Consider the following 144,179-nt stretch of genomic DNA (forward strand, 5'->3'; position numbering starts at 1 on the left):
ACTGAAATAAATCCATGCAAATCACTCAAATTTTAATGAATATAATTGAATGATAATTTCAGACAAGTGTGTGAAAGGAAAAAAAGCAGAGCTTTGGCAGATGTTTGGTTCTGGCATTGTTGTGTCAGTGCTTATCTAGTTTTTGGTCAGCTTAATCATCGATAAAATTCATGTCTGGTAAAGGATCACAGTACCACTTTAGAGGGTCCACTTGACTAAGACATTTTTGGCTACTTACCTCAATTTGGTGCATTGATTGTCTGCCTTGACTTCAGGCTTGTGCAGTTCTACGAGAAGATGAAAGTTGACAATCGGCTACAATCTGAGAAGCAGTCTATCATCTGTCTGCCTCCTGCTGGTTATTGTAGTCGAAGAGCTGCAAAACCCTACCCATCTTTGATTGAAAAAATCATCCCTCGCCTTCAAACGTTTTGTTAAATCACACACTCTTGAACTTGTGAATTAAGCAATAAACACTTTGCAGAACTTTTCGTATGAATTATTATTTAAACATATTATCTAATAGTCATATAAGTTCAGGTCAACTTATGTACATATCTGCAAGTAATGTTATAAATTTGCAGCATGATTTTTTTTTTTTTTTTGTCATTTTCTTCCAAGGCTTGTAAATGCATCTTGCTCAGTGCTTAACCGTAATCACTTTTTAAAATTATCCTGCACAGTGATAAATGCAGAACCATATTACTAAACCACAGGTGTGGGCCTTTATATTAAGAACTCTGTCTACGATTAGCATTACTGATTGCAGGGGTGTATAATCATGAAAATAGCCCATCCTGTAGTATAACTGTTAATGCTATTATACATCCAAAACTCTTAAATTAAAGTGGAACATTGCAGATTACAAAAACCTTTAAAATAAACCAAATACATCCAGCATACTGTTATTGGTTATACTTTCTAAGTTTGACTTTACAGAGTTATTAATGTAAGTCCCACTAACCGCCTTGAAAGGTTAAAAAAAAATTAGGAAAATGTATTTTTCTGTATATTAATTATTTTCTGGATGTACTTAAACATTATTTATGCTTTTTCAAATAGTTCATTTTATCTGTCTTTTACAATTTTTTTATATTAATTTTTCTTCCTCTCTATCTTCCTCCAACAGAGAGAGTAAAAAACAGAGCAAAGGAAAAGGAGACAATAAAAAGGCAAAGCCGCCTTCTAAAAGTCCAGTGAAGGTGCCAACTCCTGTCGGTAATGAGAGCTTCAAGAGTAAAGAGTTCGTATCGAGTGATGAGAGTTCTTCAGATTCAGAAAAGGACAAAAAGAGTGAGGTGCGGTACTCTGCTTGCATTTATATTTATAATGAACAGAATGAATCATTATTCTTTTTTTTTTATTTGCACATCTTTTACAAAGAGCAGTTGCTTTGTTTACAATTTTAGGGTGTACAAAAATCTCTTCAGGACAGTCCTGTGTTTAATTTGCATTCAAATGTTTCTCACACAATAGAAATTAGTCTTATGTGAAAATTCCCAGAAGTGTGCTTTAAATATTCAAGATTCATTATGCAAAGGTAAAAACATTCTGTCAGATACCTATTTTCATAATTTAGGTGCCTGCTTTGACTCCAAGCCACTTTTATTATCCGACATTTGACTTTCTACTGATAAATAACCTTGATTTCAATCTTTGACAGGGTTCAGAGGAAGAGGAAGTGGCTAGCACACCACCAAGCTCAGAAGAATCTGGCTCAGACGAGGAATGAGTAAAAACAATAATATAGTCTCCAGTTTCATCCATCAGATAGCCCTCTGTTGCTGACTCGCATAAAAAAAAAAAAAGAAACTGCCAAGGGCTGGCACCCTTTCTCTGGGATGTAGGAGCCCAACCACTGCAAAGCAAAATGCTAAAGATAATGTGGTTTCATTTTGTATATAGGGGTAAAAATAAACACCAGCAGGCTTTTGAGAGATGGTCAAAGGTGAATGTTTAGAATCTACATTCACCTCTTGTACTGGTTGTTTAAAGTTAGTGTCTGATGATTATAGCAAGTTTTATAGTCAGAAGAAAAAAATAAAGAATTATATGCTCATCACACAAAGAATGACTGGTGGATAAAATATTTTTTTTTCTCTGTGATGTATTGGTTATCTTCGCCTACAGTAATGCTGTATTAATCGTGTGCATTTCACCAGGCACACTGAAATGTTTATTTTTTGTGTATTTGCTTCATATTTTTTGTACTTAAAAATTAAAAATGACATGCCCTAATAATTGTTATTAGCATTATTTGTTGGGCCAGTACCAGATAAAAGGTGAGGCACAAAAATAACTGGATTGGTAAAAAATCTTTATATATAATAGGCTACCGTGGCTGTTCGTTTGTCTGTCCAGGATTTTATATCACCTGTTTCTCACAAACCATTGACCTGAAATTTGGTAAATATATACTACTAGCCATGTGCGCCCAACTACATTGCGCGTGTTAAAGTGTATGTGAAGAGCTCCCTGTTTAAACGCAGCTGCCAGTCGTGAACTGGGCCCTTCGTCGCACAGCATTATGATTTTTTATAAGGGAAACAAAATTACAAAAGAAAATCCTTGGACATTGATTCGATAGGAACAGCCTACTCGGAATCACTGTCCGAATCGTAATTATGTGGTGGTGTGGGAGCATTTCTGCTTCTGTCCGTTCACAGTCTGTCTCATTTTCACAACGCTGTTGTTTCCTCTCACGATCTCTTCTCAACCTTTCTCGAATCTCGCAGGTTGCTTTGTGGCAATCCAAAGATTAAGGCAATATACACGGAGCAATGGTTATAAAAGGGGGACACATAGGTATCCAGGCTCTTTAAAGCATAAATAGGGATCATTTCACTGACATGTGAGCAAGACACGGTACAACTGTGAGACGTGCAGCACTCGCCGGCTACAACGTAACAATAATAATTTCCGTAACATGCTGTTATGTTGTCATTCATTTTACCCACTGTCTGTCTTTCATTCATATGTTACGTAGGCACGTACCTTTTATCTTCGGCAATCTCATTCTCTAACTAGGCCTTAGGTGCTAACCAGCGTAACACTGTCCACCACCCCTTTCGTTATTCCGGCACATTGACATCCATGAGTAAAAAAACGTGCTAAACAGGAAGGTGGTCTACGCATGCATGGAATTCGCGGACAAACAAAGATCAAGATCTAAATGAAGATCTCTTTAGTTAATTTAAAGCACAACAATTTGTTTAGTTTGAATGTCTGTGTTTTGAGGTGTGACTGGCGTACTACAGTCTTCAGTATTATAAGCCTGGAGGAGATTCTTAATGCAATGCTTTCGTGTTTTAGCTGTCTCTCTACTGCCATCTAGTAATTCTTCTTCTAATTCATTCGCAGACAAACAAAGATCAAGATCCAAATGAAAATTATATATAGACATTTGATGTCTGCTATCCACTTTCAGGGTGATGATTGACCTCCAAGGTTATTCCTCTTTTTATTTTATTTTATTTTATTATAGAATTAGCAAAATACCCGCGCTTCGCAGCGGCGAAGTACTGCCTTAAAATTTTTATTAAGAAGAAAATTAAACCTTTTTTAAACTGAGGGAAAATATACCAATAATTATTTGTTAAGGATCTCTTTGTATACCACATTGTGAGTTCGGCCCTCCGGTTGTAATATGACCAAGCTGTGCACTGAGCTTACTCTTGAGCATGCAACATACAGTTGGTCATGTGAACAGTAATCCTGTTTCAAATCTCACAGCTTGGATTGCTGCTGTCATAATCGATTTGAGTTTCATGGTTTGTTTCAATTACGACAGTATTTGTAGGACTTGTGTTGAAGAGACATTCGGCATCTGTCAAGCGTTGTAAGCATACAACCGGTTTCATCGATAACTTCACATCCAGCTTATGAGAGTTTAAACATTCATAAACACCAAAGTGTCCACTACTCAAATCGTCACCTGTCAATCTAAGATGTTTGAGGCATTGGCGGTTGTCGAAAGGTGTAAAATATTTTGCCATTTCGGTACACTTGAAAGCGACAACCGAACAATTCAGCGGCAGCCATCAACTCACATGCAGATCCATAGGTGAAGTGCTTAAGCATTTCACTCTTCTAGTGCTCCTGTGTAGTATAATTATCTCCTGTACCATCATCAGTCCACACCTTGAACCTGTCCCAGTCGTTCAATACATAACACACAATGTTCCTCTGGATATCAAGAGTGAGCCTGATATGGCCGTGCAATATGTAACACAGAGGATGGAAAAGGTAGGTGCCATCTCCGGGCATGGAAACCACTCGGTAAGTGACAGTTATTTGATCGATGGTGATCACCTCGATAGACATGTTAATGGGGGTACGGCTGGAATGATACAAAAAATGGGTACCTGAATAATGTAAAGCAAGTCTAAAATATCTACACAATAACTACAATCGTAATAAATGAACAATAAAACAGTGTAGAAGCCATGGATTAAATAAAAAGGCTGTAGTTCTCAGCAGGGAGACGTGAATCCCGTGGCAAAGCAAGGAAGGGAATGTAGAGACCGGAGCGACAGAGGGCCTTATATAGGCAGGCAGCCAACAACGTGGGAGGCGTTGGGATGGGGGAACCAACGCCGCCTCACACGGTGACCGAGCTGCAGGCTATGGACGTATATATGTACGTAAGTAGGATTCAGTTAGCATTGGGAACCCACGTACCAAATTTCTTGAAGATGGGCCCATAAGTAACACAGACAGTTGAAAAGTTCAATATTGCGGCCGACAGTGGCATCATACCACCGAAATAAGTATGTACATTGGTTTCGGTTAGCGCAGGGAAGCCGCCTACCAAATTTCGTGAAGATGGGGCCATAAATAAGAAAGTTCAACATGGCGGACGTTGTCGACCGTTATGCTTAGAATTTCGAAAGGAAACCTGCCCAACTTTTGTAAGTAAGCTGTAAGGAATGAGCCTGCCAAATTTCAGCCTTCTACCTACACGGGAAGTTGGAGAATTAGTGACATTGGAAACTTCAATATGGCGGCTGACCATGGCATCATACCACTGAAATAAGTAAGTACATCGGTTTTGGTTAGCACAGGGAAGCCACCTGCCAAATTTCATGAAGATGGGGCCAAAAATAAGAAAGTTCAACATGGCAGACTTTGTCAACCGTTATGTGTAGAATTTCAAAATGAAACCTGCTTAACCTTTGTAAGTAAGCTGTAAGGAATAAGCCTTCTACCTACATGGGAAGTTGGAGAATTAGTGAGTGAGTGTGTGTGTGAGTCAGTGAGGGCTTTGCCTTTTATTAGTATAGATCAGCTCTTGGCAGGGCGGCCGTGTGGCACATGTGTACGGACGTCGTTTTCATTGCTACCAGTTTCCATACGTATCTTCCATTGTTTGAAACTGTGCTGGAAGTCTTCTTGCTTGAGGCTCTGCAACAGGCTTGCCATTTCTGTCTTCACTTTATCCATTGAAGAAAAATGTATTCCCTTCAGGTCACTTTTGATTTTCGGGTGTAAGTAAAAATCACAGGGAGCTAAATCGTGCGAATAGGGAGGATGATCGAGGACAGGAATGTTTTTGCCAGTCAAAAACTGCTTTACGGGAGAAGCAGTAAGATCATTCACCGTTTTGATGTTTTCATCTGTCCGAGATGAGCGTGGGCAACCTGGGTATTGAACGTCTTCCACATTTTCTTGTCCTTCCTTGAAACGTTTGTGCCACTCAAAAACTTATGTGCGAGACAAACTGTTATCACCGTACACTGTTTTTATCATGTCATAAGTTTCTATGGCCGTTTTGTTCAATTTCATAAGAAAGTTGTTGATCCACTGTTCGATTTTTCTTTTTTCACCCGACATTATAGCGGCATCTCATGTAGCAATTGTTGTGCAAATACTGACTGGGCTATTTACAGGATATACCTAGCCAGTCGGCGGTTTGAGCGGGCATGTAGGAGGGGATCTAGTTCTATGATTCATGTTCGGCCGACCTCCAGACGGTTTTCCAGGAAAGCCCCAAGTCCAGTCCGGTTATTTTTGTGTCTCACCTCATGTATTGGAAGTAAGCTACAGAAGGAGCACATTGATAGAAGGTGATTCAAGAAGAATTGCACACTTTCAAATATTTATCAATTAATAATTAAGTATCATATGAACATGTAGTCTAAAGCACACTTTTTTCTTAACGTTATAAATGCTCGATATTTGCTCCTCGTGTCCCATAGTGAAGAACTTGTCAATCCTATGGTTTTAGCTCCTTCTCCACCCTTTCCAGCACATTACTGCTGATGTGTTCCATCATTTCCTAAATCGCCAAAATCTGTGACATATTTGACTTGCCACTCCTAACTTTATACACTAAATGGTAGTGGTAACCTTAAACACCATAGATTTAATTTTTACATTAATCAGTATTTACAGTTACCATAATTGTTCCCAATAGGATTTTTTTATGGAAGAATAGATGAAAGGTTTAAAAATACAATATTTTAAACCTCTTTTTGCTGTAATGAAAGTCATTTAAGGGAAGCAATTGTCAGTCAGTCATTACCCAACCTGCTATATCCTAACACAGGGGTCCGCTGGAGCCAATCCCAGCCAGCATAGGGCGCCAGGCAGGGCACCAGCCCACCGCAAGACACACACACACACGGGACAATTTAGGAGCGCCAGTGCACCTAACCTACATGTCTTTGGACTGTGGGAGGAAACCCACGCAGACAACCTGGGAAGCGAACCCAGATCTCTTTACTGCGAGGCAGCAGCACCACCACTGCACCACCATGCCGCCAGAAGTAATTGTCTCCTTCAGATTTGAATGGTTTTGTGTAATGCTATGAGAGCTTTTTTATTTGTATTTAGAATATAGACACTGTTTAAGCCGATTGTACCTTATACAACTTCAAGTCAGAGGTAATGCCAAACGTACTGATTACAGTTTCTGAACAAGTCTTATTGCATGGCTGTTAATAATGGGATATCGAATCAGACTCCTGCATAACTACTGTACAGCACAGTTTAAAATTTCCAGAGTCTGTCTGTCTTTCTGATATCCATCATTGGCTGACTGAACCAATGCCAGTGTGAAGTCATTGCAGCCTCTGTTTTTGCTCTTTTAATCTTCTATTTTTGCATTTTGTTGTAGTATGTGAAACACACAACATCAGACAGACAAGTCTCTCTTCATTTGACAGGTTCAAAGTATTGACATTCCTTATTTGTTAAAATCAAAGCTTTATGTTGTCTGGGCAAGTCACAGATAGGTTGAACTGAGTTGTTTGGTATGCCAATCGTGACCGGTGATCATGGCAGCGCGATTTGTTTTAAGATCATGTAAATGAAGCCTGCAACTGAATGTTGTCGGAAAAGTTGGATGATGTGACTTGGTCTTTGGAATCTAACCATTGGGTGAACAGGTGGTATACTTTGAAAAACATCAATTCTCTGGAACACCGACTGCTGTGGGTGAGCGTATTTGCTGGTTGAGTTTTGTGGTGACGTAATCCAATATCCATCCAGCTCCGATCGTTTATTTGCAAGAGTTTACGAAAGTATCAGTTATTCTAGAAAGGTTTAACTGACCCTTTTTCAACATTCATGCTTCCCTAAATGCTTTGCTCACATATTGCTTTATAATTGATGTCTTCCTTTGTTAATTCCCAGCTTTCATGAGGGTGCATAGCCAAGGCCATTGATAAGTGTGTTGTATAAAGGGCTCTAATAGCGCAGACAGATAACAAAAATAAATTCAAAATAACATTTTTCCAGCAGTTCAAGTAGTTTTTCCTGTAGAAATCAGCAGAGGAAAACCTATCTGCTTGTAATAACTCCTTTATACACTTGATAGACCTCACTGGTTCAAATCCTGCACTTCCTGTCCATTGTATTATTAATGCTCCTTCCTTTGGGCTCACAGGACCACACGGTGGACGAGTACATTCCATCAGACATCTCATTTTGCCTTCTTCTTCTACAATGTTGTCCTTTGTATATGCTTACCTCGTTTGTTCAGTAACGTCTCTTAAAACTGACCCCATCATCTCTCACTCCTTTCCTTTCACTGACATAAGAAAATTCCTTGTTAGTCCTGCAGATCTCTGACAGATAAAGTTTCATCCTGTCTTTCCATCCTGTGACTCTTATGACACTTGTAGAAACCCTCAGTCTGGATCAGACATGCAGGTAGGAAACCCCTACTGCAAACTGTGACGGGCAATAAAGTGACAGTCGCCGAAAACGGAAACAAAAGAGCACAACAAGCAAATTAGGCAAGTGCTTTACTGACTTTGAAGTGGTCCGTCATACCACCTAAATCCTGGCACTTTACCGTTTCGCTTTCGACTGCCCCTCCTGAAACTTGGGTATTATTTGCCTATCCTTTGAAGTGGTCCTTATGTCCACCACTGACTAATGTAGGAAGGAAGCCAGGGCTAAATGGACCTTCCTTCCACATCCTTGGGTTTATTGGCAACTCTAAATTAGCCCAATATTAATCTGCCCTGCGATTTTAAATTAAAGCAATGTCCACAACTAGTCCTCGTCTCATTTCCGGCACCGATCATCAACTGGGTAAGGCAGATTCAATAATGGAATGCAAAATTAGGTTATAACTGAGCAAGCTCTCACATACAGTATATCTGACAAACTTATAAAAATAACTTTAAGGTTATTGAATATTTTTGCTCTTTAGCTAATGCTGTGCATTTATTTCTTTTACACCTTCAGGTTTTTTTTCTTCTTCAGTGGATCCAGTAAATGAATGCAGTCTTGATTATAATACGTGCAAGTACACAAGCTTCAGACCTCCTAAGAGAATGTTTCCTGGAAACTTGATTGAATTTTTGTAAGCATGTGGCAGGTCAGTTAAATTTTAACAAGCTGTGGCATAGACAAAAGTAGCCCCAAGTGTGAGGTAGAAAGGATGGGTCTGCAGGCTGACTTCTCTGATCGGATTTATTAAGAGATAATTCTTTCAAGAACCACTTCTAACATTAAAGTGGTTTTCCGCAAGTACGCCAGTCATATCCCATAAATGTCTTAATTGTATTTGAATTTGGCAATCTGAGACCTCAGAAATGCTGCAATCAAGTTAGCCCGACCATTTCTGATCTTATAAGTATATTTGGTTTCCCAAGTGTTGCTGAGGCTTTGCAGCAAAACCCGGCACCCCTGCTAAACAGCAATAGGATTGTCTCGACTGCCTTTTGTGTCTTGCTTCACCTCTCTATGTTAGTATTGAGTGAGAGCTGTTCATTGTTAGCTAATGCTGAAGTAATTTTTTATGTACCTTCAACCACTGCTTTAGTGATAGACTATGGTACGGAGTACAATACTATGCTGTTCAGGGTGATTTCAATTTGAATAATTAATACATTCATCGTATTCGCCCTTCCCTCACTCCCCACACCACTGCCTTGTCACTTCTCGCCTGGATTATTGCAATTCCTCTTCTTTGGTCTTTCTCACAAATCTCTCTCTAAGCTCCAGCTGGTCCAGAATTCAGATTCCCGCAGTATTACTAGAACTCCTTCTATTCACCATATCACTCCTGGCTTGCAGCAGCTTCACATTGACTTCAAAATTCTCCTGTTAACATTCAAGGCTCTCCACAACCTTGCCCCTCCATATCTGTCCGACCTCCTCCATGTTGTTGTTCCCTCCCGCACCCTTAGATCCTCTTCTTCCATCCACTTGACTGTCCCCTTCGTCCGTCTTGCCGCCAGCAACTGAATGCTCTGCTCCCCAGCTCTGGAAGTCATTACCATCCGAGCTTAGAAATATTGATTCATTCTCACTTTTCAAATCTAAACTTAAAACTCATCTGTTTCAGACTGCCTTTTCGCTTTAATTACAATTTCTCTGTCTGATTTGAACTTTTTTATATATATTTGGATTTTTTGTTTATGATTCTTATCTATTTTTCAGTGTCCTTGAGTGTTTAGAAAGGTGACTATGAATAAATATATTATTATTATTATTATTATTATTTAATAATAATAATAATTAATAATGATGATGATGATGCATTTATTTACAGTATATACCACCTTTCCTATGCAACATCGCTTCTCAGTCCCTTATGCACAATGAGATTTTGCCATTATTTTGCCTAAATTATATACCCAAAAAATAAACTGCTCTTGTATGGCGTTATTTCAGTGCCACTATTCTGAGCGCACGTAAAAAAAGATTGCAAGTGCAAGTGTTGCATTTTGAGGAGAATTTATTTTGGCGTACAAAAGCTGAATTTGAGTGAACAAAATTCATTGCTGCGTGCAAAAATGTATTTCAGTGTTTGCACTTATCCATATACACACACAATAGCACCCCTCTCGCTCAGTTTTTCATTTGCGCTTGCTGCAATGTGTTGCTAGCGCTCACAACATTCTCTGCTGCGAGCGCTCAACTCTCTGTACACCGTTATAAGTGTGCCACAAAACCAACCAATCACAGACTTGGTTTCAAAAATTCTGATTGGCTCTTACGGTCTCCAATCAGCTCGCTAGCTGCTGCATTCCGGAAACAGTCCGAAATGTAGCTAAATCCAACTAAACTCAATTAAACCCCAATTTTAAAATAAAATAATTAAAGATATTATCCATGTATATGGATAAGCCGCAAACACTGAAATACATTTTTGCACGCAGCAATGAATTTTGTTCACTCAAATTCAGCTTTTGTACGCTCAAAATAAATTTCTCTTCAAAATGCAACACTTGCACTTGCAATCTTTTTTTACGTGCGCTCAATATTTTTTTACGTGTGCTCAGAATAGTGGCACTGAAATAACGCCATACTCTTGTTCTGGATATGTAGTAAAGGAGCTGCAAATGGCTCAGAAGTAGCGAGTACAGTACAACACTTGTACATTTTTTAAAAAGAAATTACTTTTTTAAAGTGATTGTATAAACAAAACTCAGTTCAAAACAAAAAAATGGCACTTTAGGGATTTCTATCACAAAACTGGACTTTACAATACATAACCATGACGTTTTATGATGTGCACTCCTTGAATCAATTTTTTTTTCAATTTTCTATCATTGTACCAACTTTAGATGTCATGCCTCATGGTATTGCAGAGATACTCTGTTTGGCAAAAGGCGTCCCCCTCTTTGGAAACATTTAGCCTCTTGCACCTAAACAATCTCTCAAAGCAGGTATTGTATTTGTAGTTTTATATATATATACCTGGATATATTCTCTTTAATAAAAGCCCTGTTTGCGTCCAAGTGTCCGTGTGTCTTTTCTGGTGAAGTGCGCATGCGTGGGGCCACACGGCGCGTGTTCAGTCTCTTCCTGTGCATTCCCTGTGTGTGTAGAGAGAGACAGACAGACACAGGTGCGTGCGCACGAGAGACAGACAGACACGCAGGCCCGCCCGAGAGACAGACAGACACACACACACACACACACACACACACAGGCCCGCATGGGGGACAGCCATGCACGCGCACATACGCACGCAGGCAGGCCCGCGACAGAGACAGACAAGCTCGCTCACACACACACAGGTGCACGCGTGCATTGTTGCAATGTTACTTTTCTTGGTTGTTTATTAAATTACGGATTTTTCAAATGCTCATTTTTTTCCCTGTGCTTAAAACTCATTAAAAAAAGGTGTTTTCAGCGAGCGGGTCGTAAGACTATAGCGCAAACTCTTGCAGTGTTAGTTTTCTCTGTTGTTCAAGGTTTTCTCAGTGTTATTCAATGTTTTTACATTTAGTTTACTATTATGCTGTGCATTCTATGGTATAATTAACTATATTTGTGCTTAAAAACTTAAATATATATTTACATACAGTTCATATGGTCTGGAACGGATTAATTGTATTTACATACAATCCTATGGGGGAAATTACTTCGGTTCCACTGTATTACTGTCTGACAAAATTACAGGCGTTTTACAGAAATACAAACCAGTATTACTGAGAGAGAAAATGAAAGGCCCACAATACAGTGACGCATATTACAGCCACATACAAGGTCCCTTGCCATTTAATATAGACTGTTCCTACTAATGTTTATGCACTACTGTTCTAGCGCCCGTTATTGTAACGGGCTTAATGTCTACTGTATATACAGTATGTGTATATATATATATATATATATATATTATATATATTTATATTAAATATTAATACATATATTATATTAATAAATAATATATAAATAATATTAATAAATATAATACACACACACACTCTGTGTCTCTCTCACTATATATAGAGATATAGATACAGATATATACTGTATATTGATATAGATATATAGAGAGAGAGATATCTCCTAAGTCTAAAAGTGCAACGATTTTATATGACGTATGTTTGGTATCATTCTTTTCAGAATTCATCAAACTTTAATGTGATGTTATTAGATTTTCATATTCTTATGCCATTTTTAAATTCTAAAGTAAAAAATATCAAGAACTCGAGTCCTGCGAGATGAGACTTTGTACCAAAATATTTAACCATGCCCAGGGCCGGAAATAAAAGATAGAATAGGACAGCTGCTGTACAGGCTTTTAAATGTTCAAAGTGCCGTACGAGATGCAGATCACGCGGCACAGCAGCAGCAAGACGGCAGCTGATCGAGCAAAGAGGAGATAAAAAGAAAACTATTTGTTTCCCATTGTATCACCGTTTAAGAGGGGGTTTCAGAGGAGTGACCGCGTCTCCTTGGGGTGCGTTCAGACCCCCTCTTCTCAACACAAGCGGCAGAGACACGAAGTGGCTGGCACGTAGCGCAGGCAAGGGGGTTTGGCGAGCGAATCGAGCAGGGGGTAAGCCCCCTATTTGTTTTAATTATATATACACAAAAATTATATACATATAATTACATACTTATCCAAAGCTTTAATTTTAGTATTATTTTACATGTCAGTTCATGAAACAAATTGACAAAGAAATCTTACATTTTATACACTAGATTGGGATTTTTTTGCTGCACTTCACCCCATTTTCTCCTGCCTTCTGTTGCAGTTGCTTCACAGAATTTTACTGTATTTTTCTTTATTCAGTTATGTTTTTTCTTTCATTTCACTATTGGAATAAACACAGTATATACATACACACATTTTCCGATTAGTTTCTACCAGTTCTGTGTTACAAGAGTGCTTTGCTGGCAGCCACAGACATAGGGTACGAAACTGCTGTGCACAGAGCCACAATCCAATCTAGTTACACACACCACACATGCACCTAATCCAGTGTTTGTCAGCCACTGTTTGGTCAGAGGTGGCCATTACTTGGTCGTGAGCACATGAGACTCGTTCATGGTATAATCTGCCATTGATGGGTCGGCAAGATTTTCTTTATCCCTGTGCTGCCTATCTTTTTATTTTTGAAGGGGGATTATACTGTGAATGAGTCACTAGCTCAAAAGGCTTTTTTCCTTCTAAAGTAACACAAGTGATACAGTGACATTTGATCCTTTACATACAACTGTGACGTGTATATTTGTCTATGATTGGTCATTTGTAGTACATCTTTGGAAGGCTGTGAGCGTGGGCTGTCCATTATGAGTCTTGCAGTGTATGTGGCACAAAGAAGGTGCAATCTTTGACAAAAATAGATTCACTCGGCTCTGATATGCTGTTTGACTCTGCATGTAAGTGTGCAAACTGCATATTTTACTATTGAAAGAGAGCCAACAATATGAAAACGTCTGATTTGTTTGAAAGAAGACAGCCTTAGGTATGTAAAAATACCATTATTTTTGATTGATTTCCGGGTTTATTGCAGCATACACAAACAACTTTGAAATTTGGCCGTGTCCTGCCGGCGGGACATCACGTGCATAACTGGTTAAACATTCAAAAGGGTCCAATAGGATTAAATTCACGTAAAAAGTTCAGTAACTAACATTGGATACGTTAAAAACAGTTATGGGTTAGAAACGATAATCATATGTCACATTAGTACATACGGCAGACTTCCAAAAATCATAGTGCAAGTAAAAGAAATATGTTGAAATGCTCTTTGGTGGGTGTTTACCTTAAAAACTGAATGCACAACGTACTTTAGTATTTACCTGACTGTCCATAAACCCCATTGTCAAAATATATATACAGTATATATATATATATTTTTTTTTTTTTTTCCATTCTTTGCCCCTTTGTATGGGTGAAGTAACTGACTAAATGTGTTTTTACTGAAAACCGCTTCACACTCACTTGGTATACTTGTGTAGACAATAACACCGGGCAAAACAATCTTTTCCAAAGTTTAGCTTCCTAAAAAATGTTTTGCGATTATGATCATTGGCTTCAACGTAATTTCAAATTGACTGTTTCACGTAGTGGGTGGCACAGTAATAACACCGCTGCCTCACCTTAAGGACAATGGGGGTTTATTTTCCCTGGGTGTTCCCGTTTCCTCCCACCATCCAAAGGCATCTACGTCTGTTTGTGTTCAGCCTGCAATGGACTTGGCCCCCTTTCCAGTTGTTGTTCCTTCCTTGTGCCCACTGATTAAACTTCGATAGGCTGCAGAGTGGATTAGGAAAGTAGATGGATAGGTGGCTCTATCACGTTGAAATGTGGAGAAACATAAAAATAGTTTATTGAATTTAGCTGCTGTCATCTTTTAATGATGTTGATGCATTGCATTAGTTCAAATGAGCTATCAATGTTTTGCTGTTGATTTTCATTTACACTTACCATCTGGTAATTGTTCGGCACTGATGGATTCCACTAGCCCTACTACTGCTTTTCTACTGTTCAAATGTCCTGGCGAAACCTTTCCCCATGTTCGTCACAGACTGCACCAAGATTAACAGGGGAAAAAGTCCAAGTGTGAAGGCAGGCCACAGCCCTCTCGCCCCGGGAATCATTTTAAGTCTTCAGTTAACCTAACCAGCACATCTTCAGGGGTTGGAGGGGACCCCCTCACAGATAATGAGAGATTGCGGCCTGCGCCTGTGACTGAAAGGGCCATTCTGTAATCTGAAGGCACAGAGTTAAAGTTTGCTATCTCGGGAATGACAAGCAAATGAAAGCTAAACTTAAAAGAAGGGGTGAGGCGGGCGGCCTTCTGCTGTTATGCACCTAAAATCTGGAATAGCCTGCCAATGGGAATTCGCCAGGCTGATACAGTAGAGCACTTTAAAACACTGCTGAAAACACATTACTTTAACATGGCCTTCTCATAACTTCATTTTAACTTAATCCTGATACTCTGTATGTTCAATTCATCACAATAACTATTAACAGTGGCTCTAAAATCCATACTGACCCCAACTCTCTCTTCTGTTTCTTTTTCCGGTCTCTTTGTTGCGGCGGCCTGCGCCACCACCACCTACTCAAAGCATCCTGATGCTCCAACGTTGATGGACTGAAAGCCAGAAGTCTACGTGACCATCATCATCAGGTCCTTCCATGAAAACCCTAAATACAAAGAGGACTGTTTGATTTATGTTAGGTAGATTGCCCAGAGGGGACTGGGCGGTCTCGTGGTCTGGAACCCCTACAGATTTTATTTTTTTTCTCCAGCCTTTGGAGTTTTTTTTTGTTTTTTCTGTCCACCCTGGCCATCGGACCTTACTCTTATTGTATGTTAATTAATGTTGACTTATGTTTATTTTTATTGTGTCTTCTATTTTTCTATTCATTTTGTAAAGCACTTTGAGCTACATTTTTTTGTATGAATATGTGCTATATAAATAAATGTTGATTGAAAAAGGGACGTCGCCCGGAGAGAATTCCTCAGCAGAGACACAAATTAATTAACAGCCATGCCTAACAGTCAGACTAAATTCTCAGTTCTGCATTGTAGATAGATAGGTGTGATCTATTGTATCAGAAACTGCACTTAAATATAAAAAATATAATATATTCCTCTAAGAATATCATTTGTAAAGACGTTCACAGTTTTTTTCCTGAGTGACTTGGGTACTGCCATTGACATTTTCAACAAAACTGTTGGAGTGGAGTCTGAAGGACAAGTCATACGCCTCACTTTCGAAGTGAGTCATGAAGTAGCCTGTCATTATTTTAATTTACTAAAGTGGTCAGCTCAGCGGGAGTTGCATTTAGATATTTCATTACTAGATCTAGAAACTGAATGATCACTTTGCAGTTCTGCACTATTAAATGTGTTTTTAAAGAAGTGTATAAACCCATTACCACAAATATCTGACGTTTAGGCTGGGGACAAGGACGCCTGCTGCCAACACCACAAAAAGCAGTTTGAGAAGATAAGATGAGATACAACAGAATCATTTTTTTCTTAGGTTAGCCTAAGAGTTGTTAATATTTACATCTATTAGTTTTGAGTAGTAATCTGAGACAGCCATCATTTACACTTTATTACTTGTATCCCACGCAGCATAACAATCCTCCAAGTTTGTTATCCTCAATTTTCACTCTAATTTACTGCATTCTAATTGTAGATAGTGTGTGGTATCCCTTTCTGCTCTAAGTACCTTTGTTTTAAGAGGAACTGCTTTATCTGTTTCACATATGATGTGTAATTATTTGTAAGAGGATCTATATTAGCATTACACTTATAGGCTGAGTTTGAAGTTCTCAGAAAAATCAATAACTCTTAAAGTACTGCTGTTATTTAGATGCCTTATTGTTCTAGCTCTTAATTGAGCATTTATTGGAGCGGACAAGAGGTGACTGTGGTGTTCTGGGCCCACAGCTCGCTCAGCAAAGGCCGTTTCAGTTTTAAATAAATAAATAATCACCGCGCTTGTGGCGGCTTAGTGAGGGGGCGTGGTGGCTGTAACTTGATCTCAGGGCGATCTGCGGTGTGGGCATTTCTCACCTAGTGCACAGGTGACGGACTGCCCACATCGGTGATTGTTCCTGGGATTGGTAATGTGCTGCAGCTGCTATGGCCCCCCTCTCAATATAAAAAAGCGCAAGTCGGTTAGGAGGAGGAGGAGGAGGAAGAAAAGAATAGGACGGAGGAAGAAGCAGGAAGCAGTGAAGAGAGAGAACAAGTCGGGCGGCGGCCGCAGGCAGCTGAAGGGAAGCCTGGGTGTTTGGCCGACACCCAGGAGTGGCAGTAGAAGTCGCTCCCGCTGAGTGAACGAGTAGCGGGAGTGACCAGTGAAGGGCGACTGGCCGCGGAAGGCCGGAAACTTGAATAAATATATCTCTTTTTGTACTATATTTCTCTCTTGTAATTGTTTTCCTCCATGGGTACAAAAGGTATGGTATTTGGTTCTAGTCAATTCCACGTCCAGAAACACATCCCAGGGGAGAAAGAGTGCCCCCTGCTGGATCCAGAAATAAATTCTTATGTTGATCAAGATACTAATGTCAGAACTACATCTGTGCCTTACGCTGGACTCATTGTTTCTTACATTGGTTTATTTGTCCTTGTTTGTTTTTCCTTATTTTTTGTTAAACTAGGGGGCTTCGCTCACCAACCACCCGGGCCTGCACTACGCGCCAGCCACTTCGTGTCTCTGCCACTCGCGTTGTGAAGAGGGGGGCTGAACTTACCCCATGGAGACACAGTTGCTCCTCCGAAACCCTTTCTTAAACGGTGATACAATGGGAAACTTTTTTTTTTTTTTACCTCCTCTTTGCTCAATCAGCTGCTGGCTTGCTGCTGCTGCCGTAATGCATGATCTGCATCTCGCACGGCGCACTTCTGTCATATTACCTATGTCCATATATTCGATCTGTTTTTGCTTTTACCTTTTCATCAATATTGCATTAAATTTTGATTCCGTGTTTGGAATTACATCGTGACAATGCAACGTATAACTGCCCGCGAGTGAATATCATTTCTTTCTCTCTACAAGAAATGTGGCTGAAAATAGCATTCACACAAATGAGAAATAATTTCTCTCGCGGGATTTCATTTTCACCAAACAACAAATCTTTTCATTCGGATACGCCTCTTCATTGGGAAGAAACACTACTTTTTTTTCCCCTGATGGCAACACAAATTATACGATCTACACGTCTCCGACTTAAAGTTTAAATCCGAACTATATGTTCAATCTCTTTTCGGTGTTCCGTTATTTCACCGAGTAATAATTTCCATTTGTTTGCACTAATGCGTTCTTTACTATCCTTTTGAGACTTTTGAATTTTCATACTTCCATTATCTCTAACCTCCTCTGCATGTGTACTGCGCCAACGTTTTTGAATTCTTTACGACGTTCTACTTTGTCTTTGTTTTATTTCCGGTCCCAGGCCTGGTTAAAAAGTCTCGTCTCGCGAAAGAAAAATCACGTCTCGTCTCCTTGCAACCCTTCAAGATTTTTTTTTTTTTTTAAATTGAGAGATATCTTTGCTTTTGGCTCAGCGCCTGCACAGGGTGGCACCTCAAACACACCTGAGAGGACCATAAGAGAAGAAGATCCAGTCAGCACACCTGGAGTTTGACACCTCATCTCTACACACTTCTTGTTTCCAGCCTAAACACACAATGTAGCTAAGGTACATCCATCTCTTTATGGTGGTGGTCTTTTGCTAGTCCTGATTTAAATTTCAAGATGATATCACGTGTGCTTAAAATATGAGCTCAATGTCGTAAGTATTAACAAGACATTATGTATGGTTTTTATTCTGTTTTCCTGATGGCTGATGTGGCTCGGATTATACCCCAGCTTCCAGCTATAAACACAAAAGAGTCCACTGGTCCCCACCTGAAAGCCCTGAGAAGCCATGACCCTGCTAACAGCATGTCGCACTACACTCAAAAGTCAAAATGGACCTATAGATTGGACTTGAGTAACCTAAGCTGCAAATGCTGTGTGGCAAATTCGAGTTAAGTCTTCAGAATACCCCATCTCCCCATGTGCCAATGTGTACATTCTGTTCGTCAATACTGTTTCTATTATTCTGATGCTATAATAGGTTGAAAAGTTGAAAATACTCTGAATCTGATGCATTTTGGGAGCCAGGGTGTTGAGCTCTGGGCCTGGAGGTCCGCAGTAGCTTCAGGTTTTCATTCTCACCCTTTTCCTAATCATTGACCAGTTTTCACTGCTAATGAACTCCTTTTCCCTTCATTTTAATAGCCCTGTTTTTAAGGATTCAGGCCTCCGAATGGATTTATTTCTTCATTAAATGACAGCCTAACAGAAATGAGACGTGAAATGAGCCAACAAATGACCGGCTAACAACAACAACATTTATTTATATAGCACATTTTCATAATTTGCATACAAAAGATGTAGCTCAAAGTGCTTTACAGGATGAAAGAAGAGAAAAAATATATATAAAAATGAAATTAGGCAATACTAATTAACATAGAATAAAAGTAAGGTCCGATGGCCAGGGAGGACAAAAAAAAATAAATAAATAAATAACCCCAGATGGCTGGGGTTCGAGGCCACAAGACCACCCAGCCACCTGTAGGCATTCTACCTAACATCAATGATCTCAATCCGTCCTCATGGTTTTCAGGCTTCACATGGAAGAACTTGATGATGCTGGTCATGTGGACCTCCAGCCTTCAATCCATCAATGTAGGGACTGCACGGTGCTGTGATTGGGTGGGGGTGCCACAGATCGCCACCATAGAAAACCGGAAAAAGAACAGCAGAGAAAGTAGGGGTTAGTACGGATTTCGGAGCCACCAAGAATGATAAAAATTAAATGCACATAATGGGATTTCAAACTCCAACCAATCTCTTAATGAGAAGCCGATTCTTGCTGTTAATTAAACCCATTATTTAATTCCATGGCTTATTGCTGCTCTCATTCTGCCACAGCAGACATTTCCAAAACTGTTGATTCTTCTGGTTTTTCTAATAACATGGTCACAATGTTTTGGTGACCTGAGAGATCAACCTTACCGAGACCTTCACCTTTCTTTATTTTCAGATATTGTGTGATGGGCACAAGTTGGCTGGTGATGTGTTGGCTCATTTTGTGTCTCATTATTATTTGGCTGCTAATTAAGGAAAAAGGGACAACTAAGGGGCCTGAGTCGAGTTAATTAAAACTAAAGAAAAGGAAGTTAATTAGCAGCAAAAACTGGAAAAATGAAGAAGATGGTTAGAATGAAAATCTGCAGCCACTGCGGCCCTCCAGGACTGGAGTTGGACACCCCTGTTCTAGGCTGTCCCAAAATGTTCATTTTGCCTAGAAGGGAAGTGAATTCAGAAATGGTGCGTTAGTATACAGAAGAGTCTCTGCAAAATTAAAATTAAGAATTTTACTTTCCCTGAACTCTTTCTGTTGCACAATACAAATCCATCGTAAGATTACATCGTCACATAAAGTACTTCAGTTCATGTTATTTTCTTGAATGATTTTAAGCATTTGGCAGCTCAGTAATCACCACGGCTTCTGCCACATCTCTGTCAAGCGGAGTTTAAATGTTGTGTATGGAGTTTGACTGCCTTCAAGGAGTGCATTTTAGGCTCTTTGGTGACCCTAAATTAGCCCCTTGTGTGTATTATTAGAGGGAGGAATAGTGCCTTGGTTTAAAAATAACAAAAAAAAGAAAAAAAGCTTTCAGAAGTCTCTGGAGATTCAGAGAAAAATTGGAATAAGGTTTTGTGATGTTATGTAGCCAAGCTCTTGACCAAAATGCTGAATGTTCATTTTGATGAATATTGAACGAAATACTCCAACCACCCCTCCTCTAGATAGATAGACAGATACTTTATTAATCCCAAGGGGAAATTCCCATACTCCAGCAGCAGCATACTGATAAAGAACAATATTACATTAAAGAGTGATAACAATGCAGGTATAACAGACAGACAATAACTTTGTTTAATGTTAACGTTTACCCCCCCGGGTGGAATTGAAGAGTCACATAGTGTGTGGTCTCCTCAGTCTGTCAGTGGAGCAGGATGGTGACAGCAGTCTGTCGCTGAAGCTGCTCCTCTGTCTGGAGATGATCCTGTTCAGTGGATTCTCCATTATTGACAGGAGTCTGCTCCGCGCCCGTCGCTCTGCCACGGATGTCAAACTGTCCAGCTCCATGCCTACAATAGAGCCGGCCTTCCTCACCAGTTTGTCCAGGCGTGAGGCGTCCCTCTTCTTTATGCTGCCTCCCCAGCACACCACTGCGTAGACGAGGGCACTCGCCACAACCATCTGATAGAACATCTGTAGCATCTTATTGCAGATGTTGAAGGACGCCAACCTTCTAAGGAAGTATAGTCGGCTCTGTCCTCTCTTACACAGAGCATCAGTATTGACAGTCCAGTCCAATTTATCATCCAGGTATTTATAGGTATGTACCCTCTGCATAGTCACCTCTGATGATCACGGGGTCCATGAGGGGCCTGGTCCTCCTAAAATCCACCACCAGCTCCTTGGTTTTGCTGGTGTTCAGTTGTAGGTGGTTGGAGTCGCACCATTTAACAAAGTCCTTGATTAGGTTCCTATACTCTAAAACAAGATGCAATCAGCAGTGTGCCCATGGCACTTAAGAGGGCATTTTCAGGACAGCAGGTGGGCAAACTGCACATTATGTTTTAAAACCATAGAATATATTTATACATTCATAATTAACCAGTAAATGAGAATGAGGTTCAGAAATGCCAATGACGTGGCCTCAAGAACAGTGATGTGCTGAAGAACAAAGGAACAAAAATATTACAACAATAACATTAATGACTAGAAGAGTATAGTCACATATTGTGGCTTGAAAATACTGCATTTTGTTGTGAATTTAGATTTCAATGAATTGTTTGTGTATCACTCTAACTTTCCCAAACGGTACCACTATAAGTCACTGCGCTTTTGGTTATGTATTTGATCCATGATATCCGGTCAAACATCTCTCTTTCTGCATTAATTCGTGCGGTGGAAGACCAGAGGGTGTTAACGGTTGTAGATATTCTACGGATATTTGTAAGTTGATGTCTTCATCTTCCGCACCATCACCACCAACTGTTTCAGCAGAGTCTAGTGATACGCATTTAACCAATTTGCTGTGTAACCGATTGACATTTCTGGTGTTAATTCATTTAACTTCATCGTTTCTTGCTGCTAGGATTACCTGTGTACTCATTTTTTCTGTTGATAACCCTTCATGGCGAAATTCTTCAATAAGATTTGGACATAATGCGTCTTCTTTAATTACTTAAAGTGAGGAAAACATTCAAATTTGTAAGAGCTGAGAGAGCAGAAAATGTGTCTGTCAAAAGCATTTGCACGAATGAGAGGTGAGATTATTGTGTGTGTGGCTGAATATGATTGAGAGGAGGGCGGGACCTGAAAAAAATCTTCCAAAAAGTCTTGTCTTGCCGCATGATTTTTTATTATATATATATATATATATATATATATATATATAGTCTGAATCACAATCTGATTGTATGGGTGGTTACCTACCAGGTAACGCTTGTGGTTGGTCAGCAAGTCGACTAACGTCCACCACGGTGCCTTCTTTCAGTTGCGAGAAGCAGATCATAGAATGGTTGAAATAGTTTTTACTGTCAAATAATGCAAAGAGTACGCGACACGTGTTTCACCCTAATTCTGGGCTCATCAGAAGAAGAAAAGACATGAGGCATGGCAAGGTTTGGGGCAGCCACCCGTTTAATTCGGTTTCCTGGCTGCAAAAGTAATCGGTTCATAAGAGTCAAGTTTACTCAACAGAGTCCAATACAGAACTGCCTGCCAGAGCAAAGGCAGGAGGCTTTATAGGCCGGAGGGCGGAAGTGATGTCGTCCTCTGTGCCGGAACCGGAAGTGATGTCGTCCTCGGGGCGGGGACCGGAACTGATGTGTCCCGCTTCGAGGTGTCGGCTCCTGGTGGGATTTCCCGGGAAAGACCTGTAAAGATCTCAGAAAGAGCGTTAGCGTACCCCGCCTCCCCCCTGGGGCAGATGTATAATCAGTCTTCTCTAAGCCCTTCAGCTGCCTCCCATGCACACGTGTGTGACAATATATATATATATATAGTGGAATATCAGGGGCCAGACTGCCTCCTAACCCGAACACAGACAGGCAGACTACACAAGTCCAAAAGCACGCGCTTTTATTTTCTTTTTGTTGCCTTCTCACAGCACACAATGCCCACAATTCTCCACAGCAGTTAATGCTCAGTCCTTTCCTTTTTCTCTTCTCTTTCATTCGTTTCTTCTCTTCTGCCACCTCCACTCCTCTCCCGCAAGCTTTGTCCTCCACCTCCCGACGCTGGCTCCTCGAATGGAGTGAGGCGGCCTCCTTTATATACTGCACCCAGACGTACTCCAGGTGCTCCCTGATGATCATCTGGCAGCACTTTTTGTTGTGGCAGATGTGCTGCATGGGCACCCGGAAGCACCCCAGGTGCACCTGGATCCCCTCTTGGCTGCACGTCCAGGTGTGGTGGAAGTGCTGCAGTTCAGGGCTCCAAAACTGTCCAGGCGCCCCCTGGTGGTGGCCACAAGCCCCAGCAGGGCTAAGCTTCCAAGGGAATGGCCCCAATGCAATTTATTTTTATGTATGTACATATGTGTATGTATATGTACTGTAGATATGCCTATGAAACTGTGCGACCAACCAATGGATAAAAAAATAAAACATTGAAACATAAAACCAAATTATGCGTTGTAACAAAGTAAACAACATGAAGTCAATTAGAGAGAGAGAGCGTGAGCTGTTAAAGAAGCTGCCAAGCACATTGCCCTTCCCTGGAGAGTGCGTGATGGGCTGTGATTCCTGTCTGTTTTGCTGTGGCTAACAATACCTCATTTAACTGGAAGTGGGTAATTTAATGGTTTGAAATGGCTTTTTGAAGGATTCCTTTGCTGCTCAATTATTTAGCAGAGAGGTGGGCTGCTCGTGTAAGCATAGGCGTGTGGCCATCTGTGTTCCTGTCTTTGTCATATGCTGGCTCCAGTCTAGGGGTTCCCTTTCCCGATACGCAAAACCACAGTTTATGCCTAAAATTTCCAGCTTTTGATGTAGAATGGAAGATTTTTTTTTCCCCTCATTTAGATTATTAGTTTCAAATATTTTGCATTGAGAGAAAATTTAGGAGTAACAGTTAATTGTGCATGAAATGTTTTGGTTTACAGTGCACATTAAAAAAATATATGGAGTTTGTCTTAGAAATAGCAGGAAGAGACTGAAGAAATGTTGTGCAAAGAGATACAATGCTTTAGGTCAGCGTTTCTCAACCTTTAAGTATTTGCAACCCGAGTTTTCATAACAGTTTTAATCGTGCCCCCCTCTAACATTTTTTTGAAATATAGATGCATATTTTATTATACCTACTTAACTTTTATCGACATTTATCTAACTCTATATTTATTGTTCTAGTATCAGAATGTAGTTTAAGTTAATTTGTTTTGGTTTCAACTGATGTTTTTTTCATATTTTTGATTCTTGTTTTTTTTTTTTTCATCTTCGCGCCCCGCTTTTTGTTACTTCGCACCCCCCTAGGGGGCCTGTCCCACAGGTTGAGAACCACTGCTTGAGGTGGTGCTTTAAGAAACTGACTGATGTCACGTACACAGTAAAAACTTGACAGCTGTCACACACACAGAAATTTTCATTGAAAGATAAGAGCAGAACTTGAGAGGAATTGGAAGAACAAGAATATAGTGAAACGAGACTTTAATTTGGGTATGTAAGCTTGCTATACTCTCTGCTGCAAACATCTCATGTCTTATAACCAATCTGAGTAAATGCCAGCTGGTATGTAAGCAGTACTTCAGCACTGTTATGTAAACTCAGTTGTCTATAAATGCATGACTCTGTCTTCATTCTGTGACCATTTAGTGGCACCTCTGCTCAGAGTAGGGTCCCTTAGTAGAATGATGTAAGGGGGTGCTCCCTCTTCATGAAGAGAAATTAAAGATGCATGAAAAAGCTTCCTCCTGCCTGGTTCTTCAGCGTAATTATTTAATACAGTAAATAGTAATAGTATAGTAAATATGTATATATATGTATATATGTATATGTATATATGTACATATATATATGTATATATGTGTATATATATGTATATATGTATATATATGTGTATATATATGTATATATATGTGTATGTGTATATATATATATATATGTGTGTATGTATATATATATATATGTATATATGTGTGTGTGTGTATATATTTATATATATTTAAATATTGTAAAGAAAAGTGGCCAGAGAGACCGATTAAGGGTTGGGGAACCATCCCCATATACTGTCGAAGAACCTATAAAGTCACTAATTGTACAGCACAGTCAATGTTATAATATACATTCCACAAACACTGCGAAAAGACATCTGAATTTATGGTAGATAACCGTAGAGAAAAGCCAAGCAAAATGACACCTTTTATTGGCTAACTAAAAAGATTACAGTATACAAGCTTTCGAGGCAACTCAGGCCCCTTCTTCAGGCAAGATGTAAGAAGAGGCCTGAGTTGCCTGGAAAGCTTGCATACTGTAATCTTTTTAGTTAGCCAATAAAAGGAGTCATTAACTTTCTCTACATTCATAATGGCTAACACGGTACAACAACCTAGTACTGGTAGATAACCGGAAATAGCTGCAGGGAGGAGATAACATGAATAGGGGGTGACGGAGGTGAAGTCATCAAGGAGGGACAATTGGAATGCGGAAGTTCTTCCCAGGATGGGATTGTGTTTTGGTGTAGAATTTGTGTACCGGGGTGCTTTTGATCTTCATTTTTTCTGGTGCAAAAAAGAGCGAAGCATTAGTACACCATCTTAGAGCCCCATCCATTGAGTTTTCACGTTCTGTCGGTCCTTTTGGCTGCCCCCAATCATGTGGCAATAGTTATAGTGCCTATAAAAAGGATTCACCCCTTTGGACGTTGTCACATTTTGTTGTTCTGCAACATGGGATCACAGTGGATTACATTTTTTTAAACTGATCAACAGAAAAAACACTCTTTAATGTTTCAAATTTAAAAAAGGTCTCTGCAAAGTGGTCTAAATTAAATGCAAATATAAAAAATAATTGATCAAGTATTCCCCCTTTTATATGACACACCTAAATTATCACTGGTGCTGCCAATTGGGTTTTTAGAAGACACCTGATTAATTCAAAGCAGATCACCTGTCACCTGCAGGTGGACAGTCCTACTTGTGGTGAGCCAATATGGTGGTGGTATAAGCTGCACAATGAAGACAAAAGAACACAACAGACCAACTGAATAAAAAGCGCAAGACAGGAAATGAAGATAAGAAAATAGTCAAGTTACAGAAGATACAGTTAAATCAGCCATTAAGAAATGGAAAGACTATGACTGTCCACAAAACCTGAAGAAGAAGAAGACCAATGAGGGAGGCCACCAAGAGTCCCATGAGAATGCTGAAGGAGTTGCAAGCTACGCTAGATAAGATTGGAGAGACGTTGCAGATGATAACTAATGCACAGATGTTTCATCAGTCACAGCCTAATTGGAGTGTGGCAAGGAGGAAAATTGCACAGGGTAGATGGTGGTCCCTTAAAAGGTGGGTCCACCTGCCCATTACCACAAGAGACTGGCCTCAGCCATATAAAGGCAGAGGAAACCCATAGTCCCATGCGGTTCATCTGAATGCATTCATGGTGTGTTGAGTTCTTTTCTGTTTCTATTGTGATTTTTGAACCTGTGCTCTATTTTAATTCACCCAGAGTACTGGGGCTCTGCTCACCATGGATTGCTTTTTCCTTTTCAGGCAATTCCTTTTTGCCTTTTGTGCTCCACAGAGCATCTCGTTGTTACATAGTATTTCGTATTAATAAATATTTTCTTTATAAAGATTCTATGACACTCTTTATGTGTTTAACTTGGATTTTTGACAATGTTTCCCCCCTTTAGTGGCCATTTTCGGGTTGTTTGGGACCTAGCTTTGGAACTCCAAGTTCATAACAAAACTGAGGTGAGATGACTACTAAAAACCTCAATTTTCTTGTGCAAGTCCACGTATGGAGCTCACCTTAAGCAAAATGCTTAGACATCATAAACTGCACAACAAAGTTCATTGTCATCATCAGCCCTGTCAATCTTCAAATGAGCATCGAGCCTGTGATCATTTTCCTGTGCTTCATAAACAGGAGTAGTACTTTGTGAGCTGTGAAATTATTAACATCTATGTCCTTTTTACATCCTCGACCTGAGCCCCTGAATATTCAACATCTGGACCCTGACCATTGTGCCACCCAATTACACTGTTTCAACATACCTGGATTAAAACTTAAATTGAGAGTTTATTTATAGGTTTCTCTCAGCGGATTGCATGCAGCACACTCTGCTTTGCTTGGCTGTGTGGTTGAGCCCTGCAAAACAGCAGCATACCGGTACGTTGGCTTCTAGCCTTACATCCAGTGCTTCTGGGATAATAATTACGCAGGTATTGGATTAGATTACTCATTACTTTAGAAAATAATCAGACTATCTAACATGAGTTACTTTTAACAAGTTAACCCCAACACTGCCTGAGTTCAGCACATTCTGCTCATCAACATAAATTTGGCCATTTCTGAAACATTGAGACAGGATGTTTTAACCAGGAGAACAAATGATGGAATGACCTGAGTATTTGCCACAGGAAATTTATCTTATGGATGTTTTCACGGTCTACTACCTATGGCTGCTGAAAGCATGTGTGAAGCTAACACATCCACAGGGAAACAAAGTGCAATGGGTTTATGCAGACTACAAAATCCTTAGCTACAATCCGGTTAAGGGTATGCATGGTCACATGTCCAATGTGTTACTGAAACCAATATCATAGATAGATAGATATGAAAGGCACTATAGATAGATAGACATGAAAGGCACTATAGATAGATAGATAGATAGATAGATAGATAGATAGATAGATAGATAGATATGAAAGACACTATAGATAGATAGACATGAAAGGCACTATAGATAGATAGATAGATAGATAGATAGACAGATAGATAGATAGATATGAAAGGCACTATAGATAGATAGATAGATAGATAGTGTCATGCATGTGCAAGTAGGAGTACTTTGTATGGACCAAGCGAAAGTAATTCCAGGCCAGGGGGTGGCGGGGTGCACTAAACCTTCTCTTGTTATCTGTACAGACCAGCCACAGGAAAACCTGCCTGACACAACATTGAAGACGCCACTTCCTGCTCTGGCACCCAGGAGGATGTCTCTTCTGGTTTCCCTGCGTCATTTCTGCTTTGATCACTTAAAACTGCCATCATGCCAAACCTTCAGCAGTTCATGTCTGGACTCCAACCAAGACACTTTTTCAAAAAATCAACTCATTGCAGCCAGGGATAATATATGGGTGGCTGCCCCAAACCTTTATAAGTGTGTCGATTCTGATCTTTTCACGATAGATAGATAGATAGATAGATAGATAGATAGATAGATAGATAGATAGATAGATAGATAGATAGATAGATAGATAGATAGATAGATAGATAGATAGATAGAAAGGACGAACAAACTTTATTTGTCCCAAGGTAGAACGCTGACTTTATACAGAAGCACTTCAAATAAATACATAAATGGGTAGATAAATAAGTAAATATACACACATATTTTGGTCTGAACCCACACTGGAATAGCTACTAAGCAAGAAAATTCAAAAGAAAATAAAGTTCTGACTTGGCTGTCCCAGTCCCAGGGAGACATTATGCGGGCGTATTGCATAAGCCCCAGTCACGTTTCTTGACGCACTTCTGCTGAGCGATTTGTTGGCTGAAAGTCCTCAGTGTTGGTGTGTCAGAGAGAGGATGTGCAGCTTTGTTCATAATGGCACTCTGTGTTTTTTTTATTCTCTGCTTCACTACGATCTTCCTGGGGGTTCAGAGTGCGTCCCATATCTGCACTTGCCGCCGTAATTAGCTTGTTGATTCAGTCGGCCTCTCTTGAAGTGACTTTACCAGGTTTCTGTGAATTACCAGGTTATTAAAGCTCATGTAGACGCACTCAGTTAGGCTTCACAGTTGCTGCATTAATTCAATCCGCAGTTACCTGAGAGTCCTATGTGAGACTTCTGCATGCGACCAGAATTTGCTGTGGTCTTATTTGAGTATGCAGTCATGATCTTCGGCTCACTTTTGGTGTTTTTCCTTTTGTTAAGGTTTGTATTTGTTTTAACCATTTTAGTTTTTGGATTCACGAGCTCTTTATTAATTATTTTAAATTTAGATTTTTTTTACCTGTGAAATTTAGAAATTGATGGCTCATTGGGTTTGACGATTACCTGGTTTACAGCTTTGCTAATTCATTTCAGTTCTTTAAAGTTATTTTTCTTTGGATACTGAATAGTTTATTCCGTTTCTTTTTTCTCATTGTTTTAGAATTTCAATTTTAAATCTTGTATTTTAAATTTTAATTTTTTATTCTAAAACATTGTATTCGCAAAAGGTTTTGGCCAAGTGCTGTGTAAAATAAAAATTCATTCAATCATCCATTCATTGTCCAGATTCATTGAAGGTGGATGTAAAACCTTGACATTGTAAGACACAAATTAACAGTCTGTCACAGGCCACTAATCACACACGCGGTCACTAAACAGATGGATTTCAAACTTATTCCATTTTCATTTGATCTTGTTTTGTATTTAATTCATTTTCCAAAACCTCCCCGGGCTCTCTTCCTCTCCATCCAGGGACACACTGTGCCAGATTCATAGCTCAGCAGTGTCACGATGGCGATGCCACACTTCTGGTGCCTTTACTTTGTCCTGGAATGGATAATGGATGCATTGGTGGCTTCCTCTGTGAACACAGCACATTACAGGTCAGCTACACGGAGCCCGACATGAATCTGAATTATTCACAGGCTCGACCACAAACGCAGCTCGTCACCATAAAGCAAGCCTCTGATATGAAAGCCACCTGCTGCCGATCTCTGTTCAGATTGTGGGCAGGTTAAAGCATCAGCTGGAATCGCAGAGAAATAAAGGAACAAATGGGGTGGAGAAAAGTGCAAAGGAGAGACGGAGGAGACCCAAGAGGTAGAGTTAGAGAAAAGGGGGGAATTGAGTGAAGAGGAAAGAGATCATCAGGCAAAGAACCAGGGGATATGGGGTGGGGGGCACTCATTACAATTGTGAGAAGCAATGTGTGAGATAAATGCTTAAGGCTGGCCAGTCAGAAAAAGCAAGCAAGGGAGTCTGAAATGGATAGAAGGAAGTCAGAGCTAAAGGAAATGAAGCTGAAAACAGAGGCAAACTGGTAAATGCTGGGAAATCCTAGTGCATGAGGAGGGGGGCTAGCAGTGTGGGTCTCAGGAAGTGGACTCAAGGAAAAAAGAGAGAGAGAGTGGGAGAGAGAGAGAGAGAGAGAGAGAGAGTAACCAAGATCACTCAACACAAGCCAGCAGCCCCCAGAGCTGTGGCCGGACACACTGAAGAGGACACTTCCAGCTTCACAAGGGTGGGCATTTTTCCCAACCTGGGCATTCGGCCAGTTGGCTTGACAAGTAGACTATGATGGAATGTATCGCAAATTTCTTCACCTATGAGACCACCAAATCAGTGGTGGTGAAGAGCTGGACAATTGGCATTATTAACCGAGTAGTGCAGCTCCTTATCATTGCCTATTTTGTCGGGTAAGTGGTTTTTATGTGTAAAATTGTTGTTTTGTGCCTTACAATATACAGGATGTAGAATGCAACCAAAGACGTATCTGATTTTTATTTTACACCGAAATGCTATGGAACATCTTTGGTCAGTCAGACAAAATGTCTCAAGGAGGTTAATTATTTATTTATGTATATATTTATGTATGAATGTATTTCTTTCTTTATTTATTTATTACAAGTGTGGCTCAGTAATCCTTTGCCACATTTTCAAGAATTACACTTTCAAAGAATCTGGAATCAATGTATTAGAAAAGTGGTTCACTTCCATTATCAATAGTGATTTACTCGGTTATCAATAATCAAATGGCTATTATCAATGTTTAGCACTTCTATATATGAACTGATCAGTAGGTGCCTAAAATGAATCTGGTAGAAAGTTAATTCAATTCATTATAAGCGATTTGATTTTTGATAACCATGTCCATGTGCTTTAAGAGCAAGCATTTGTTTTCTAAAGTATAAAAGAGCACACTACAATTATAATTATTGATTCTACTCAGTTTTATGGACTAAATATAACTCAGTCGTATAATAACATTTAATTTTTATTGATTTTTATAAATTAAATAAATTGCACTACAAATCAATGCACATTTAACGCATTTAACTCAAAACGGGTGGCCCCTCAGCCAACCAGTGACAGATTCAGAAAATGAAACCTGGGAGAAGAGCACGAGGTTCACGGATGGGGGACAGTTGGTCACAGTCTGGCTTTATTGAGCCGAGTTCGGACCACTTGTGTTCACCTGTGCTTCCCTCCGGCAGACCAAATTACTCCCAAATTCCTCCCAAATTCCATTAATTAAAATTGACTTGTCAGTCTGCATTACCGTGATGACGGCCTGGACTCTTCCTTACGTCCGCAGTTAATGCGAAAACATAAAACGTTTCAATTGTACGGCATCTGTGCCTACGACTCGTTAAAAATAACTTTCTTGCATCATTTAAAATACAAGTCTGGATGTGCAGGCACCGGCAATGTCAGGAATTACTGCATACGTTTCAGCAACTCTGTAAATCGTCGATAAACTTTATCGTTCCCTTCGACTTCAAACTCTTCGTCTTTTCCTACGGGAGAATGAATAACACCTGCTTAAGTCAGTGACTGCGAAAGGACAGGACGTGCGGCAGAGTGCGGCAGAGTGCACTTTTCTTCTTCTTCTTCTTCTTCTTCTTCTTATTATTATTATTATTATTAGTAGTAGTAGTAGTAGTAGTAAGACAAACTAAGTAAAGCCAGTGGCAGAATTATGCGTGCATGCAATACTTTGCACTTTGCGTGACGCGGGTGAAATTAATCGCGATTCTGTCATTGCAGGTGGGTGTTCCTACATGAAAAGGCGTACCAGACTCGGGACACCGCCATTGAGTCTTCAGTCATGACCAAAGTCAAGGGGTTTGGCGTGTATAACAACAGAGTCATGGACGTTGCAGACTACGTCACCCCTGCTCAGGTGAGCAAGAACCTGTGTCTGTCAGGATGCGTACCAGTTGTTGCTGATTTTATGGCAGGAATGAAATGAACAAAGAAAAAGATCCGTGTATGTGTGCGTGCGTGTGTGTGTGTGTTTAAGAAAATCTGGGTTAATATCTATGAGCGCAGGTACTGGAACAAATACCAGACGGATCTCTCTCTCTGGCGCCAGTGAGCACCACAGCGGCACAATGAAATAATCGTAGTAACTGTGTCTTTGTGATGACGCATTAAAGCAGTACGGTGTATTACAAATTAGGGACAAGTGAATGTACAGATGATCTGTGTATAATTTATATTTGTAGTCTGATAAAATCAGCAAAATAAAATAGTGCATCCTTCCATTTTTGGAACTGAAAACCAATGACTGGCGCGTCCGTTTTTTTTTTTTTTTTCAAGGCCACAATAATGTGAATATTCCACCTGTTTGTTAAAATCGGTATTTTTTGCCATGCCAAGTTTACTCTATAGTACTGCTGACAAGCTCATCACTTCACGTGCATGCAGCATTACAAAGCCGCGGAGAAGCTTTTTATTTATGTCTGTCTGTTTATATTTACCTATGCGTGTCTATCTATATGTATTAATTTGTTTGGTTGCATATATATATATATATATATATATATATATATATATATATATATATATATATATATATATATATATATATATATATATATGTTTGTGTGTGGGTGTCTATTTATTTATGTTTGAATGTTTACCTTGCCTCGCAGTTAGGTGACCTGGGTTCGCTTCCCGGGTCCTCCCTACATGGAGTTGCATGTTCTTTCCGTGTCTGCGTGGGTTTCCTCCAACAATCCAAAGACATGCAGGCTAGGTGGATTGGCGATTCTAAATTGGCCCTAGTGTGTGCTTGGTGTGTGGGTGTGTTTGTGTGTGTTCTGCGGTGGGTTGGCACCCTTCCCGGGATTGGTTCCTGCCTTGTGCCCTGTGTTGGCTCGGTATTGGCTCCAGCAGACCCCCGTGACCCTGTGTTCTGATTCAGCGAGTTGGAAAATGGATGGATGGAAGTTTACCTACTGCGGTGAGCTGGCGCCCTGCCCGGGGTTTGTTTCCTGCCTTGCGCCCTGTGGTGGCTGGGACTGGCTCCAGCAAACACCCGTGACCCTGTAGTTAGGATATAGCGGGTTGGATAATGGATGGATGGATGTTTAAGTAATTTTGTTATTCTGGCTTCTATAAAGTAAGCATTACATTACGTTACTTGTTACTTTAAAAAAGTATTCTGTAACGTGCGTTACCCCTATGGAGATGGTGTATTTCTCAGTTATTCAGAAACCGAATGCACAATTCTCTCATTTTACCAAATTACATATCCTGCAATCAAATTATATTTTCGGTGATACTTTATTTCAAAGTACTTTTTTTTCTTAAATGTGACGCTGTTTTTTCTTAACCCGCTTATTTAGGTCAGAGTGGCAGAACAGCTTATACGAGCAAGGCAGAAAAAACAGCAGAGTAGCGGGGCAGTCCATTTCACGCACACACACACACACGCGCGCGCGCATCGATCCAATTTAGCAACGCCAGTTCAGCTAACTGTCAGGTATTTAGACTGTGGGACAGAAGCGAAACAACCGGAGTAAACCCACGTGCTATCACTGCGCCACCCTACTTTGTTTAATATTATGGGGGGCAAATATGAAGGAAAAAAGTAACGTTAGCATGAGTATTCAGCCCCTCAGTTGGGGAAGCAAATCGCGGATACGCCCTGGGTCAAAGTCTTATAGTGCGCTTTTGTGTCCACATCTCCAAAAGACGCGCAGTTTAATTTGATTGGCAACTCCATACGTGCGAGTGTGGATGTGAGCGTACACGAGTGAGCCAGCGACGAACTGGCGTTTTGTCCGGGCCGTCTACTGTCAGGGCTCTGGCTCCTCCAACATTTTGAATAAGTGTATATATACCTAACCCGTTGAGATCAATTCGCTAAAACTGTAGGCATTTTATAAAATGTCTGACTGTGAGCAGGACTTCCCGTTCCCTGTGCTGCTTCCCTGTTTAGTCTACATAACTTTGGCAAAAAAGGTTCGATTTACTGAGAGATTGTGTACCTAAAAATAAAAATCTCTATTATTGCATTTTGAATAGCGTATTCTTTTTCTTACATTAGGATCGCCACAGACTTTTCATTCTTGAATTTTGAACAACGTTGTATAATGTGGAAAAATCTAATATAAATTCAATTCTTCCTTCCATTAGCAAAACTAAAAATGAACTCGGAGTATAAAATAAATAATTATCTATAACAACAGGTGACTTACCGGATGATGAAAACCTTGTGCAATGTGCAAATACTTCGCATTTTATTAATGTTAGATTTAGCTCCGAATAAAGACTCAGTCGCTCTCTGCGAGGAGTTTGTGCGCTCTTCTCTTCTCTTCTCTTTGTGGGTTTATTTTCCGGATACTCCAATTTTCTGCAAATATACATTTCACAGGATTTCGATATTTGGTTAACTGTAAGTGAAATTGGGTGTTAACGTGTGTGTGCACTATGGAGAACGTGAGCCTCATCCATTCATCATAGCCTGTTAGGTACTCAGCCTCCCTAAACTGATTAAAGCAGTGTTGAAAATGGACATGAATAATTGATTGTATATAAAAAAAATTAGATATAACAGTTGCATTCATAATTTAAAAAAAGTAAAATTTTGCATTTTTGTATATCCCTGCGTGCATATGAATCAGATTTTAAAGTAAAATCCTTATCCGAAAGTGCATATACTACTATCAGTCTCCAGAATAAGAACAAGGTTATGGATTAGTTGTTCAACGGTGTGAGAATGCTGGTGAAAAATAGTCGTAAAAATGAATAAAGCAGATTGAATGTATTAGAAGCGGATTAGCACTGCTGTCTTACAACTCCATGCTGCTGGGCTGAGTAATGAGTCTTTATGCGCCGACAGTTTTATTTTTTGGTATTTGGTACGCTTTATTAATCCCCGACGTCTTCCTGATTTTTCTCCGGCAGCTCAAGCGTTTTTACACCCCGGATATTTGCGGGTGTCACTGACTGCTGAGTGGAAACTGACCCGCTGTCGGCGATTGCGTGAGTGCCGATAAGTGAGGCTCCAGACACAGGGCCGGAATTAGAAGAAAAGAGGCCATAGGCTATCCCACTTATGAGGCCCTTTCACCCCCCATTTTTAAGTTTGTTCAAATTGCTAACAATTTGCTAGGCTGAAGCCTAGTTAGCCTATAAGAAAATCCGGCCCTGTCCAGACACCTTAATGCCACTTAACTCACGAAAAAAACGGCGATGTTCAATTTATGTATTTAATTTTAGTTACTTTAAATTAAAATAGTTTTTTTTTTTGTGCTAGCATTGCTTAACTTTTCTTACTTACATTGCTTTCAATTTGTTAGGTGTCACACTAAATTTGTGCTGGAATAAAGATATCGGAATATTTGCTTTCAAGAGACGCGTAATCCGTCTCAGCAACTGTTACTATTGCTTATTTATTTTATGTTACTCTTACTCAAAAGTAATATTTTCCAATTTCACGAAAAGTGGTATTGCAGTTTTCTCTCTGGACCGTCAAATTCAGTTGATTCAATGTAAACAAATCAAGTTTTATGTACATAACTATTCCGGATTTGCATAACGTCTGCTATTTTGCATGAAGAACCGCCCCTTTTGTTGACAACGCGTTCCTAAGGATCCCTGCACCCATGAAAAGAAATTAAAAGACACTCCTGAAAGAGGACTTTCAGAACCTCCTGCCAAGAACAATGGGACAAATGTAAGTCAGTCAGTCATTCTGCAATCCGCTATGTCCTACACAGGGTCACGGGGGTCTGCTGGAGCCAATCCCAGCCAGCACAGGGGCAAGGCAGGAACAAAGCCCGGGAAGGGCGCCAGCCCACCGCAGATGGGATAAATGTGTTCGATGTATATTTTGTAAGGGATTACTGGCAATGTGCCTTTAACGGTATACATATATATATATTTTTTTAATTTAAACAACGATATTTTTGATCGAACATCGTAAACAGAATACATGTGTGTGAAAGAGGAAGGGCAGTGGAATGGTGAGGATGGAGGGAGTAGAGATGGCGAAGGTGGATGAGTTTAAATATTTGGGATCAATAGTACAGAGTAACGGGGATTGTGGGAGAGCAGTGAAAAAGAGAGTGCAGGCAGGGTGGAATGGGCGGAGAAGAGTGTCAGGAGTAATTTGTGACAGACGGGTAAGAGTGAAAGGGTCTACAGGACGGTAGTGAGACCAGCTATGTTATATGGGTTGGAGACGGTGGCACAGGAGACAGAGCTGGAGGTGCTAAGATTTTCATTGGGTGTGACGAGGATGGACAGGATTAGAAACGAGGACATTCGATGGTCAGCTCAAGTTAGATGGTTGGGAGACAAAGTCAGAGAGGCGAGATTGCGCTGGTTTGGACATGTGCAGGGGAGAGATGAGGGGTATATTGGGAGAAGGGTGCTAAAGATAGAGCTGTCAGGTAAGAGGAGAAGAGGAAGGCCTAAGAGGAGGTTTATGGATGTGGTGAGATAGGACATGCAGGTGATGGGGGTGACAGAGTGAGATGATGAGGACAGAAAGATATGGAAGAAGATGATCCACTGTGGCAACCCCTTACTTGTAGCGATTCTTTAGCTCTTTACTGGGTTTCGCGCAGCGCCATTGCTTGACAATGAACCCTTAAATTCTGGTCCACATATGAAATGTCTTTGGGCTTCTGAAAAAGGTCCTAATATGTGGACAAAACAGAAATCTTTATACTACAAACAGAGTAGCGACAGATCATGAAAACTTGAATTTAGCCTGCCCCTTTAAAATCACGAACGCGTTATAAATCTATGATCATTTAATTCGAATTATTTCTGAAACTAGTCAACAAAAGTTCTTTTTCTATTATTCATGCATGGCTCTTTAGGAAACCAAAAATGGGTCCCCGATGTAAATGATCTGAAGAACTATTTATTTTTAACAGTATAGAGTTAAAGATCATAGTATGGGATTAAGAGGACTCCGAGAATACGTGAATAGATATATTAATAAATTGTAGTCCTCATATGCCTTCAGATGTTCAAAATCTTGTTTTCAGAAGACTTTTAAAATAAATTGAGGAATCTTCCTCACAGAGGGTTAAGGAGGAAATCAAGTGCCTCATGGTTTCCATTGCTCTTGTAATTCAAAATCTCTGTACAAGTGGCTATCAGTAATATTTCACTCCGTTTATGCGTCATTCAGGTTAAAAGAGCTCGCCTCGAGTTGGACCCACACAGCCGGCACAACGGAAGCAAAGAAGCGTAAGAACTTGGAGATAAGGCCCTTCCGGCTCCGTTTGTAAGGAATCCTTTGATGTTATCGATCAAACCTGTTAAAAGCCATAAGATAATCCTACGAGGAAAATAAGGAAAAACAACAATAGCCATAGATGCTTAAAATCGACACAACGGAAGCTCCAGGAAAGTGTTTGTATGTGTGCGCGCGCGTGTGTGTGTGTGTATGTGTGTGTTGGTGGGCTTGGACCCCTTACAAAAACGTCCGAAGTATTTATTCGTATGCATTTTATGCAACAGGCGATATAAAAATGTGTGTCATGAGAAAAAGAGCGCTGCTGTAGACAAACTGTCTATTTATGTCTTTAACGGTGTCAGTCTAAAGGAATAAAAATGTAGCAATTAGGACAAAGTACCTTTAACTTGACATCTCAATGTGTCCACATAGCGTTAAGTGGCGTCATCTTTAATTGAATGTAATGAGATTCTCTCCCCGAAATGCATACCCTTAAAAATAATGGATCAAAATGGCACTTTACTGGGTTGTGTGGTTCTACGTTGAATCCCAGTTTTACAAACAACCATTTAAGTCTGGTAATGGTTCTTTATATTTGAAATTGGACAAAAAAAAATCTTTAATGTATTACCGCAGGACACTAACAGATACAGAAATTCTAAATTTAGACTGTTGGAATTTCACAAATCTTATCATCTATTAATGGTTATTATTAATGGTTAGAAGCTAAATAAATAATGGTTCTTTCTGCATGGAACCTTCCTGTGGACGGATCTTTTGCGAACCATACACGGTATGCCTATATGGTATCGTCTGAAGAACCGCTCTGGCACCTTTAATTTTAAGAAAGTACTTAGAATACAACGGTGGAAAGATCCCTTCTGGTATTGCGTTGGCAACTGGCACACACATTGGTAATCGTTTTGTATAGCGATGTGTAATAAAGCTCCGTACACTCTGATAGACGAAAACACGTTAATTAGCAGCGACATATGGTGAACCAGATTTTAAAAGGGAAGGCCAATAACTAACTAACTAAATAAATAAATAAAAAAAATGTAGGCTGTACTATATACAGCAGATCGTGCAGCTTATCTTACTAATGCCGTCTATAATCCTCAATGGCAGCAGTGCGTGTTTTGGGAACTATATTCTCTAACAAAGCAATGCAATAAATAAACAATATCCCGCAATCATTTAATTTTAAATATATATCGACACATACAGAAGCGAAAACCCAATATTCGATCTCAATTAGGCAGTTCTATACTAATCTACTTTACAGCTCCCGTTTATCCACGATATAATTCACTAATCAATCATTATTATTATTGATTCTGTTTCCATTTTTTTCCTGAGTGAGCAGCTTTGTAATGGTAAATACTTTCTAACCCCACTCTTTTTTTATTCAAATATTAAGAGGAAGATCGGTAAATGGAAATTAATAACGAGTTTTTTGTATTAAATTTCATTTTTATTAGCTAATATTTGTTCGAGTAATTGCATTTCTAAATGCAATGGACTGTTGTCATGTCCAGGAATTCTTCGCGCATTACGTGTGATGGTCGCCTGGATAGGTTTCAGCGTCCCTCTTTGGAAAATGGATGGAGGGATGGATTTTCAAGTGCTTAACGGAAAGAGGTGATTCAGCAACTTTAAACAGCCCCCTGTTTCTAATCGTGCTGTGACCCAGATTTGGGGACTTATGAATTCGCTCTTAATATTTTATAATGTCTTTGCTCAAGTAAGCCTTTGCTCCGGGTAGTGAGTAGCATGTCATTGAATTTTTCTGTACTGTTGATCCCAAGTATTTAAACTCCTCCACCTTCACCAACTCTACTCCCTGCATCCTCACCATTCCTCTGACCTCCCTCTCATTTACTCACATGTATTCTGTCTTGTTCCTACTGACCTTCATTCCTCTCCTCTCTAGAGCAGATCTCCACCTCTCTAGGGTCTCCTCAACTTGCTCCCTACTCTCTCTACAGATCACAATGTCATCAGCAAACATCATAGTCCACAGGGACTCCTTTCTAATCTCGTCTGTCAACCTGTCCATCACCATTGCAAATAAGAAAGGGCTCAGAGTCGATCCCTGATGTAATCCCACCTCCATCACCCCTACTCCAGACCTCACCGGACAGTCTGAGGTGCAACCTGGTGGTGTGGGATGGACTGAAACATAATGTCCCACCCAAAGGTGTTCTATTGGATTGAGGTCAGGCGAGACGAGCGTGGGGGCCAGTCAATGGCATCAATTCCTCCGTCCTTCAGGTACTGCCTGCATACCCTCGCCACATGAGGCCGGGCATTTTCATGCACCAGGAGGAACCCAGGACCCATTGCACCAGCATAGGGTCTGACAATGGGTCCAAGGATTTTATCCTGATACCTAATGGCAGTCAAGGTGCCGTTGTCTAGCCTGTAGAGGTCTGTGCGTCCCTCCATGGATATGCCTTCCCAGACCATCATTGACCCACCACCAAACCGGTCATGCTGAACGATGTTACAGGCAGCATAATGTTCTCCATGTCTTCTCCAGACCTTTTCACGTCAGTCACATGTGCTCTCATCTGTGAAAAGCACAGGGCGGCAGTGGTGGACCTGCCAATTCTGGTATTCTATGGCAAATGCCAATCTAGCTCCACGTTGCCCACTAGAGGATGTCGGGCCCTCAGGCCACCTTCATGAAGTCTGTTTCTGATTGTTTGGTCAGAGACATTCACACCAGTGGCTTGCAGAAGGTCATTTTGCAGGCTCTGGCAGTGCTTATCCTGTTCCTCCTTGCCCAAAGGAGCAGATACCGGTGGGTCCTGCTGATGGGTTAAGGACATTCTACAAGGGGCCATGTCCATCTCTCCTTGAGCAACTGCCTGTCTCCTGGAATCTCCTCCATGCCCTTGAGACTGTGATGGCAGACACAGAAAACCTTCTGGCAATGGCACATAGTGATGTGCCATCCTGGAGAATTTGGACTACCTGTGCCACCTCTGTAGGTCCAGGTATGGCCTCATGCGACCAGTACTGACACTGACCATAGCCAAATGCAAAACGAGTAACAAAACAGATGAGGAGGGAAAAATGTCAGTGGCCTCCAGTTGTTAAACCATTCATTCCTGTTTGGGGGTCGTCTCATTGTTGTCCCTCCAGTGCACCAAAGCAGCTGAATCTGATTAAGAAACCCCTCTGCTACTTAACTGAGCAGATCAATAGCCCAGAAGTGCCAATGACTTGATGCCAAACTTGGATTCAATAGTGGTCCTTTAATTTTTTGAGCAGTATATATAATATAGTGAGCAGCGTCTGAATGCTATCTGAATCCACTGCATATCTGCCACCCTTGAATAAATGAAAAAATGAAACGTGGAACTGTATTGTCGATCTGCTTCATGGTGGAGAAGATCAGTCACTGTCAGCAAGAAAGGCTGTAGTCACAAACATGGGGCAGTGAAATGAGTAGCCAGTATCAGATTGCCAAACAGTGATTTAGAGCGAATAATTATGGAGCATGTTTTGCATTATTGCACAAGTTTCCTAAATGAATTTGAGATCATATCCAATTTTTCACAATGCCTGGAATTGACTAATAAAGATGTTATCTGGAGCAGTAATGCTTTCTCTGCCCCATTGCCTCAGCTTCCAAACATATAAATTTCCTGTCACTGAAACAGCAGACCCCCCAAAGGAATCATCATGTTGGCAGTGGCTCACTCACAGCGTGCAGACAAGCATTTTAAACTGTAGGGGCTCATCAGGAAAAGTGAATATTGAACATTCTGTGTATTTTGAATTGACCTCTTCATAAAGCAACGTTTGAAAAAAAAAAAAAAAAGTCTATGTTGGTATGCAATAATTTAATTTATTCTAAAATGTTATTAGGTTGTAATTTCCATCCATCCAATTTGTGATGTTTATCACAAAAGAGTCTGAAATAAAAAGAAAGAAGAAAGAAGAGTCTGAAAAGAAAATTCTTTTCTTTTCTCTGACTGATGGGGTTAGACAGGCGTCTCCGTGGACTGTGAAGTTCGCCGATGACAACGTGATCCGTAGTGACAGTAGACAGCAGGTTGAGGCAAACCTGGAGAGGTGTAGGTACACACTGGAGAGAAGAGGAATGAGAGTCAGTAGGAGTGAGACGGGGTGCATGTGAGTAAATGAGAAGGAAGGCAGTGGAAGGGTGTGAATATGAGGAGCAGAGATGGTGAAGGTCGATTAATTTAAATACTTGGGTTCCACGGTCCAGACCAACGCAGGGTGCGGCAGAGAGGTGAAGAAGAGAGTACATGGTGATTGGACACTGTTGGAGAAGAGTGGCAGGAGAAATTTGAGATAGAAGAGTACCTGCAAGTGTGAACGGGAAGGTCTACAGGACGGTAGTGAGACCAGCTATGTTATATGGGTTTGAGATGGTGGCACTGACCAGAAAGCAGGAGACAGAGCTGGAGGTGGCAGAGTTGAATATGTTAAGATTTGTATTGAGTGTGATGAGGATGGATAGGATTAGAGATGAGTACATTAGAGGGTCAGCTCAAGTTGGACAGTTGGGAGACAAAGAGAGGTGAGATTTTGTTGGTTTGGACATGTGCAGGGGAGAGATGCTGGGTATATTGGGAGAAGGATGCTAAGGATAGAGCTGCCAGGGAAGAGGAAAAGAGGAAGGCCTAAGAGAAGGTTTATGGATGTGGTGAGAGAGGACATGCAGGTGATGGGTGTAACAGAACAAGATGCAGAGGACAGAAAGATATGGTAGAAGATGATCCGCTGTGGCAAACCGTAACAGGAGCAGCCGAAGAAGAACAGTCCAAAGCAATGGATGGTGCGGCAGAGAGGTGAAGAAGAGAGTGCAGGTTGATTGGACTGGATGGAGATGAGTGGCAGGAGAGACTTGTGATAGAAGAGTACCTGCAAGTGAGAACGGAAAGGTCTATAAAATGGTAGTGAGACCAGCTGTGCTGTATGATGTGGAGACGGTGGCACTGACTAGAAATACAGGAGGCAAAGCTGGAAGAGGTGGAGTTGAACATGTTACGGTTTTCACTTGGAGTAAAATGGTAGACAGGATTAGGAAGGAGTATATTAGAGGGGACAGCACAGGTACAACAGTTTGGCAACCAAGGGAGAGAGGCGAGATTGAGATGGTTTGGGCATGTGCAGACAAGAGATAAGGTGTACATCAGGAAAAGAAGGTTGAGGATGGAACTGCCAGGTAAGATGAAGGCCAAAAAGGAGGTTTATGGATGAGGTGAGGGGGGACATGAAGGTAGTTAATGTGGCAGAAAATGATGTCAAAGACAGGGGTAGATGGAGACAGATGATCCACTGTGGCAATCCCGAATTGGGAGCAGCCCAAAAAAGAAGATCACAGAAGAGTCTGAGCTTAGCCTGGTCAGCAACAGTCACAAGGCCTGCTGTCGTCAGTTGTGAATCTGAGTTTTTCAACCCATAGATTAATTGTTCAGTATTTTGTTTTTATTTAAATTAATATTGCTCTTCTCATAATCGTTATGGCGGTGGCATCATCATGTCGCCATTTTAGATTCTATTAGCATGGCCAGCCATATTGTTTACAGTGGTGGCTTCTCGTTGCTAGACAGACGATAACTAACATCATTTCGTTGCAATGCTTGGATTGTAAATACAGCGCCGAGGTTTAGGGAGCAGGAGAACAGACGTAGTAATAAAGCAATGCAAAGGTGTAAGCCATTAGTATGAGAACCGAGAGAAAACCAAAGTCAAAACAAAATAAAAGTCGTAACAAAAGTTCGAAAGTCAGAGAAACAAAACTCTCAAAGGTTTTTTTTAGAGGTTGCTTTTTATTTGGAGAGGTCCAGAGTGACCTTTAGTAATGATTTAATGGGAGCATCCATGATGGCAGGTAATCAAAATCTGATGTAACGGCGCCGGGAATGTTATAAAGAAAATTTGTAAAAATCTAAATGCACATACAAAAAAGTAAGCCGCCATTCCAGATGTTTGTAATAAATGTCAACACACAAGATGGCCATTAAAGATCAGTAGAAAAGACAACGGGACTCCCTTTCTTATTTGCAATGGTGATGGACAGGTTGACAGACGAGATTAGACAGGAATCCCCGTGGACTATGATGTCTGCTGATGACATTGTGATGTGTAGCGATAGAAGGGAGCAGGTTGAGGAGACCCTGGAGAGGTGGAGATCTGCTCTAGAGAGGAGAGGAATGAAGGTCAGTAGGAACAACAAGACAGAATACATGTGTGTGAATGAGAGGGGGAGGCCAGAGGAATGGTGAGGATGATGGGAGCAGAGTTGGCAAAGGTGGAGGAGTTTAAATACTTGGGATCAACAGTACAGAGGAATGGGGATTGTGGAAGAGAGGTGAAGAAGAGAGTGTAGGCAGGGTGGAATGGGTGGAGAAGAGCATCAGGAGTGATTTGTGACAGACGAATATGAGCAAGAGTGAAGGGGAAGGTCTACAGGACGGTAGTGAGACCAGCTATGTTATATGGGTTTGAGATGGTGGCACTGACCAGAAAGCAGGAGACAGAGCTGGAGGTGGCAAAGTTAAAGATGCTAAGATTTGCATTGGGTGTGACGAGGATGGATAGGATTAGAAATGACATTAAAGGGTCAGCTCAGGTGGGACGGTTGGGAGACAAAGTCAAAGAGCTGAGAGTGCGTTGGTTTGGACATGTGCAGAGGAGAGATGCTGGGTATATTGGGAGAAGGATGTTAAGGATAGAGCGGACAGGCAAGAGGAAAAGAGGAAGGCCTAAGAGGAGGTTTATGGATGTGGTGAGAGAGGACATGCAGGTGATGGGGGTAACAGAACAAGATGACGAGGACAGAATGATATGGAAGAAGATGATCTGCTGTGGCGACCCCTAACAGGAGCAGCCGAAAGAAGAAGAAGAAGAAAAGAAGAAAAGACAACAGGAAGCAAAATAAACGTAAATCAAAAAGTGCCACCTGACATACGTGTGACATCATGTCTGGCTGTAAGAAACAGCTCTGCCTGATTCTCTATTTCCAAGCTTTGGATTATGACTAGAAGATTCGCTATATAAAGTAACTGGTTATTTAGAGAAAGGATCTCTTAACTAAGAACTATGAATTTTGACCGCGACAATTTGGTTTTATTTTAGATCTTTCCTGGGTTTATTTTGCAACCGTTTTGAAAATTCTTTTCTGCCTTTCAAGTTTTTGTGATGCCCAGGTTGCCTGCAGCTGCCATTACTCCCTTGAACCCGAGATATTGATAATCAAGTTCTGAGGATGGATTGGGCAATGAGGGGACACAGAGACTCACACACAGAGCAAGGGGTGGTGCAATTGTGCTTAGTGCTTTTATTTCAAACAAAGAGTTCAACAAGTTTAGTGCAGAATTAATGATTAAATAATCCATAAAAAGTGTTCTTGTAGAGGTTAAAAACCAATAAATAATTCCTTATAGTTTAGAATTCACGGTTAAAATATGGTCCGTCCATTAAACTATCATGAGCCTTTGTGCTTCCTTCAAAAAACTAAAGTCTCCTCTGCTTCCTCATTATGGACTCCTCAGCAGAAGGAGACGTCCCCCAATAGATGTAGTCAGCCCTTTAAGTCCGCTCCACCATCTCATGGTGAACCCGTGAGCTCATCCACCATTTTGATGCCACCATCACTTGGCCTTCAGCGGGAGCAGACCTGGAGTGGTTGGTTGCTCCCGCTCCTTAAGTGCTCAGCAGGACCGACCCGGCCCCACAAGTGCTGTCCACTTGATCCTTCCCGGGGGGCCACATCCCAACCTCCTCCCTCCTTGCTACCACACAATCCTGTTTCTTCATCTTTTTCTGACTTTGCTTATAACTTCCGCACTTTTCATTCTCCCTTTTTCACTCCTATATGTTTTTTTTTTATATTATTTTTCTTTTAACCTCCTGGTCTTTCTTTCAGTTCTTTCTTCTTTTCCAGGCTTGTTCTCATTCTTAGATAGAGATACATACTGTAGATAGATACTTTATTAATTCCAAGGGGAAATTCACACTCTCTTCTCAAGCTCCTTTTATACTAAAGCGGGCACAAGTACCTTAATCCTGAATCCCAGAGCGCTAATGAGGATTACCGGCTCGGCTGATGTCATTTGTATGTGAAAACGTGGTCAGCCAGTTTCCCCATCAACACCCTGGCCCTATTCGGCTTCGCTATTGTGCCCATCTACATCCCGAATCTTATACTAAAAACCTGCAAACTGTCAAGGACCCCTAAGTGCACTTTACTATAGTTTTGCCATATTGTGGTTCTGACTGTCAGTCAGTCAGTCATTTTCTAACCAGCTTAGTCTTGAACAGAGTAGCGGGGTCTGTCGGAGACTATCCCAACACATGGCACAAGGCAGGAACAAACCCTAGACAGGGAGCCAGTCCATCATAGGACAAACACAGACCCCTATCACACACTAGGGCCAATTTAGGATCACCAACCCATCTAACCTGCATGCCTTTGGACTGTGAGAAGAAAGTGGAGCACCTGGAGGAAACCCACACAGACACAAGGAGGACATGCAAACTCCATGCTGGAAGGACCCGGGAAGCGAACCCCGGTCTCCTTACTACGAGGCAGCAGCTCTACCTCTGCCCACCATGCCACCACCGATTCTGATTGTGCACTTTAACGATGGTGATAAAATCTATTCAAAGACTATAATTTATTTTTAATTGTTTCTGACACCATTTTTTCATGAGTGAGGAAATTTTGTGTTGTAGTTATAAGTTCAGTACAGCCTTTATGATCCCATACCCTGATGCATGGCCATTAGCATTTGCAAGCACATCTCTCATTCTGCAGAGTACAATAAAACTCTCTAACCCATTAATAAAGAATAAGTTATATAATTTAAGTAATCTTCTGCATTGGTTACAATGCAAATATAAAAGTGTGGTCTCTTGATTGCTTGGCACTTTAATGGCAGTCTGTGTTTCATTGTCATTAAAGTTTTGAACTTAAATTGTTTTCCAGATTTTCCTGTTCTTCATTTGGTATATTAATACTGTAAGGTTATTTTTTGTGTATGTATATATATCTATTGTGACACTAGGGGTCGCTGTTGCCCCATGTAACCCACAGTCAATACGTCCAGACACCAGGTAAAACCCCCAGAAATAATGTAATTTATTTTATAATGTGCACAAAGCACCTCCACCTCCACAATACTCAAAAATAATACAATAATCACAACAATAACAATAAATCCTCCTCTCCACACAGCAGCTCTGTCGCACTCCCTCCCAACTCCGGCTCAGCTTGCTGGGTTTCCCACAATCCTTCATAAAGTCCTTGACCCAGAAGCGCTCCTGTCCTTCAGTCCACGGTGATCCAATAGCACTTCCGGGTCAGATGAAGATTTATATTTTCCTTCAGCCCGGAAGTACTTCTGTCTTTCCTTCCCCATGACTTGGGAGTACTTCCGGGTTATAATAGAAACAATCTTCATGTCTCCCAGCAGCGTCCCCTGGCAGCCCCCACGGTATCCAGCAGGGCTGTGAAGCCGAATTCCATTGTCCTTGATGCCCTGCGGGAATTCGGGGCACCTCCATGTTGCAGGGAGGACTCCATCTAGGGTGTGGATGTATGGACCGGGATAAGCTGCCGGGCATCTCTCACAATATATTTTGTGCTTCTTTGATATCATTCATTTATTAACTTTTTTGTCCTTTTTTAAACAGGGGGCATCAGTTTTTTGCATCATCACTAAGTTCATCACTACAGACAACCAAGTGCAGACGTCCTGCCCAGAGGTACGCAGTTCAAAGTCTCTTCTTCTTGCCTGTATTTCTATGGTTCTTAATTCACAAGAACATTTAATTGTACCTTTCTCAGATCTTTCATGAGTTTTGTTTAACTTTATTAGAAAAAATATTATATTGGTAAATTGAAGAAAACATTAATCTTGGTGTACAGAGTGTTTGCTGATATCAATTATAACATGAAAAATTGGTACAATAAAAAATGTTATTTTACTATAAATATGTATTCTATTTTCGGCCTACTTCTTTTTCTCTTTAAAATTTAGCCTGTCTCACACTCATCCTCTGGTCTCACCACTTAACGATTCAGCAGTTAGAAACCGTACCTTCCTCCAACCAACTGTCTAAAGTGATATGGAAGACTGAATGGCATCACTCCATTTTGGGGTGTTTTTCGCTATTTGGTATTATGGCATTGCAATGCTTAGACGACCAAACTTAGTAACACCAATCATGCAATGCGTGATGCCATCTTTGTAATGGTATAAAAGATTGTGTCTAGAATTTCCAGGTTGTCCAAGATTCTGGATATACTTACAATTTTCTACGTGTGCTTTTCGTGTTTGACTTTCTAGTTACTGCATTACTCCAAATGCTTTCTTGTCTACAACTTTTGCCTGTCATTCTGTAAAATCTGATCTCGCTCATCCCTCTACCGACCCAACACAATATCACCTTCTTCACCTCTATCAGGACGGATGGTTCATCAAACAGCTCCTAGAGCTCAGCGTTCCTCCATATCCTCCACACTCTGCCCTCCTGAGCGGGCCTGTATATTTTTCAGAGTATCTTTTGCTCTCATATGTTCAATGTCTCCTTGTCCCTAGCTGTCTGGACTCAGATCGCACTGCAATATATGATGACAGGCCCAGTAACTGTCCTGTATACTGTCTTATTGGTCTTCTATGACAATAAGCAAGATCTCATGAGATGTCGCACACTTTAAGTTAGAGTGGTTTCCCACATTTATTTTCGACATGACCTCCAGGCGTGTCTCATTGTCCATAGTGATTAGGGAGCCTACAGAAGGTACCTGAACATCACCCTCCTGAAGGGGTAGTGCTTCACCCCCAGTGGTCTGGTTCCTCGCCATGGGTTGGTTTCCCATACTTTTTCTCAACATGACCTTCAGGCATGTCTCATTGTCCTCAATGATTAGGAGCCTAGGAACTTCAACATCTCTATCCTCTCAAAGGTTTAGAGCTTCACTTCCAGTGGCTCACAACAAGTACCCGGTCATGGGCCAGATTCTTAAATCGGTGCCAGGTCTTACTTACAGCCGACCACTTATCCATCTGATAAAGCCATGTAAGCTTCTTTTTTTGATGATAAACCCCTTGAGTCACCATCTGCCTTAAATGATGCCAACCATTCCTATGGTTTCTCAATGGGTAATTTCATGATAGAGTTTAGAATAATATTAGCTTATTCAAAACAAGCTCAAATTATAATATATTCATAGAATTTGATATTTTATAACAAAAATCCCAAACTGTTCCAATAACATAAGTAAATAAACACTGGGAAACACAAAATAATTTAAAACGGAGAACAGCAGCGACCATATGCATGAACAAACATTTTTTTCACACTTTTTAACAGATTAAAAAATCTGCTTACTTTGACAGATTTTGCTCCTCCAAGCTCATAGGATTATATATGTATTTTCATAATTGAATCATTTTTCACTTTTCAAATCTAAACTCAGAACTCATTTGTTTAAGACTGCTTTTTCTCTTTGATTTTAACTTTTGTATTTTAGTTTTGTTTATAATCTGTGTTTTATCTATTGTTCGGTGTCCTTGAGTGTTTAGAAAGGCGCCTACAAATAAATAAAATGTATTATTATTATCTATACTAATAAAAGGCAAAGCCCTCACTGACTGACTGACTCACTGACTCATCACTAATTCTCCAACTTCCCGTGTAGGTAGAAGGCTGAAATTTGGCAGGCTCATTCCTTACAGCTTACTTACAAAAGTTAAGCAGGTTTCATTTCGAAATTCTACACGTAATGGTCATAACGGTTGACAACGTTCGCCATGTTGAACGTTCTTATTTATGGCCCCATCTTCACGAAATTTGGTAGGCGGCTTCCCTGCGCTAACCGAAATCGATGTAGTACTTATTTCGATGGTATGACGCCACTGTCGGCCGCCATATTAAACTTTCCAACGTCACTAATTTTCCAACTTCCCGTGTAGGTAGAAGGCTGGCCCCATCTTCACGAAATTGGGTAGGTGGTTTCCCTGCGCTAACGAAAACCGATGTACATAATTATTTGGGTGGTATGACGCCACTGTCGACCGCCATATTGAATTTTCCAAACGTCCACTAATTCTCCAACTTCCCGTGTAGGTAGAAGGCTGAAATTTGGCAGGCTCATTCCTTACAGCTTACTTACAAAAGTTAAGCAGGTTTCATTTCAAAATTCTACGTGTAACGGTCATAACGGTCAACAACGTCTGCCATGTTGAACTTTCTTATTCATGGCCCCATCTTCACGGAATTTGGTAGGCGGCTTCCCTGCGCTAACCGAAACCAATGTACATACTTATTTCGGTGGTATGACGACACTTTCAGCCGCCATATTGAACTTTCCAACGTCACTAATTCTCCAAATTCCGTGTAGGTAGAAGGCTGAAATTTGACAGGCTCATTCCTTACAACTTACTTACAAAAGTTAAGCAGGTTTCATTTCAAAATTCTACGTGTAACGGTCATAACGGTCAACAACGTCTGCCATGTTGAACTTTCTTATTCATGGCCCCATCTTCACGAAATTTGGTAGGCGGCTTCCCTGCGCTAACCGAAACCAATATACGTACTTATTTCAGTGGTATGACGCCACTGTCAGCCATATTGAATTTTCCAAAATCACTAATTCTCCAACTTCCCATGTAGGTAGAAGGCTGAAATTTGGTACATATTTCAGTGGTATGACACCACTGTCGACCGCCATATTGAACTTTTCAACAGTCTTTGTTACTTATGGGCCCATCTTCAAGAAATTTGGTACGCGGGTTCCCAACGCTAACTGAATCCTACTTACGTACATATATACGTCCATAGCCTGCAGCTCGGTCACCGTGTGAGGCGGCGTTGGTCCCCCATCCCAACACCTCCCGCGTTGTTGGCTGCCTTCCTATATAAGGCCGTCCGTCGCTCCGGTCTCTTCATTCCCTTACTTGCTTTGCCACGGGATTCACGTCTCCCTGCTGATAACTACAGCCTTTTTATTTAATCCACGGCTTCTCCGCTGTTTTATTGTTCATTTATTACGATTATAGTTATTGTGTAGGTATTTTAGACTTACTTTACATTGTTCAGATATCCATTTCCTTTATCATTCCAACCGTACCCGCATTAACATGTCTATCGAGGTAATCACCATCGATCAAACAACTGTCACTTACCGAGTGGTTTCCATACCCGGAGATGGCACCTACCTTTTCCATTCTCTTTAGTACATATTGCACAGCCATATCAGGCTCACTCTTGATATCCGGAGGAACATTGTGTCTTATGTATTGAACGACTGGGACAGGTTCAAGGTGTGGACTGATGACGGTACAGGAGATAATTATACTACACAGGAGCACTGTAAGAGTGAAATGCTTAAGCCCTTCACCTATGGATCTGCATGGGAGTTGATGGCTGCCGCTGAATTGTTCGGTTGTCGCTTTCAAGTGTTCCGAAATGGCCAAATATTTTACACCTTTCGGCAACCGCCAATGCCTCTTAAACATCTTAGATTGACAGGTGACGATTTCAGTAGTGGACACTTTGATGTTTATGAATGTTTAAACTCTCAAAAGCTGGATGTGAAGTTATCGATGAAACCGGTTGTATGCTTACAACGCTTGACAGATGCTGAATGTCACTTTAACACAAGTCCTACAAATACTGTCGTAATTGAAACAAACCATGAAACTCAAACCGATTATGACAGCGGCAATCCAAGCTGTGAGATTTGAGACAAGATTACTGTTCACATGGCCAACTGTACATTGCATGCTTAAGAGTAAGCTCAGTACACAGCTTGGTCATATTACAACCAGAGGGCCGAACTGACAACATGGTATACAAAGAGATCCTTAACAAATAATTATTGGTATATTTTCCCTCAGTTTAAAAAGGTTTAATTTTCTTCTTAATAAAACTTTTAAGGCAGTACTTTGCCGCTGCGAAGCGCGGGTATTTTGCTGGTTATTATTATAAAAGGCACTTTTCCTGTAAATGCTAGATTTTGGCACGTCTTTACATGCACTTCCTGTTTTATGCTGATTGGTTGAAAGTGAATGACTGTCCTGGAACGACAACTTTGATGTTGTTCCTGGAATAACAGAAACCCGGACTGACTGCCATGACGGCGTCTTCTATACTGCTGCATCAGTGCTACCATCTAGTGGCAACAGGAGGCATTGCATCTTATGGAGAAATGCCCCGTCTGCATAGCGCCTAGTCCTTCGCATTGCACGTCTCCAGTGCTTAATCTTTGTTCTGCGTCGACTGCACTCTCAGTTCTTTACTCGCTTTCAGGGCTGAGGTGTTGCACAGGAAGAGTAATACTAGATATTGATATTTCATGCCAGCTTCTTAACTTGACTTACAGAGTGAAACAAAGTATTCCTGCAATTCGGATGATGACTGCAAGCGCTTCATGCTGAAGACAAGCGGCAATGGTGAGTAGAGTAACATATCTGTATTACCTTGCTGGTGAACCAATTTGGGATTTGGTGTCTTTGAAATCATATTTAGTTCATTTCTGTTATCTTTGTGTGCATTTTTGTTTAGTTGAGAGTGCTTAGTAAAGCTGAATCTATTACCAATTAAAATGTGTATATTTACTGTAGCCATACCAGATATTATGAGAATATTAGAATTAAAAGTAAATGAATGTCAATATTAAAACTGAATATCATGATTCCGTCTATCCAAAATTTTGGAGGTGGTGTTGCATTCAAAAGCTTGTCCTGTGCTGAACCAAGCGTTTTAATAACATAGGAGTTATTCAGTTTTCTTTCTGTAGTCATTTCTAAGACTAGATTGCCAATACTATGGAAATATATGTACATGAATATTTATTGGATATTTTTTATATAAAATCACATGCTGCATAATTAGAATATTGCATCCATAGAAATTAGAATGTATACTTGCATGAAGCATTTATTTTAATCGAGCACTTATTTACTTTGTGATTCTACACCTTATCAGACATTATTATTTTTAAAGTATATTGTAATCACATCAATAGTTTAAGCACTGAATTACACTGAGACTTAGATCATTAAAACACTAGAATGCACTGAGATGCACCGAGTCTTGCATGTAACCGCTCCACCAATGTACAAAGGACCCCCTGAAAGCTGATGCCAAAGACTGGGTGGAGGATTACCATAATAAATAACGGGCATGGATATTCCTAACCAAATGTGAAATGACCTGAGGCATACAGTGAAGACAATACTGAAGTGTCCTTGAGTGGCCCCGCCAAAGCCCACCACTTAAAACCCATGGGGAGTCATGTGTGGAGAGTCCTGAAGGCTGCAGACACTTCCCATCCTGTCTAATGCAGCTTCAGATCATTTTCTGTGAAAAATAAAATGAGAAAAACTCACCAAATCCAGGTGTGCCAATCTCATAAAGACTTACCCAAGAAGACTTGAACTTGAAATTGTTGCCAAAGTACTGAATGAAGGATCCGAGTACTTATATGAAGGAAAGGTTTCAGATTTTCACTGAAAACATATTTTCACGTTGTCATTATAGCCCTGCAGTGGGCTGGCGCCCTGCCTGGGGATTTGTTCCTGCCTTTCACCCTGTGCTGGCTGAGATTGGCTCCAGCAGACCCCTGTGACACTGTAGTCAGTTCAAATTTTCTTAAATTAAATAACAAGTGACAAAACTGAGGTTCTCCTCATTGGTACAAAATCAACATTATCCAAAACTGATCATTTTTCCTTTGTTATTGATAATTCCTCTGTCTCCCCTTCCCCACAGGTGTCATCCTTGACAGTACTTTATCTTATGTCCCATTTAAATAACATCTCCTGGTCTACATATTTCCACTTGCGTCACATTAATCGTATTCGATCCCCACACCACTGCTCTCCTCGCTCATAGCCTTGTCACTTCTCGTCTGGATTATTGCAATTCCCTCTTCTTTGGTCTTTCTCGCAAATCTCTTTATAAGCTTCAACTGGTCCAGAATTCAGCTGCCCACATCATTACTAGAACCCCCTCTATTCACCATATCACTCCCATCTTGCAGCAGCTTCATTGGCTTCCAGTTCAGCTCCGAATTCAATTCAAAATTCCTCTACTAACCTTTAAGGCTCTCCACAACCTCGCCCCTCCATATTTGTCTGACCTCCTCCATGTTGCCATTCCCTCCCGTACCCTTAGATCCTCTTCCTCCATCCACTTGACTGTCCCCTTCGTCCGTCTTACCACTATGTGGAGCAGAGCATTCAGTCGCTCTGCTCCTCAGCTTTGGAACTCACTTCCATATGAGTTTAGAAATATTGAATCATTCTCACTTTTCAAATCTAAACTTAAAACTCATTTGTTTAAGATGGCTTTTTCTCTTTGATTACAATTGATCTGTCTGATTTTAACTTTTGTACTTTACTTTTGTTTATAATCTGTGTTTTATCTATTGTTTGGTGTCGAGTGTTTAGAAAGGCACCTACAAATAAATAAAATGTATTATTATTATTATTATTATTATTATTATTATTATTATTATTATAGCAGGTTGGACAATGACTGACTGACTGACGTTGTCATTATACGTTACTGAGTGTAGAGTGATGGGCAAAAATGGCAAATTTTTCCATTTAAAATGTGAATCTACAACACAATAAAGTGTGCAGAACGTGAAGGAGTCTGAATATGCACTGAATCCATTGTATAAAAATGGTGTGGTCAGAAAATGTTGAACTTGGTCTATTTAAGAGAAACAGCAGTAAAACCAATCAAGTTTTATTTCTCAACTTACTGTAATGCCCATAAACACTGACGTACTTATTATAGCATCCTCAAAGCTATTATGCCACTCAGGAAAAATGTTTTGTCTTGATGACTTCATTGTTGACACAGCACGTCCCCTCCACATAGGAGAACAGGTGGTAGCCAAGCAGGGTAGGAGATCTGGAGAATAAGGTGAATGTGCTCACACTTTGCTCCCATGGTTTCCCAGAGCAGATTTTGTAACCCCATACATTGTGTGTGGGGGGCTTTGTTGTGAAGCAGAAGATGGATATTCGAGATGTATTCAATGTGTGACAGCTTTCCTCATTACTTTTCCCTGATTGACTGCCACAAGAGGGGAGAGAGAGGTTAGGAGCACACGCTGATACCGCGCATTGCCGCACTCACCACTTGACAAACCAATTCGGGATCCCAGATTTGGACCAGCCATGCAACGGGTGACACCTCAGCATCACTCTAGTTCAGATGGAATGGAAGAGTGTGAGTTTTTTTTTTTTATGGTGGCTGGAGTGCCAATTACTGCCATCAACCCCCAAGTTTTTCCCTGCAGGTTGGATGGCCTACATGTAGGGCTGGATGCAGAATAACGTGATAGCCAAGACGGAGCAATTGCAGGTTAAGGGCCTTGCACAATGAAGTAGAGTCACTGTTGGCTTTTATGGCATCTGAACTGGCAACCTTCCATTTACCAGTGCAGATCCCCAGCCTCTGAGCCACCACTCTGCCCCACTGACTGCCACAAGCACCAAAACAAATTGGTGTTGTACTGCCTGGCTATGTGGAGTATATAATGAATATGAGATTTCCTCAGTGTCATAGAAATGAGAGCATTTGATCACACTGGCAGTGGTTTGAACCTTGAATTTCACCAATGTTGGAGAATCGCTGTACTGTCATTTTGATAGTGTAGTCAGTAATGTGTGGATGGTTTCATCCCCATGCTCTTAATTTTCTCCCAGAAGCTCCAGATTCTCAATGGAACATGAAATGTAGTGATGTTTCATTTCAGGAGTTGCCTATGTTCACTAGATAATGAGGAATGGATTCAGTTGACCCTTAACTCATCCCTGTATTGTCTGCTATGTCACATACCATCACTCTTTGAGTCTTCATTGTCATTTGGCCCATGGTGGCAACATTTTCTTCTGTCATTGATCTTGAAGGCCAACCAGACCATATTCTAGAGATGTCCTGGATGGATGGGATTTCTTAGCCCATCCCTTGACTATAGCATATGCGCTGATCAGCCACAACATTAAAACCATTGACCAGTTGGCGTGACTGGCATTGATAATCTCGATAAAATGACACATGTCAAGGGGTGGGATGTATTAGGCTGCAATTGAACAGTCAGTTTTTTAAAGGTGATGTGTTGGAAGTTGGATTGATGGGCAAAGCATAAGGATCTGAGTGACTTTAACAAGGGCCAGATTGTGATGGCTAGACAAATGGGTCAAAGCATCCCCAGTATGGCAGGTCTTGTGGGGTGTTCCCAGTTTGAAGTAGTTAGTACCTACTAAAGTGGTCCTAGGAAGGACAACTGCTGAACCGGCAACAGGGTAATCGGCATCTAAGGCTCATTGATGTATGTGGGGAGCAAATTCTAGCCTTTCTGGTCCGATCCCACAGAAGAGCCACTGTATCACAAATTGCTGAACAACTTAATGCTGACCATGAGAGGAAGGTGTCAGGACACACAGTACATTGCACATTGCTACATGTGGGGCTGTGTAGCTGCAGACTGGTTTGAGTGCCCATGCTGACCCCTGTTTACCACCAAAAACACCTACAATAGCATCAGAACTGAGGTCATGAGGCAAAGCAAAAAGGTGGCCTGACCTGATAAATCGTGTCTTGTCTTCTTTAAACTCAGTAGAATACTCTGACTTGTAGTAGTCTCTAAATGTGGGCACTATATTTTTATGGTCAATTATTTTGTCTCCGTCTGTGTTAATGATTGCTGGGATTGCATTGTGAATTTCCTGCTTGTGGATTTGTTGAGTTAAGATCTTATTAGCTTTCTCTTTATGTTCATAGTAATGATGTCTTGATTAAAAAAGGAGTTGTTCTGTTTCTTGAGTTGTCAAGAGGTTGAGTTCTGAATGCAGACCTGGTCTTTTCCTATGAAGAGCCTCATTTGGACACCTGACATGTTCTTGATCTATTCTGATAATTTTGCTGATTAGCTCTGACACCTTCTTGGTTTCCAGTTTTCTTCTGTGGGAAAGATATGAGATAATCTGTCCTCTTAAGAAAGCCTTCAGGGTTTCCAAGAGTATTCCTGCAGAAAATTCCGACGATGTATTTGTCTCTAAAAGAAAATCAATTTGCTTGGATATGAATTCTGTACAGTTCTCGTCTACTAATAAAAGTGGAGTAAGATGCAAGCTGCAAGATGAGTATGTAGGACATAATGATTTTAACTCCATGATCAAAGGAGCATGGTTGGAGATAACAATAGCGTCGTACTGAAAAGATTTAATCATAGGCAAGAAATTGTTATCTATAAAGAAACAATCACTACACTGGTGAGAAGAAGGAATATGCTCTTGAGTTTGGGTTTAGAAATCTCCAGGGGTCTGATAGGTTGTGATCAGTTAATTGTTTTTGCAGTGTTAGATGTCATCACCGCTGTGGCAGGAGACCTATCTAGGCCAATATAATTTTATGAGTGTTCACATTGGGAATGGATGCAAATATGTTTTGGATGAAATCCATATCATCCACATTGGGTGCGTAGATACTTATCAAAATCACTTTACAGTGAAATAAATTACCCATGACGATCACATATCACCCTTCAGGATCAGATACTACATGATGAACCATGCGTTCTTTTAGATAATGTGGGTGGCCGGATGTGCGCGTGTTGTTCACTTGTATAAGAGATTGGAAGAAGGCAAGCCGATGGAAGTAGTGTGGTCTGCTGGGAAACCTCAGGTCCTGGTATTCATGCGGATGTTACTTTGACACGTTACTACCTACCTAAAGATAGTTACAAACCTCATCAACCCCTTCATGGCAATGGTATTCCCTGAATGCGCTGGCCTCTTTCAGCAGGATGATGGGCTCTACCACACTGCAAAAATTGTGCAGCAATGGTTTAAGGAACATGACAGAGAGTTCAGGGTGTTAACTTGGACTGGAAAATCCCCAGAACTCAATGTGATCGCAGATCTGTGGAATGTGCTGGAAATGCAAGTCTTGTCCATGGAGGCCCCGCCTCTCAACTTATAGGACTTAAAAGATCTGCTGCTAAGGTCTTGGTGTCTGATAGCACAGGATACCTTTGGAGGTCTTGTGGAGTCCATGCTTCGACGTGTGAGAGCTGTTTTAGCAGCACGAGTGGGACCTACACCTTATTAGTCAGGTGGCTTTAATGTTGTGGCTGACTGGTGTAAGGTGGAACAGTCCTGGTAAATGTTGACTAGGCGAAAGTGTATCTTTCTGTAGTGTTAGAAATTCAGCAATTGTACAATACTTGATATTGTAGTTTTTGACTTTCATCTTCTTGATTTTGACTTGATATACTTCATTAATCCCTCAAGGAAATCGTCTTTTCGCATGAACTTTTGGGGTCAGAGCGCAGGATCTTGAATTGCTTCTGAAAAAAGAAACACACTAAAAACCAAAACTACTAGAACAGTGTTGTGATGTAAACTAATTGTGCTAAAAGTAACATTTTACAGCCCTGTTCTACTGTATAGAGTATGGCTTTCTCCTCCTTTCTAATCTCTCTGACCTTCTTCTCTGCAGGTGTGAAGACTGGGCGCTGTGTAAATTATAATGGGACGTTAAAGACCTGTGAAATCCGAGGCTGGTGTCCTGCTGAGATTGACTCTGTCCATTCGTGAGTAAAATTTCCTTAATAATGATACTTTGCATTTATATAGCGCTTTTCTCACTACTCAAGAGTGTTCAGCAATTGCAGGTTAAGGGCCTAGCTCAAGGGCCCTACAGAGCAGAGTCCCTTTTGGCATTTACAGGATTCGAACCGGCAACCTTCCGATCGCCATTGCAGATTCCTAGTCTCAGAACCACCACTCTGCCTTGAACAAGACAATAACGTTATCCATCTATTTTCAAACCCATTTGATCCACTTATAGATCCTCCTATTCAATACCACAACGACCATCCTCCAAAAATACTTTGGACACACAAAGTCGATTTATTCCCTCAACATGGAGAGAGACGAGGTACGCTGTGCAGTACCTCATTTTGTTCAATGGTCACATCCTTGTACTGCTTAGCATTGTCTTTATCCACAAGGCTGCAACTTTCCAGGCACATCACACGAACACAATGTCCTCCATCAGGTTTAATATTCAAGTAGGCTATCTTCATGTCATTATTAATAGAAAATGAAGGGCGCAAACTGTGCAGATAAAGGCAAAATATAATGAAATCAATAAAAGAGAGTTAAGCATTTAAATCTATAGTAAAATAGAAATGTTTTAAATGCCTTTTAAATGTAAAAATCATGCTGCTGTGCATTTCTGAATGTAAAATAAGAGAAAAGAAAAAATACCAGATAAATGAGATCAGTGTTATCAGGTGTTGTCACTGATTATGAATCTGGTTGAAACAAAAATCTGAAGCCACTGTGGGACTCCAGGATCGACTTTGTGAACCCTTGTGTTAAAGTCATCACTGTTATGGAACAAGTAAGGTACCTTGGTGATTTTGTCACCGGGTGGTCATAGGAGATTTTACGCCTATTTCTGACTGCTTTATGTATAGCTTTTTGGGCCATTATATATTCTAATTTATTCAAATCCTCTGTGACTCCAATATGAGCCAGTACCTAACAAGTAATCTGCTCTGTGGGCTGAGCACTGTCTGTCTTTGGCTTGATGATATCAGAATACCACCTTTTACATTCCACTGTTGGCTTTTGGGCAAAGCAACTGTTACTGTACAAAATGTAATAATTCCAGAAATATAAAGACAATAGGGACAAAACCAGTTTAAACTGTCAGCTCGGAATCTATCTATCTATCTATCTATCTATCTATCTATCTATCTATCTATCTATCTATCTATCTATCTATCTATCTAGTGGTGAGAGGGCATCTAGGCATAATCCCATCTTATAAAGACCCTCAATTAAAACAGAGAGTTCCAAATTGTATGAATCACACTCTGCAGGTGGAGATAAGTGACTGTGATGATTTCCAGTCTTCAGACATATAGATGCTGTCACAAAAAGCACAATGAGACATGAGTAGGTTTGGGTCAGCCACCCGTATATTATATTCTGGCTGCAAAGAGGTAAATCAGTCAGAGTTCGTTACTTAAATGGCAGCTTTTAAATACAAGAAGAGGAAGTGATGTCATCAGGGCTGAAACCGGAAGTGGCGTCACCAGTGGTGCCGGAACCGGGAGGGATTTCCCAAAAATGGTCTGTAAGGGATTGAGAGAGACAATTAGTGCACCTCACCGCCCCCTGGTCTGGCATGGAATTACTATTATTCAGGCCCTTTAGTTGTCTCCTAATCACATGTGTGTGACAGTGCTTATACATGTGGTCTTCCATGATCCTGAGTAGAAGATACCAGGTTTATAAAATACCAGGGGGCTCATGTATAAACCGTGCATATGCACAAAACTGTTGCGTATGAATGTTCCCACGCTCAAATCGCGATGTATAAAACCTAAACTTGCCATTAAGCCACGCACATTTCCACGGCAGCTCATACCCTGGCGTACGCAAGTTCTGCGCTCAGTTTTGCAGACTGGCGGCACCCTGTGTCAAATCAGTGCTACTGTTCCTGTGTGGTTACCCTTTCTTTTTTTAGATCCACATTCTTGACACGGCTTTATAAATACACTGAAATTAACCGCATATTGTTTATTAGTTTAATGCATCTGATTGTAATTAACCTGTAACAATATAATTGTCCACGGAATGGTCAAACTATTCTAAATACAATAGCTGCTTTAGCGTTGTTACTCTCACTGCACCTTCTTCTTCTTCTTTCAGCTGCTCCCGTTAGTGGTTGCCACATCGGATCATCTTTTTCCATATTACTCTCACTGCACCACTCGGAGTATTTATATCACTGTATCTGAGTGTGAATCACAGCTGTACAACAGCTGATCGGAAAGAGAATTATCGGTATACAGCATCAAGCACACGCTGCCTCAGCTATGCTGTCTATTGAACTGCTCTCACACGACAAACATTTCAAAGCTTTTCCTGTACGGGCCTAGCAGTTCAGAAACATTTTCATCCCAAGAACTCTAAACGCACTCAATCAGTCCATCAAGTGCTCCTCGTAGAACGTTTTGTGCTTATGACTACAATCACCTCACTGTAAAGTTGCACTACAGTTATAGTATTGCACAACCTGAGCCACTTTATAAAGCACGTATTTACATATGATTACGAAATAATTTTAAGATGAAATGCAGCAAAATATGTTTATTATATTATATAGATAAAACTTTACTTCATTTAAATAATTTATATTCTTAATAATTAAACATGCTAGGACACAGTACCGCAGCGCTAGTTAGGAGGTGGCGCTCCGTTCACGGATTGTACCTGCCTCGCGCTGTATTCTTGCTGGTGATAGTGCGACACTGGATGGATAGATGGATAAAATAATCAAACATGTACTATGAAGATATTTCAATGTTCCTTAAAAGTTTTGAAGAATCGGCGTTCTAAGCTTACAGATGGCTTAACGTCTGTTATAGAGCTGATTGTGTGGTGATTGGGTATTTGGAGAAAGAAAAGTAAGGACAGGAATTGGAGGTTAGTACGTTTGAAAGAGACGGTACTGCTACAATAATGTATTTCATCGAAGGTCACGCAAGGCGCAGCAAGCATCTTGCATGAGACATCAACAATCACTGCGCCACCGTGTTCCCATGTTTAATAACATGCTTTAACTCCTATCATCATCAAAATGATATCATGTATGCATCTCAGTATTTTAAGTATTCAGAGAGCTGTAATATCATGAATGTAATAGATTCTGTGTCCTGTCGGAGGAAGAGAAAGCCTGTTTAAAAAGCACGTAGTAATTCACACACATACTGTAGAGCACATAGAAAATCAAATACAACACAAAGCATTTAACGTGCTACTTTAGTTATGATGGGATTTGAGAAACTAGTAAATTAAACGATTTTAAGATGAAGTTTATGATGTTCTACTTTAATGACAAAATAAACTACGTGATTAAAGTGGAAATTTCGAGATTAAAGTTGACATTTCGTGCCTTTTTTTCAACTGTGTGCCTATTTTTTTGTCTGTACCCTAATAAGCTTTCATATGACACTCAGACGGTGGACTACGACTCGCCTTTTCACAGCGACTTTGATATGTGACAACTTCTTTTAAATAGATAGATAGATAGAGATAGATAGATAGATACTTTATTAATCCCAAGGGGAAATTCACATAATCCAGCAGCAGTATACTGATACAAAGAAACAATATTAAATATTAATAAAAATGAAAAAATGAAAAAAATTAAAGTAAAAAAAAGCAGACAATAACTTATGAGTAATGAGTAATGTTAGCATTTACTCCCCCGGGTGGAATTGAAGAGTAGCATAGTGTGGGAGAGGAACGATCTCCTCAGTCTGTCAGTGGAGCAGGACGGTGACAAAAGTCTGTCACTGAAGCTACTCCTCTTCCTGGAGATGACACTGTTCAGTGGATGCAGTGGATTATTCATGATTGACAGGACTTTGCTTTTATATTTTGGGCACTGTGCGATTTTGTGAACTTGAGCTTTCAAGTTTCTCCGACATGCTATGTCACTCGATCAACTTCCTTTTGTTGTTTATATCACTGTTTAAACCAACAAATAGTACGTTTTTCCTTTCCTCCACTTGGTATTCGCTGAAATTCTTCTATTTTCCCCTGTGCTTTTCCCATTGTCTTTTCACAGAAGGCTGATCTTAAGGGCTATTTATATTGATTTGCATATTCAAAGAGGTGTAATTCTGGAAGGAGTTGGGGCGGGACAGCAGGCGCGTGCACATGCGTTACTTTTCACACTGACCAGGATGTATGTAGCAGAAGAACGTGGAAGTTTGCACACACACAGATTTATGCATTTGGATTTTTCTGTGCGTGCGCACATTCCCGCTTTTGTGCTTACGCGATGTTAGAGTGTGAGTTCTACGCATGGCGTTATACATGAGGCCCCTGGATAGTTGAATGTTCATTGCTGACTTTACTTTTTAATGAAGTGACATTATTGGTTAAGGAGATCCTTGTTATTCTTGTTTCATTAAATGATGTGTGTTTGTATTACGTGTTTCAGCAAAAAGCAATATTGTCCTCAATCTGTCTAACATAAGAACAATCTGTGCACATAATGAGGTTTTGTATGCTTGTAAATTGTATTGTTTTTATCTTGCGCTTTTTACAGCCAGCCAATGCTCGAGGCTGAGAACTTCACCATTTTCATCAAGAACAGCATTCGATTCCCTCTATTCAACTTCACTAAGTGAGTGTTGTCCATTGTTTTTTAGCCATCTTCTCTGTCTCTGGTTTGTTCTTTTGCTTGATGACAGACAATGAATGAATTCCTTCCTGGGATACACTCATAGTTAAAAGCTGGTGTCATTTAACATTTTTCTCTTCTGCTCTTTGTTTAGGGGGAACCTTTTACCAAATATTACAGAGAAATACATTGGGACCTGTTTATTTGATCCCAGGACAGACATCTATTGTCCCATCTTTAGGCTGGGTGATGTTGTTCGATTTGCTGGACAGGACTTCAAAACACTGGCTGATCGGGTAACTACAAGAGGATTGTTTGGCTTGAGGGCAAATGAAGGATGTAACAGATTTAAATTGTACATTCTTTAATTTATACCTGAAAGGGAGGTGTGATTGGGATTAAAATTGGATGGGTCTGCGATCTGGACAAATCGGATGACCAATGCAACCCTGCCTACTCCTTTACCAGGCTGGATAGTGTCTCAGCGAAAACCAAGGTTTCTCCAGGGTACAACTTCAGGTATAACTAAAGACAAAATCCTTTGTGTTTGTGTGTATGTTTGAACTGCATTAAATTAGTCTTTTGTTTTTAATTACCAATTTCAAGTTGTGTTGTTCTCGCAAACTAGGTACGCCAAATACTTCAAGAAGGCAGATGGAACAGAGCACCGGACTTTGCTTAAAGCTCACGCAATCCGAATTGATGTACTCGTCTATGGAAACGTGAGTGCTACTATATGTTTCAAAGAGAGCAGAACTTGTTCAATGCATTCAATGCACAGTCAGAGTCAGAACTGTCTGCTCTTCATTTGGTCAAGAAAAACACTCAAAGCCACAAGATTAGCTTCTTGAGTAATTTCATTAGTTTCCAGGTTTTCTGTTATGGTTTGTCTGACCCAGACTGTCGGACTTTTCTTTCAATCAAGCCAGTTGGTCGAGCATAGAGGAGGTAAAAAGAATGTATTTGTTTCCCATTGTATCACCGTTTAAGAGGGGCTTTCGGAGGAGTGGCCACATCTCCTTAGCATGCATTTAGCCCCCCTCTTCACAACGCAAGAAGCTGAGACGCAAAGTGGCTGGCACATATCGCACCCCAGAGGGGGAAGGGGGAATAACTCATTCACTACAGCTTTATTACTGGCAAATATGAAGAACTAAAAAATGAATAAAAATGAATTAAATGAAAATAACAATCTCTTTAAATTGTATATCCGGTTAACCAAACCGGGGGTGGGTGAGCGAAGAGAGCAGGGGGCAGAGCCCCCCAGTATGCATATATATCCATCTATCCATCCATTTTCCAAACAGCTATATCCTAACTACAGGGTCACGGGGGTCTGCTGGAGCCAATCCCAGCCAACACTGGGTGAAAGGCAGGAACCAATCGCGGGCAGGGTGCCAACCCACCGCAGAGATATATATATATATATATATATATATATATATACTGTATATAGATAGATAGATAGATAGATAGATACTTTATTAATCCCAAGGGGAAATTCACATAATCCAGCAGCAGTATACTGATACAAAGAAACAATATTGAATTAAATAGTAATAAAAATGAAAAAAATAAAAATAAAAATAAAAAAAGCAGACAATAACTTTGAGTAATGTTAGCGTTTACCCCCCAGGTGGAATTGAAGAGTCGCATAGTGTGGGGGAGGAACGATCTCCTCAGTCTGTCAGTGGAACAGGACGGTGACAAAAGTCTGTCACTGAAGCTACTCTTCTGTCTGGAGATGACACTGTTCAGTGGATGCAGTGGATTCTTCATGATTGACAGGAGTTTGCTTAATGCCCGTCGCTCTGCCACAGATGTTAAACTGTCCAACTTTACTCCTACAATAGAGCCTGCCTTCTTAACAAGTTTGTCCAGACGTGAGGCGTCTTTCATCTTTATGCTGCCACCCCAGCACACCACCGCGTAGAAGGGGGCACTCGCCACAACCGTCTGGTAGAACATCTGAAGCATCTTACTGCAGATGTTGAAGGATGCCAACCTTCTCAGAAAGTATAGTCTGCTCTGACCTTTCTTACATAGAGCATCAGTATTGGCAGTCCAGTCCAATTTGTCATCCAGCTGCACTCCCAGATATTTATAGGTATGCACCCTCTGCACAGTCACCTCTAAAGATCACAGGGTCCATGAGGGGCCTGGGCCTCCTAAAATCCACCACCACCTCCTTGGTCTTGCTGGTGTTAAGGTGTAAGTGGTTTGAGTCACACCATTTAACAAAGTCTTTGATTAGCTTCCTGTACTCCCCCTCCTGCCCACTCCTGATGCAGCCCACAATAGCAGTGTCATCAGCAAACTTCTGCACGTGGCAGGACTCCGAGTCATATTGGAAGTCTGATGTATGTTGGCTGAACAGGACCGGAGAAAGTACAGTCCCCTGCGGCGCCCCTGTATTGCTGAACACAATGTCAGACCTGCAGTTCCCAAGACGCACATATTGAGGTCTGTCTGTAAGATAATCCACGATCTATGCCACCAGGTGTGAGTCTACTCCCATCTCAGTCAGCTTGTCTCTAAGGAGCAGAGGTTGGATGGTGTTGAAGGCGCTAGAGAAGTCCAGAAACATAATTCTTACAGCACCACTGCCTCTGTCCAGGTGGGAGAGGGATCGGTGTAGCATATAGATGATGGCATCCTCCGCTACCACCTTCTCCTGGTATGCGAACTGCAGAGGGTCGAGGGCGTGGTGGACCTGTGGCCTCAGGTGGTGAAGCAGAAGCCGCTCCATGGTCTTCATCAGATGTGACGTCAGAGCAACAGGCCGGAAGACATTCAGCTCACTAGGACGTGATATCTTTGGGACTGGGGTGATACAAGATGTTTTCCAAAGCCTTGGGACTCTCCCCTGTTCCAGGCTCAGGTTGAAGATGCGCTGTAGAGGACTCCCCAGTTCCAACGCACAGGCCTTTAGCAGTCGTGGCGATACACCATCTGGACCCACTGCTTTGCTGGCACGAAGTCTTTTCAGCTCTCTGCTCACATGGGCTGCTGTAATTGTATATATATATATATATTGTGGCCCCCGGCCGGGGCGGGAGCCCGGCCGGGACGCCCAGGAGGACGTGAGGAGGGCTTGTGCCTCCTCCAGACCGTGAGGGGCGTCCGTCCTGGTTCTGTTGGGGCCACGGGTTGAGGACATGGAAGCCCTTCCCTGTAGGGGCCCGTGGTCACCGCCAGGCGGCGCCCCGATGCCGGTTTATCCCGTGCGGTTGCCGGTTGGGGCTGGAGCCCGGCCGGGACGCCTTGGAGGACCGGAGGAGGGCGAGTGCCTCCTCCAGACGGAGTGGGGGCGTCCGTCCTGGTTAGGCAGGGGGCCTCGGGTACAGGGCTTTGAAGCCCAGCCCTGTAGGGACCCGTGGCCACCGCCAGGCGGCGCCCCGGTGCCTAATTATCCCGGGAGCCCAGCACTTCCGCCACACCAGGAAGTGCCGGGGGGAAGACTTTGTGTGGCGCCCGGAGAGCTGCCAGGAAGGCAGCCGACACTTCCGCCACGCTGGGCGTGGCCAAGGTACAGATGGCGGAAGCACCTGGGGCTCATCCGGGAGCCTTATTTAAGGGGCCGCCTCCCTCCAGTCATTGGTGGAAGTCGGGAGGCAGAAGGACTGAGCTGGAGAGCGAGGACGGGAGGCGGCCAGGACAAAGGCACAGAGACTGTGGGCCCTGGACTTTGGGGGATTCAGTGCCAAGGGCGCTGGGGTTTGTGAGTGCACGAGACTTTTGTGACTTGTAAATAGTGTAAATAAACGGTGTGTTGGGCAAAAATATGATGTCCGTCTGTCTGTGCCGGGGCCAGCGTTCACAGTGGCGTAGTCGGCAGGATGCTCCGCCTGGGACAAGGCGGGGACCTGGGTTCAAACAATCAATTTCTGTGAACGGCCCGGCGCAGCAGCGGACCCCACACACTGGCCGCGGGAGCGGCCCGTGCACAACCCCGCGGGAGCGTTTCGCCCCAGAAACCGCCACCGGACAGCGGAATGGCTTTCCCCGGGTGCGGAGGAGGACCCGACATCGCCGGAGCGCAGCGGGCTCCGAAAGTCGCGCTGTCAGGACGGACAGCCAGGCCGGCGTTGCTTCGCTGAAGGCCACGCCGAGGCATGACGGATTCGGAGGTGAGTGCCCTGCCCTGCAATCATCGGCCCTTCGGGGTCGGACTTACCTTTGTTTCGACAGGGAGGGACGAACCGGATCCGCGTCCGTGGCCGAGGCACGCCGGGCCACGGGCTGTCGGCAGCGCGCGACGGAGGCAGCGAAGAGGGCTGCGGATTCGGAGCCGCTGCGGCTCAAGGAATCGCCGCAGTCACAACGCGGCGAAGAGGCACGTCTCCGCACTCGGAGCAGGGAGGCAAGATGGCGCGGGCGGATGTCCCGCCGCTGACAGGCACGGGATTGGCGGTGTGTCTTGCGTGCCCGCCGATGATTGGATAGAGGCGGGCCCAAGGAATGCCAGTCTCGTGCCAAACCGAGACCCGATTGGGCCAGAGGGAGTGGCCCAGAGGAGGCAGGCGCCGCTGAGCTGATGAACAGGTAAGCCCACCGACGTCTGTCTCTCTCTCTCCACCAGCGGCTCGGCGTGTGTCGGAGGAGTCCCTTCGGCCCGCCAAGCCGTCCTTAGAGGAGCTGCTACGTGTTCTCGCCGCTCAGTGTGAGCAGCTGACGGGAAAGGCAGTCGCGTCGGGAGAGACGCCGCGTGAGACGGAGGATCGGCGCGGCGCTGGAACCGGAGGCAGGCAGAACACGGCGGGAGTGGTGAGTGTTGCCGTTACCGTAGAGCAAGTGGGGGTTGCGAACATGGCCGTGACCGACACGGACGAGCGGCTCAGTAGGCAACTTCCCAACAGCGGATGCGGCGGCGCAGACAGCTAGCGGCGAGGAGCTTGAATATGCAGGGGCTGGTAGGATCGGGGCTGCTGAGTGCCCTGGGTCCTAGCGCCCTGCGCCCAAGCCTGCAGCTGTCTCCTGTCGCTCTGCCTGGACGCAGACGGGGCTGGATTTGAGCTTTGCTGTGCTCAGACCCAGACCGTCAGCGCGTCCAAGAAAAGAAGGAGGAACCGAAGGGTGAATGCCGGTTCCTCCGATAGGAGAGGGCGCGGCGCTGGGTGCGCGCGTCCGGAGAAGGGCCGTCCTCTGTGCGGGCAGAGGAGATCCCCTGGGCGGCTGGGCGAGCCGCCTGCGAGAGGTGCCGCGGACGAGCGGACGGGCATGGAACCTGCGGCGGAGGACTTCAGCAGGCAAGTTGGGGGCTGTCGGAGGGGGGCAGGAGCACGGTCGATACGGAGACCGACGGGCGCTCGGGATGAGTGTCCTGGCTGTGCTTCTGGCCCTCTTCTCCTTTATTTTACAGGCCCGAAGCCCCGACGAGCGCTGAGGCCGACGCCGACGGGACCTGCCCGCCTGGAACGGGCCGCTGGAGTGCTCCGCCGGGAGGCCTACAGTGACCCGCTGGGGAACGGCGGGGCGAGCGGCGCAGACCACAGGGGCGTTTGCGCGGCGAGGGTGCCGAGACAGATGTCCCAGGGTGCCGTGTTGGACCCTGGGGACATAGTAGGACCCTCGCTGGGGACGTGCTGCCCTTCGGGTTGTGCCGCTCGACCCACGTGTCCTCGCTAGCGGTGGGGCACTGTGGCCCCGGCGGGCGGAGCCCGGCGGGACGCCAGGAGGGCGTGAGGAGGGCTTGTGCCTCCTCCAGACCGCGAGGGGCGTCCGTCCTGGTTCTGTTGGGGCCACGGGTTGAGGGCATGGAAGCCCTTCCCTGTAGGGGCCCGTGGTCACCGCCAGGCGGCGCCCGATGCGGTTTATCCCGTGCGGTTGCGGTTGGGGCTGGAGCCCGGCGGGACGCTTGGAGGACGGAGGAGGCGAGTGCCTCCTCCAGACGGAGTGGGGCGTCCGTCCTGGTTAGGCAGGGGCCTCGGGTACAGGGCTTTGAAGCCCAGCCCTGTAGGGACCCGTGGCCACCGCCAGGCGGCGCCCGGTGCCTAATTATCCGGGAGCCCGGCACTTCCGCCACACCAGGAAGTGCCGGGGAAGACTTTGTGTGGCGCCGGAGAGCTGCCAGGAAGGCAGCCGACACTTCCGCCACGCTGGGCGTGGCCAAGGTACAGATGGCGGAAGCACCTGGGGCTCATCCGGGAGCCTTATTTAGGCCGCCTCCCTCCAGTCATTGGTGGAAGTCGGGAGGCAGAAGGACTGAGCTGGAGAGGCGAGGACGGAGGCGGCCAGGACAAAGGCACAGAGACTGTGGGCCCTGGACTTTGGGGATTCAGTGCCAAGGCGCTGGGGTTTGTGAGTGCGAGACTTTTGTGACTTGTAAATAGTGTAAATAAACGGTGTGTTGGGCAAAAATATGATGTCCGTCTGTCTGTGCGGGGCCAGCGTTCATATATATATATATATATATATATATATATATATATATATATATATATATATATATATATATATATATATATATATATATTTATAAATGTGTATAAACTATTCAGTACTAGTTATCTAGTTATTGTATTTTATATCGTGCCATAGCCAGATAGATACATAAATACGGATGGTATTATTTTCTGTGAACATAGACTATATAATATATACACATACAATCACCATGCAAATCATTTCAGAACAGCAGATGTTAACAGCATCATAAATATTATAGACAGATATGCAAAAAATGTTACTGTTGCTGCCTCACAGATCCATCATTGCAGGTTTGTACCCCAGTGACTGTCTGTGTGAACTTTGTATCGTATCTTCATGTTTATGTGAGGTTTGTCTCAGAGCATCAAGGCTTTCTTTCATTTTTTTTGCATTTCAGAAACATGAAGGCTATGGGATTCAATATTGTCTGAGTGTGAATGCGGGTGTGCGCGTTAACCCCATGTTCACAGTCAGTTCCTGTTTTCTCAGTTATGCTTTGTTTTTTTTGTTTTTTTCAATTCTGAATTGAATAAATTGAGTCATAGAATATAAAAGACAAAAAAATCAAATAAATTGTTCTGTTTTGAAAATCTTCCAACTTTGACATTCAGCGATTTATTTATATTTAATTATCTTGGTTTGCATTGTAATGCACTAAGAGCTTCACAACAAGTGGAAGTGGGTTGTGGTGAAATAGATAAACTCTCTTTATATTATTTCTGCCTAAAACTCACAACTTATTAAGGGTTTAGGTTCTTTCTATTACATTAAAAGAATAACTGAATTCCTGTACTTGTTAAATATGTATTTTAATTGTTTATGTGTTATAGACTGAAATCAGGATTTAAAGTATTCAGGTGTTTAGAACTGCATAAAATTCTGGAATGTGAACATTTTGTACTGAAAGCCCAGTGTGAAGTGAGCTGGTGTTACACGCTGTGTTTTACATGGCATATCTCTTTCTTTTTATCACAGGCTGGTAAATTCAATATGATTCCTACACTGATCAACATCGTAGCCGCCTTCACATCTGTCGGAGTGGTCAGTTATCATCTTTTTATTGTTATATCTGTATGTCAGCTGCATGTTCTCCCAGTGTCCGTATGGACTTTCCCCTGGTACTCTAGTTTTGTTTCACAATCCATGCTGCTTGATTAACTACTAAATCTGGTAACACTTTAGTTTAAAAGCTGCAAAAAAGCATCTATTACTCATTTACTATTATGTAACAAGACCTTAATAAAAGCCACTTCAGGTCGTCATCACATTTACAAAGAGTTTATTCATCTCTGTGATGTGAGATACTAACAGAACTTCGCTTTGGAGTGGTCTGAGGTGCCTTAACTCTTAACATTACATATTTAGTACAAGACCCATGAATCCTTCATATTAACAAATAATTTTACCATCATATTAATATGCCACACTGGACAGAGATGAATAACCTATCAACTCATGTTTTATTAGTGTTATGAAGTCCTAAAGAAGCCTTTATTAAGGTGTTGTTACAGAAAACTAAATGAGTACCTAAACTAAAGTGTTACCCTAAATTTAAACAGGATGTGTCTTTTTACTGTTTTCACGCTTTCTCAATGTCACTTTAAGGTTTCTGCCCATATTCTAAAAATATTGTGGTCGAGTAAAGTATTGCAAGTCCCACAGATAAACGTTCAGGTGCCGACCTGGTCATACCCCCTTTAATTCAGTCCAAAAAAAATCAACCAAAAGGGTCAATATGCACGCCAGTACAAGGAATAACAAAAGCAAAATAAGAAAGCAGTCACGCTCAGTAAATGAGTGCCTTCTGTCAGGCTGCAAGAAACGCTGTCTGTTCCAAACTGAAGGCCTCTTTACGGCCGTGGCAGGCTTTATAGGCGGGGAACTGGAATGGGCGGAGTCAGTTGCCCTCACTTGTCATCTTCTTGGTATTGCAGAGGGAACAAAAGAGGAGAAGGTTAGCATGAGTGCCCCCTTTTGACCTGGGGGTGGTATTGCCTACCTCAGATGAGCTCGGATGGTGATTCACAGACGTGCCTATGTAAAACATGAGCATCGGGTCAATTGGTGACACTAAACTGGCCTGCATGATGAACTGATTTACGATCCAAGTATGTTTGATAAAAGATAAATACATTTCATTTGTAATGCAATCCCAATAGAAGCATAAAATATTCTCAGATCTGCTTAATACAGTTCAGGGTTGTGTTGGACTGAAGGCAATCTTGGTAGAGTAGGAAGCAAGGCAAGATGACAATCCATCACAGCGCCCACTGGAAGTAGAAGATGATAATTTGATCAGTTAAGTATACAAAAGTCACAATAAAATGGAGCTCAGTATGAGCCTGCGTATACATGATTGTCATCTTTGAATAGCAACAAAATAATTTTTTTACAAAATGTCTTCCTAACTGGTCCAATAAACCACTAAAAGTTGAAACTGAAGGCAGCTCTATTTCTGAGTGATAAGGAATCAACAAAATGTTAAAGAAAGTGTTAGTCTAGTACTGCTGTGGTAGAATAAAACATTATTGTTAAAATGCAATGGACTTTGTTAGTCATTTAGATAATTACTTACCAATAGCAATTTAGTTTTCATTTTCACCCTGTTAGTATCTATCATTTTCCACCAAATTAAATTGGCGCTGTGCTGCTGATTTGTTAATACATGGATATTAAAATTGATAAATGCATAAACTGTATTTAATCTCTGAACTGAATACGGAAATCTCTACCTAAATTAAGTAGTTCTGATATATACTTCAAGTCATTCTGCACTCTGGCACGAGCAGATCCATAACTAATAGCTAAAGGTGCAGCAACAGTGGACAACGTAATCCATTGGTTCTCTCTGATTAATTTTTTCACCGTGTCAGTGTGGGCTTTTGTGTACGATGTTGATGGTCGACCGGATTGAACTTCATCGGTTACACTTGATCATTCCGCTTTAAATCTTCCCATTAATTCATATATTTTTCATTGAGCCAAGCTCTTTGCATTTCTGTACTGAGCCAACATTGTTTGGTGAATTTCAACAGATTTTACTCTCTCTGGCCAAAGAAATCTCATCACAGTGCATTGTTCACCAGTGGTGCAATCCCACCGCAGAACGTCCATGTTCATTCGACCTTAGCTTCAACTAGACTAACGACAGAGCGCTGCGCAGTGTGTGCTTGAACTACCCATAAGCCACTGCAAACGTGTTCTATTGCATCAGCTTCTGAAACTGAAGGCAGCTCTGTCTCTAAGTAATAAAGAATCAACAAAATGTCAAATAAAGTGTTAGTCTAGTACTGCTGTGGAAGAAAAAAACATGGAGTTTGTTAGTCAGTTAGATAATTGCTTATCAATAGTAATTTCTGTTTTCATTTTCACCCTGATAGTATCTATCATTTTCCACCAAATTAATTTGGCCCTGTGCTGCTGATTTGTTAATACATGGATATTAAAATTGATAAATGCATAAACTGTATTTAATCTGTGAACTGAATACAGAAATCTCTACCTAAATTAAGTAGTTCAGATATTATATCTGATGTAATGTTCAAATAATGAAATATGCAAGTTTATTGTCATGTGTATGTAGCACAGTGAAATTCTTACTTGCATCTCTGACCAAACTGCAACCCGTCAAACGTTGTGCAGGTTAATGGATTAACAATTCACTAAACAATTTTGAATCTGAATATTTGACACCCACCACCACGTGGCATTCAAAGCCACTAAAATATTTAGTCTTGCCCATTCTCCCAATGAAAGACATGCATAGGAAAGATCTACTGGTGTTCACCCACTTGCTTTAATCGGTACTGTCTGCACATCTGATGCCAACTACCACTAAACAGTTGGCCAGTCCTACTCCTCCCAGCATCACTCAGTAGGAGGGACCTTCTTCAGCCTCTGCCTGAGGCTCACCCCGACCACCTGCCTCCATTACGCTCTGCATGGCCTCTCCTGATCCTACCCCTCGCTTTCTGTTTCTTTTTCTTTTCATCTTTTTCCTCATTCCTTCTTTCACTTTAACCTCCATTCTCTCCTTTTCTGACCTTTCTTTCTTTCTTTCTTTCTTTCTTTCTTTCTTTCTTTTTCCATCCCCTCTTTTCTGTGCTGGCTCCTTTGTATCTTCCTACCTGATTAGGTGTGAACGAGGCACTTGACTGATTTGCTCACATTTGCACGTGTAAGCGCGATCAGCCACCACCCCAATCAACCCTGGAGCAGCACCGTCATGTGCCCACTTGCACCCGTTCTGAACCTGCATGCTCTCAGAACTCGATTATTTATTTAAAAGCCTACACAACTCGCTGGACCACTTATGACAACCTGCACAACACCACGGAGCACCTATCACAACCTCATTTCGTGCACCTGATTCTAATTTTAGGTATTTGAGGTAGTGACAAATGTTGGGGTGGGTTTCCTTTTTTCACAAATGAAATTTGCATTTGCATTTATTCAAATTATACAAAGGACTACAACGTGTAAATGTGAAACTATGTCTGTTATATCACCTTTAGCCAAATAACATAATTCTGCGCCCCCTCCCCTGCTCAAAAAGTTGATTTATAATTTTCAGTTTAATATGTAATAGTTTATTTTTGAAACATATAAGCACTTAATACAATCTTCATAATCTTTGAACCACATTATATTTTTAATTCAAAACTACACTACTACACTACTTATGAAACTGCATAACATTAACACCTATAAAAAAACTTTCCTCAAATTTCTTCAAGTCATCTTAAATACCTACTAGAATTTCTTCCTTCACACTTTTGTCCATGAAAATGCTTCAATTGTTTCACTAAAGTCGACAGATCTTCTTAAATCTGCTTCAATTTTTTTTCTCCAGCTTTTGGAGTTTTTTTTTTGTTTGTTTTTTCTGTCCACCCTGGCCATCGGACCTTACTCTTATTCTATGTTAATTAATGTTGACTTATGTTTATTGTGTCTTCTATTTTTCTATTCATTTTGTAAAGCACTTTGAGCTACATTTTTTTGTAGGAATATGTGCTATATAAATAAATGATGATTGATTGAATGATTGATTCAATGCAAAGAATCTTAAACGATCCTCTATTCTTTTCAGAGAAGAAAAAGACCTTTCAGCCGAGGAATTCGTCACTGGCGTGCAGACAAACATTCTTAATAAAATGTCGACGTTTGGATAAAATGTTTTTAGTCCTTTTTCTCGTAGCCACTTTGATGATTACTTCTTTGCTAAGTTCAAATTATTCACCCAGATAGCGTATTCGACACGAAAAACAACAAATAAAATTGACATCCATCCATCCATTATCCAACCCGTTATATCCTAACTATAGGGTCACGGGGGTCTGCTGGAGCCAATCCCAGCCAACACAGGGCGCAAGGCAGGAAAAAAAACCCGGGCAGGGCGCCAGCCCACTGCAATAAAATTGACATAAAATGCAAAAGATTTACATTGATTCTCATCTGACGTTGTAGAATTTTATTGAAATCTTTTGCATTTTGTGTCAAACTTACATTACACCACATTAAATGATGCTGCATAAAGAAGCCATAAGTTGTGTTTGTTTCATGGTTTGTAATAAAAATCTTAGCCCCCCCCCCCTTATAATTTGGCAAACACCCCTGTCAACTTTTTCTGCTTACAGCTTTCAGGCTTACAGCCCTGAGCAAACTAAACAGTATATAAAAGTAGTAACGATATATTTAACGTACCTAGTATCAGTAGATATCTAGAAGTCAAGCGATATGAGCGTAATGAATCACTTGGAATCACTATTGTAACGCCAAATCTGAAATTTCCTTCAACACGTGGTTTTACGCTGAGTGTGTGAGAGAGAAATAGCAATTTTTTTGCCTGTGACTGACCAAGACAGAGTAAGCTGTAGAGATGGGTAACGTAAATGTACTGCTCAATTTGTTTAACTCTTTCAGGGCTGATGTTGACCTTTGTCGAAATTCAGGGGTAGAGGATGGTAACTGGCTGTAAACTGCGACAAAACTCGCCTTTACTTTTTAGTTCGACTCTCTTTGCTTAAAGGAAAGTTACGAAGCTTTGTTGATTTGACCTCGATTCCCTGCACGTGCAGGAGTAGTGAAGAGCAAACAGCCTCTGAAATGGCATCAACATCTGGCGAGACTAAAGCAAATGTGCAGAGCAAAATACTCCATGGACGTTTTACGTATTATCTCTGAATTGGACTCTGACTTTTCAGACTCTGAGTTTGATGCAAGTGTTCTGGAGATGAATATCAAAAACGAAAGTGAGGTGCCAGCATTATCCGATTGGTCCCCAGCTGATCGTGATGCTGAACATGTTCGTGCAGCTGATATGCTTACAGCAGCGTTTGCCTTTAGGACCACCAATTATGATGACAAGAAGTGCAAACCATATCACGTCACGCTGTGACTGCCACTGTCGCCCACCTACTGTGCAAAGACAAAGAGGTACCCGGCCCACTGTGCATTCCTGGTGACCATCGAGTCGCCCCCTGCACAGCCACTGCTGCCAGAGATGCCGAACAGGCACCAATAGCAGCCACAGCACATAGCAACAGACATTTTATGTTGATTTATGTGTGAAACCACGGAATTGTGTGCTTTTCAGAAAAAAAAAGAATTGTTTTGGAAAAAATATTCAGCCCTCAAAGAGTTAATGTATATGGATATAAATAAAAAAAAACAGCATTTTATATGGCCTTTTCAAAATAATACTGAAAAATGTGTAAATATTTGGTTGTTATTTCTTCTGTATATACGCCCCCTGACTGGCCATGGCCTAGGTTGGCCTTATGGGAAATCTGACCCTGCTAAAGATACGTTTTAAATGAAGATCACATCCCGATATGTCCACATAGGCTAAAAAGGAAGAAACCTTCCATGGGGCGTATTTACTTTTTTTTTCTTGACTGCGGCGTAACCTAGCTATTTATTTCTTATTTCATTACACCAGACATCTGTCATTGTTAGCCTGCTGCAGCTTTTAGATAATTTAATTGCTGGTTTTCATTAGCAAAACCCAGTTTCTGATTTTCTCTGTGTGTTGTTCTTTATTACCCAGGGGACGGTGCTCTGTGACATCATCCTGCTGAATTTCCTGAAGGGTGCGGAGCAGTACAAGGCCAAGAAGTTTGAGGAGGTGCTTGAATAATTACTAACTCCACTGCCTCTCGTTGGGCTCCGGTCTTTTCCTGTCTACTGACCCTGGTTCTATTGTGCTTTTAGGACGATGCTGGGTGCTGTGAAGGGCAATACAGGGGTGGGTGGTGGCATTGGCAAAAATCATTTTAGTTTAATCGACTAAAACTGAGGCCAAATCATTAATGCACTCTTATATATTTTCATGGTTGTGCATGTTAAGTACTGCTAAGCACTTTAAAGCTTTGCTTTCTTGAGCTTCTTTTTTAACCTTTTGTTTGAGCTGATCTTCAACTCATCCACTCAGTTTATCTGTTATGCTTGCATGTCGGGGCTAAGGAACACCACATATGAGAACTACGTCAAACAGTGACTGCAATTTATTTAAGAAAACTCCTTTCAATTCAATTCAGTTCAAATTGAAAATCAATTGAATTGAAAAAAAAATAAACCCAGCAGCAATGCCGTACTCCCGAGTGTATCACCATTCACCAAGAAGGCAAATTTCTAGATACAGTAAGTGAGATGATCCATAGCTGGTTGGCCATTTCGTCTGCTTTTACTATCCTGTTGGAGGACATGCTCAAAATTCTCTTCATTAGCTAACATGTGTGGCCTCCTTGATTTCTCTATCGTGGACTTGCTTGTTCAGCCATTTATTTTTTCCCATATCCACACTGTATATGTTTGACTATAGCAAAGCAGAAGATGTTGCTGGGAGTGAGTTTCCCCACCTTACCATTTTAGCTCCCAAAAATCCAATCCCTGCACACTTCCCATCCTTGGTGTAAGTGAAATGGCCATGTTGACATCATGTGAATGGATAAGGCAAATGTATTCAGATATACGAGAGTAAATCAAAAAACAAAGGCAATTTGCCAATTATGAGGTAACCGCAACAGTTAGAACAAAACGTTCACAATGGCTTATGGGTAGTTTGAACACGCACAGTGCAGTGTTCTGATTTTAGTCTACTTGAAGCCAAAGTCAAATGAACATGTGGGATAGCAGCTTGTTGAACAACACGGTGTGGTGAGATTTCATTGGGCAGAGGGAGTGAAAGCAGCTTAAATTCACCAAAGGATGTTGGCTTGTGCAGATCAGTAAGCTGTTTGGGTACCCATCTTGCACAAACTTTACGGTACCCCAAGTCATTGTGCCCTCTGGCATGTGCACATCCATAGCTAATAGCTAAAGGTACAGCAACAGTGGACAACATAATCCATCGGTCTCCTCTGATGAAGACATTCGCCATGTTAATGCTGGCTTTTATGCACGATGTTGATGGTCAACCAAATTGAACTTGATCGGTTACACTTGTTCTTCCTGCTTTAAATCTTCCCAAGTCAAGTCGGGGAGCATGCACTGGTACAGCACGTTGCAACACCCACTACACGACGAAACAACTCGGTAACCCGGTTGGCAACCCCCCAGGCAGACACGCAGTCCAGTCCCACCCTCCGGAAATGACCCTATTTGCTGCAGGCAGGTGTTAGGTGGGCGACCCCTTGGCCTGGTCCAGCCACTCGGGTCCCCAACAATAACGACCTTACGAGCCGGATCACCCTCGGGGAAATGCGCCACATGGCGGTAGTGCCGTAACTGACGCTCCCTCACACTGCAGATAATGTGCCTCATTCGGGACTCCATGAGCAACACAAAGTCAAACCAACGGTACCCAAGGATTTTCCGGAGAGACACGGTACCAAAGGAGTCTATAAAAGTTTTAATTTCTGTACCGAGCCAACATTCTTTGGTGAATTTCAGCAGATTTCACTCTATCTGGCCAAAGAAATCAGCTATGGATCTCCACATGCCATAGTGTGTGATGACTTAGGGTATTGTAAAGTTTGGACAAGATGGGTACCCAAATAGCTTACTGATCTGCCACAAGCCAACAGCTTTTGATGAATTTCAGCTATCGGCTACTTTCACTCCCTCTGCCCAAAGAAATCTCACCACAGTGCATTTTTCACCAATGGTGTAATCCCACAGGGGAGCGTCCATTTTCATTCGACTTTAGCTCCAGTTAGACTAATGGCAGAGTGCTGCGCTGTGAGTGTTTGAACCACCCATATGTTATGTATTGAAATAAATGTAATAATGATATGTAGTATTCCCAGGCAGCAGGGGGCCCCGCAGTGTTTGGACAAGTGGTTACAGAAAAGTTCTTAGTAAAAGACTAGTGTGCAGTTAACATAACTTCTGGCCTCAGTGTCTATCATTGACTGTCTGCCGTCATCAGCCTCAAATTACCGAACAGAATACCATAAGCCACTGCAAACGTGTTGTATTGTGTCAGCTTCTATCCATTGAGATGACAAAGTAATATTCAAATTGCCTTTACGTTTTTATTTACTCTCATAGTAAAACACATAAACTGAAGGCTGTGTGCAAATCAGGCTGACATTTCACTCCTGAGAATATCTAAACTCGCAGACCTGTAGACCTGTAGGCCCCTGGGCAAAGTAGTGCACTGGGGTCCTGGTTTTGATAGTAAAACAGAAACATGGTGGGCACCTATGCTCTGAAGGCCCATAAGTTAAGATGGCCCTCCATGGAGATGTGGAAAAACAAAGCGGGTACTTTTAGGCTTGCTAAAATAAATACATAATGCATGCTGAGGGACAATGCTTAGTGTCTCTGCCTCATGGATCCTACATTTCGGGTTTGAACCTTGTACCGTGTAGCTATCTGTGTGGAGTTTGCATACTCTCTCCTTGTTCGTGTTGGTTTTTTTTTCTTGCACATAGCAACAATGCTTGTTGGGGTAATTGGGAATTTCTAAATTGGCCTTGTGTGGGCGTGTAAGTGAGTGGGCCCTACAAAGGACTTGCACCCCCTTTGGGACTGGTTCCCATCTTGTCTCCAGATGTTGTTGGAGTAGCCTCCATTGCTGCCGTCCCTGTGACCCTACATTGGATTATGAGGGTTTGAGAATGTGATGTGTTATCATCTCAGGGTTTAGCTGCAATAATTATAAATGTGATCTAGCAACACTCAGGTTGTCACACCTACAATTAAAAAATGTAAGTTGATCTTTTCAAAATAAATGCTGGATACTAAAAATACATTTTAATTGGTATTTGATTTTTTATTTTTATTTTTTAAATATCACAGATTCAACTTTTGTCCAGTCAATAAGGTAAATATGAAATTGGGCAAAGACCTCAAGGTCAGTTAGAGAAAATAAAATGTTCCTGTCGCTCCATTATGTAGTATGTCCTGTTGCCAACATATTTATTTTAAACATGGATCTTTTTATTTTTATTTTAGACAAGTTAAGTTACTGAGGTCTTTAGTCACACAGTTTTAGTATGTATTTGTTCATTCTAGGGGTAGCACAGTGGTGCAGTGCATTGCAATACGGTCCAATGGATCCAGCTTGCTGGGTTTGAATCCCGGTCCCAGTCCTCATCCTTATGGAGTTGGCATACTTTCTCTATGTCTTTATGGGTCTTCTTCCTGACAACACAGTTTTCATCACTACACCCCTGGCAACTCAGAAGTTGCCCAGTGAATAAATGTGGCTGTACATGCATGAGTGGCTACTGTGGTGGACTGGCACCCGGTCCAAGGCTTTTTGCTATCTTGTACCCAGTGCTACTGGTACACGCTCCATCTGCATGCATTCCTGAACTCCCTCAGTGCTAAATTATTTATTCAATCGAGAGTCAATCTAAACTAAGGGTTATCGAAACTGGAACCTGTGATTCTAAAGACTTCATCACCAGACTCATTACCTTGAAGGCATTCTGCCAGCCAAAATGAGAAGCATATGCAGTGTGTAGTGGCTTATTTCATCATTTCTTAAAAGTCTGTGTGTTTACAACCCTGTCATAATCTTTTGCTTTAGTCTTATAGAATAATTAAATTATGTAATTCCTTAATTTTACATGAGTAGTTTGTAGTTAAAATGATCAGGACTTGGCACACAAAACCTTCGACTCTGACTTCTCAATTTATGGTAACACAGATGCCAACTTGTCAAGTTATGATACCACCGACTCCAACTCTGACTTCTTAATTTACAGTATGGTACCCCAGATTCCAACTCCAACTTCTAAATTCATGCCAACACAGACTCTGACACCAATTTTTTCAATTTTTTCTACAACAGTTTCCAACACCATCTTCTAAATTTATGGTACCATAGACTCCAACTTTATAATTTCTGCTACCATTGAATCTGACTTTTCAATTTATGCTACCACAGAATTTGACTTCTCAGGATTTTGCTACCACAGTCTCTGACTTGAACTTCTCAATTTATGGTACCACAGACTCCAACTTCTCAATTGTTGTTACCACAGTCTGTGATGCTAACTTCTAAATTTATGGTACCAAAGACTTCCAGCTTCTCAATTTATGGTTCCTCAGACTCTGATGCCAACTTCTTATTTTTGCTACCACAATCTCGAACACCATCTTCTAAATTTATGGTACCACAGATTCCGACTACAAATTCTCAGTTTATGCTACCAGAGACTCTGACTTTGACTCCTCTATTTGTAGTTAGACCAGTATATTTACTATGTTACCTGAAAGCACACAACTTACAAGATACAAGGCTTCTCATCACTGCCAATGTGAATCATCAGGCTACTTTCTAGCACTCTAACCTGTTAAAGGGACTTGGATTTAACTCCAAGCCTAATTAGAGTGTTTCTGTGTTTGTGTCTTTTCTCCACATTTACACAGCTGTTTTTTTCTTGTTTCTCCTCCTAAACCACATCATCACTCCCCAGCGCCATAATAAATAAGAATGCCTTGGAATATAAAACTTAATTTTACAAGCGGAGGTTACCAATGCATCTTTACCATGAACAGAGAACAGTCGGTCTACAAAATCCCAATCAACTTTACTTTATAGTGAACACCATCTCCAGATGAGGAAACTGTTTTTATACTTCACCTCTCTAGTTGTTTGCAATAGTCTTTTCCATTTAAAATAAAATGTATTTAGATAGATAGATAGATAGATAGATAGATAGATAGACATGAAAGGCACTATATGATAGATAGATAGATAGACATGAAAGGCACTATATGATAGATAGATAGATAGATAGATAGATAGATAGATAGATAGATAGATATGAAAGGCACTATATAATAGATAGATAGATAGACATGAAAGGAACTATATAATTAATAGATAGATAGATAGATAGATAGATAGATATGAAAGGCACTATATAATAGATAGATAATTATATGTGCCAATAAGAAAGCTCAAGAAATATTGAAAAATACATCAACAACCACCTCTTTCAAACACACATGACATTTTGACTTGGCTAATGACAAGAGAGCAATCCCAGTCCCAGTGAGGTATTATCCACCTTAATAAAAGGCTAAGTGTCTGTGTATGCAAATACAAATACAGAATACAAATCCCGTACCAAATGGTGCATAACAGAGATGTGTGTTTTACATTTGTCATTCCAACAGAAGGACACCACAAACATTTTTAGTATTGCATTTTACTACAAATGTTTGTGCTGCACCATCTGTTGGAATGACAAAACCATGCATTTTATTACTACATGCATTAGAAAATACATTCCAGTAGATGGTGCACTATACTGTAAATGTTAACAGTAAAGCATTTGTTAATTATTTAGATTTCAAAATACCTAGCAGAGGTACCTTGACGTAAGTATGAAGAAGCCCCAATAGCATGTGAAGACACAATAATTAGAGTCTAAAAGGACTCAATGTTTATGTGTTATAGAAAGGATGTGCAGCATTGTTCATAAAATCAAATTCTTTTACTAATCGACTTCACTGTTTGCCTATTTTGTTCTCTTCAGTTGCCCTGTTTAGTTGCAGCTGCCTACTAAGCTCTTTCCAGGATGACATGCATGCTGTAGCTTTATATTTTACTCGACCATTTCTGTTGTTTCTTATTTTAGGTTACAGAGCACCAGATAAAATCGGCTCTCTCTACCAGCAATGAACTTTGCAAAAGCAACCAAACACTCTCCATCAAGTATGACGAGAAGCAGTCCACTGACTCCGGGGCTTACTCGATTGGGCAGTAGGGCTGGTGGGCGGCTCACAACAGCCAATGGCCTGTGAGGTGGGGTTACCTGTAGTGGAGTGCCCCGACTTTAGGAAGAGAATAGCATTTCCTGGATCTCACTATTGCCTTGAAATTGCGATGACAATGTATGTTTTTGATATACTCATTATTGTGATAGTAATTCAGACGTGATGTCACTGTAGCCAACGTTTGACATGCTGAGGGCTGCTGTCTTCAGAAAAATCCTAACACATCGGTCAAGGCGGAAAGTCTACACTCCCCAGTTTGTATCATAGTTTTAAAGTGGATATCTCCTTTGTGACTTGTAATTTATCATTTGCAGTAGTATGTGTACTTTATAAGGAAAATTATGTTGTGTATACAAGATTTATATTTGAGGAGATCATCATTTTAGGGAAATTATGGTATGTTTTCTAGACATTTGTTATTTTAATTTCAACCTTCATCCCTTGTGCCATAACTGCTTATTTCACTGAACTAGAAAAACCAAAACAGCAGAAGGCAATTATTTTATACTGCTGGGCAGACCCTGCCACCTTATCCATCACTTCATCTGGACTGAAGACCGCATGGGCTGCTCCAGGATTTTGCAGGATTTAACTTTCCATGTTTGGACCGAGTCTATCATGCTGGTAGGGTACAAAGTATTTGCCAACCCTGATTTTCTGTGTTATTCCAACATTCTGACATAAAACCAACAACCAAAATAAAGGACCACTGAGTGAACAAACAATGGTATATACTGTATATTTAACGTATGTTATTTATTTAATGAAAAAAGCTTTGGAACACCAACTGGCACAATGTGAAAAACTATTTACCCCCTTTACAGTCAATAAATGGGTGTGCCATCTTCACTTTCAATGAGCCAAAAGCAACCAAAAGCTTAATTCAATAGCCGTCTTTCGCATGATCGTGGAGGAATTTTAACCTGTTGCTTTAATTTAGAAACTTTGGTAGATTTTCGAGTATGAAATGCTGTCTTTAGGTCCTACCACATCATTTGAGTTGGGTTTAGGTCTAGGCCTGTCCAAACCTTTAGTTTTGCGTCTTTTCAGCCATTTAAATATGGATTTGCCAACATGTTTTGGATTATCGTCTTTCTTTATGACCCATCTATGATTTATCTTTATCTTGGACTCATTATGGGACATTTCCCTAATCATCTCATATAAGTCAGAATTCATAGTTACTTAAATTAGGGCTCAGGTCCTGTGGTAGCATGGTAGCCCAACACAATCACATTAACACCACCACGTTTTCCAGTTAGTGTGATCTCCTGACTCGATTGCTCTGTTAATTTGTTTTTTGCCAGCCTTAATAAAAGTTTTACTTTTTCCCCCCTCTGTCTATAGAATTTTACCCTAAAATACATGGGAATTATCTAAATGCTTCCTGGACAAATGGAAGACAAGCATTTATGTTCTTTTTCATTAACAGTGTTTTCCAACAAACCCCACGCTTGCCCAACATCCTTCTGATTGTGGAGTCATGAATAATGAGTTTTGCAGAGGAAACGGAAAGCCTCAATTCCTTCAATATTTAGGATTCTTTGACTTCCTTGATGATTTTACATTGTGGCTTTTGGAGTGATTTAGGCCAGGCGTCCATTACTGGATTTATTGATGTTCCAATTATTTTCAGTGTGAAGATGCAGTGGAGCACCTAGAGCCTGAGAAATGGCTTTGTAGTTCTTTCCAGATTGATAGATATCAACAATTTTCTTCTGTTCCTTTAAGGAATTTCCTTTGATTGTGGAATTATTTGCTTTTTTAATTCTTTGTGCTAACGTCTTCATTGTTGGGATTAAAATGGGAGAGTTTTATATTGAACAGGACTGGCCTTGATCAAGCATGTGTTCTGTCTCAGTGGAAAACATTGACAAATTTTAGTTAAAGGTTCAGAAGATGAAGTGAGGTCAAAAACATGTGCAGGGTTGATACTTTAGAGGCAAGCCAATATTTCAACAAACCAGAAATGTTACCCAAAAATCATAGGCCAGAAAATTTGACAGGGAATTGGTAGAGAATTTCACACCAAATATTAAATCAACCCAAACTCGAACAAATAAGAAACGCATGTGATGACCTTTTATATGGTTTATATGCCCATTGCCAGGAATTCTTAGGAAAATTGCCTAAGCAAAGGTTGGCACAAATGTCACAAAATGGTGCCGCCCATAAAAATCCAAAATGGTGTCATAGAAAGATGATTAAAAAATGCTAGAAATAATGATGGAAAAAAATGACTGTATACCAAAATACCAAAAATAATTACAATAAAATTAACTAATAAAATATACCAATCATTATGACATGGACGTGTTTAATCTGCTTTCTTTAATTAAGTCTTAAATTGGGTTGATTTAACAAGGGGGTAATTATATTTTCACTTAGTGCCAATTTGTATTGGACAACTGTGCTTATTCTCAAAATGAAACACATTTTAAAATTCATTATTTGTTCCCTCATGTATGCCTTATCTATTATTAAACTTTGGTTGCAACATAAAACTACTCAGGCAGCACAGTAAGGAGACCCGGGTTCGCTTCTCGGGTCCTCCCTGCGTGGAGTTTGCATGTTCTCCCCGTGTCTGCGTGGGTTTCCTCCCACAGTCCAAAGACATGCAGGTTAGGTGCATTGGTGATCCTAAATTGTCCCTGGTGTGTGTGGGTGTGCGTGCCCTGCGTTGGGCTGGCGCCCTGCCCAGGGTTTGTTTTCCGCCTTGCGCCCTGTGTTGGCTGGGATTGGCTCCAGCAGACCCCCGCGACCCTGTAGTTAGGATATAGCAGGTTGGACAATGACTGCCTGACTAAAACTACTCAGTATTAATAAATTGTAATTAAGGAGGAAATCAGGAAAGGGGAGCCTGATGCTCATGTATATCCTGAATGGTCTATATTGTTCATCTCTTGGGTTGTGTGTGTGTGTGTGTGTGTGTGTGTGTGTGTGTGGTGGCTCAAGACCAGTTCTCTCAGTTTAAAGCACTGGTCACAGCCAGTATAAAAAATATATCTCATTGGCTTTATAAAGCAACACTGTTTCCCTTCTGCAGCACTCAGGTGTCTCCAAACTTGACAATCCCTTATCCCAAAGGTCTTTGAGGGCCTTTGTCTGCATAGAGCCCACTTCATCACACTGTGAACACTTGAAAGTCACCGATCTCACTGATTAGACTAAAATATTTCATTTTTCCGCAGCTTTCTGAACTCTTTGTGCTTGACCCTGACTATCAGTGTTGAGCTTCATGCTGATCAGTTGCTGCAAGCGCTATATACTCTCAAGCTAAGTTTGTAAAATAAAGCCTTGTTGAAAGGAGATTATCACACTGTGATGTGCATAAAAGTAGGTATAGTCAGGGGGCAGCGCCACGACAAAGTGGGTAGCACTGATACCTCACAGCCCTAAGGACACAGCTTTGAATATCTGCTCAGTCACGCTTATGTGGACTTTACATGTTTTACCTCTATTTGAACACTTCTATTTTCTCCATGTACTCTATTTTTCCCCACATCCCAGAGATATGGGAATTACATCCATCCATTTGCAGGCTGCATATCCATTTCAGTTAATATCCAGGTAGTATCAGGTATCAAATCTGAATAAGGTGAGATTAGAACAGTCTAGACAAGAAATAGGCCCTTCAGCCCAACAAAGTTTGCCATTAAGACCCACTTAATTCTTCTAAAATAAAATCAAATTGAATTTTGAAGGTCCCTAAAGTCCTCCTGTCTACCACACTACTTGGTAGCTTATTCCATGTGTCTGTGGTTCTTTGTGTAAAGGAAAACTTCCAAATGTTTGTGTGAAATTTACCCTTCACAAGTTTCCAACTGTGTCCCCGTGATCTTGATGAACTCATTTTAAAGTCATCATCTTGATCCGCTGTCCTAATTCCCTTCATTATTTGAAACTCTTCACCCATGTCTTCCTTTAATCTTCTTTAGCTTAAACTGAAGAGGCTCAGCTCATGTAATCTTTCCTCATTGAGTAAGATTAAGTAGCCTGGTTCTCTAAGAGTATATATATATATATATATATATATATATATATATATATATATATATATATATATATATATATATATATATATATATATATATATATATATATATATATGTGTGTGTGTATGAATGTCTTGTAATGAACTGGCATCTTGTCCAGGGTTAGTCCTGCCTTGAGCCTGATTCGGCCCAGATAGGCTCCATCTGCCCACTAACAGTACAGACAGGATTATAAATGGATGACGGGTGGCAGGACACCATTTTTAAATGACATGGGTAAAGTCAAATTCCTAAGAGTAGACATAAAGAGATTATAAAATGTGACAGAGAAAGGAGAATTGAATTGGGTTTTAGGAACTGCTGGTCAAGATTCTTCGACTGTTTACCCTTACTTTATCTCTTTTGAGTCGGGGAGATGTTTAAAACGCTTAAGCAAGAATCCCGGTATTTTTTCAACTAATCATTTTAAACTCTTGTGGTACAAAAGTGTTTGGTTTTAAAACCAGCTTACTAGGGGGTGATCTACAGAGACAAAGATTGGAGACTCCTGTTGTGTGGAAGACATCTGTAGGCCAGGCTGCTCAGAACAGTTTTCTGGCTCCACAGGTTGACTTTGTAAGGACTATGCTGATTGAGTTATTTCAAACGTCATCCTCTGGGACTGGACAGATCAACTCCTATGAATGGTCATTCTTCAGGACTGGATGGGCACCCTTCAGGTCTCAACAAATCCAATAAAATCAAAAGTCATCCTTCAGGAATGGACTCACCAACTCCAGGAGCAGATAGATGTACAATACCATTTCCTACCACATTCTTGCATAGGGACTTATATGGAACCTCATCCAGTAGCTCTGGACAGACCAACTTATAACATACCAGATCCTCAAAGATGAAACTGACATGTTTATATGTAAGACCATCCTCTAGGAATGGTCCAATCAACTCATCTCAAGCCTCTTCCTCCCGAAATAGACAGACTTGATCATGTTTTTGATTCTAATTAAAGAAAGCATTGATTCACGGAAGACAATATGGCTGACTCTTCAGTGACCCAGTTGAACAAAAACAGACTCTGTAATGAATGGTGGCTTGCAGAGGACAAGATACATTTTATGATCCACATAATTTACTCCTTGGCTGACCATGGACCAAATCTGAAGGAGTGGAGCCATCCCCGTTTGACTTACTGGTTCCCTCCATAGTCAACAGCTTGACCCCAAAGGCTGTAAAAGTAGATCAACTTCTGAGGTGGTGGTCTGTGTAAAGGCACGTTAAAATTCTGTCAGCCATGACTTTATACATGTGTGTGCTTAACAGGAAAAAAAAAACAGCAAAACGTCATATTGTCAGCATTAAATAGCAATACATTACTTGTTGATTTTGCTGAAAATAAAGTCCAATGTACAATAAATGAGAAGTGTCCAATTTCTTCGGAATTAATGGTGTATTTTGTGTGTGAGTGATTTACAAAGTGGCCTTATCTGCTTTATCATTAAACTGAGACTTTATCTATTAGGTGGGCTTGTCCACAAGGGTCATTTTGCTTCAGTCAGAAATTGCAATGATAATTTCTTGTATGCCAATACTTATTGTTTCAGGTTACGGTAGATTGCAGCCTAGTGCCATTATGAAGAGCTGGGCTAAGTGACCTTTCTATTCTAACAGGAAATGAGTTCTTATCAAGCCATTAGCCTCCATTTTTTCAGCAATCTATTGTGGCTATTAGCACTAAAAGCCGCAGCTTGTGTTACACTGCACAAATTAACGTTAAATAAAAAACCTCCTTTTGTTGAGGCCCGAGAGCTTGAGTTCCTGTCTAACACATCCAATTCTGCACTTTGTGATTTTCAGATTAATTCCGATTAGTCTACAGAAACATGGACCCTTCCACCTCTCCCTCCCCATTCAGAACTCACCTTTTCCATTACAAGAGTCCAAGGTTTAAGGAATAACTTAATTCTAAAATAGTCAACCCTTTCCCTAACCTAAAATGTATTAGAATATTAAGAATGAACATCCCAGAAGGTAACTCTGCCAACAAGATGAATTTGATGGCAAATCACTTGAACATCCCTACACACAAATCACACTTACTAGATACTTTTGAAATTCCATTGCCTTGAGTTGGAACAGTAGCATCCTGCTCTACAGATTGTTAGTTTTCAAACTGAATTCTCAGGCATAAGACTCAAATTAATTTAGAGATGTTTGACACTGTTGACATGTATCTCTATACAGTATACAGTATATAAAATCCAACGTTGGGGTGTCTGTCTGAACGCTTTTCACGAGAGAATTACTTAATGGATTTGGATTGGGGTTTTTTATATAATTTGCTTGAACTTTCCGGTTGATTTTGCGACTTCTCTCATTGCACTAATTAGCATAGTTGGCTTGCAGTACTGATTTATGTACGCAAATCTGAGAGACACGCAGTGGGCCGAGGGGAGGGGGACAGAGCCCTCCTCACTCACGCATCAGCCTTGGGGAGCGTACCTTACCTCCGCTTAGCTAGTGAACGAGAGCTTACTTAATGGATTTAGATCGGGCTTCTTTTTCTAGAATTTGCTTGAACATTCCGGTTGATTTTGCGACTTCTCTCATTGCGCCAAGTATCACAGTTCGCTTGCGGTACCAATTTATTTGCTTGAATTCGAGAGAGACGCAGTGGGGTGGGGCCCTCCTCACTCATGTGCCAGCCTCAGAGAATGTACCTTAACTCCACTTAGGCTAGCGAACGAGAGAACTACTTAACAGATTTTGTTCGGGCTTTTTTCTAGATTTTGCTTGAACATTCCGGTTGATTTTGGGACTTCTCTCATTGCGCTAAGAATCATAGATCACTTGCAGGAGAGATATATATTTGCGCTAATCTGAAACAGAGGCAGCGGGCTGAGGGGAGGGGGAAGCAGGACATCAGGAATGGGGAGCCGAACAGGGCCCTCCTCACTCACGTGCCAGCCTCCATTTGAGTCGGTGTTCCTCTGCATTTTGGAGCATATCTTGCCTCCGCTTAGCTAGCGATACCTGTTTGTTTATTGATTTTAAAGTTTGTCTTGTTTCACTACTACACAGGTGGAACCACAGGGGACAACTATAGGGTGGTCCAGATCTAATTATGCAGTTTTCATTACACTATAACTTATTAAGTTTATCACATAGAAATTCACCCAAAAAATCCTGGACCATCGAGAAGTGTGCGAACTGACGTCCCCGCATAAATCAAAGTCATCCAGACGATCTGGATCTGCAGAATTAGATCTGGACCACCCTGTAGTATCTAAATAATGTACAAACATCACAACAACTTCTAGCCTTGACTGTTCTGAACTTGTCATGTCCTCTATGAGGAGTTCCATGTTAATTAGAAGGAGGGCACAGAGGTTGAGCTGCCATCACTGTAGATGTTTGCTTTACCCAATGTGATATGCTCTGTATCTCATCTACAGTGCCCCATATAATGTTTGGAACATAGACAAATTTTTATTCCTTGAATTCCCCCTCTGCTCCACAGTTTAAAATTATAAACCAAACAATTCAGACATCGTGATTAAAGTGCACATTACAGACTTTCATTGAAGGGGATTTGCACACATTTTGGTCACACAACACTTTTTCTACATGGTCTCCCCATTTCAGGGCACCATAATGTTTGGATACAGCAATGGCAGATCTATTAAAGCCATTGTCATATTTAGGAATTTGTTGCATATTCCTAACATGCAATGAGTGCTTGAAGTCTGCGATTCATTGACGTGCCCAGGTGCCGAGGATCTTCTCTGGTGATGCTCTGCTAAGCCTCTAATGCAGCTATCTTCAGCTCCTGTTTGTCTTGGGGGCTTGTCCACTTAAGTTTTCTCTTCAGCATATGGAAGGCCTGCTCAGTTGGATTTTATTTGGGTGACTGGCATGGACATTCAACAATTTTCCGTTTTTTATCTTTGATAAACTCCTGTGTTGCCTCGGCAGTGTGTTTGGCTCATCATTTTGTTGTAGAATGAAGCGCCTTCTTTCCAGTGTGTTTGGAGACCTTTACTGGAACTTGCGCAGATGAGATGTTTCTACACACCTCAGCATTCATTGTGCCGCTGTCGTCAGCAGTTCATCATCAATGAAGAGAAGTGTGCCAGGACCATACATGCCTAAACCATAACACCCCCAGCACCATGTTTAACAGATGAGGTGGTCTTCTTTGGATCTCAGGCAGTTCCTTTTCATCTCCACACTTTGCTCTTGTCATCACTCTGATGAGGTTCATCTTTGTCTCGTCTGTCCACAAGACCTTTTTCCAGAATTCTGCAGGCTCTTTTAAGTCCTTTTTCACAAACTGTAATCTGGCCATCCTGTTTATGTGGTTTGCATCTTGCAGTGTGGCCTCTGTATTTCTGTTCATTAAGTCTGGTCTCTGACACACACACATCGGCCCCCTGAAGTCTGTTTCTGATCTGTCAGACAGGGTTTGGGGGCCTTTTCTTTACTGTAGTGAAGATTCTTCTGTCATCAGCAGTGAAGGTCTTCCTTGGCCTACCAGTTCCTTAGTAATTACTGAGCCCACCAATGTGTTCTTTCTTCTTCATGATATTCCAGACAGTTGATTTCAGTCATCCTAAGGTTTTCCTGATGTCTCTGATGGTTTTATTCTTGTTTTACAAACTCACAATGGCTTCTTTGACTTTCATTGGCACAGCTCTTGTCCTTATTTTGTACAATGGCAACTACAGACTGCAAAGGGTAGAAGCAAGCCAAAGCATCTTACAAAGTCATGAAACCCATCTGAGGAATCACAAACACCTGTGACAAAGTCTGCAATGTGCATCTTAATCATGATGTCTGAATTGTCTGATTTGTAATTTTAAAATGTGGAGCCGACGGGCACCACACTGTATGTACTGTATGACATGGTGGCACAGTACGCTCTGTCAATGAGGACTTTATGCTTTCTTCTCGTGTCTGTGAGGGTGCTTCTCAAGTTATTTTCTAAAGTTGTGTTAGTCAACTAAACTTAACCACGGCCTGGGGGTGGGGATTGTAGCAATGCTATTAGTAATTAGAACTGCATCTCCCAGCAGTCCTTGCATGAGCTATTGGGGTCAAAGGTGGCCAGAGGGGTTTAAAAGGAGGGCAGGTGCCAGGAAGAAAAAAAGTTGTTTTTGTTGTTGTGCGTTTTGTGTTGCATTTATCTGTTGGACTGCCTGCCGTTAATTCAGCCATATTTAATCATTGTGTTCCTGGATTGTATTCATTTGTTGGGGTCTGGATCGTCTGTCTACCTGTGTACTGAGAACTGTGTTTGGATTCATTGGCTTTCCCGCAAGAAAAGGAACACTCCTGAACCATCCATCCATCTTGATCCTTTCAGCAACTACCGGTAGGACTGTGTTTTCCCTTCCCTTTCAACATACATATCTCTGGACTTAATCTAGTCACTTCTCATTTCATCCAGTTTGGTTTTTCCATGAACTTTTCTGTGTGGTGTTTGTGATGTTCGTCCTTCTGACAGGGTCTCCCATCACAAAAGAGGACTCCCAAAGCTCTGTTAATGCAACCATTGGGTTCTTCATCTTCTCCCTGAACAAGGCCCTTCTTGCCCAGTGTAAGAGAATGACACAACAAGAGACGAAGATCTGGAGTCCAACCCAGCACCCCGTATCCTTGGTTTGTAAGAAAAATTCATATAATCAAAAACAATGGACTTTCCAGATATGACTTCAAAATGGAACCTGCTAAGATGGCAAGAGCTTCCAGTTTTCAGCCCTCTGGACAGGAAGAGGCGAGTCCAGGTGGACAGACACCGGAAATGATGTCAGTGATGTCATAGCTGTCAATCATCCAGTCTGCAGAGGGAGAAAGAGATGCCAATCCCTGGTGAGGTGTTATAATTACAGTCATTAGACCCTTCAGCTGTCCCCAGCCAGCCCACAGGTTACTCATTGGTCAGATGTTATGTTTGTCTATTCAGCTTTATCCAATGTGAGATCAGATTGGTTTAATTTATTTTGGCAAACTGGATAACAACCATGTAAAATGACTTGCTCATGGTTACACAATGTCAGTAGCAGATTTGAAACCACAGCCTCATGATTGGAAGTCCTAAGCCATAACCCCTACTCTAGGAAAGGTCCTGGTGGTTCCAAACTTGTTCCATTTCACAATGATCGAGGCCATTGTGCTCCTGGAGACACTCAGAGCCCTTGACCTGCTTTGTGTTTCAGCACAATTTGATTGTGGTGGTTTATAAAGAGTTCCTTGAACTTCATGGCTTGTATTTAGTCCTGGCATACAGTGTGAATCGTGGACCTTCTACTGCATGTGCAGGTATGCGTGTTTGCCTTTCTAAATGCCATCCAGTCAGTTCAGTTAACCACAGGTGGACTCCAATCAAGTTCTAGAAACATCTGAAGGAGAATTAAAACAAATGACATGAGGATGACCTGACCACAATGTGGAGTGTCACAGCCAAGGGTCTGAATACTTATTTCTAGAAATGATAGATTTCAGTTTTTCATTTTTGATAAATGTGCAGACCTTTTTGAAAACATGTTCCCTCCTTGGCAATATGGGTTTTTGAGTGTAGATTAATGGGAAAAAATGAGAAATGTATCCTTTTAATTTTAAATCTACAATGCAATGACGTGTGCAGAAAGCAAAGGGGTCTGAAAACTTTGTGAATCCACTGTAAGTAATATATTCATTAGATATTAACAAAATAAAATAATCACAATAAACGCACAAAAAAATAGCAATATAAACAAAAATGATAGAAAAGAGAAAATAAACCGAAGCTGAAGAATACACTCTAGTAGCAATATAACACCTACTGTACTTTACTAGTGCATAGAATCAAGTCTTTCGTTACATAGAACAACGCATATGCGCTCATATTTACCCTGTAAAATCATAACCTATGGATTGCTATAATTATCTAAATGATTACTTGTGAAAGTAAAAAATGTATTTACAATGCCATTCTCAGATCCAGGCGCTACTTCGGTGTTTCATATCCGCGACTTTAAGCATGAAGTACGGAATGCGCATGCTCACGTGCATAGCCAAAGCGTTCTTTAGTTGCCAAGCAACTGTGGTTACCAAAACATTCTCCATGTACAGCCAGTTTTCGCATTGGCTGCAGTAGATTCCGCACAAAGTCACCCCGTCAACGGTGAGAAACTAACATACGCTGTTCGTAATGGAAATAAACTTTACAATTCCTGATCGACAGAGATGGTTCAGATATTTCGTTTTTATATAAATATATATATATATATATAGATTATATATCATAGATAAAGTGGGAGGAGTTTCACGCTGATTTTTACAAGCCACTGCTTCGCGATTCACGTCACTTTGTTTCCTCCCCTCCAAACATGTCGCTGCCTGAGCCCGTCAGGCGGCGTCTCCAGGATTTGTCAGTAACTTTGCTAACCGAGCAGAACCGAACCGTACCTGCTCCGGGAGAAGACTTCACCGAGATCAAAACTAGTAAGAGGCAGCAGCTTTTGAGTGATTTTGATTGCATGTCTATCCATTTCGTATTCGTAAAATTTCGGATGGTTCACATCCTTTGTCAACGTATCTTTTACAAGTTTCGGTTGCGCGCATGTAGGGGGTGCTGTGAATGCTGCGTTTTTTTAGGTAGCATAGAGAGTGCACGTGGCGTAGTAGTCAGCAAGACTGGGCTTGACGTACTGCCGATCATTGTGGCGTTAGCACGTTCTCCCTTTGGGTTTGTAGGCTTTCACTCTGGTTTGAAATTCACATTGTAAGACTGATGGCAGATGTCAGTGTGTGTCAATGAATGTCTGCCAGCTGGGTGTGTGCTTGTGTGGGCATCCCAATATCAGCAGGATAGACTTGAGTTCTCCAAGACCCTAAAATTGATCAAAGGGGCTACAGTAAAGGGACAATTGGAGCCATGACACATGCACTTTAGAAGAGGAAATCCACCTGAAGCCAAGCATGTTCAGGCCCAGCCAATACTTTGATATGAGATCATCTAGGAAAAGCTTGCATTGTTGCCTGAAAAGTTGTTGGTGAGGTCAGCAGGGGGCGCTTACCCTGAGGTCTGACTGTGGATCCCAATGCCTCAGTGCAGTGACAGGGACACCATGCTGTAATGGTGCCCTCCTTCGGATATGATGTAATACTGAGGCCCTAACCGTCTGTGATCATTAAAGATCCCTGGGCATCCTTTGTAAAGAGGAGGGTGTATCCCAATGTCCTGGCTAAATTTCCCACCGTAACCTGGCCATTCTGCACCCTGAATCATTCTGTGCCTCTAATTGTCTAACTACTGTATCTCTCACCATACTCCCAAATGGCTCATGTGTGGCGAGCGTACTGCTGCAAAAATGACTGCTGTCGCGTCATCAAGGTGGTTGCTGCACGTTGTTGGTGGCTCCCCACTCACTGAAGCGCTTTAAATAGTGAGAAAAGTGATATATAAATATAACAAATTATTATAATTATTACATCAAAATGGCATTGTTTATGCAAAATTGTGAGGGATACAGAACTAACCCACCTATGTAGCTATACTGCACAGAAGCTTATTCCCACAATCACTCCCCTCCCAACCTCCGCAAAATGATGCTGTTCATTTGCTATTTTGTTATTTCTCAATAATTACTACAATATTTTGCTAAATTATTGTGTTATTACATGGAAAATGTTTCACGGTTTGCAGTGGCGTAGCTAGGGGGCAGCAGGATTCGGAAAAATATTACTCATAAATGAAAAAAACCTAAAATTCTCTGATTTTTACCCACAAATGCTTCAGAAATCATTTTCAGACTGTCCTTCTGTGACGGCATCAGACACAGCAGTTGAAATTTATGAGGCAATAACAAAAATAAACATAAACATTACACCGATAATAATTTCTAGGAAGATAAACAACGAATTTACAATTTATAATTTCGTTTCGTTATCAATCCGAATGCGTTCCTGCTCTGCGCAGAAAACATCCTCACTTATTACTTGTACACTACACTGGTTCTGGTTTTCGCCGCGTAATTATATTAAACTAATAATTTGCACACAGCTTATTAGTGCGTCGATACTATATTCTTGTCTAATTGATGATTGTAAATAATTATATGTGAAAAATGTATTGCTGTTTATATATATATATGAATAAATCTATACAAAATGTATCTTAATTTTTCTCTATACGTCATTTTAATTTTCTAATTAAATAAGTTAACATATTCAAATATGTTGGAGGGCGGCAAATTGAAGCCCCGCCCCGAGCGGCACGAACTCGAGCTACGCCACTGCTAGTGTGGTCAGTATCATCGTGCTATGGACATTATGTGACAGGTAGGGAGGGTTAGATTAACAATGTGCGTATGTGCAGTCAAGAAACAAGAACTGATCAAAACACATAGATGAACATTTCATCCTACATATGCTGAAGAGTAAAGTTAAACCACCCAGTTAAGGGTCTCAGGGAGCCAGTGATTGTCACAGCAGCACTGCACATAACGTGGAGAGTAATGGAATGCATTACTACAAATATTTGTGATGCACTATCTGTTGGAATGAAAAGTGCAATGCAAATTTCTCAGTTATATGCTATTTGGTGCAGGATTTGCAAAAGCAGTATAAATGTGTGTAATACACCCTTTGTAGAAATGAAAAATGCAGTGCATTTTATTATTGCACATGTTTGTGATGTGCCATCTGTTGGAATTTAAAAATGCAATGCATTTTATTACTGCACATGTTTGTGATGTGCCATCTGTTGGAATTTAAAAATGCAATGCATTTTATTACTGCACATGTTTGTGATGTGCCATCTGTTGGAATGACAGAGGCATAGAAACAAGACAGACGTACAGATACACAGACATGTACCTTTTATTTAAGGTGGATAACAATATATAACACAATAAAAGGTTCCAAATGAGCTTCAGCTGGCACTGATTCAAGTAGTAAGATATATGAAGAATAGTTAAGTAAATTGAATAAAATTCAGAACTTGAAATTATTATTGGAATAGCTGTGCTCTTTCTGAATCAAAACCTTTAAAGTGAAGCTTTCAATGTACTCATCAGTATGTAAAGATGGCTTTTGATCGCCCACAAGTATGGTTTTTTTTTTTCTTTTCTTATTCTTTTTATTTTTCAGGCAATGAAGTTGTTTCCAGTCTACCTCTTCAAATGTCTCTCTACTTCAATGTCTTCTTTTTCCCATGCTGGTGGTTGTCAGAAGTGGTCATGCTGCAGTTGAAGGTTGTAACTCATGAAACTTATTCAAGGGGTCTCTTTTTATTCTCTCTCTGTGTCTTGCACATATCAATTTGACATCTTTAATACCATTTTAATTAAACTACTTCTGGGTGGTGCATGAAAATGTATGGAGGATTATTTGTGCCAAAATGAAATACAATCCAAAGTGTTAACTATACTGCAATAAAAAGCATATGCATGTGGTGCCTTTAATTTGGCAGGGTTTTACTGTGTCATAATTAAAAAAAAAAATGATTGATTGCTTTTCATTATTGTAAAAAATAGAATTAATATTTGTGATGCCATCTGTTGGAATGACAAATGCAATGCGTTTTGTTACTACAAATGTTTGACACACCATGTGTTGGAATGACAAATGCAGTGCATATTGCTACTCTTATATGCCATTTGCTATGGGATTCATAAAAGCAGTGTTAATGTTTGTGATGTGCCATCTGTTGAAATGGCAAATGCAATGCATTTTATTACTGCAAATGTTTATGAAGCACCATGTGTTGGAATGACAAATGCAATGCATATCTCTACTGTTAAATGTCATTTGGTATGAGATTTGTAAAAGCAGTGTTAATGTTTGTGATGCAGCATCTGTTGGAATGACAAATGCAATGCATAAGTCTCTGATAGATGCCATTTGGTATGGGATTCATAAAACCAGTGTTAATGTTTGTGATGCTCCATCTATTGGAATGACAAAATGCAATGCATTTTATTACTGCAAATGTTTATGAAGCACTGTTTGTTGGAGTGACAAATTCAATGCATATCTCACCTGTTATATGCCATTTGTTAAACCAGTTTTAATGTTTGTGATGCGCCAACTGTTGGAATGACAACTGCAATGCATTTTATTACTGCAAATGTTTAGGAAGCACCATGTGTTGGAATAACAAATGCATTGCGTATTGCTACTGTTATGGCTACTGTACTGCCATTTGGTATAGGTTTTGTAAAACCAGAGTTAATGTTTGTAATGCACCATCTGTTGGAATGACAAATGCAATGTATTTTATTATTAAAAATGTTTGTGGTGTGCCATCTATTGGAATGACAGAGACATAGCAACCAGACAAACACACAGACACCTGTCCTTTTATTAAGGTGGAAACATGTTTATTTCCAGAAGTTTACAATCTTTTTCTTGCCACCGTATATGCTGTCAAACTCAGACACATTAAATATGGGAAGTGAAAATGAGGTATTGCTTTCCCAGTGTCTCATCCATGACCAGCAAGAAACTGACAGGAAGAAGTTCCCTCTAGCACTTCATCATCTAAAATCGATCTTTCTTGTTGTATAGATATTGTGAAAACCAGACCCAAAATATAATGGGCAAGGCGAAGGCCTCAAAAAGAGCCAACCTGCACCCTGCCCTACCGAGTCCTATGATGCCCTACTGTGTGCAGACAACCACAGACACATAGGATAAATGACCAAGTAATGTGGTGGACTGTAGCACTTTAGGGACCCACAGATCTTGACTTGATGCTATTTTGGACAACCAAGGAGAATAGGATGGATGAGCTGGTTGGGCTGAGTGACCTGTTCTCATCACAATTTTCTAATGTTCTAATTACAGCATGAAATTTTCATGTCTGTTTAAAATGCAGTACAAATGTGTACTGCATTATTAATTCATGACCGTATATTGCGTATCATAAATAAAAGCAAAGCAAACGTATTGCATTTCAATTCAGGACCACGCATTAATCAGAATGAATGAATGTAATCAAATGACCAATCAGCGTCACAGGGTGGGGCGAGGGGCGTCAACAATTTGGGGTAAGAGGCGTTCCACTTGTAACGTATTGCATTTTGCTTAGTGGCTGCAGCTTTTAGTTAAGACCCACGATCTGCGGACACAAATTAAAAAGCAATACGCATTTTTATTGTATTTTAAACTGACCCAAAAATTGCATACCGTAGTCAAAAGCAATCAATCATTTGATTGATATGTTTTCGATTATGACACGATCCAAGACAACTGTCTAAGATAAACAGGTGGGGGGGCTGCAGAATGAAAAACTCGATCACCCAGCGTGAGACAACAAGAAATTCCTCATTGGATGGGTGTGTAGTAACTTGGTTATAATATACTGTAGATACACAATTGCCATGAAGAGCTTTTGCTTTAAAACATTTGAAAGTGGGTTTTGGCTGCTCAAAAATGTGTATTGGTCAGCTTCATTCTGCAGTAAAGCCTGACTTATCCCAAACTGTCTTTCCTTTCTGTTCGCAGTACCCCGTCCTGCAGGATTACTACAAATTCATCCTAATAACCATTCTGATTGTGATGACAGTTATCGAGATCATACGACTGTACCTTGGCTACACCGGCAACCTTCAAGAGAAAGTAAGTCTTAAAGCTGCCATTCATGGAAAGCACAGGCTGATCACATACTGGGTTTGTGGTTTTACAACGGTACAGTTTTGTACACCCCGTGAAAGTTTTTTTTTTTTTGTACATACAGTATGTGAACATATCAAGATTTCATCTTCATGTAGGTAGTATCTTCTTCTTCTTCTTCTTTTTCTTCTTCTTTCGGCTGCTCCTGTTAGGGGTTGCCACAGCGGATCATCTTCTTCCATATCTTTCTGTCCACTGCATCTTGTTCTGTTACACCCATCACCTGCATGTCCTCTCTCAACACATCCATAAATCTTTCCTTAGGCCTTCCTCTTTTTCTCTTGCGTGCCAACTGTACTGTTAAAATCCTTCTCCAAATATACCCAGCATCTCTCCTCTGCACATGTCCAAACCAATGCAGTCTCGCCTCTCTGACTTTGTCTCCCAACTGTCCAACTTGAGCTGACCCTCTAATGTCCTCATTTCTAATCCTGTGCATCCTCGTCACACCCAATGCAAATCTTAGCATCTTTAACTCTGCCAGCTCCAGCTCTGTCTCCTGTGCCACCGTCTCCAACCCATATAACATAGCTGGTCTCACTACCGTCCTGTAGAGCTTCCCTTTCACTCTTGCTGATACCCGTCTGACACTCTTCTCCACCAATTCCACCCTGCCTGCACTCTCTTTTTCACCTCTCTTCCACAATCCCTGTTACTCTGTACTGTTGATCCCAAGTATTTAAACTCATCCACCTTCACCAACTCTACTCCCTCATCCTCACCATTCCACTGACCCCCCTTTCTTTTACTCACATGTATTCTGTCTTGTTCCTACTGACCTTCATTCCTCTCCTCTCTAGAGCATATCTCCACCTCTCCAGGGTCTCCTCAACCTGCTCTCTACTCTCACTACAGATCACAATGTCATCAGCAGACATCACAGTCCACAGGGACTCCTGTCTAATCTCATCTGTCAACCTGTCTATCACCATTGCAAATAAGAAAGGGCTCAGAGCTGATCCCTGATGTAATCCCACCTCGGTCACTCCTACCGCAGACCTCACCACTGTCACACTTCCCTCGTACATATCCTGTACAACTCTTACGTACTTCTCTGACACTCCCGACTTCCTTACACAATACCACAGCTCCTCTCGAGACACCCTGTCATCTGCGTTCTTCTGGTCCACAAAGACGCAATGCAACTCCTTCTGACCTTCTCTTAACTTCTCCATCAACATCCTCAGAGCAAACATCACACCTGTGGTGCTCTTTCTTGGCATGGAACCACACTGCTGCTCACTAATCATCACCTCCCTTCTTAACTGAGGTTCCACTACTCTTTCCCATAACTTCATGCTGTGGCTCATCAATTTTATCCCCCTGTAGTTACTACAGTCTTGCACATCCCCCTTATTCTTAAATATCTGCACCAGTACAGTGCCCAAAATATCAGTCAACACAACACGCCAATACCATTCAGCCCCTTCTTGCCGCCAGTCCTTTTCCCTCCACTCCTCCTCCTCAAGCTTTGTCCTCTCCTCCTTCCGACTCTGGCCAACTTATGGAGTGAGGCAGCTCCTGCCCCCTGGAATCCTTCCCATGCTCATAACCCGTGGGCTGACTGGGAACCAAGGGGGGCTACGTACTATGGGCCCGGGGGAGAAACTGTCCTCGTAATACTCTCTCCCCCGGTCCTTCTACACCTTGGGCATCCTGGCCGGGCACAAATTTATTTTTTCATCCAGCCAGCCAGCCAATCCGTCTGTCTGTCCGCTCTGACCTCTTGTCTGGGTAAGAAACCATCCTCCTTTCCAACTGGGATGCCTGTTTCCCTGCTACAATATATACAGCATCCTCCTTAATGTTTGGGACCATTGGAAATCATTTTTACTTTATTTCCTCCTCTGCTCCACAGTTTAAAGTGACAAACAATTGAGACATTGTGATTAAAGTGAACATTGCAGACATTCTTTTGAGGGGATCTGCACACATTTCAATCACACCACATAGAAAATGACAATACTTTTTATACTTGGTCCCCACAATTTATAAAGCATTGGAACACATGGAATTTCCAACTCGGAAACTTAAATAGCATGTGAATGCAGTAGAAGCTTTTGAATCGTGCTGACACTGATGGAGATATTGGTGTCTTGGTTATATTGTGTCAGAAGACAAGTCTCTTCTTTGTAAGCTGCCTCATCTTTGTTGGTGATTGTAGTTATGATAGTGATGTCATCATTAAATGTAATGATGGAACAGGAGCCACGTCTTGCCACATTATCCTGGGTGAACAAAAAGTACAAGGGGACACAGCACTCTACCTAGTATGAGGATGTGAGGCTGCCTGTCAGCATTTGCTAAGGTTCGCCAGATTGAAAGTCCAAGATCCATTCTTTCAGCTTAGTATTAAGGCCCAAATCCAGTAGCTTGGTGATCATCTTTGATGGTCCAACAGTGTTGAATGTTGAGCTATAAACAGTACTCTGGTATAGCAGTTTTTCTTATCCAGGGTTTAGTCAGTATGATGTGCAGGAGATATGGCATCCTCTGTGGGCCTGCTGTGACAATATGCAGACTGGTCCAAATGATCTAGAATATCACTTTTAATATATTCAAGCTCCAGTCTCTTAAAGAATTTTATCACAATGGAAGGGAGTGCCACCAATTCTGTATGCATTGAGATGGCCCACGTCTGATTTCTTTGGAACAGAAATACATGTTGTCTTTTTGAAACAGGCAGGGGGCATGCGGTGGATTCAGAAGGTATACAGACCTCTTCATTCTCTTCACACTTAATCGTGTCGTAAATTTCACTTGAAACTGATCAACTGATAAATTTCCAATTTGTTTCTCAATAGTCCAGAGTGACCAGGTGAAAACATGCTTTCAGAAAGGTCTGCGAATGGATTAAAAATCAAAAACTGATATCTCTCACTGGTTTAAGAATTCTGACCCTTAATTCAGTATCATATAGAAGCCTCTGTTGCAGCTTTGCGCCTTCTTGAGTAAGTCTCTACAAGTTATGGACACCTGGGTTTGGGCAGTTTATCCCATTCTTCCTAGTAGATCCTCTCAAGCTCCATAAGACTGGATGGGAAGCATCGGTAAACTGCCATTGTCAGGTATTTTCTGTGGGGTGTTTTAGTCTGGCCTTTGATGGGACCACTCAAGGACAGTCACAAACTTGTCCCACAGGCACTCCAGCATTGTCTTGACTATATGCTTCAGGTCACTGTCAGGTTAAAGGGTGAACTGTCACCCCAGGTCACGTGCATTATGGAGTAAGGTTTCTTCAATGACTTCTTTGAATTGGCTGCATTCATCCTTCCCTCGATTTTGATCAGTCTTCCTGTTCCTGCCACTGAGAAGCACCCCCATACAGTGATGATGCCACCGCCATACTTCACTGTTTTGGTCTCATCAAACAAGCGAATCTTTCCCCCCCTGTTCTCAGAGTCCTTTAAATGCCATTGTCCAAACTCCAAGTGAGAGTCACCCAAACCACCATAAATGCCCCACTGACGAAGTGTTATGGAGATGTTCGTCCTTCTGACGGAGTCTCCCATCCCAGCAGTGGACTTCCAAAGCTCTGTTAATGTGACCATTGGGTTCTTAGTCTTTTCCCTGAACAAGGCCCTTCTTCCCCGTAGTAAGAGAATGAAATGACAAGATAAGAAGATTTGGGGTCCAACCCAGCACCCCGTATCCTTGGTTTGTAAGAAAAAATCATATAAAAAAAAAACAGTGAACTTTTCAGACATGACTTCAAAATGGATCTAGCTAATATGGCAGAGCTTCCAGTTTTCAGCCCTCTGGGCAGGAAGAGGCGGGCCCAGGTGGACAGATACCGGAAATGACGTCAGTGATGTCATAGCTGTCAATCATCTGGTCTGCAGAGGAAGAAAGAGAGAAAGGCATTAAAACACAATGCCAATCTCTGGTGAGGTATTATAATTACAGTCACTAGACCCTTCAGCTGTCCCCAACCCACCCACGTGTGACACTGGTTACTCATTGGCCAGATGTTATGTTTATCTATTCAACTTTATCCAAGGCGACTTACAACATGTGAGATAAAACTGGTTTAATTTATTTTGGCAAATTGGAGCACAGCCAGGTGAAATGACTTGCTCATGGTTACACAATGTCAGTAGCAGATTTGAACCCGCAACCTCATGATTGGAGGTCCTAAGCCAAAACAACTACACCACATACAGGCAGATTATCCCATTCTTCCTAGCAGGTTCTCTCAAGCTCCATTGTCAGGCATTTTCTATGGGGTGTTTAAGTCTGGCTTTTGACGGGGCCACTCAAGGACAGTCACAAACTTGTCCCACAGGCACTCCAGCGTTGTCTTGGCTGTATGCTTCAGGTCATTGTCATGCCTTCAGAAAGGTCTGCGAATGTATTAAAAATCAAAAACTGATATCTCTCACTTCTATAAGTATTCAGACCCTTTGCTGTGGCCCTCTAAAGGTATGGTCAGGTGCCTCCTGTTTGCTTTAATCACCCTTGAGATGGGCCCAGAACTTCATCGGAGTCCACCACTTCGTTTAGAAAGGCACAAGTGTCCCCACATATATAGAAGTTCTAACAATTCACACTGCGTGTCAAGACAAAAAAGCAGCCCAAGGAACTCTCTGTAGACCTTCATGGTCAAATTGGGGTGAGGTGCAGATCGGGGCAAGGGAGTCAAACCATTTGTAAAGCTTAGAGTGTTCCTAGTAGCAGAGTGTCCTCAATAATTGTAAAATGGATGACATTTAGGACGAATCCTGGTGGTTCAAGATTTGGCTTTCGAGCCAAAATTTGTAAGCAGGTAGGAAGGACCACGGTCAGGAAGGTGGTTAAGAACTCAGTGGTCATTCTAACTGGGCTTCAGATGTTCTCTGCTGAGATGGGAGAACCTGTCCGAAGGAAGACCATCATAGAAGCACTCCATCAATCAGGTGTTTATGGCAGAGTGGCTAGACAGAAGCTACTTTTGAGCAAGAAACACTTGAGAAGAAGAGAATCTCTAGTCTGATAAGACAAAAAATAACTCTTGCAGCATTACTATGTCTGGTAAAGATGAGGTGCCTCTGATCACATGTCTAATGCCATCCTTATGGTCAAGCACTGTGGTGGCAGCATCATGCTATGGAGGTGCTTCTAATTGGCAGGGACAAAGAAATTGAACAGAATTGATGGAAGGATGAATGCAGTCGAAAAACAAAGAGTTCTTTGAAGTAAACCTGCTCCTGAGCACACTTGGCCAAAGATTGGGATGATGATTTAACTTTCAGCATGACAGTGACCCAAATCATACAGTTAGGACAATGCTGAAGTGACTGTTCTTGAGTGGCCTAGCTAAAGTCCAGACTTAAACTTCATAGAACGTCTGTGGAAAGACCAGTTTATGGACGCTTCCCATCCAATCTAACAGAACCTGAGAGGATCTGCGAGGAAGAATGAGATAAACTGCCCAAAGCCAAGTGTGCAAACTTGTAGAGACTTTTGAGAACTTAAATTAAGGATCAATGTGCTTTGTTATTAGTTTTAGAGCTATTAGCTATTAAAAGCTTCTGCTTGAAGGCTCATGACTGTAATTGCTGCCAAAGGGGCTTCAACATAATACTGAATTAACAGTCTGAATATTTACATGATTCCAGTTTTTGATTTTTAAAAAAGTTACAATCCTTTCTGAAAACGTTTTTTTTTTTTTTTTGTTATGGGCTATTGATGGGCAAAACTGACAAATGGGGTGGTACCCAGCCGGGACGGCCAGGAGGACCAGAGGAGGGCTTATGCCTCCTCCAGACCACGAGGGGGCGACCGCCCTGGTGGCTTTGGGGACCACGGGAACAGAGCTTAGAAGCTCAACCCTATAGGGGCCCATGGCCATCGCCAGTGGGCGCCCCAATGCCTGAGGAGCCCTGGCTCTCAGCACTTCCACCACACCCGGAAGTGCTGAGGGGAAGAAGACCAGGGACACCCGGAGTGCTTCCGGGTGCGCAGCCGGTACTTCCGCCACACTTGGGAGTGCCGGCAGAAGCTAATCGGAAGGCACCTGGAGCATGTCCGGGTTTGTATGAAAGGGACCGCCTCCCTCCATTCATTGGCTTGAGTTTGGAGCGGAGAAAGATGAAGCTCGGGAGGGGAGGAGAGGAAAGGAGGCGGCCTGAAGTAAAGAGAGGGTTTGTGAGGCCTGGACTTTGGGGGAGTTTTGGGGTTGTGTGCTTCACCTTGTAAATATTAGTGTTGTGAATAAACATGTTGTGGTGCTTAAAAGATGTCTGCCTGGCTGTGTCCGGGCTGTCTTCCACACTACAATACAATAAAAAGTGCAGAAAGTGAGGAGTCTGAATACTTTCTGAATCTGCTGTATATTCCCTCGGTAAAGTACGAGCTAACAGTTTACTAGAACTTTAAGATCATAAGTTGTCTCAGACACACATATAGTATGCATTCATACGGTGGGATCTTGGTTAGTTTGATACATGGAAGTTTAACCGAAACCTTGGATTTCCAGAATATTAGGATTGCACACAGATTAAGAATCCAGCAGAAGAATAGTTGGTCCAGTACAATGTGTAATTATATTCCATATTGTCATTGTGACATATTGTCATTATGTTCCATTTGTCATTTTAAGGTTCCAGAACTGGCAGGCTTCTGGCTGCTGACGCTGCTGTTGCAGCTTCCACTGGTTCTGTTCCTGCTCTTCAATGAGGGAATTCTTATCCAGCCTTTGGAGAGAAGTGTGCATATTGTGTTGGCCCTCTTTTTAATTTTCCAGGTCTGTAACTAACAATTATTTCTAAATATAATATTTTTAGTTGATCTGTTATATTATTAATTAATGCTTGGAGAGAGGGATTGGTTAAAGAGTTGAAGAACCATTACTGTTATTTCTAGAAAATTCAGTCATCACCCTGTTCCACTTTAGGCCGATGTCACATTACAGGACTTCTAGTCATAGGGGATATCAAACTTGACGTCTGCAGTTGCTGATCTCATTACCTGATTACACGACTAGACATTCCTGGGGATATTAAATTATGCAAATGTGTGACAACTTTCCAACAGAGTTTAACAATTCCTAAAGTATTGTGAGTCTGTGCCTTTTTCTTACAGCCAATGACATGATGTGTGATGAAGCCGTTGTAGTACAAAGGGTTTACAGGTATGGCGACTTCAGCCACAACCTCTGCCTCCTTTTAATCCATTCTGTCGTGGTACATAAAACAAGCAACAGCAGACAGACGAGCTTCTCTTCAATTCCTGAGGTCCAAAACACCTTCAACCCTTATTACACAACAAGAAATCGCAGGAGATGTCAAATTACACAAACACGTGATGAGTTTCCAGCACAGGTTAACAATTCCAAAGTATCATGAGCCCACTGCTTTTTCTTACAGCCAAAGACATGATGACAGATAAAACTGTTGCAGTATAAGGGGGATACGAGTAAGGCGACTTCAGCCACAACCTTTGCCCTTTTTTATCTTTATTTACATGTATTTTTCCATGCTATCTTAGTACATAAAACAAGCAACAAACAGACGGATGATCTCTGAGCTGTGAGGATCCAAACACCTGCGTTCCTTATTCCTCTTTCCTGCATTTGTACTCATTGCACTTTTGGATGAGAATTCATTGGTTGTCCGCTTTCATGGACACAAGCCCACCCTAGAACTTAACACAAAACCAAACCTGTGTTTTAATTTTTTTTTACGTATTTAGCACAAGCTGGCAAAGCATTCACAACTAAATATGAAAATCATGGTTATGTTGATATTCATAACTAGCTGTGATGTCCATCTAAGGTGAGTTGAAATCTCAATTATCAACATATACCTCAGCGTTAATGTTTGCAGTGCACCATGCAATACATATGTCCCAGTTATATGACATTTGGTTTAGGATTCGTAAAAACAGTGGTCATATTTGTGATGCACCATCTGTTGGAATGATAAATGCAATGCATTTCATTTCAAAAAATGTTTGTGATGGGCCACCTTTTGGAATGACAGGGATATAGCAACTGGATGTATGCACATACAGTCAGTCAGTCATTGTCCAATCCGCTGTATCCTAACACAGGGTCACGGAGCCAATCCCAGCCAGTACAGGCCACAAGGCAGGGACAAATCCCTGGGCAGAGTGCCAGTCCACCGCAGGGCACACACGCACACACACCAAGCACACACTAGGGACAATTAAGGATCGCCAATGCACCTAACCTGCACGTCTTTGGACTGTGGGAGAGACATGGGGAGAATATGCAAACTCCACGCAGGGAGGACCCGGGAAGCGAACCCAGGTCTCCTTACTGCAATGCAGCAGCGTTATCACTGTGCCACCGTGCTGCCCATGCACATACACTTTTTATTAAAAAAAAAATAATAATAATACTTTACATTTATATAGCACTTTACTCACTACTCAAAGGGCTTTACACAGTCAGTGAGGAGCCACCTGGATTATGCGATGGCAGACATTTTTTGTGCCAGTACGCTCGCCACACATGAGCTGTTAGGTGGTGAAATGGTGAGAGATAGCAAATTAGAGACAAGGGATGATTAGGGGCCAGAATGACCAGGCCATGGAGGACAATTTAGCCTGGACACTGGGATACACCCTACTCTTTACAAACCTTTGTGACCACTGAGAGGACCTAACTAAAGGACGGCGACATTTTTACAGCACTGTGTCCCTGTCACTGCACTGGGCCACTGGCATCCACATTCAGACCACAGGGTAAGTACCCTCTGCAGGACATCCAGCAGCAAGCCAAACCTTTCCTGGTTGGTGTCCCATCCCAGTACTGGCTGGGCCTAAATATACTTAAGTTTTTGATATTCATCTTTAAGATTTTTTGAGTGAGGAGAGAAGCCCACTGACTAAAATAAAAATCCTGAGGATATTCTAAATTGGGTACCATAATTTGTAAGACATAAAATCAAATCTGTGGCTAAGGCTGATGTCACACTACATGATTTCTACTTATGGGGCATGTCGGACTTGCTGATCTCTTCACTGGAACATGTCAGTTTACTCGACTGTGAATTGTTGGCCGTGTCTACTTTACTCACTGCCTGACGACTTTCCAGAACAGTACTGCTTAACCCTTTTTGTGACAGCCAGTGATGTGCTGCATGACAGAGCCTATGCAGTACAAAAGTTTAACAGTTACGGCAAGTTTAACCGTAATTCCAGCTCTTGTTTTTTTTTTCTATTCTGTTGTGGTATGTAAATCAAAAGACATCAGACAGACGAGCTTCTCCTCTGTTTGTGAGATCCAAAACACCAGTGTTCCTTATTCCTCATTATTGCATTATATGTATTGTACTTCCAGACGAATATTCATTGGCTGTCGTTTTTCCTACTCACTGAGACCACCCCTAAAATTAAAGACAAAATTAACCCGTTCATTAGTTGGAGTGAATTGCTGAGTAGGTCACATTACCCAAACAGCTTCAAAGGGGGCACACCACTGACTGCCTCTGACTCGCTAAGATTCTGTAAATTAAGGCTATGACTGAAACTCACTGGAAAACTTGTGTAATTTGACATAGTGCCTTTATGTAGACAATAATTGTAATCAATGTTGGCCAAATACTGTATGTGTTGTTATGTTAACTGGTGACTGTGAATTGGCTGGCATCAGGATGTTTGCTGTGGACTGGCGCATTGTCCAAGGTTGGTTCCAGCCAGACACCTGATGCTGCCGCTCTGAAATGGACGGGTAGGTTCAGAACAGGAATACCTGAGTCTTCTTCTTCTTCTTTGTTCGGTTGCTTCCGTTAAGGGTGCCGCAGAGGATCATCTTCTTCCATACCTTTCTGTCCTCTGCATCTTGTTCTGTTACCCCCAATCACCTGCATGTCCTCTCTCACCACATCCATAAACCTTCTCTTAGGCCTTCCTCTTTTCCTCTTGCCTGTCCACTCTATCCTTAGCACCCTTCTCCCAATATACTCAGCATCTCTCCTCTGCTCATGTCCAAACCAACACAATCTCGCCTCTCTGACTTTGTCTCCCAACCATCCAACTTGAGCCGACCCTCTAATGTCCTCATTTCTAATCCTGTCCATCCTCGTCACACCCAGTGCAAATCTTAACATCTTTAATTCTGCCACTTCCAGCTCTGTCTCCTGCTTTCTGGTCAGTGCCACCATCTCCAACCCATATCACATAGCTGGTCTCACTACCGTCCTGTAGACCTTCACTTTCACTCTTGCTGATACCTGTCTGTCACAAATTACTCCTGACACTCTTCTCCACCCATTCCACCCTGCCTGCACTCTCTTTTTCACCTCTCTTCCACAATCCCCATTACTCTGTACTGTTGATCCCAAGTATTTAAACTCCTCCACCTTCACCAACTCTACTCCCTGCATCCTCACCACTCCACTGACCTCCCTCTCATTCACACACATGTATTCTGTTTTGTTCCTCTCTGGAGCAGATCTCCACCTCTCCAGGGTCTCCTCAACTTGCTCCCTACTATCCCTACAGATCACAGCGTCATCAGCAAACATCATAGTCCACAGGGACTCCTGTCTAATCTCATCTGTCAACCTGTCCATCACCATTGCAAATAAGAAAGGGCTCAGAGCCGATCCCTGATGTAATTCCACCTCCAACTTGAATGCATCCATCACTCCCTACTGCAGACCTCATCACAGTCACACTTCCCTCGTACATATCCTGTACAACTCTTATATACTTCTCTGCCACTCCCGACTTCCTCATACAATACCACAGCTCCTCTCGAGGCACCCTGTCATATGCTTTCTTCAGGTCCACAAAGACACAATGCAGCTCCTTCTGGCCTTCTCTAAACGTCTCCATCGACATCCTCAGAGCAAACATTGCATCTGTGGTGCTCTTTCTTGGCATGAAGCCATACTGCGGGTCACTAATCATCACACCTGAATGGATTGTTAAAATTATATGAAAAAAAAAAAAAATCAAGATGAAGTTTTTTAGTTTTTGTATGCACTTTCAAGTAGGTTGATAGAAATACAGTTAAATTATATACCATTATCATTTGTTGTACAATTCCAGTAACTGTTCTCAGCTTGCATGCAAACAATACCAGAGCCAGTGTTTCATGTTTTTTTATTTATTTGATATTCTTTTCAAAGATCCTGTCTGCTTTCTTTGCTCTTCGGTTGATGGTCAGGCAGCTGGAAGGCAGGTTTCACTTACAACAGTTTGATGGCATTCAAGAGCTCAGGCCAGACAGGCCAGAAGACCCCGCTGCATACTGGGGGGCTGTGAGTAAGGCCTGATCCATACAACACAGGAATGACATTGTGGTTTGTCTTGTACATCTCTTAGTGCCAAGAAAATATTTTAAGATGTGTGAGTTCTGTGCAAAGTATTTTTGATTTGATATACTTTATTAACCCTCAATGGGAAATTCTTTTGTACTTTTGTTAAGATAAATTAAAACTGTAAGAGGCATGTTTTTTAATAAAAGGATTTCATTGAAAGGGGCAATCTGTGGAATCTTTTCTAGCTTGTTTTTTGCATGTGTTTATGATTCTCATAACTCAACTGTGCGACTCTATTTAAATCCTAGTTGGGAGTTTATATTTGTTTTCATATAAAAGCGTATCATACATCACGTCTTTGGTGTCATGCTGAACCACTATATTTATGACAGTGTGCTTTCTTTTCACTTTTTCTTGTTTTAACAGTGCCAGCAGTCCATTCCCATCCTAACTACAGACTAGTAGCTGCCGTTTGCTGTGCAGAATAACGCAGACGTGGATTTACTGTGAAAACTAATGAAGCTCAAGCTTCAAAACACTGAATCACGGAGAAGCAACTCTAGTCCATCCATCCATCCATTATCCAACTCGCTATATCCGAACTACAAGGTTACGGGGGTCTGCTGGAGCCAATTCCAGCCAACACAGGGAACAAGGCAGGAAACAAACCTCGGGCAGGGCACACACATACACCAAGCACACACACGGGACAATTTACAATCGCCAATTCACCTAACCTGCATGTCTTTGGACTGTGGGAGGAAACCCACGCAGACACGGGGAGAACATTTGCATGCAGAGTGGTGGCTCTGAGGTTAAGGATCTGCACTGGCAATCAGAAGGTTGCCGGTTTGAATCGCGTAAACGCCAAAGGGACTCTGCTCTGTTGGGCCCTTAACCTGCAATCGCTGAGCGCTTTGAGTAGTGAGAAAAGCGCTATATAAATGCAAAGAATTTATTATTATTATAACATGCAAACTCCACACAGGGAGGACCCGGGAAGCGAAGACTTTAGTCCACATAGCTTAACAAAAATCTGGGTGTCTGCTATGTGAAGGAGAGTTGGTTAAAAATAATAATAATACAGTTTAAGTCAATACAAAATAAAAGTTAAAATAAAAAAGGTAATTAAAGTATCATGTGGGCTAGCCATAAGTGGGAAAAAAAATAGTTCAAATTAAGGATGTTTCATTCTAAAGATAATTAACATAAAATAATCACAAATAACTTAAAATATCATTAACATTTATGACAGAAATTAAAAATTTTATTAAAATTATTTATTTTTTTATAACCAAAGAGGTGGTTCGGATAAATAAGAATTAGAAAAACACTTTTCATAGAAATTAATGTTTGATTGCCAAATGTTACCATTTCTTCTGTAATGTACGCTTTTTGAAACAAAGGAGATGCTCAATTTAAAAAAGCAAAACTTTTCATAAATGTAATTTGTCCATTTCTTTAATGGGAAGGAAGAGCTGAATGATCACAATACATTTACACTCCTCACCTGAAATACTGTCACTTTGTGTAAAAGCAACTGCCTAATAACATAATACTAATTAAATCATGAGGGCGTACACGGGCTTTATTATTTATTTTCAGATGATGTCAGTAATATATCACACAGTAAGTGATACCAAGCTGCAGTACAAGTGGGAAAGAAGATGGCATGAAATCGTTTTTTTTGCTGCTGTGTCACAGCTCTAGAGACTGCAGGACTTTAATCCCGGCCAAAATGGCGTCTTCTGTGGAATTTGTTCTTCTTTTGTGTGTGTTGTGTTTTCCTTTTAACATCAGATAAATTAATCAAAAGCATGATATTGTAGGATGTGAAGGATTATGTGCACGTGGTTTAGTTTCGCCTCAAATTATAATTCAGATGGCATAAATGTGGCACTTGGTGCCACGGCCCACCTGCCAAGTTGTTTTGCCTGCCTAACGTAAAGTCATCCCTGTTGGAGGATTGCAGGAATCGTGGGAAAGAGGGGTCCTTTCATTGGATTGGCTGGCCCAGCACTGTTTCAGCCGTGGAATGGCCAAATGGGGGAGGCAGCTTGATGGATGAGGTCTCCAGGACTCTGAACAAATCCAAATCATATTATGGGATATCATCTACTGTTGAATTCTGCTCTGTACTTCTAAACTTTTTATACTGTATTGAGGATTTGCTCTGTTCTGTGTATTGTATTGTATTGACCCCCTTCTTTTTGACACCCACCGCATGCCCAACCTACCTGGAAAGGGGTCTCTCTTTGAACTGCCTTTCCCAAGGTTTCTTCCATTTTTTTTCATGTTTTCTTAGAGAGTCAAGGCTTGGGGGGCTGTCAAGAGGCAGGGCCTGTTAAAGCCCATTGCGGCACTGCTTGTGTGATTTTGGGTTATACAAACATAAATTGTATTGTACTGTATTAGTTTCAGCCCTCGGTGATCTGAAAATCAGAAAAAGAGCTTTAGAAAGTGGAAGAATACCTGACAAGACCTGGAAGATCCTAACAGTATTATTGAATACTTTCTCTTTTCATTATTTAGTTTTTCTTTTTCGAATGGTTAAATAAAAAGTAAACATCACAACAATTTAAAAAAAGAAGGAAACCCGTTAGCTGTCGTCTTTGGCTTGCTTTATTTTTTATCAGCCACATAGCCCTTCCTTTTGTCGGTTTCTTGTTTTTAAAGGAATATCAAAGCATTGTTCCTTTCATGCTTCTTTCTGCTAAACGTAAGAGCAGCCATAACTCCCCCGTAGAGCGCTTCCCATATTAAACTCACCCTGTAACTTGGAGGCTGACGTAGCCCGAAAAACAAAAAAAATCAGATTAAGGAAAAATAATGTAATGGCTCTACAGTGTTCACGATTAGGCTGGAAACAATGAGAGCAAAGATTTAAAATAAATAAAAAAGCATTGCCATGTGAGCTGCAACGGTCGACATCAACTAAGGAGGAAGGAAGTTGGACGTGAAACCAAAAACGACTTTCAAAAACGAGTTCCGATTGCTAATTGGTCAATTAGAAATTGTCACGTCAAATAGAAAGACAGCAATAATCGTAGGCCCACCCCTTCCTGGTGTAGCCTATCAGAACGGAGCCTTTCTCTATATAAACCTCAACGAAGGCAATTTTTCCTCGTATATTTTCCCAAAGACGAGAAAGTAGACAAACTAAGATGGCAAGAACAAAGCAGACTGCTCGCAAGTCTACTGGCGGTAAAGCTCCTCGAAAGCAGCTCGCCACCAAGGCTGCTCGTAAAAGTGCTCCTGCTACTGGCGGAGTCAAAAAGCCTCATCGTTACAGGCCTGGGACAGTGGCGCTGAGAGAAATTCGCCGCTACCAGAAGTCTACTGAGCTCCTCATCCGCAAGCTTCCATTCCAGCGGTTGGTCAGAGAAATTGCTCAGGATTTCAAAACTGACCTCCGATTCCAGAGCTCGGCCGTCATGGCTCTGCAGGAGGCTAGTGAAGCCTATCTGGTAGGTTTGTTCGAGGACACCAACCTTTGTGCCATTCATGCCAAGAGAGTGACTATCATGCCCAAGGACATCCAGTTGGCCCGACGTATCCGCGGAGAACGTGCATAAAGGCAGACCTTCAGTATTACACCACAAAGGCTCTTTTCAGAGCCACAACTTCCCTCAATCGAAGAGCATAATCTCGCATAAGGACGTACCACTACTTTGAGCATGTAATTTGACTGGTTTCCTATAGTTTGATCGAAAGGCCCCGATTTAGGCCTAATCAATCGTTATGATGGGGAGTTTCTTGCCGTTTTAAAATTTTGCGGGTGCTACACGCCAAACGGTTTTAGGTACCGTTCAAGTGTGTGGTTGGTGGTAGACTAATCTTATCAGACAGTTAAGGCTTGCGCTTTAGTCTGCAAAAAATGTTTGGCTGTAGATACTTTCAAATCGGCTAGAGCGACCGGCCGACTCAAGGCAGGCAGATGTTTATTAGCCTTGAGTAAATGATTGGCTGTTCAGCGGAGGCCTCGCATACCACCAGTTGTCTGACGTAAAGCTATCGTTTCTTCAGCGGGTTCTTATGCTAATCTTTCTCTGCAAATCGATTGACTTGGAGGTGGCGAGTGTCTGAATATACCGCCTATTTCAACACTTTTCGTCAACTTTTGAAAGTAAACTAATTTTAAAGATACCACGCAAATGCAATAGTCTAAATATTTCGCATACTTTATAGAAAATCATTCAGTGCATTTCATTTAAGGGGACAAGGCTGCTAAGTGGCGAAATAAGACGCTATTCAGTCGATAACACGTGATTTTGTACGAGCAACTGACGTGGAATTAAGTCTGTAAAATCCACTCGCTTTTTAAATTTCAATTAAGAAAACGAAATCCGATGTAGTGGTGGAGGACAGTTTTATTATAATTAATATGAGTCCTTTTAATGCAGAGGAAAAAAACTGTCTCCCGTCCCCTGGACGTTTTCATTCAGGAATGTATCGCATACGAAATAAGCACTTACCCTGCGTTGGCCACGTTATCCATATTACATGACACGCTCTTTATATAGAGAGAATGAGTGGCTCTTAAAAGAGCCATTGATTTCTATACATTAGCTACCTCATATCTTAACCCCCAAAGCCGTATAGGGTTCGACCTTGCCGTTTCAATGCATAGACGACGTCCATAGCAGTGACGGTTTTCCTTTTCGCGTGCTCTGTGTAAGTAACGGCATCTCGAATCACATTCTCCAGAAAAACCTTAAGCACTCCCCGAGTTTCTTCGTATATTAGGCCAGAAATCCTTTTTACTCCACCTCGACGAGCCAAGCGACGAATGGCAGGCTTTGTTATACCCTGGATATTGTCACGAAGAACTTTACGATGGCGCTTAGCACCACCTTTGCCAAGGCCCTTTCCTCCTTTTCCACGACCAGACATTATCGCTGACTATTCATTCACTTTTACCAACAGACTGCCGTAAACTACTTTTCAAAAAGACCGAAGCAATGTGATGTAAAGGCATTGACCGGACCTAATCGGAAACACGCACTTCTAAAAGCGGCGCACAGATTCAAATCGCGAGCTTGCACGGCTCTACTTTTCACCTGATTTAGAGTACAAAGCTCAACCTGGTGAAACAAAATTTCCACATTTAAAAATCAAATAATCTTTGACTTTCTGCCTCTCTTAACTAAATTTGATGTAACTTTTTAAAATTTTACATGAAAGTTTGTTTTGTTTTTTATAAATTTCAATAATAACTCATAATTGTTTTGTGTTATGTATGTAGGCAATTTTTTGTATTTTACCAAGTGTTTTTTCCTTTAAAATTAGCAAGTATAATTCAGTATACTGTTCGTTTTTATTTTGTCTTTTGGGCTAGTTAAGGGCGGCCAGGTTGATTTTGTAGATAAGACTTTGGAATTTTAAAATATAATTTTTTTAAATCTCTATTATTGATTCACATGTGACCCAAAGCAGGTCACTCCAGTCATGGCTCTTGATCGATGAATGAGGGTGAGAGACAGATGTCGAACTGAAAAGCTCAATCCTAATTAACATGTTTCACATTTATGCTAGTTTTCCTGAAAGTATTTTAAAATATTTGGCAAAATATAAATGCATTTTGCATGTTGTGAAACCACAAGTGGATAAGTGGCATTTGGATTCTGTGACCCGAGTAAAGTGAGATTTTCTTTTTTTATGGTTGTTTTTGATATTGTTTATTGCACAGCATAAGTTACCATTGACACCTGTTCTATCATAACATTTTTTATACCTCCATTCTCCATAAAAACATGATTAAATTTTGTTTTGGTCATCACTAAAAAGTACATGCGGTTATTAACACACACAAAAAAAAAATCTTTTTTGGTTGGAGTATTCCATTAAGAGTAATGGCAAAGTGACTTGAAAGTATAGCGGTCAAACGAAACTGAACATTTTGACTAACAGCAAGAATGTGTGACAAAAAGTTTAATATTTTTTAGAAAACATTCACTGTACTTTATTGGTTGATTTCAGACAAAAGACTGTTGGAAACTATAAAATGAGGGAAATGTGATCCCAAGAATTGCAAACCTGCAAGAAAACAGCACAGACAGGAAGACATCATGTTTCCACACCTCGCCCCGGCCTACAGCATAGATAGATAGTTTATTCTATTCCTTGGTAAAGTTAAGGAAAGAAAACAAAGATATGAGGATTTTTTTCTGCTGGACAACATTTATTTATGTATTTTCTATTGTTGCTGAAGAATTCTAATTGAATAACATTAAAGGAAGTTAAGTTAAATGTAATTCTTTGACTGTATAGAGTTTTATTTTCACTTGCTGAGGAAAAATGCAAACTGTTTTGTAAGTTACTCCGTTTCTCTCTTAAAAGAGCACTACAATAATATTCATAACTAACCGTGCTATCAGTCTAAAATGGATTAAAAACTAAGTAATCAATGCAGACCTCAGCGTTAATATTTGCAGCCCATCATGCAATGCATATGTATGTCTCTGTGATATGCCATTTGGTAAGGGATTCTTGAAAGCGGTGTTAATGCTTCTATTGAAATGGCAAATGTATTGTGTGTTTATTACTGACAATGTTTGTGATGTGCTACATTTTGGAATGACAGTGACATAGGACAGACTTACAGACAGACACACAAACACGTATCACTTTATTAAGGTGGATAATTTTTATTCAGCTTCATACTTCTCGTATCCTGGTTAAAAAAATAGGTTTATTTATTGTTTGATTGATTGATTTTACTTTTCTATACATGTACATTTTTGATTTTTCAGAACCATTTGTACATATAAGTTTGTGCTGAGTAGTAAATGTGGCTCTGCTCAGTCCTCCTAGCTATTTCTTGTGTGCTTTTCTTTAAACAAACTTTATGCCAGACAAGAGTTAAACTGTTTGCAGGTTCAAAACATATATGGCTTGCTCATGGATTGCACAAAAAAGAAATGTAGGTTTGCTGTTTGCTCATACAGTCTACGTCAGCGTATCTTAACCTTTTTTTATGTTGCAACTCACTTTTTCCCATGGAATTGTCTTCACGACCCACAGGGGTTGCTCTTCATTGGTGAATGGAGCACAATTTTCAGAGCAGGTGGGTGGAGGTTCCTGTTGGCGAATCAAACACAGTAGTCAATGTGGAAGGGGTGGTTGTGCACGACTGTCATAGTGGCGACCTGCCACAACCCACTACCTTTATACGCAATAGTAGCAGTTGAGAAACACTACTCTGAATAATGAACAAGACAATATCCCTGACAGTTTTAGGAATTTTATAAATATTAGCCAGGCCGCTATTTTAAGTCTCAACAAGAGGACATAGTCAGGGAAGAGAGAGTGTCTTGTCATTATCTATCGGTCTATCTGTCTATCTGTCTGTCTATCTACCGTGATCCCCCACCTATCGCAGACTTTATGTTCCAGACCCATCAGTGATAGGTGAAAATCCATGATATAGAAAGACCATATAAAGAAACATTTTTTGTATACTTTAAGGCTTAAAATACCCCTCCCACATGCTTTAAACACATGCAAACTTATTAAAACACACTTTGTAAACACATATCATATGTGAATGTCGGGATAAGGATATGAGTAACATAATAATAATAATAATGTAGCGTACCATCGATTCATTCAAGCCATAATGGTGAGCGACGTCCTTGTAACACTTTCCTTCCCTCTTAGAAAATGTAGGACACTTGGGAGCCATCAAAGGGCTTAAAACAAAACAAAAAGTTTGCTCACAGCAATCGGACGACAAGCAAGGTAGGTGATATGCAGCAAACTGAGATGCGTCGGGACCCATGCTCGCTGTTCTTGCGAGATTACACCACGTTAGCAGCAGCCAATCAGAGCCAAAGAGAATGAAAATCCCGCTCTGATTGATTGAGTGTCCTCTTTCAGCCAATAACGGGCCTTGTAAGAAATCATCTGGGACTGAACCGCAAAACTCTTTGTCTACCGTAGTGAAGAATGTATATATATTTACTGATTTACTGCATTGCTTAAATGTTAGATATGTTCGACAGAAAAATCTGCGATATAGCTGGGGTGCAATAGCTGAAACGCGATATAGCGGGGGATCTATCTATCTATCGAATTTTGAACGCTGCCTTTGTTTTCGTGTCCTTGCCTCCTAACGGCCACTGCCGTCAACTGTTCACAGAATGCCATTGCATTGAACGCTACTGTATTTAGTTTCTAGTGTGCAGTAAAGCAAGTTCTCACTCAGACAAACATCCTGGAAAAAAACATCACATACACGCCAATGACACATAAAAACAACTTAAGAACATAAGTCAAAAGAAAAGTTCACGGTAATTACACATGAAAACAAACACCACCATTTACTGACAAGAACTAAAACTAGGCAATATATTACACTTTCCCTTTTTCTAGTGTTGTTCTTTTATATAACCCCTCTTAGTATGGCCCTGGTTGGACATAAAATGTTTATTACAGATAGAAAAAAGGGAACATCCATCCATTATCCAACTTGCTATATCCTAACTACAGAGTCACGGGGGTCTGCTGGAGCCAATCGCAACCAACACAGGATGCAAGGCAGGAAACAGACCCCGGACAGGGTGCCAAGAAAACCACAGAAAAAGGGAACATTTCAAGTTAAATATTGATTTTTTTATATGATTTTATGACAAAGCTACAGAAGAGAATGTGGAAACAATTAAAATCGGCAAGGTACACAGCTTGCTTTTTAATCGAATGCAACAATCGAGAAATAGACAACCTGAGGTGCCAATAAACTAAGTAGATGTTTTAAATAACAGGAAAACTGTTTTGAAAGATTTTTTTTTTTGGTCCCTTCATGCTTCACAACAAGCATGATAATGAGAATTAGAAACTGTTTCCAACATGCATTTCGATTAAAGGAAACAACATTCATCAATTTTTTAATTCTGCTTATCTGGGTCAGTAGGAGTCTACCCCAGCAGTCATAAGGCAGGAACAATACATGAACAGGGCATCAGTCCATGACCAGGTATACACACAAAGGCTAATTTATCTAATGTCTTTGGACTTTGGGAGGAAACCAACACAAACATGGGGAGAACATACAAATTCTAAGCAGGAAGCACCTGAGACACGAAACCCAGTCTGTTCATTGCAAGGCAGCTGTATCACCCCAACTATTTCGTTCTTTTTCTGGGGTTCAGATGTTTTTCAAAATCAGTTGTTTGTTGAGTGCCCACCTCAGTATGTTAGATATCTGCAACTTTAGGTATTTGCTGTAGAGGAGAGTACACATTGTTGCTCCTTTAAAGCTGAATGGGATGAGATTGGTGTTGTGCTTCATTCTACAGAAAAGAAAAAGGTTATGCAATGTGGGGTTTTAAAAATCCAGCATTTGTGAGGAAGTCTGCAAATTTCCCTCTATTTTCCTGAGGTTAAAATTGGGGTACAAGTGTTAGCGAATTTTGGAGAAGACATCAAGTCCATGTGTTACTTCTTTCTCCTATTCATTTTTTTCACACTGTTTCACTAACTATTTTTGTTGTAATTTCTAAATATTACCTTGGCACACACAGTGTTTGTGCAGTTTCACATGTGATTCCTCCAACCTTTCAAACGCCTGGATGTGATGAAAACTAGTAAATATTTAAAGTGCCTTGATGGCATGCGGATCAAATCACTTTTACCTTTAAATGAACTACGAGATAAGGATCTTAGGATTGCACACTAAAATATGTTGGATTAAGGTGCTGCTTGGAAAATCTTGGAAAGAGACAAGACGTGATTTTCTCGGAGTGATACTTTCACATCCCGCGACACAAGAATTTGTGCCAACAGATTTAACCACGCCCAGGGCCAGAAATAAAAGCCAAAGAGTAGATGGAAAAGTAGAATGTCGTAAAGAATTCAAAAACGTTGGCACGGTACACATTTAGAGCAGGTTAGAGATAATGGAAGTATGAAAATTTAAAAGTTTCAAAAAAAGGTTAGTAAAGATCGCATTGGTACAAATAGAAATTATTACTTATGAAATGATGGTACAGTGAAAAGAGATCGAATATATTGTTCAGATTTAAACTTTAAGTCGGAGACTTGTAGATCGTCTAATTCGTGTTGCCAGCGAGAATTAAAAAATTCCAAAAATGTTGACGCAGTATGAAGTCCCATGAGAAGGAGACTTTTAACATGAGATTCTTTCAAGTCACACCCTACTAACAACCATTTTCAAACAAGACCACCGTCATCTAATCTCAGTCATGTGAATGCTTTTGGCAGACACACTTCCTACACTCTCAGCTCTAATAAATTTTATCAGGACAATAATTTAATATGTTCTAGATGACATGTTGTGAAATAGACGCTTCACCAGCACCGAACTACACAGACTGACATAGTATTGTTTTTATTAAACTTTTAAACTAAAAGTGAAAATAATGCATATATAACAATTACCATGAAATTAACAATGTCTTTAAATTGTATATCTGGTTAACCAAACCTGGGGGTTAGAGCGAAGCAAGCAAGGGGCAGAGCTCCCTAGTCGACAATAAGATAAAAACCATAAGAAGTGCTACAGCTCAGAATAAGGTGTTTTCCTCCTGAGACCAACTGAAAATGCACCGCTAAGTTATATAACGTGATTCATCAATTTAAAATGTAAAATATTAAACTCTATTAAGAAAGAATTCAGTGCATACATTGAAGTTGGTTGTGGTCTGAGCTCAGTTCTGGAATGGAGTTGATGAATGGAGAGTGTGTGTATCCTGGAGTGCGTTGGTTCTTCTGGTCCTGTCACTATTAAGTGGTTGTTGTCTGCAATATTAATGACCTTTGTTTATTAGTTCTTTTTCTGTTCCAAGATGGGTATTTTACATTTAAATCCCCTGCTAGGATGGCTTGATTGATAAAGAAAAGAAAATCCAATTCTTGTACAGGTAGATCATTCTGGAGGCTGTTGTATGCTGCATTTATTCTCAAAGTGCCGTCTCTAGTATTTAGCATCACTGAGTTAGCATCCAATACGGTTAATTGTGGTGTGGTTGATTCAGAATGTTCTATTCCTCTTTTAACAAGAATGGTCGTGCCGTCTCCCTTCCCTTTAATTCTGTCATATCTGCAAACAAGAGTGACTTCTCATTCTGAATTCTGAACTGGGATGTAGATAAGTCTCCCTGATTATCATTACATCAATTAAATGCTAATCAATACATTTAAGAAGTTTTTCTTTTTTGTTTTGCATACCATTAGCATTCCGTTTAGATAATCGATGTTAAATTATCTGGTGTATGTAGAAATGTAGGAGTCATCAGAGAGAATATTCACAACAGCAGGAATGGAGGCCACAGTCATTAATATCTGTTCTTGCTGCACATAATTTAGCAATGAGTGTCTGAACAAATTTTAGAAAACTTTTGGTTTTGGGGCTGGAAAATGTTTTAAGGCTAAGAGAGCAGAAATATCTTCCATAGAGATACCAGCAGGGTAAGCCTTGAGCCCATTCTGTTCTTCTCTGGGAGGACACTGGGTGTAATCTCCTCTGTGCTCAGCAGCTTTGTATTAGTTTATACTCAACAATTTCCTCTAACATCATCTGTGAAGAAACACAGTGCCTGTTCTTCCTGAGGAGGGATAGACTTCCATATTTTTTCTCATACTTGTGAAAACAAAAGGAATCTGGAAGTAACACATTTTATCATAGATTCTCAGTACCATTTTCTTGAGGTAAGGATGAGTTTCCTATTCACTATTCTGCTCATAGCAACTGTCATGAGTAGAGTTTTACATATCCCACAGAGACATCACCAATCAGAAATTGATTTAAGCCTCTTAGCTTCAGGCTGAATATGTTAATTCTTTAGTCTCTTCAATTCTGTTTCATCAATGGATTTGTTCTGCTGTGACTTGTAGTAAATAACTACACAAAGATGTGCCGAGTGGCCAGTATAGCAGCAAAGTCATCAGTATGGTATGAGTATGCACATAGCAAAGGACGACTGTGTATCTATGAGGAGTTCAGGACATGTAGTGTTCACTCTGGAGTGTCGGTCAGAACACTGGCAAAGGATTCAGAGTATTCCACACAGCAGCTCAGAAGGAAATTATGCCTTATTTATTGGATGGTATATAAAAAAAGTATACATACATGTATATGAGTATGAATGTGTGTGAAATTATACAGAAAAAGCCATTAGTAACTTACACAAAAAAATCCACTAGATGTCAGTATTGTTCTCAAATAAGTCCTGTTACTAATTTGTCGGCGGTATAAAAATTAAAGCAATAAAGTTTATCAATAAAACCGCATAGGGAGATTTAACGTAAAGTATTGCAGTATTAATGTAGCAACAAGAAAATAATGAGGTCTTGTGAAGCATTAGAGCAAATAAAAGACATATTCTAGGGACTATTATGAAATATTGTACTGCAGTAATAGCACAGTTCACAGTAGTAATGTCTCGTAACACCAAAGCGCAAAGTGAACATTTGAAAGAACTTCTGAAGGCCGACATGCACTATTTATTTAAATGATATGGTTTATTCGATCCCTATTAAGGAAATTAATATATTATTAATTAATTAATACAATTCATAATGGTCTATTGTATTTGTAGCAGTCGAGAGAATAGACAAACTAAACTTTATGGCGTTTTGCACTATGCTGCCTTAAATAAAAGTAATGTTTGATACGTTATTCTTTTGTTTTATTATATTGAAATGTGATGACATTGTGACGTTCTTATTATGAATTTTTTTTTTTTTTTACATTCTCCATATAGAAAAATTAACGGACAAACTCATTCTGTGGTAGTGACTTGCTTTAATATATGTTGCAATTTTTTGAAATGTGCAGAAGACAGGCTGCGAAGCTCCCGAGTCCACCTGGAAACGAGGAAGCCGACATAAGAGCGCATGAGGAGATGGTCTCTAGAACGTACGGGCTTCATAGTGTCTGAGGTGCGCTGATATATTAGGAGCTAAAACATGTCCTGATTGCAGCTGGATGCTTGTACAGTTTTTACGTCACTGCAAAATTTCGTTTTCATGAAGCAGAGTGGCGCAGCGGAAGCGTGCTGGGCCCATAACCCAGAGGTCGATGGATCGAAACCATCCTCTGCTAACTATTTTTTCAACATTAGCATATCTCACCATTGTATTCTTCACCTGGTATTTACGTACATTCATTGGTATACGTTAGTTAACTTTAAAACTCTATTCATTTAAAATATTGGTTTCTCTGGAAAGTGTTTTGTGATTTGGCATATTTCTATTAAAAGTACACAATATATTCTTTTTCTGGGTAATATGCACAATTCAAATGATAGATTTTTATTCGTGTCCTGGCTTTAGTTTTTAAACAACGCAATCATGTAAGAAAACAGAATAGTACTTACCAAAACAAAATTAAGTTTATTTTGGACTTATTTTAATAAAGTGAATGCCTAAACACCGCGCGCATTTCAGTAGTACGTTGGACTTTAGCGTAAGGTTCCATGGTGTAATGGTTAGCACTCTGGACTCTGAATCCAGCGATCCGAGTTCAAATCTCGGTGGAACCTGCGTCACGTTTTAAACAAGAAGATTGCTATTGACCACTTAATAGTCGGTGAAATAATTTCTACTTACGTATATCTGATAAATGCGTTTACCGTAACAAGTTTCTGTTATTAACAAAGATAAAGATCTAGAGAAACTGACACGCGAATGTTCAATTTGGCATAGCAACGCGGGGCAGTTTGCTCAATGTGCGTTAAAGCAAGCTACTAACCGGAAGATATTTACTTCAGCAAGGTAAGCTTGTAGTACGAGGGTGTTGTATCGTGTTAGCCATTATGAATGTAGAGAAAAGCCAAGCAAAATGACACCTTTTATTGGCTAACTAAAAAGATTACAATATGCAAGCTTTCGAGGAAAGGTGTCATTTTGCTTGGCTTTTCTCTGCAAGGTAAGCTTTTAATGGTTCTCCAATCCTCAAAAAAAAATAAAAAATAAAAAAGAATTCTTTTTGACACAAGTTCGAAAAAAAGTTTACAAAATGTCAGTAGCACGTAGTCGTTCATATAGTGCAGACTCAGAAGGTCAATTAAGGAAGGCTTGTAATAAAGTAGTTTAGGTGCAGAGGATCTGCAATTGTCAACATCAGCTCAGAGATTACATGGTGGATTGTGACGATGTGGGTTCTGGCTCCACACTCCCATTGCTATTGGAAGCACTCGAACCCAACACCGTCGATAATGTAACCGAGTGAGCTAGTCAATGGAGGCAAATGATTCCAGCAAGGGGAAGGTATACAAAAAGTGCAACAGTGCTTTTATTTATAATTGTCCATCAAATCAAAAACAGTGTTCCATAAATAGTGCAGATCTTCAAGTTCTTCAATAAATAAATAAATAATCCATTAAAAGAACACGTGGGGGTTAAAACTCAATAGAAAAAAACAATCCTTAAAATCGGAGGTTAAATCTTCTTATGGAATCAATCTTAAAACACTAACACAATCCGGTGCCTATTTTCTGTATGCGTCTCACCTGCTTATCCTGTACGGGCTTAGCAGCAGGCAAGACGCTCTCTGCAGCTGCCCTCCTACATCACACGCTCGAGACTGGAGACCTCCCGATCCCTGGCTTCGGTCTGGCACTCATCCCAGTCCCCGAGACTTGATTACCCTCAACGGCCAGGTCGCCACGTTGGGGATTCCATCACCAAGTCTCCCGACTTCCGCTGCCTTTTCCATGGCCTCTCTGCGGCCCGTCGCTTTCACCTTGTCACTCCCGCTACCAGATCACTCAGCGGGAGCGACATCTACACAAACACCTGGGTGTCGGCCTAACACCCAGCTTCCTCGCAGCTGCCCACGAGCGCTCGATCGCGCGCTCACCACACGCTCCGCGTGTCCGTCTCTCTCCTGCACCGCTTGCTTCCACGCTCCCTCTCCTCTCCTCTCCTCTCCTCTCCTCTCCTCTCCTCTCCTCTCCTCTCCTCTCCTCTCCTCTCCTCTCCTCTCCTCTCGATTCTCCCTCTTTCTCCCCAACCGACTTGCGCTTCTTTTAAAAACGTGAGGGGCCATCACAGCTGCAGCATTAGCCACGGGAGCAATCACGAATGTGGGCAGTTCCTCACCTGTGCACACGGTGAGAAACGCCCACATCGACGACTGCCCGCGCTCGCTACAACAACGCCCCCCTCACGAAGCCGCCTCGGGTGCGGTGATTATTTATTTAAAATCAATGGCCTTTTCTCCACGAGCTGTGGACCCATAACACCACATGGATGAGCCTGTGGTGTCCTGGATAATGAGACTATCTGTAAAACAGACCGCAATTTGTGAGACTTAAGGACCGCGCCTCTGACAGGGATGTGAACAACACTGGGACACCAAAAGGAACAATCCTCCCTGCTCTTCTCTTCACTCTTTACACCTCATACTATAAATAAAGGATCAGGTCATGTCACTTCTGGAATGTCTCAGATGATTCAGCAATTATGAGGTAGATTGAGAACAGTGATGGGACAGAGGAGAGGAGTCAGGTGAACAACTTTGTTACTTGTTGCAAAGAGAATTGTCTGCATCTCAGAAATCGGCAAAACCAAGGAATTGCTTATTGACTTTTGACGCACCAAATAGCCGGTATGTCTGGTCACTATGCAGGGAGTAGATATAAAGAGAGTGAGCTTCTACAAGTACTTGGGGGTTCACATCAATAACAGGGTGGACTGGTCACAGGACACAGAGGAACTATATAAGGAAGGGCAGAGCATACTCTTTTGTTACTTGGAAGACTCAATAGCGACGTCCATAATATCTTCTGTGACTCTTTGATAACCAGTATGGTGTGTGTTGGGTTGGTAACATCACTTCAAGAGAGGCCCACTGAATGAACAAACTAATTACAAGGACAGGCTCAGTTACAGGATGCATTCTGGACCATGGAGGTATAGCAGCAAAGGAGAGAAGTAAAACAAAAGTGAGTGCCTTTATGAACAATGCTGCACATCCTCTCCATGACACACTAACACTGAGGCATTTTCTTTCTTCTTCCTTTTTAGTCATTCTGGTGTAAGTTCAGAGAATAGTGAGTGTATATTTGTATTTATCTGTCTATTTATGTATTTCTTCTTTTAAAGAGCTTTTATAGAAATCATAATTTCCCCATGTGGACAAATAAAGATCTATCTATCTTTCTATCTATCTATCTATCTATTATATAGTGCCATTCACATCTATCTATCTATCTATCTATCTATCTATCGAGCACCCAGACATGCGTAACTGAGGGATGTCCAGCTACCGACGTTTGAATACATTTATGATGTTGTTGTTGCAATATTTATTCAGTGAGGCAAAGGAATGTTAGTATGCACTATTCTGTTTCCTAAGTATAAATTCTAAAACTTCACAAATGTACTTTTCCAAAGAAAATGTATTTTCCAAATGACTCTGCTCTAGATAAGCAGGTTAGAAAGATGGAAGGACGAATGGATATATTTGGGTAAAGCACGATGCACATATCCACCGACTATGTTCGGCAACAATTATGACTTTCTTTAAAAAAAAAAGATTTGAACAGTTTTATATGATATACAATATTTCAATTGAATAATAAATGTATTGCTTTTCTCTTGCCTTGTTATTTTTATACTCTGGTGTCTTTTGTGATTTAATTATAGTTTTGAACATTTGAGAACTATTTAAATCGTTTTATGGCACCGTTAAGTGATCATTTGGTTTACTTTTATTTTAGTCTAAGTTGATAAGAAAAATAACGCCACCTAGCGACATGTTGATTATTTATTTATTTAATTTACATACCCGTTAAATCATGAAGCAGAGTGGCGCAGCGGAAGCGTGCTGGGCCCATAACCCAGAGGTCGATGGATCGAAACCATCCTCTGCTAATATTTTCTTTTAACCTTTTATTATTCTGTTCAAAGCATCAATTGTATTTCCTCTCATGTGCATTGCTTATTTTGTTGTGCCAATAGCATACTGTAATCATGTTTTCTTTTTATAGCTCCTTGCACTGGAACATATTGTCCATCGTTTTATAGCCGAGTCTATGCTGCTGGGTACAAGGCGGGACCTAATCCTGGTCATTGTATATCCACACGTCTATCTACACTCACTCCAATGGCGTGTTCGCTTGTTGCTGGTCGCACGGGCAGTAAGGGTTTCCCAGGAGAGAATTTTATGTTAGATAGATAGTTCCGTTCTAAGTAGTACCTTCTAGTTCAGGGGTGTCGAACTCCGGGCCAGGAGGGTCACATTGGCTGCAGGTTCTCATTCTAACCCTTTTTATCATCAGTGACCAGTTTTCACTGCTAATTAAATTATTTTTCCCTTCATTTTAATAGCTCTGTTTTTAAGGATTCAGTGCTCTAAATTAACTCCAACCAATTCCACTCCTACGAGAAGCTGATTCTTGCTGTTAATTAAACCCGTTATTTAATTCCATGGCTTGTTGCTGCTCTCATTCTGCCACAGCAGACATTTCAAAGGCTGTTGATTTTGTGTTTTTTTTTTTTTTCTAAGAACACCTTCCAAATGTTTTGGTGACCTGAGAGATCAGCGTTACTGAGACCTTCACCTTTCTTTATGTTCAGATATTGTGTGATGGGTACGGGTGAACTGGTTATGTGGCAGCTCGTCTTATATCGTTATTATCTGGCATCTAATTAAGGAACAAAAATCAACAAATGAGCCTGAGTCAAGTTAATTAAAATTAAGGAAAAGGAAGTTAATTAGCAGCAAAAGCTAGTCATTAATTAAGATGATGGTTAGAATAAAAACCAGCAGTCACTGCGGCCCTCCAGGACCGGAGATTGACACCCGTGTTCTAGAGGGCCAACGAAGTGTAAAAAAAAAAAACACGGCCTTATCCAATGTAGAGTACATACACACTGTAGTACCCAGTATTGTCACCCTAGAGACGGGGCTGGAGAGGTAATCGAGCAGGGTATTTACATGTGCCCTGAGTTCTACGTTCCTGGAACCCCTTGAATTTTCTTATTATACCTTTCAAGTCCAAGAAGGCTCGAGAACGCTGGTGGAGATTGTCAGGACATAATAAACACGGCGATACGGATGATAACGCAGAGATGTGGAAAGGGACAACACACGAGACGCTTGACGACGATCGGTAACACTGCGAGAGTGAAATAGCCCGTCTAGTGAATTGACTGTTATTTTAACGGAGCGGCTTTTACAGCGCAGTTTGATTCTGCTAGAAGACTATTGTACATCATTTGTTGTGGAATAAAATGCGCCCATTATTTGGCTTAACTCTCTGTGTTCTTCCCATATCTGCGTGGGTTTCCTCCAGTTTCCTCCCACAGTCCAAAGACATACAGGTTAGGTACATTGGTGATCCTAAATTGTGCTGTGTGCGTGTGCCCTGCGGTGGGCTGGCGCTCTGCCTGGGGTTTGTTCCTGCCTTGAGCCATGTGTTGCCAGGGATTGGCTCCAGCAGACCCCGTGACCCTGTATTAGGATATGGTGGGTTGGACAATGAATGACTGACTGACTTTGTGACATGGCACTCAACAAGTCTAACTTTTTTCTGTTGCTGTTTATTAATACAGTCGCCTCACTTCATGTTTATTTCCACAATCGATTGGTTAACTAAATGTATCCCTCAATACTGATACATTATTTTACACGGGCCAAATGCCCAATGAATTTGCAGTATGCAAGGTGTGATCATTGTTGTGGAATAAAATGCGCCCATTATTTGGCTTAACTCCTATTCGTTGTGGGTCTTAGTCTTTCGATCTCGATGCTCTACAATATGGTATAAAAATCGTAATTTTTGTTGTCGCGTTTTATCTCGAGCAATTCGACACGTTTAGTATTGTAACGGGATTGGAATGGAATTTGCCGCTTTACACTTAGGTCTTATGGGGCGGTGGGCGATCGCAGCTGCTTATCCCATTTGCCCGCACATAAACACCGCCTGCTCAGTGGAATCGTTAGCCGGGGTTGTTGGCTCCGATCTCAGGCGTGTTGCCCCTGATCTTCCAGAGACGTTCCCCCAACATGTTCAGAGAAGCTAGACCTATAGCCCCTGATCTTTGAGAACCCAAGGCTTGTTTCCCTCGTTCAGGTCTCGGAAAACGGCAGTGGACAGCGCGAAATAATCACGCCACTCCCCATGCGGTTTTCAATCTAGCGCATCTGAAGGTAAAAGGTGTATTAGAGAGGTGGTGCTAAATTCTCGCTCAGCCGGGGTCACAGGCAACTTGTCTGCCTCACTATCCCTCCTCTCCGTGAGCTTACCTGTGACTAGGGTACACTTTCACGCAACCAGGGTGCTGGGTTTCAGCAGCAGAGACACGCCCCTCTCAATTTCCGAGGATTTAAAGCCGGTCTCTCCAGGTATCCCCTCACAAAGTCCTTGGCCAACCAAACAGTTAGTCCTTCTTACATCAGGACACAGGTATGCTACAATATGTTTCGTTTGATTCTTATTTTGACGATTTTTTTTAGAATGTCTGTAATTGCTTTTTGGGCAACATAGGAAATGAACTGGTACTGCCATCCAAAGAGTCTCCTAAGACACTCAGAAAAATTCAGGTGAGCTCAACTAAGTGGGAAGGTGAGATATAACAGGTAGGAACTGCGAAAATTCTTACCAGAGGTAAATTAAAACTCTTAAATGTGTGAAGTTCGTCCCAAATATGTGACGCAAAAATGCAGTGTATGCATCGGATAAAGATTCTGAGGGCACAGAAGTATTAAAAGTATATTTACATTAAAAAAAAAAAACATTAAAAACTTTTTAGTATGTCAAACTAGTACCAAAAGTTAAAATAAGAACATTTCAGTTGTTTGCTATTAGTGTATGTCCTAGAGCAAACGGGGTAACACGGTTCCATGGTGTAATGGTTAGCACTCTGGACTCTGAATCCAGCGATCCGAGTTCAAATCTCGGTGGGACCTGATTGTTTGTTTGTTTGCCTTGGTTCATAAAAGCGGACGCACGAAATAAAAGAGAGACCTTACTGTTCAGTGGTAAAAGTTCAGAGCGAGTTTTAAAAGCATACCTTTAAAAGGACTGTAACTGGTTTCTCAACTTGCACACTTCGTGAAAAATCTAAGACAGTTTACTCTGGTTTGTCCGTTTTTAAAATATCTGCAGTGTGGCTAGCGGCTGACAATTGAGGTTAATCTGATCTACAGGGTGACTGTGCAGACCTCCAAATTCTCCTGGAAAACACATACCGGTATATTGCCCTTGGCTCTCACAAGTGATCAATAATCTGGGGTAGCTAATCTGTTAATATTATTAATAATAATTAATATTTGCTAATATTAATCAGCTAATATTTGTGTTCTCAACACTCTCCATCCAAAATCGATAAAAACATTACAGTGATTTCTTTTCTTAACCCAAAGGTGGACAATTTCTTTCTCTTTCTGTATTTTCTACCACACAGAGATATTTGAGGGCACGTTTTTACACGCACAAATTTAACATGATATGGGTGATTTATGATTTATAAATATGCCATAAGTGTGAAGAATTTAGGAACATTTACTATTTTATATGGATGTCTTATATACTTTGCACACAAACGTTTTGGGAAGTAATTGTGCATTACAGTTTTGAATCATTCATGTTTTTATAAGTTAGGCGCAGACTTTTTTTGAAGGATATGTATTCGCTTCTCCGTGTTCTCCCCATATCTGTGTGGGTTTCCTCCAGTTTCCTCCTATAGTCCAAAGACATACAGGTTAGGTACATTGGTGATCCTAAATTGTGCTGTGTGCTTGTACCCTGCGGTGGGCTGGCGCCGTGCCTGGGGTTTGTTCCTGCCTTGCGCCTTGTGTTGCCTGAGATTGGCTCCAGCAGACCCCATGACCCTGTGTTAGGATATGGTTTTTTGGACAATATATGACTCACTGACTTTGTGACATGGCACTCAACAAGTCTAACTTTTTTCTGTTGCTATTTATTAATACATTCGCCTCACTTCATGTTTATGTCCACAACTGACTGGTTAACTAAATGTATCCCTCTATACTGATACATTATTTTATACGGGCCAAATGCCCACTGAATTTGCAGTATGCAAGGTATGATTATTCTCCCCTCATAGGTTCATCTCCATCCCATCAAAATTCCATCTAATTTCTGCTCACTTTCTCTCATGCCCTCAAAAGGACGCATTCTGCTTCCGATCGCATTCCTGCTCTCTCATTTAAAGGTATGTGATTCGGGTACGTAGCCTAAGTGGATTCTTGAAACACTTGAATCTACAAGGGAAAAAAAAAATTCATACAAAGTCAACAAAATCTGTATATGACTGTTTGTTTTTTCTTTTTCACAAAAAAAGTCAAGAGCACATCTATTAATGTTGTTTTTCAGAAAAAAAACAGATAGCTGCTAGATAGACTGAAATTAAAGACACTATAAGATAGATGTGAAAGGCACCATATGATAGATAGATAGATATTTATTTGTCCCCATGGGAAAATTATGATTTCTATAAAAGCTCTTTAAAAGAAGAAATACATAAATACACAGATAAATACAAATATACACACACTATTCTCTGAACGTACACCAGAATTACTAAAAAGGAAGAAGAAAGAAAATGCCTTAGTGTTAGTGTGTCATGGAGATGATGTGCAGCATTGTTCATAATGGCACTCAGTTTTGCTTTACTTCACTCCTTTGCTGTTATACCTCCATGGTCCAGAATGCATCCTATAACTAAGCCTGTCCTTTTAATCAGTTTGTTCATTCAGTGGGCCTCTCTTGTAGTGATGTTACCAGCCCAACACACACCATACTGGTTATCAAAGAGTCACAGAAGAAGAATCCTTAAAAGAGAGCTATTAAAATGGGAAAAATAATTTAATTAGCAATAAAAACTGGTCACTGATGAGAAAAAGGGTTAGAATGAAAACCTGCAGCCACTGTGGCCCTCCAGGCCCGGAGTTCGACACCCCTGAACTAGAAGGTACTACCTAGAACGGAACTATCTATCTAATCTAAAATTCTCTCCTGGGAAACCCTTACTGCCCGTGCGACCAGTAACAAGCGAACACGCCATTGGAATGAGTGTAGATAGACGTGTGGATATACAATGACCAGGATTAGTTCCCGCCTTGTACCCAGCAGCATAGACTCGGCTATAAAACGATGGACAATATGTTCCAGTGCAAGGAGCTATAAAAAGAAAACATGATTACAGTATGCTATTGGCACAACAAAATAAGCAATGCACATAAGAGGAAATACAATTGATGCTTTGAACAGAATAATAAAAGGTTAAAAGAAAATATTAGCAGAGGATGGTTTCGATCCATCGACCTCTGGGTTATGGGCCCAGCACGCTTCCGCTGCGCCACTCTGCTTCATGATTTAATAGTTATGTAAATTAAATAAATAAATAATCAACATGTCGCTAGAGGGCGTTATTTTTCAAATCCAGTTTGAATAAAATAAAAATAAACCAAATGATCACTTAACGGTGCCATAAAACGATTTAAATAGGTCTCAAATGTTCAAAACTATAATTAAATCACAAAAGACACTAGAGTATAAAAATAACAAGGCAAGAGAAAAGCAATACATTTATTATTCAATTGAAATATTGTATATCATATAAAAATTTTCAAATCTTTTTTTTTTTTTTTTAAAGAAAGTCATAATTGTTGTCATACATAGTCGGTGGCTCTGTGCATCGTGCTTTACCCAAATATGTCCATTCGTCCTTCCATCTTTTTAACCTGCTTATCTAGAGCAGAGTCATTTGGAAAAAACATTTTCTTTGGAAAAGTACAATTGTGAAGTTTTAGAATTTATACTTAGGAAACAGAATAGTGCACACTAACATTCCTTTGCCTCACTGAATAAATATTGCAAAAACAACATCATAAATGTATTCAAACGTTAGTAGCTGGACATCCCTCAGTTACGCATGTCTGGGTGCTCGATAGATAGAGAGATAGATAGATAGATAGATAGATAGATAGATAGATAGATAGATAGATAGATAGATAGATAGATGTGAATGGCACTATATAATAGATAGATAGATAGATAGATAGATAGATAGATAGATAGATATGAAAAGCACTATATAACATAGATAGATAGATCTTTATTTGTCCACATGGGGAAATTATGATTTCTATAAAAGCTCTTTAAAAGAAGAAATACATAAATAGACAGATAAATACAAATATACACTCACTATTCTCTGAACGTACACCAGAATTACTAAAAAGGAAGAAGAAAGAAAATGCCTCAGTGTTAGTGTGTCATGGAGAGGATGTGCAGCATTGTTCATAATGGCACTCACTTTTGTTTTACTTCTCTCCTTTGCTGCTATACCTCCATGGTCCAGAATGCATCCTATAACTGAGCCTGTCCTTGTAATTCATTTGTGCATTCAGTGGGCCTCTCTTGAAGTGATGTTCCAGCCCAACAAACATAACATACTGGTTATCAAAGAGTCACAGAAGATATGATGGACGTCGCTATTGAGTCTTCCAAGTAACAAAAGAGTATGTTCTGCCCTTCCTTATGTAGTTCCTCTGTGTCCACCCTGTTATTGATGTGAACCCCCAAGTACTTGTAGAAGCTCACTCTCTTTATATCTACTCCCTGCATAGTGACCAGACATACCGGCTATTTGGTGCGTCAAAAAAGTCATTAAGCAATTCCTTGGTTTTGCTGATTTCTGAGATGCAGACAATTCTCTTTGCAACAAGTAACACAGTTGTTCACCTGACTCCTCTCCTCTGTCCCATCACTGTTCTCAATCTACCTCATAATTGCTGAATCATCTGAGACATTCCACAAGTGACATGACCTGATCCTTTATTTATAGTATGAGGTGTAAAGAGTGAAGAGAAGAGCAGGGAGGATTGTTCCTTTTGGTGTCCCAGTGTTGTTCACATCCCTGTCAGAGGCGCGGTCCTTAAGTCTCACAAATTGCGGTCTGTTTTACAGATAGTCTCATTATCCAGCACACCACAGGCTCATCCACCATGTAATCTCTGAGCTGATGTTGACAATGCAGATCCTCTGCGCCTAAACTACTTTATTACAAGCCTTCCTTAATTGACCTTCTGAGTCTGCACTATACGAACGACTACGTGCTACTGACATTTTGTAAACTTTTTTTGGAACTTGTGTCAAAAAGAATTCTTTTTTTTTTTTTTTTGAGGATTGGAGAACCATTAAAAGCTTACCTTGTAGAGAAAAGCCAAGCAAAATGACACCTTTCCTCGAAAGCTTGCATATTGTAATCTTTTTAGTTAGCCAATAAAAGGTGTCATTTTGCTTGGCTTTTCTCTACATTCATAATGGCTAACACGGTACAACACCCTCGTACTACAAGCTTACCTTGCTAAAGTAAATATCTTCCGGTTAGTAGCTTGCTTTAACGCACATTGAGCAAACTGCCCCGCGTTGCTATGCCAAACTGAACATTCGCGTGTCAGTTTCTCTAGATCTTTATCTTTGTTAATAACAGAAACGTGTTACGGTAAACGCATTTATCAGATATACGTAAGTAGAAATCATTTCACCGACTATTGTGGTCAATAGCAATCTTCTTGTTTAAAACGTGACGCAGGTTCCACCGAGATTTGAACTCGGATCGCTGGATTCAGAGTCCAGAGTGCTAACCATTACACCATGGAACCTTACGTTAAAGTCCAACGTACTACTGAAATGCGCGCGGTGTTTAGGCATTCACTTTATTAAAATAAGTCCAAAATCAACTAATTTTGTTTTGGTAAGTACTATTCTGTTTTCTTACATGATTGCGTTGTTTAAAGACTAAAGCCAGGACACGAATAAAAATCTATCATTTGAATTGTGCATATTACCCAGAAAAAGAATATATTGTGTACTTTTAATAGAAATATGCCCAATCACAAAACCCTTTCCAGAGAAACCAATATTTCAAATGTATAGAGTTTTAAAGTTAACTAACGTATACCAATGAATGTACGTAAATATAATGTTGAAAAATCGGATAGCAGAGGATGGTTTCGATCCATCGACCTCTGGGTTATGGGCCCAGCACGCTTCCGCTGCGCCACTCTGCTTCACGAAAACGAAATTTTGCAGTGACGTAAAAACTGTACAAGCTTCCAGTCGCAATCAGGACATGATTCAGTTCCTAATATATCAGCGTACCTCAAACACTATGAAGCCCGTACGTTCCCGTCGCCTTCTAGAGAAAATCTCCTCATGCGCTCTTATGTCGGCTTCCTCGTTTCCAGGTGGACTCGGGAGCTTCGCAGTCTGTCTTCTGCACATTTCAAAAAATTGCAACATATATTAAAGCAAGTCACTACCACAGAATGAGTTTGTCCGTTATTTTTTCTGTCTGGAGAATGTAAAAAAATAAATTCATAATAAGAACGTCACAATGTCATCACATTTCAGTATAATAAAACAAAAGAACAACGTATCAAACATTACTTTTATTTAAGGCAGCATAGTGCAAAACGCCATAAAGTTTAGTTTGTCTATTTTCTCGACTGCTACAAATACAATAGACCATTATGAATTGTATTAATAGACAATTTCTTTAATAGGAATCGAATAAACCATATAATTTAAATAAATAGTGCATGTCGGCCTTCAGAAGTTCTTTCAAATGTTCACTTTGCGCTTTGGTGTTACGAGACATTACTACTGTGAACTGTGCTATTTCTGCAGTACAATATTTCATAATAGTCCCTAGAATATGTCTTTTATTTGCTCTAATGCTTCACAAGACCTCATTATTTTCTTGTTGCTACATTAATATTACAATACTTTACGTTAAATCTCCCTATGCGGTTTTATTGATAAACTTTATTGCTTTAATTTTTATACCGCCGACAAATTAGTAACAGGACTTATTTGAGAACAATACTGACATCTAGTGGATTTTTTTGTGTAAGTTACTAATGGCTTTTTCTGTATAATTTCACACACATTCATACTCATATACATGTATGTATACTTTTTTTATATACCATCCAATAAATAAGGCATAATTTCCTTCTGAGCTGCTGTGTGGAATACTCTGAATCCTTTGCCAGTGTTCTGACCGACACTCCAGAGTGAACACTACATGTCCTGAACTCCTCATAGATACACAGTCGTCCTTTGCTATGTGCATACTCATACCATACTGATGACTTTGCTACTATACTGGCCACTCGGCACATCTTTGTGTAGTTATTTACTACAAGTCACAGCAGAACAAATCCATTGATGAAACAGAATTGAAGAGACTAAAGAATTAACATATTCAGCCTGAAGCTAAGAGGCTTAAATCAATTGCTGATTGGTGATGTCTCTGTGGGATATGTAAAACTCTACTCATGACAGTTGCTATGAGCAGACAAGTAAATAGGAAACTCATCCTTAACTCAAGAAAATGGTACTGAGAATCTATGATAAAATGTGTTACTTCCAGATTCCTTTTGTTTTCACAAGTATGAGCAAAAACATGGAAGTCTATCCCTCCTCAGGAAGAACAGGCACTGTGTTTCTTCACAGATGATGTTAGAGGAAATTGTTGAGTATAAACTAATACAAAGCTGCTGAGCACAGAGGAGATTACACCCAGTGTCCTCCCAGAGAAGAACAGAATGGGCTCAAGGCTTACCCTGCTGGTATCTCTATGGAAGATATTTCTGCTTTTTTAGCCTTAAAACATTTTCCAGCCCCCAAACCAGAAGTTTTCTAAAATTTGTTCAGACACTCATTGCTAAATTATGTGCAGCAAGAACAGATATTATGACTGTGGCCTCCATTCCTGCTGAATATTCTCTCTGATGGCTCCTATATTTCTACATACACCAGATTATTTAACATTGATTATCTGAATGGAATGCTAATGGTATGCAAAACAAAGAAGAAAAACTTCTTAAATGTATTGATTAGCATTTAATTGATGTAATGCTAATCAGGGAGACTTATCTACATCCAAGTTCAGAATTCAGAATGAGAAGTCACTCTTGTTTGCAGATATGACAGAATTAAAGGGAAGGGAGACGGCACGACCATTCTTGTTAAAAGAGGAATAGAACATTCTGAATCAACCACACCACAATTAACCGTATTGGATGCTAACTCAGTGATGCTAAATACTAGAGACGGCACTTTGAGAATAAATGCACCATACAACAGCCTCCAGAATGATCTACCTGTACAAGAATTGGATTTTCTTTTCCAAACAATCCGGCCATCCTAGCAGGGGATTTAAATGTAAAATACCCATCTTGGAACAGAAAAAGAACTAATAAACAAAGGTCATTAATATTGCAGACAACAACCACTTAATAATGCCATCTAGAACATATAAAATTATTGTCCTGATAAAATTTATAAGAGCTGAGAGTGCAGGAAGTGTGTCTGCCTAAAGCATTCACACGACTGAGGTTAGATGACAGTGGTCTTGTTTGAAAATGGTTGTTAGTAGGGGGTGACTTGAAAGAATCTCATTTTAAAAGTCTCCTTCTCATGGGACTTCATACTGCGTCAACATTTTTGGTATTTTTTAATTCTCGCTGGCAACACGAATTAAGACGATCTACAAGTCTCCGACTTAAAGTTTAAATCTGAACAATATATTCGATCTCTTTTCACTGTTCTGTTATTTCACAAGTAATAATTCCCATATGCACTAATGTGATCTTTACTAACCTTTTTTTGGAACTTTAAAATTTTCATACTTCCATTATCTCTAACCTGCTCTAAATGTGTACCGTGCCAACGTTTTTGAATTCTTTACGACATTCTACTTTTCCATCTACTCTTTGGCTTTTATTTCCGGCCCCGGGCGTGGTTAAATCTGTTGGCACAAATTCTTGTGTCGCGGGATGTGAAAGTATCACTCCGAGAAAATCACGTCTCATCTCTTTCCAAGATTTTCCAAGCAGCACCTTAATCCAACATATTTTACTGTGCAATCCATCCATCCATTTTCCAACCCGTTGAATCTGAACACAGGGTCACGGGGGTCTGCTGGAGCCAATCCCAGCCAACATAGGGTGCAAGGCAGGAACCAATCCTGGGCAGGGCGCCAACGCACCGCAGAGTGTGCAATCCCAAGATCTTTATCTCATAGTTCATACTTCAAGGTAAAAGTGATTTGATCCGCATGCCGTTAAGGCACTTTAAATATTTACTAGTTTTCATCACAGCCAGGCGTTTAAAAGATTGGAGGAATCACATGTGAAACTGCACAAACACTGTGTGTGCCAAGGTAATATTTAGAGATTACAACAAAAATAGTTAGTGAAACAGTGTGAAAAAAATGAATAGGAGAAAGAAGTAACACATGGACTTGATGTCTTCTCCAAAATTCGCTAACACTTGTATCCCAATTTTAACTACAGGGAAATTTGCAGACTTCCTCACAAATGCTGGATTTTTAAAACCCCACATTGCATAACCTTTTTCTTTTCTGTAGAATTAAGCACAACACCAATCTCATCCCATTCAGCTTTAAATGAGCAACAATAGATACTTTCCTCTATAACAAATACCTAAAGTTGCAGATATCTAACATACTGAGGTGGGCACTCAACAGACAACTGATTTTGAAAAACATCAGACCCCCAGAAGAAGAACAAAACAGTTCTGATACAGCTGCCTTGCAATGAACAGACTGGGTTTTGTGTCTCAGGCGCTTCCTGCTTAGAATTTGTATGTTCTCCCCATGTTTGTGTTGGTTTCCTCCCAAAGTCCAAAGACATTAGATAAATTAGCCTTTGTGTGTGTACCTGGTCATGGACTGATGCCCTGTTCATGTATTGTTCCTGCCTTATGACTGCTGAGGTAGACTCCTACTGACCCAAATAAGCAGAATCAAAAAAATTGATGAATGTTGTTTCCTTTCATCGAAATGCATGTTGGAAACAGTTTCTAATTCTCATTATCATGCTTGTTGTGAAGCATGCAGGAACCAAAAAAATCTTTGAAAACCGTTTTTCGTGTTATTTAAAACATCTGCTTAGTTTATTGGCACCTCAGGTTGTCTATTTCTCAATTGTAGCATTCGATTAAAAAGCAAGCTGTGTAACTTGCCAATTTCAAATGTTTCCACATTCTCTTCTGTAGCTTTGTCACAAAATCATATTAAAAAAATCTATATTTAACTTGAAATGTTCCCTTTTTCTGTGGTGGGCTTGGCACCCTGCCTGGGGTTTGTTTCCTGCCTTGCGCCCTGGGATTGGCTCCAGCAGACCCCCGTGACCCTGTAGTTAGGATATACCGGGTTGGATAATGGATGGATGTTCCCTTTTTCTATCTGTAATAAATATTTTATGTCCAACCAGGGCCATACTAAGAGGGGTTGTATATAAAGAACAACACTAGAAAATGGGAAAGTGTAATATATTGCCTAGTATTAGTTCTTGCTAGTAAATGGTGCGGTTTGTTGTCATGTGTAATTACCGTGGACTTTTCCCTTGACTTAAGTTCTTGCTGTTTTTGTGTGTTATTGGCGCGTATGTGATATTTTTTTCCAGGATGTTTGTCTGGGTGAGAACTCGCTTTACTGCATAACAGAAACTAAAAAGTGTTCAACACAATGGCATTCTGTGAACAGTTGACGGCAGTTGCCGTTAGGAGGCGAGGACGCGGAAACAAAGGCAGCGTTCAAAATTCGCGCCGAGCTTTTAAAACGAGCAATCAAAAGCAGACTTCTGGGCTGAGCCTGAAAGCACACCCGGCCCCCTCTCCTTTCACCCAATCGGAAACAGATAGGACCTCAATATAAGGCGCCTCGTGCTGCTTTCTCTACTCATTTGTTGGGTTCTTTTATGTTAAGAATTCTGTAAATCGTTGAGATTACATTAAGTCGGGAACATGGCAAGAACTAAGCAGACAGCCCGTAAGTCTACTGGCGGTAAAGCTCCCCGAAAGCAGCTCGCCACAAAAGCGGCTCGTAAGAGCGCGCCTGCTACCGGTGGTGTAAAGAAACCTCACCGCTACAGGCCCGGCACTGTAGCTCTGCGAGAGATCCGTCGCTACCAGAAATCCACTGAGCTCCTTATCCGTAAGTTGCCTTTCCAGCGACTGGTGAGAGAAATCGCCCAGGATTTCAAGACCGATCTCCGCTTCCAGAGCTCCGCTGTCATGGCTCTGCAGGAGTCCAGTGAGGCTTACTTGGTGGGTCTGTTCGAAGATACCAACTTGTGCGCCATCCATGCCAAGAGAGTGACCATCATGCCCAAGGACATCCAGTTGGCTCGCCGCATTCGTGGAGAACGCGCTTAAAGACGCAATTGAAGAAAACACAAAGGCTCTTTTCAGAGCCACTACACGCTTTCTTTCAAGAGAGAATCCTTTCTATTAAGTTTAACCTCGTATTACACAACTTTAGAGACTACGGGTTCAAGGTTTTAGCGTTTTATACGCATGCTACATTAATACCTGCTACAGAATGATCAGTTGCACTAAGCTTGCTCACGGCGTGTGCCTGTCGCCTTAGTAGTAAACGTTTTACTAATGACGGGAAGCGGTAAAACTATTGAAGATGGTGGAACCTTCTGTCAATTCAGGAATGTTAGGGGAAAAAAAATCGCGGTGGGCCGCATATGTTCCGACTCGGTTGCTTAAACCTTGTCGATGTATTGGCTCCTTAGTACTTTAACCCTGTCAAGTCACTCGTGTCAGATTTTTTCTTTAATATTTTCCAAATGAAGTCTGATAAGCAATTCAGTCCTCCACTTTCCAAGTATTTAAACCAATTAGTGCACGATAAATAGACGTTGTAAATGGTAACAAGCAAAACGGATTGTTTTGTCATTTGCATCCGATTGCTAATAAGTAATTGAAAATACAGCCGTTTAAGATTAAAATAAGCAGTAAGGGTTCTAACTGTTAAGATCTAAACTGCAGCAAAAATGGAACTTTAACAATAAGTACTTGAGTTGGTACAAAAACCTCCAGGAATGACTGTCCGTTCCGGAGATGGACTATTAAAATACAGATTTGCCCTTTTTGATGATGTGGTGGCTCTGAAAAGAGCCGTTTGTTTTTTTACAAGTATCAAGCCGTGTAAACGGATTACTTCTTTTTAGGTGCCGCCTTCTTTGCACTCTTGGGTTTAGCCGATTTAGGTTTGGGGGTCTTCGGCTTCTTAGGACTCTTTGCTGCCTTTTTGGGCTTTGCAGCCGGCTTCGCTTTCTTAGGACTCTTGGTGGCTTTCTTGGCTGCTGCAGGCTTCTTAGCGGTCTTCTTGGCAGCCGCGGGTTTTTTAGCGACTGGCTTCTTCACTTTCTTGGCGGCAGCAGGCTTCTTTGCCGCTGGTTTCTTCTTCGGAGTCGCCTTTTTCTTTGCAGTCTTCTCCTTGGCCTCGGCCTGCTTCTTGTTGATTTTAAACGATCCGGAGGCACCAGTGCCTTTAGTCTGCACTAGAGAGCCTTTGTTCACAAGGCTCTTTACGGACAGCTTTACGCGGGCGTTATTTTTTTCCACATCGTAGCCAGCAGCCGTCAGTGCCTTCTTCAGGCCAGCCAAAGAGAGCCCGTGGCGCTCTTTTGAAGCCGACACAGCCTTTACGATTAAATCAGACACGCTAGGACCGGCCTTCTTGGGCTTAGAGGTAGTTCTCTTTTTCGGTGCCTTAGCAGGAGTGGCGGCGGGAGCTGCTGGAGCGGTTTCTGCCATTTCTGATACGCACAATTCGTTCTCCTTACAGGATTTAACTGCAAGCCGCGGCTCAGCCGCTCATATTAGACTGATGAGAACCGTGAAGACTCAACCAACCCGCTGCAAATGCAAAGAGACATGACAAGTGTGCTTTCTGCTTTCACAAAATCCCCCTTTTTAGAAGGAAAAACGGGAGAAATCGACACTACGAACTCGACGCATATCAAGGAAAACATGTCGTTAACAGAAAATGTGCCGTTGCTTAAAAAGAAGCTGCCGCTGAGCAGTCAAATAAAAGAAATGGCACCGCGTAAAGAACAAGCTGTCGCTCGTTACAAGACGAACGCGAATTTTGTTTAAAAAAACTCGGTGACTACACTTTCTTTCTCACTGGATGCACGATGGATTAATAAAAGAGAGGTTCATAATTGATGTCGAAAAGTTTTTATCACCATATTACAAAAATCTACCGAAAATCCGAGCCTCTTGCAAATTCCAATTAACACACTCTCAGGACTTGTATTTACCACATTTCTACTAGGTGTCCTTGAAAGGGGGAACAACTTTAATTCAAAAATCCAGTCCGTAAAACTGTAAGAAATTAAACTTACTCAATAAGAAATGTGTCATTAGAGGCATCTAGTCTGATTTACTAAGATGTCATATAACCATAGGAAAAAAGTTTGATTTCAGCACGTGACAAAATGCATCTTTCACAATGAAAGATTCCTTCGATATTCCTAATCATTTACTACATCAAGCCCTTTAGATACATCTATTTTAATATTTGTGATATATTTAATATACACTGCGGAGGGCTGGCGTCCTGCCCGGGGTTTGTTTCCTGCCTTGCACCCTGTGTTGGCTGGGATTGGCTCCAGCAGACCCCCATGAACCTGTAGTTAGGATATAGCAGGTTGGATAATGGATGGATGGATGGATATTTAATATACAGTTGTAATTTCAAGTAACAAATTAAAATTCAAGGAATAAAGAACATCACACAGTCGAATTCTACTGTATGGCAATTATAATCTATACATTCATCCATCTTTCAACCCGCTGAATCTGAACACAGGGTCACGGGGGTCTGCTGGAGCCAATCCCAGCAAACACAGGGCACAAGGCAGGAACCAATCCTGGGCAGGGTGCCAACCCACCGCAGGACACACACACACACCAAGCACACACTATGGCCAATTTACAACTGCCAATCCACCTAACCTGCATGTCTTTGGACTGTGGGAGGAAACCGGAGCGCCCAGAGGAAACCCACGCAGACACGGGGAGAGCACGCAGGGAGGACCCGGGAAGCAAACCCAGGTCTCCTACCACTGTGCCACCATGCCACCCATTATAATCTGTATATAATCTATACACCAATTTCTTGAAAATCCTTAAACCAATTTGAGTGCCTGGGAAAGAATTAAGACATAAACTGTCAGCAGCTTCAAGTATAAGGCAGGAATCAAAACTTCACAATAAGCCATTGCATTGCAAGTCTCCCTCACTGACATGCTGGGCCTGTAACAGAGTAACAGATCAACCAACTTGAAAGAACGCACAAAATGGCGGATCAAAAAAAAAAATGTTTATGACACCAAGGACACGTGGGAGGTCTGAGGCAATTGTGCTCAGAGCAAAATCTGAACCTTCTCTCCTAGAAGTGTACAAGTGTAACACTCTAATTAGCTCATTTTGGAAGGGGAGTGGGACTTGAATTGCACTAAAGTATCTGCTGATTTCTTACTCATCTTTCAATACATTTTGTTATTCACTTGACCATTATCTGGTTTCCCAATATGCCTACAAAGTTTTCTGACATTTATTAACGGTTTATGTTATTTCTTTAACATGAAAGCTACCCTAAAATTATTTTTCCACAGCACCGAGACTCATTAACTTCATTCTCTCAGATTTCAATTAACAATCTTTTTACAAAAGTTGGCAAGATGAGAACTGTATCATACTTTTTAGAGACATTACCTCCTTCTGTTTCACTTGGGGCCTTCACCAGCATCAGTCCATCTTTGCTGTCTACAATCAATGGCTCTCTGGAGCAAAGGTATGTTCTATCCGATCTGAAACATGACAAGGTAATTCCTTTACTAAAAATACCTAATCTTTATCCTAGCACTGTGTGCAATTATTAGACAATTTCAAAACTACTGTTTAATAGTAAAATATTAGATATGTTTGTTGAAATCCAATTTAAATCCCTATTAAACAGTTTACAGATTTTGTATCCTTTACAATCTGGTTTTCAAAAGCAGCACCCAACTGAGACTCTTCTTTTAAAGGCCTATAAATGATCCCCTAATGGCTTTTGATGGAGAGGATTCTTCTGTACTTGTTCTACTTGACTGTAGTCCAGCCTTTGATACTGTGGATCATAACATCTTACTTAATAGGTTTAGATGGTGGACTGGTATTTCTGGCTCTGCCTTACACTGGTTTTGATTGTACTTCTCAAATAGGAGCTTATCTGTTAATAGGAATAACTTTTCATCTTCCATTGCTTCTCTAATCTGTGGGGTTCCCCAAGGATAATTCCTTTGTCCGCTGTCATTTTCATTTTAATTTTCCTTTAGAAGAGATCATTCAGTCTTTTAAAGACATCTCTAATCACTTCTATGCTGGTGATATCCATCCATCCATTATCCAACCCGCTATTTCCTAACTACAGGGTCACGGGGGTCTACTGGAGCCAATCCCAGCCAACACAGGGTGCA

General features: G+C 41.0%; 5 protein-coding genes and 7 non-coding genes across 14 annotated transcripts in view; 8 read left to right on the top strand and 4 right to left on the bottom strand.

Moving 5' to 3' along the window:
* ssrp1b (structure specific recognition protein 1b) overlaps positions 1-2,238 on the top strand; it is a 64,986-nt gene extending 62,748 nt beyond the window's left edge. For both annotated transcript variants that reach the window (XM_039767545.1, XM_039767546.1), the window contains 2 exons: positions 1,130-1,298; positions 1,664-2,238. In XM_039767545.1, coding sequence (XP_039623479.1) covers positions 1,130-1,298; positions 1,664-1,732 — 238 coding nt within the window. In that variant the 3' untranslated portion in view covers positions 1,733-2,238. The remainder of the gene's footprint in view (positions 1-1,129; positions 1,299-1,663) is intronic.
* A 27,978-nt stretch (positions 2,239-30,216) lies between these two features.
* p2rx3b (purinergic receptor P2X, ligand-gated ion channel, 3b) lies at positions 30,217-84,585 on the top strand. Of its 2 annotated transcripts, XM_039767548.1 has the most exons (12): positions 30,217-30,382; positions 31,734-31,869; positions 46,855-46,926; positions 51,551-51,620; positions 57,691-57,784; positions 62,329-62,406; positions 62,558-62,699; positions 62,786-62,922; positions 63,032-63,125; positions 69,808-69,873; positions 75,881-75,958; positions 81,876-84,585. In XM_039767548.1, exons 1-12 carry the CDS (start codon positions 30,261-30,263, stop codon positions 82,002-82,004), a joined length of 1,218 nt encoding a protein of 405 aa, XP_039623482.1. In that variant the 5' UTR covers positions 30,217-30,260; the 3' UTR covers positions 82,005-84,585. The 2 variants fall into 2 exon arrangements, with proteins under 2 accessions (XP_039623482.1, XP_039623483.1); XM_039767549.1 differs by lacking the exons at positions 30,217-30,382; positions 31,734-31,869 and adding an exon at positions 35,597-35,655.
* Positions 84,586-93,371: 8,786 nt separating this feature from the next.
* tmem17 (transmembrane protein 17) lies at positions 93,372-110,100 on the top strand. The gene is made up of 5 exons (XM_039767550.1): positions 93,372-93,491; positions 96,141-96,244; positions 98,499-98,612; positions 105,247-105,390; positions 109,748-110,100. The coding sequence occupies exons 1-5, from the start codon at positions 93,377-93,379 to the stop codon at positions 109,892-109,894; spliced, it is 624 nt and encodes a 207-aa protein (XP_039623484.1). The 5' UTR covers positions 93,372-93,376; the 3' UTR covers positions 109,895-110,100.
* Positions 110,101-112,993: 2,893 nt separating this feature from the next.
* LOC120538309 (histone H3-like centromeric protein CSE4) lies at positions 112,994-140,114 on the top strand. The gene is made up of 3 exons (XM_039767770.1): positions 112,994-113,446; positions 117,539-117,619; positions 139,649-140,114. The coding sequence occupies exons 1-3, from the start codon at positions 113,044-113,046 to the stop codon at positions 140,068-140,070; spliced, it is 906 nt and encodes a 301-aa protein (XP_039623704.1). The 5' UTR covers positions 112,994-113,043; the 3' UTR covers positions 140,071-140,114.
* On the top strand, positions 122,871-122,942 carry trnam-cau. The gene has a single exon. It is a non-coding gene; the product is annotated as a tRNA-Met (tRNA).
* Positions 123,310-123,381, top strand: trnaq-cug. The gene has a single exon. It is a non-coding gene; the product is annotated as a tRNA-Gln (tRNA).
* trnam-cau lies at positions 126,647-126,718 on the top strand. The gene has a single exon. It is a non-coding gene; the product is annotated as a tRNA-Met (tRNA).
* trnaq-cug lies at positions 129,687-129,758 on the top strand. Its single transcript has one exon. It is a non-coding gene; the product is annotated as a tRNA-Gln (tRNA).
* trnam-cau lies at positions 132,111-132,182 on the bottom strand. Its single transcript has one exon. It is a non-coding gene; the product is annotated as a tRNA-Met (tRNA).
* Positions 134,412-134,483, bottom strand: trnaq-cug. The gene has a single exon. It is a non-coding gene; the product is annotated as a tRNA-Gln (tRNA).
* trnam-cau lies at positions 134,820-134,891 on the bottom strand. Its single transcript has one exon. It is a non-coding gene; the product is annotated as a tRNA-Met (tRNA).
* A 691-nt stretch (positions 140,115-140,805) lies between the features above and the next one.
* Positions 140,806-141,485, bottom strand: LOC120536316 (histone H1-like). The gene has a single exon (XM_039764639.1). The coding sequence runs from the start codon at positions 141,463-141,465 to the stop codon at positions 140,863-140,865; it is 603 nt and encodes a 200-aa protein (XP_039620573.1). The 5' UTR covers positions 141,466-141,485; the 3' UTR covers positions 140,806-140,862.
* Positions 141,486-144,179: the final 2,694 nt, after the last annotated feature.

Source organism: Polypterus senegalus, chromosome 10, assembly GCF_016835505.1.
Source record: "Polypterus senegalus isolate Bchr_013 chromosome 10, ASM1683550v1, whole genome shotgun sequence".
Classification (NCBI taxonomy): domain Eukaryota; kingdom Metazoa; phylum Chordata; class Cladistia; order Polypteriformes; family Polypteridae; genus Polypterus; species Polypterus senegalus.

Coding starts and splice junctions, on each gene's coding strand:
- LOC120538309 (XM_039767770.1), top strand. CDS start 113,044: ATGGCAAGAACAAAGCAGACTGCTCGCAAGTCTACTGGCGGTAAAGCT. Junction 113,447..117,538: donor CCGACGTATCCGCGGAGAAC/GTGCATAAAGGC, acceptor CTTCCCTCTTAG/AAAATGTAGGACACTTGGGA. Junction 117,620..139,648: donor GCAATCGGACGACAAGCAAG/GTAGGTGATATG, acceptor TGAGATTACATT/AAGTCGGGAACATGGCAAGA.
- p2rx3b (XM_039767548.1), top strand. CDS start 30,261: ATGATGGAATGTATCGCAAATTTCTTCACCTATGAGACCACCAAATCA. Junction 51,621..57,690: donor GCTGAAGACAAGCGGCAATG/GTGAGTAGAGTA, acceptor TCTTCTCTGCAG/GTGTGAAGACTGGGCGCTGT. Junction 69,874..75,880: donor CCTTCACATCTGTCGGAGTG/GTCAGTTATCAT, acceptor TTTATTACCCAG/GGGACGGTGCTCTGTGACAT.
- LOC120536316 (XM_039764639.1), bottom strand. CDS start 141,465: ATGGCAGAAACCGCTCCAGCAGCTCCCGCCGCCACTCCTGCTAAGGCA.
- tmem17 (XM_039767550.1), top strand. CDS start 93,377: ATGTCGCTGCCTGAGCCCGTCAGGCGGCGTCTCCAGGATTTGTCAGTA. Junction 93,492..96,140: donor CTTCACCGAGATCAAAACTA/GTAAGAGGCAGC, acceptor TTTATTTTTCAG/GCAATGAAGTTGTTTCCAGT. Junction 98,613..105,246: donor CCGGCAACCTTCAAGAGAAA/GTAAGTCTTAAA, acceptor TGTCATTTTAAG/GTTCCAGAACTGGCAGGCTT.